The sequence below is a fragment of the Lissotriton vulgaris genome, chromosome 10, assembly GCF_964263255.1.
Source record: "Lissotriton vulgaris chromosome 10, aLisVul1.2, whole genome shotgun sequence".
Taxonomy (NCBI): domain Eukaryota; kingdom Metazoa; phylum Chordata; class Amphibia; order Caudata; family Salamandridae; genus Lissotriton; species Lissotriton vulgaris.
The window spans coordinates 132,593,698-132,737,876 of NC_141698.1; the positions used below are offsets into that span (position 1 = coordinate 132,593,698).

General features: G+C 43.4%; 1 protein-coding gene across 1 annotated transcript; it reads right to left on the reverse strand.

Annotated features, from left to right (window-relative positions):
- Positions 1–25,291: 25,291 nt before the first annotated feature.
- Positions 25,292–116,994, reverse strand: AMZ1 (archaelysin family metallopeptidase 1). The gene is made up of 6 exons (XM_086942394.1): positions 116,688–116,994; positions 110,878–111,045; positions 81,243–81,371; positions 75,646–75,809; positions 64,554–64,730; positions 25,292–25,915 (listed from the first exon to the last, which is right to left on the reverse strand). The coding sequence occupies exons 1-6, from the start codon at positions 116,992–116,994 to the stop codon at positions 25,352–25,354; spliced, it is 1,509 nt and encodes a 502-aa protein (XP_086798520.1). The 3' UTR covers positions 25,292–25,351.
- Positions 116,995–144,179: the final 27,185 nt, after the last annotated feature.

A 144,179-nucleotide genomic window follows, 5' to 3' on the forward strand; every position in this document is an offset into this window, starting at 1 on the left:
CTTGGCGCCGGACGGGGATGGCGGCTGAAGGGTGAGCGCTCCGAGGACGGCAGTGAGACCCGCGGTTTTCGTCATCGTTTTCCCTCACGGATGACATGATATGCAGTCGGAAGGCGGCAGGCGTGCACTGAGGAGCATTTCATCGACTTTTGAGGCAGTTTAGACCCCGAATTTGGTGGTGTAAGTCCGGTCGCGGCACTCCAACGGCCGCGGCCGCCATTTTGTTCTCTTCTCCTCCTCACGTCAGCATGATGATTTTGTTCTCCTCCCTACCCATGGACTATACTATCTCCTTTTATCATTTTTAAAAGCCAAATAATGACTCTCTCTCGCACCTTGGTCCATCGTTTTGCTTTTCTGTAGCACTGTTCCCTTCTTTGCCTTCATGACGTTCGCAGAGACTCCCTTCACTTCAGCAGTGGCGGCCATTTTGAGTATTGGAGTTTTTACTTATTTCTCCTCATAGCTCCACTTTTTATACGCTCCTTATACCTCTTTTGGCCTCTTTTTTGGACAGTTCATATATTAACGCTGCCTCCCTGCATTCACGCTCCTTGCTTCTGCTATACGCTATTTCTACTTCATGGGCAGGAATAGGCAGCCTTCTAGCTCTGCAACGTCCTCACACGTTCTGCTCAAAAATTCAAAGCTGTTTTCTGCTTTTGCCAAACTCGAAGCTTCTCACTTCTCTACTGCTCAAGATTCGGTGTCTGCGATGGAGCAGCCTGCCGCGAACACAGGAAAACTCAACTCTAAGAGGTTAAAAAAGACCTAATTGGTCGAGCATGGATACCAGAGTCACCTCAGTGGAGCAAAGTGTCTCTTCTCTTCAAGAATCATCTGCCAAGGTTTCTTATCTGTCGTCACAAGTCTCCTCCCTTCAGCGTCAAGTCGAGGACCTTGAAAACCGCAATTGACGCAATAATTTGCGTATTTACGGCCCGGGGGAAGGAAGCGAGGGGTCTGACCCCATTGCCTTCTTCAAGTCATTCCTCCCCAAGCTTCTGCAACTTCCAGAGGGCACAGTGTTCAATATTCAGCATGCGCACAGACTTGGCCGACCTTCCTCCTCCACCTCACCTGCATCTAGGCCGAGAGGAGTCATCATCTACTTCCTGGAATATACAGACCTTCTAAAGGTCTTGTCGGCAGCTAGGGCCTCTCCTCGTCTCACCTGGTCTGGTTCTTCTCTATTCTTCGCGCAGGACTATGCCAAGGCCACTGCTAGCCGACGCAAAGCTTTCCTGGACATGCGACCTGAGCTCCGCTCCATTGGGGCCCGGTATGGCCTTTTTCATCCATGCCTCTTCAAGGTCACTCATAACAACAAGACGACCACTTATGAAGACCCCCTGCGCCTTAGAAGTTTCCTGAACTCATGCGGATCCTCTGATATGGACCTTTCTGGATCTTCATCTTCATTCCCTACTTGACTATTGCGGCATTCAAATATTGGTTTGAGTTCATTATTCTGAATGGCCTTGTTCTTTTCCCTTTCCCTGTTTATGCTCACTGATGCTTTTCTTATGTTCATTGTTTATGTTTCATGCATTTCCTACCTTACACTTGTTGTATCATTCATTGTTGCTCATTGTTATGCATTTGTTACATACCTCATGTTTTCTCTGATGTCCTTCCTTCCTTATTATCCGTAGATTTTACCCTGTATTCCATGGTGCTCTCCTGGCCTGTCCTCGTGCTGCCCTGAAGTCTCGCCTTGCCCGATGTGGCTTCACCCCTTCCTCCCTCTTACCCTCCTGGTATTGTTCCTGGTCGTATCCCCCCGTCCTCTTTCAACGGTAAGTATGTCTTCTTCTCTATTGTTATACCTCCCATCCTTTTCTTGATTTTGCTTAGGCTGTCCCCTTTCCTCCTCGTTCTTTAGTACTTCTCAGTCAGGTGTCATTCCTTCTTCTCCTTTCGCCTCCCTCTCATCGTTCTTCTTACTTCATTGCTTTTTTGCGTATTGTAGACATGGCTCGTCACTACTTCGTTTTTCTTCTAACCGACTCAAGACTTTTCTTTTCTCTTGGATTCTATATTCTGTCCCGTTGCACGATGTACGTTAGTACAAATATTTTCTCTACCTTCCTGTTTCTACTTTTCCTTTCTTCATCTCTTCTTGTTTTTCTTTGTTCTGAGGTTTTCTCTTATTGTAGTTGCTATCTATTTTCTTATTGTTTTTAATGTCAGTACGTATTGTTTCATGGAACGTTAAAGGTCTTAACTCTCCGATTAAGAGACAAAGAATTCTTTCTCACCTTGCCAAATTGAATGTGGATTTTGCTTTCCTGCAAGAAACTCATTTGTCTGAAGCGGAATCTGTTAAGCTTGAAAGAGGTTGGGTGGGAGAGGTGTGTTTTGCCCCTGGAGATGGTAAGCGCAATGGTGTCGTTATTCTAATTCGTAAATCTCTTACTTACTCCCTGCTGGCTACTGAATCTGATTCTGATGGTAGATAGTTATATGTCAAGCTTTCCTTAAGGGGTGTTCCACTCTCTCTTCTAAATGTTTATGCCCCCACGGGTGGTGACCCAATTTTTTGTCGCGAGATGGCTACTCGCATCACCAATCTCATTGATGATAATTTCATTATGGCAGGGGACTGTAACCAGCCTCTTGATCCTTTTTTGGACCGACACTCTAAAGCTTCTTTCGTTCCAAGCAAGCCGCACAAATTTTTTACTCAAGCAGTGTCACAGCATAAACTTATTGACGCTTCGCGTCTGTGTAATCCAACGACCAGAGAGTTTACCTTTTATTCTTCTTCTCACCATTCCCAATCACGCATTGATTACATTTTTGTTTCCCATCATCTTTCCCAATCTCTTACTCATGCAGACATTGGCCCTATTCTATTATCTGATCACGCCCCAGTCTCTATTAATATTGATATCCTACCCAAAGTCATTGGGCCTAAGAGGTGGCGTTTCAATAATTCTTTGCTTTTGGATCCTAAATTTACCGCCTCCTTCACCGACTTTTTTAACAAATATTTTGCCATTTATGATACCCCTTCTATTCCTACCCACACTATTTGGGATGCGGTCAAGGCCACAGCTAGGTATTTCATCATCAATTATGTGGCTAAGAAACGGAAGACCGCTCATAAGTATACTAGTGATCTTCTCCAAAAAATCAAGGGTTTGGAGCACTCCTACTATACCTCTCATTCAAAGGAAAGCTTGACAGCACTTATTGACGCCAAGTTGAAATTTAACAAAAAATCCACGGAGGACGCCTCTCTCTACCTATTGAAATCTAGTTCGAAAATTTTATGGTGGGAAAAATAAAGCGGGGAAAATTCTGGCTAATTATTTGAAAATCAAACACAATAAATGAAACATTTAATCTGTATTTGATGATAATGCTGTTCTTTAACATAAAGACAATGATATTCTAGATCAGTGGTTCCCAAACTTTTGACTCCTGAGGACCCCCATTGAGTTACCACTGGAAGCCGGGGACCCCCAATCAATTTGTATGAGTTACATTTCAAATGTTAAAACAGTAATTCGAAAAAAATACACATGTGTGCATACAAAACAAATACTCAAAGTACTAAGGATTTTGGGGCCATATGTACGACCATTTCATTTAGTGCCTCGCAATTGGCGACACATGGCAAATGGCAAATTGCGAGTCGCTAAATGAAATGTACAACAGTGTGTTTAACACTGTTTGGGATTCCCAATGGAGTCGCAAATTGCGAGGTTCACTAATATTAATGAGCCTCTCGCAATTTGCAGCCCATTGGGAATGCCAGCCCTCCCAGGGATGGTGGCCTGCTGGGCTCAGGAGACCACCATGTTTGGGACTGCTTTTAAATAAAGCAGTTTTAAAAAGAAAATGCAGCCCATTTACCATGCATTTAAAGAAAAAGGAAATGAAACATTTTAGTTTCATTTTCTAAGGGCAGGCAGAGGTCCCTGGGACCACTGACTGCCCTTAAAAAATAATTTTGCATGTATTTGCAAAGGGGAAGGAGTCCCATTTCCCATTTGCAAATGCATTACCATCTACTTGAAGTAGGTGGTAATTGCAAATGTTTTGCGAACGCAAAACATTTGTACATGGTTTTGAGACTCGCTATTTGGAAGGAAATGCCCCTTCCAAATATCAAGTTGCAAAACGTATTTAGCGAGTCGCAAACAAATTGCGACTCGCGAAATAGGCAATGTACAAGGCCCAATAGGTTTTTGCATGCGCAAACAGGTTCAAGAACCCGTTCGCGCATATAAAAAAGGATCATACATCTGGCCCTAGTATTTTATATTGAAGTAATAGCCCCTCTGTCACATACATTTTATTTGTTTTATAGCATCTCTCATACTATTGTAGGATGCCAGAGCACTTTACATCTCACATATATAGATACATTGAATCATACATGTAAATCAGTGTGGGTATAAAATGTTTAAAGAGTACTTGGTCTGTAAAAGCACAAACTCAGGATTCAGAACATAACACGGTGGCTAGCACTGACTTTAACATTAGAAATGTATTTTCACCCAAATAAACCTTTTTAGCAGCATCAGGATAATGAATAACTGGGGAAAAACATAAGTTACTAACTGGTACCATGCAGTTTGCAAGCAGCTCTTTGATGACAGTTTATAGGTCCCTCTGCTACATTACAATTGTCACTTGTGAAGTGCACAGTAACAAAAGAATCTCTGTGACAAAAGCAGTAACCACGAACCTATGCACATAAAATACGGCGTTTTAAAATGCATGGTACACGTTCTTTGCAGTAGGCACATTAACCCTCTGTGCTACATTAGTTAAGTCAAAGCTGCCACTGAACAAAACTCTCCTCGCTCTCCAGCAGGTACATTCATCACTGGCATGATCTTGACACTTTTATTGTTGCTCGAACTCTGCTAATTATACAAGAAACTTTTCTGTGCTTTTAAAACTGTTGCCTACGGACCCCCAGGGAATGTGTCACGGACCCCTGGGGGTCCGCGGACCCCAGTTTGGGAAACACTGTTCTAGATGAATTCTCCCGTTTCTACTCTACCCTTTATTCCTCTGAGACTCATCTTACTCCCCAATCTCTTTCTGATTTTTTCTCCACTATTCACCAACCAGACCATTTTCCGATTGACTTAACCTCTTTGGAATTGGACATCTCCCAACAAGAATTACTTTCCGCCCTTAATTCTCTCAAAAAAGATAAAGCTCCAGGGCCTGACGGGTTCACTGTTGAATTTTATCTTCATTTTTCCAAATTGCTAATGCCTAAATTACATTCCCTCATAGATTCATTTGTGACCCTTGGCAGCTCTTCGGTACCTTTTCTGATGCTCATATTTGTATCATCCCTAAGGAAGGGAAAGACACTCGACATTGTAAAAATTATAGACAAATCTCCCTTGTCAACATTGATTTTAAGATCTATGCTAAATCCCTTGCAGCTCGGTTAGACCCCTTTTTACCTGATTTACTCGGCCCGAGCAATCTGGATTTGTTAAGGGAAGCTTTATTACTGACAACACTAGGCTTTGTTTTAATGTTTTGTCTAAATCTCCACATTTCAAGATTCTCTGGCGGCTATTGCCTTGGACGCAGAGAAAGCATTTGATAGGATAGAATGGACCTATCTTTTTTCTGCCCTTAAATGGTTCGGGTTTGGCCCCAAGTTTGTATGCTTAATTTCCTTTCTTTATTCCAATCCCAGAGCAGCGGTCTGTGCAAATGGTTTCCTCTTTTTTTGATTTGGGTAGAGGTGTACAACAAGGTTGTCCTCTATCCCCTTTTCTCTTTAATTTAGCTTTGGAACCCTTTCTCTCCAAACTTAGACAAAATCCTGACATACAGGGTTTTCAGACATCACATTCTCACATCAAACTTGCTGCCTATGCAGATGACATTTTACTCTTTATCTCCAACCCTACTGACTCTATTTCTGCTTTCCTTGCTGAAGTACGTGAGTATTCGCAGATTTCTGGCTACAAGCTGAACAATGACAAATGCGAAATTCTACCTCTCACAAAATATACCTTCAAACCTGATTTTGCTGCTTCTAATTTCACTTGGAGTCCCTCTCACATCAAATACCTAGGCTTACATGTCACTCCCTCCATTGCAGATACGGTCTTGCTTTTTCTCAACAAATGCACCCAGAAACTCTCCAATCTCAGCACCAGATGGCATCCACTCTATTTTTCATGGTGGGGCGCCTCGATACCATTAAAATGATGTTATCCCCTATTGTTTTGTATATTATTTCTAATATTCGAGTTCCCATTCCCATGAAGTTCTTTAAGAAGATTAACACCATTCTTTCTTCTTTTCTCTGGTTAGGCAAAAAATCCTGCATGTCTCTCCTTAGATTAACACGTCCTAAATTAGAGGGTGGTGTTAACTTCCCTGACTTTCCAACCTATCACAAGGCCTTCCTTTTACGCCAAGCCTCCTTTTGGCTGCGAGACCCTGATGAGCCTTGTCCTTTATGGGTTACTGTAGAACGTCTCTCTCTCTCTCCCTCTACTTTTGCTGAATTTCTATCTTTTTCTCGTAAACCACAGTTATCATCCATTCCCCTACACAAATTTACTATCAAGCTACTCTTAGCCTCCTCTCCGGCCCCTCCCTCCTCCATTGATGATTTTTTATCCAATACCATTTGGCATAATAAAAGTCTCCTTATCAATAACAACCCTTTTTATTGGAAATCCTAGAGGCAGAAGGGTTTAATTTGGATTTCTCAACTCTTTTCTCACTCCAATTTTTTACCTTTTTGAACACTACGCCACTCTTTTAATCTTCCCGCTTCCTTTGCTCGTAAATATCTTATACTTAAAGAAGCGGTTATGTCTACTTACACCCAGATTCAGCACTCTCACAATCGTTCTCCATCTCCTAACCTCACCCCACAACTTCACTCCTTGTTAACTGCCTCCTCTAAAGCTTCTCTCATTAACACATTCCTTCGTGCCATACCTTCTCCTCGTCCAAAGTCTAAGGTAGAGGAACAATGGGAATGCGACTTTGCTACTTCTTGGCCCATTTCTTTGTGAGATAAGTTATAAACAAAGATTCGCAAATCCTCTAGATCTGCCACTTTAACACAGACACTATTTTTCATCTATAATAGACTTCTTTTTACACCACATTTGCTTAGTAAGAAATTCTCTTCTGTCCCTGACCTCTGTTGGTCCTGCTCTACACCCACTGCAACTCTATTCCACATGCTCTTCTCTTGCAATATCGTTCATGATTTTTGGAAACAAATTTGGTCCCAAATCAATGATATTTTTCACACTCAAATCCCTTTTTCTTTTATCCACATTTTTTTAGGTAGTCTTTCTCCTTGTTGGGATCATGTCACTTTTGATGTGCGAATCATTGATTTACTAATAGCGGTTGCATTCCAACAAATTACTGTTAATTGGAAGAATTTTACAAAGATCTCTTTTAAAGCATGGTGGTATAATGTTTGTCATAACCATAGGTTAGATACTGTTTTTGTTTTTCCTCTTCATATGGCAACGAAGCACACCAATTTATGGCTTCCTATAACATTAGGAAAGTCCCTGAACCATTCAACCTACAAGAAACCTGAGTGCAATTCACGTATGACTCAAAATGCCAGATTCAACCTTCAATTAAGTACCCTAATTAATACAAACAGATTTATACATAGTTTTGTCTACACAAATGAGGACCTTGAAAAGTGTGTTTGTTGTAAAAAGATATACAATTTATTACAATTCCAAAAAAGGTTAAAAACATTTGTTATGCACAAACAATAATAAAAACATTTAAAAATATCACAATTTTGTTAAAAACAGTAAATACAAGGGGTCACAGTTTGTTGTTGTTGTCGATGCTGCGTTTCGGTGAATCAATGATAACACCTTCTTCAGGACAAACAATTCTATAAAAGAACATTACAGTTAGTTGACATCCCTTTGTGCATATAAAACAGCATTTTGTCTTTTTTTCTTGCACAATATTTATAACCTTATTTTTCGAGTATCTTAACTAAACACACTGAATGTTACGAAATCATTGTACATGATTCGGTTCTATGGGGTACATCTCTGGTGACAGTTTGAACCATACGAATACATAACTAGGTCTTGTAGGCTGTTGACTTAAAGTCATTGTTAGGTAGCTTCTAGGAGAAAGCACTATTGTGAAGCATACCTGTGTGTGACTTCTGCAAATTCCTCTTTGCTTCAATTTAGAGGGATTTTCTCGTGCGAAAATATGGTATATGTAGCTTCTGGTTTCTTAAATTCCAGTTAGCAATACCTTTCAAAAAAAACAACGAATATTAACATAGTTTGCTTGACCGGTATTTTTTCTTTTACCGTAGACTTTCTATTTTGGGCACCGTTTTTTACCTGCTTCTTTTGAGAGCTTTATGTTGTAGAGGATACCGGAGGGGGGCCACCGTGTTGTAAGTGGAGACCACTGTTAAAATCAAAGCGGATAAGGTCGATTTTACTTTTTGATAATTGTCATATAGAGTAGGCAGAGTATTCCCTGATTTGGATGTATTACTCACCTATACTAGGGATTGTTTACAATCCTTCCTTTTCGAATTTAAAACTCGCCACTGGATGCCTTCAATTATGTCCGCAGCGTAGGATAGTGTCATTCACGGTTGTTCTTAAATCCAACCTGTGTAGGGGATGTAATATATATTTCAATGGATACTAGTGTGAAGTTTCACAAAGTACTACAAAATAGTTTACTTAATTTTTACTCAATTATTTGGGGGCTGGTGATTATTTAGAAGGGTATACTAATATACTGGGGTTGAGGACAGTTAGATTAAAGAGAGGCTGGTTGTCGTTAAATTAACCGGGAGTTAGATACATTTTCATAGGGTAGTTAGGCCGCAGTTCTTAGAACAAACGTCGGCTATCCAGCGGTACGCTAGATTTGCGAGGTTTTACCCTCGCGCTTACCTTATGACTTGTAACCGGCCTCCCTGCTCCCCTCTCGGTCCTTTCCGCATCTGCTAGTCTGCACGATCAGCCAAGAATGAACATCGGCATTCATTGGCTACTTAAAAGGACAAGTTTTCCCGGGAAAATTGTTAATTGGATGACGTTGAGACGCTACGTCTACAGCCTAACGTGTTTATTTTGGGCAAAGAACTACAAATGTAGTTCCGTCACTTTCTGCCACGTCATATTGGAGAGCGCGTCACTTTTTGTTTCTAGGGGCGTATTTGTTTATAGTGACCGCAGACATGACGGAAATATAGAGTAATATAGGGGAAATTCGCTGGGTTCACTGTAGAATCCTTTCCCAGTCTTCTCTTGAATTGAGCCCATCATTTACAGAATTGAAACGAGACATGTAAAATTGTTCCCGTTTTTTGCGCTTAGTATTAATGTCACCGCCTCTCATATTTTGTGTGATTGTTTCTAAACCACACCATTTCAATTCATCAATTTTATGGCCCGCTGTCTGCCAATGGTCAGTTAGTGGGGCTCCTGTTTTTTTACAGCGTATTGCAGATTTATGTTCATTTAGTCTGAGTCTCATCTCTCTTGATGTTTCTCCAATGTATACATAATCACACGGGCATTTGATTAGGTATATTATGTTCTTGGACCTACAGTTAATGAATGATTTGGTATGGTGTTTAATTTTCTTATGTTCAATCATGTTGCCCTTGATGACATTACTGCAGTTGGAACATTTGCTGCATGGGAATGTACCCACTGGGAGTGGGTTGTTGTCTATAGTTCTTTGGGATTGGGTGGTTTCCCTATATGTGTGGACTAAGCTGTTTCTTATTGTCTTATTTCTTCTGAAAGCGAAGATGGGTTTAGGGATTGGTGATTTACTGGTGTTTGTTGTTATTAGATTCCAATTACGGTTAATTATATTTTTGATTTTATTGCTGACTCCACTAAAATTAGTCACAAAGACCAGCCTTTTCTCTACTTCTGTGTTGTTGACCTTTTGTTGGAATAGATTGTCCCTATGTAGTATTTTGCTCTTTTTAACGCATGGTTAACCATCTTTTTTGGGTAACCCCTGTCTGTCCGTTTTTTTGATAGTATTCCTGCGTGGTGTAGGAAGTCTTGGTTATCTGAACAGTTACGTTTCAGTCTCCGGAATTGCCCGAAGGGCATGTTATTTTTCTGGCACGGGGGATGATGACTTTGATAATGTAGCATTGTGTTTCTATCGGTCTTTTTGGTGAATAACTCTACCTTTAAGGTTCCTGTCACATGTTTGATTATTATGTCCAGGAATTCGCATCTTTCTTGGTCATAGTGACTGGTAAACTTGAGATTTTTATCCCCCAAATTCAGCCAGGAAATGAATTCTTCAAGTAATTCTGATGTTCCGGTCCAAATAAAGAAAATATCGTCTATGTACCTAGACCAGATTGAAATATTCTCAAAAAAAGGGGCGGATAAATTAAAAATGTGTTTTTCCTCAAATTGTGCCACGTATAAACAGGCCAGGCTGGGAGCACAGGTGGCTTCCATGCTGGTCCCCTTGGTCTGCATATAAAAATCTTTTTCAAACAGAAAAATGTTATTTTTGAGTACTGTTGTCACACAATCTATAATGAAAGTTTCATGTGCAGTAGGGTCTTGGTCACGTTGGCATAATAGGGTGCTGATTGTATCTATAGTGTTATCCTGAGGTATATTTGTGTATAGTGCTTCTATATCAAGCGTGACCAGGTATTGTGTGTTAGGGTTGAATGGTAGGTTCTCGACTTTTTGTATAATGGCTGCAGTGTCCTTTATATATGCCTTTTGTTTGGTGACAAGGGGTTGGAGGAAGATATCGGCGTATTTGCTTAAAGGTTCTGTCAAAGAGCCAATGCTGGACACTATGGGTCTCATCGGGGGATCTTTAGAATTCTTATGGACTTTAGGGAGGCCATATAGTGCCGGTATTGTAGGGTTGGTATTGAGCAAGAATTTATATTCTTCCTCGCAGATGAATTCCTCTTCTTTTGCAAAATCATCTAAAAGGTGTTTGATATTTGTTGCCAGATCTAGCCACTCTTTTCTATTAGATTTTCGATAATGCTCTGTGTTGTTCAAGAGCACATGCATTTTTTCATTGTAGGTTGTAGTAGACATAACTACAATGCTGCCGCCTTTGTCGGCCGGTTTAATCGTAAGCGTATGGTTGTTTTCCAAATCATTCAATGCTTCTTTCTCCTTTCTGTTTAAATTGAACTTGATCCAGTTTTTTTGTTCTAATACATCTGCAACACTTTTAGTTACCGCTATTTCCAAGGCTTCTATTTGTTTGTGGATTTGGCCCAATTGGGGAGTCCAGGTGGATTTTGTTTTGAGCCCTGACTTATTTGGACGGATTGTTCTTTCTTTGCCCTCAAAAAATGACATCAGTCTAATCTTTCGGAAGAAATTTTGGAGGTCCCTTTCAAGATTATATTTGTCTACTGGGGAGCTTATTGCAAATCCTAAACCTTTTTCTAATACCTGAATTTGGATAGGGGATAGTGTAGTGTCCGAAAGGTTAATTATTGGTGCTTTGTTCAAATGTCCCATGTTTTCTGGCTCCTTGTGTAAGGTCTCTGTTGATGTTGAGGCACATATTTGCCCCTGCCTCTCCCCTTCCCTCTCTGTTGTGTGAAGTTCTGGCGTTGTTCTAAAAAAGGGAGTGATGGTTTATTTGGGCCTTTGGGGGTGTCTTGTTGTTTATTGCTGGGTCTATTTTCATTTTGTGCTTCACTCTCACTATCTGAGCTAGTATAGGAAGTGTCAAAAAATCTGACTTTCTTTTTCTGCTGAAAGTTTTGGCCCTGGTTTTGTTGCCACGGTCTACGATATTGGGGTACTTCTCGTGGTCTGTCATAATAATCCTTTTGAAGGTATGGGTATGTAATCTCCGGGTTGTATTTAGCCACATCGTTTTTAAATTTATTAGTCTTTTTATTAAAAAGATAGTCCCTATACCCGTCTACGTCTTTTTGAATATCATCAAGTTTTTTAGTGGCATCGTCTAAGGCAGTGCTTTCATTGAGTTTTTTCTCCATTTCTTTGATCTCTTCCCTTTCGACTATTAAAATGTCCGCGGCTGTTTCTATAATTAAAAGCATCCAGTCGCGGCTGCATCTGTTGGCTACAAAAGTCCATTTTTCAATAAATTTAGGATTCCCTATGAATATGCCGGGTTCGTTAGTTACCTGTAGGCCTTTCGGGATAATCCAGTTTTTGCAGTAATCTATCAAGAAATCAGAATGTAATTCTGTCCGTATGATTTTTTTCTTACTGTTCCACAACTTGCGCCATTCCTCTTCATCTGAGTTATTAATTTGAACAGACGATATATTTTTTGTGGCGCCATTGATTATTTTATTGAATTGATCTTCATTATAACTTAAGATCTTCATGCCTTCCATTGTGGCTATTGATAAATTAAGGTGAACAAAAAACACCTCCCCGGTTGACAAACCGTGAATACAAATGTAGAAAAAGGAAGGGAGGCCTCCTTTGTATGTAATATGGGACAAGGAGAACTAGGTCTGAAGAACAAGGAAAGTCCCTGAACCATTCAACCTACAAGAAACCTGAGTGCAGTTCACGTATGACTCAAAATGCCAGATTCAACCTTCAATTAAGTACCCTAATTAATACAAACAGATTTATACATAGTTTTGTCTACACAAATGAGGACCTTGAAAAGTGTGTTTGTTGTAAAAAGATATACAATTTATTACAATTCCAAAAAAGGTTAAAAACATTTGTTATGCACAAACAATAATAAAAACATTTAAAAATATCACAATTTTGTTAAAAACAGTAAATACAAGGGGTCACAGTTTGTTGTTGTTGTCGACGCTGCGTTTCGGTGAATCAATGATAACACCTTCTTCAGGACAAACAATTCTATAAAAGAACATTACAGTTAGTTGACATCCCTTTGTGCAAATAAAACAGCATTTTGTCTTTTTTTCTTGCACAATATTTATAACCTTATTTTTCGAGTATCTTAACTAAACACACTGAATGTTACGAAATCATTGTATATGATTCGGTTCTAAGGGGTACATCTCTGGTGACAGTTTGAACCATACGAATACATAACTAGGTCTTGTAGGCTGTTGACTTAAAGTCATTGTTAGGTAGCTTCTAGGAGAAAGCACTATTGTGAAGCATACCTATGTGTGACTTCTGCAAATTCCTCTTTGCTTCAATTTAGAGGGATTTTCTCGTGCGAAAATATGGTATATGTAGCTTCTGGTTTCTTAAATTCCAGTTAGCAATACCTTTCAAAAAAAACAACGAATATTAACATAGTTTGCTTGACCGGTATTTTTTCTTTTACCGTAGACTTTCTATTTTGGGCACCGTTTTTTACCTGCTTCTTTTGAGAGCTTTATGTTGTAGAGGATACCGGAGGGGGGCCACCGTGTTGTAAGTGGAGACCACTGTTAAAATCAAAGCGGATAAGGTCGATTTTACTTTTTGATAATTGTCATATAGAGTAGGCAGAGTATTCCCTGATTTGGATGTATTACTCACCTATACTAGGGATTGTTTACAATCCTTCCTTTTCGAATTTAAAACTCGCCACTGGATGCCTTCAATTATGTCCGCAGCGTAGGATAGTGTCATTCATGGTTGTTCTTAAATCCAACCTGTGTAGAATTTAAGAAACCAGAAGCTACATATACCATATTTTCGCACGAGAAAATCCCTCTAAATTGAAGCAAAGAGGAATTTGCAGAAGTCACACACAGGTATGCTTCACAATAGTGCTTTCTCCTAGAAGCTACCTAACAATGACTTTAAGTCAACAGCCTACAAGACCTAGTTATGTATTCGTATGGTTCAAACTGTCACCAGAGATGTACCCCATAGAACCGAATCATGTACAATGATTTCGTAACATTCAGTGTGTTTAGTTAAGATACTCGAAAAATAAGGTTATAAATATTGTGCAAGAAAAAAAGACAAAATGCTGTTTTATATACACAAAGGGATGTCAACTAACTGTAATGTTCTTTTATAGAATTGTTTGTCCTGAAGAAGGTGTTATCATTGATTCACCGAAACGCAGCGTCGACAACAACAACAAACTGTGACCCCTTGTATTTACTGTTTTTAACAAAATTGTGATATTTTTAAATGTTTTTATTATTGTTTGTGCATAACAAATGTTTTTAACCTTTTTTGGAATTGTAATAAATTGTATATCTTTTTACAACAAACACACTTTTCAAGGTCCTCATTTGTGTAGACAAAACTATGTATAAATCTGTTTGTATTAATTAGGGTACTTAATTGAAGGTTGAATCTGGCATTTTGAGTCATACGTGAACTGCACTCAGGTTTCTTGTAGGTTGAATGGTTCAGGGACTTTCCTTGTTCTTCAGACCTAGTTCTCCTTGTCCCATATTACATACAAAAGGAGGCCTCCCTTCCTTTTTCTACATTCCTATAACATTACACCTTGATACTGGTGCTAAAAAATCATTTCATTTATCACTCATTCAGCAAGAAGTCTCAAAACCTCTCTGATTGACCTTATTGTTCCTAAGTATTTTACTGTTTAACATATTTTATTACTGTTTCCTTTTCATTCTTTTATTGTTGAGCCTCATTCTTTCTTTACAGCCAGTCTACCTTTTGTTATTCATGCAATGCTTTCTTAGAATGTTTTAGTTTCTTTTCTGTATCACCTGTGTATATTGTATTGACACCTCTTATTGTTCAATAAACTCTTTTTGAACTTAAAAAAAAGAACGCTGAAGTTGGCCAGAAAAATAAGTGTATTGCCAAAATATAGTAGAGTGAATGTTTGAGTAATAATTCTTGTTGACCATCGAAAATGATAGCTGATATTGTTTCATTGGTGCCAGAGGGCATTTATTAGGTGGCCTCCTGTGTAGGCCTTCTTGTCTACATTGATAAATATGTAATACATTTTTACTGGCTTCAGAGGCCCAAACCGGCAAGATAGTTCCTGTGTGTGAATTGATAAAGAATTTGTAAGAAAAGTAGAACTGTGTTGCCTCGGCAAGTTAGCATATGTTAACTCTGATGGCTAAAGCCTGAGATTGCAAGATTGGTGTAACTTTTACTTTTACCATCCTGCCACTCTCAAGTAGATTTCCCATCACAACGTATTAACAAGCATTGGCAATGCAATCGATCTCGCCTTTGAGACCTTATATGTATTTAGCTTTGCAGCACATTAGCCTGTTTGACACACCAGCTATGGGAACACATGGAGAGAAATGTTGCCTTTCCCCAGGAAATGGGATAGTCAAAAAGCTCTGTTTTTAATATAAAATCAGGGACTTCGGTGGTCATATCACTGAAAATACAAGATTTGAAAAACAATATTATTGTCTACAGGTGCTTGTAGAGGACAATTTCTGTGGAATGGAATATAGAGAATGCTAAAGTTAATCTGGTATTTTACTGACCTCTGCTGGTCGTTTTCTATCATGAAACTTAATTAGAGACAGTTGCTAGAAAAATTTAAAAAAAGAAAGTCCCTCAGCAGAAAACAATTCTGGTATTTTACTGACCTCTTCTGGTCGTTTTCTATCTAAACAGTTAAATAGAGGAAGTTGAACAGAAAAAAGTCTCTAAACTGAAGCAGACAAGTCCCAGGGCTGATCTCCAGAGCTTACAAAGTACATACACGTATAAGTATATACTAAAGTATATACAAGAGAGCTCGAATGCTCGACCTAAAAAGGGGGAAAAATGAAGCTGAGTGGAATGTAGAGTGTAGAAAGAAACTATACATTTTGAAAAAAGAGCTTATGAAATTTCATAACTAGATTGTTTTTACATACCTGTAATAGTTTTGGACTTTTTAACCAATTATTATGAAAAGTGAGTTGAAAGTGCAACGCTTTGTCACCATTTCTAAAGGTTTTCTTGGGTAGGGAGAGCGCCGAACACCCCGGCTTTCTCGGTACAAGTATTGTAATAAGTCACGAGTGCCCCTTCATACCCTATTAAAGATTCTTTCCGATGTATGTAAAAATTGTGCTGTAAAGAGCACTACATGGACCCATTTTCAAAAATGTCTTGGGGCAGGCTGTTCCCTCCCTGACTCCGCTGGAAAGGGCCAGGTTCACTTACTTTACACAGTTGCTGAATTTTGGAGTTTATTCAAACACACCATGGTTTATAAAGAGATTACTGCCCTTGCATGTGCAACAAGGAAAGGGCAAAAAAAAAACATCACTGTACCCTAAAACAAAGAGCTACAGTATTATTCCTCACATGCCCTCTCTGCCTGGAGAGGGAAGTTATTTCCAATATTAAGGAAAGTGGGCCATCAGCGATACTGGCATGGCAAATATACGTCAGAACTTGTAAAAATTAATTTGAAAACTGCATAACAAGCAAGATTTGCAACGTTCACCAAGTTGAGCAAAAGTTTGAGTTGTGGAAGTGCACAAGCTGCGCTGCTTGAGAAGGAGAGAACAGGAGAGCAGGAAATCTACTGAAATATAGCACTCTCCTCACCTCTCCCTACCGCCGGCGCTGAAATGAGCTGCTGTGCACCACAGAGAGACCTTTGCGCCATAGTGCACGGGTGTCTCCGTCAGTCAAGCATAGGTTTTGTACTAGAAGGATACCCTACCAGTACAAAATACTATTCTTAGACAAATATTAAACATTTTTCTACTTTGTATGGGTGCTGTTCAATGCAGCACACACGCAAAGTCGGAAAATAAAGGAGAAAAAAAGCATTTCTCCTTCATAGCGCTTGGTTGAAGGGTGGTTGCCTGGGAATGGCCACGCAGCATCCATGGTACGCACCCTTGCCTTTAAGTGATGCAAAGCAGCACTAAGCGCTACTTTGCATTACTTTCACATTATTTCCAGTACTAAAATAGTTTAACACTGGAAAGAAAATTGGACAACATTATTTTGTGCCGATTTGCATCACGTTTGCGATACAAACATGGCATAATATCTTAGTAAATCTGCCCCTCTGTGTGGAGCAGATTCAGTGATGTAGCAGTGGGAGGCAATGCCTATACTATGTGCATTGCTCGGTATTGGCATTTGAAATCTTTTCAGGTTTTTGTTTTGCATCGCTGGACGCTGCATGTCACTCGAGGGAATACATTTTAGGTGTAAGACTGAATGCTTATATATGAGGATCTGAGAGAGGGTGGGATTATCCTTTAGGCTCTTCAACTCTATGGAAAGAGAACAGTAGGGATATAGCCTCCCTAATTATTCATACACACAAAGAGTATCCCCCCTAACATGTTGGTATAGGATCATAGGACCATCATAACCTCAATACCCTACATATATTTTTATTTTTAACATCCCTAACTACTCCAACTATAAAGGGGTACCTTGGAGTAAGTCGAAGGATTTTTAATCTTTACGCCCCCTGGTCTTTTCTTTCAAGTGCTCCCTAGAAGATGGTTGAGCCCACCCTAGCCTTTAGGAATTAGGGTGAACCCGGTGATGAAGCATGACACTACTAGAGTACGTGAGGCATATTTAAGGAAAATAATTTATTTCCTTCCCCACTTCTAGGAAGGCGGTGCCATACTAAGGGCTATCATTGCCCAGCACTCCATATATAATACCTTAGGTGCGATACTCTTTGTCTGTTTGTATGACTGATTGCACCAGCTGTGCTGTAGTTGCAGTTTCCATGTGACTTTTGTCATGCAGGCTAGTGCGTGTGATGTTACAGTGAGAGCTTAAGGCACAGGGGGACAGATTTACAAACCCCTTGCGACACTTTTACGCCGCTGTTGCATCACTTTTGTGACGCAGCGGCGGTGTAAACCATGCGCCACGTGCGACTTATTTACAACGTGATTCAGAAAAGGGGGTGGTGATGAACAGAGTGTCTGAATTAAGAAGACCACTCTTACCCAGTCCAAAGATCAGGGCTTTATCCATCACCGTTTTTTAGCTCACTGCACCATCCCAGCTCAGAACTTGGCTATATGCAAATTAGTCTGACCCTGGCCCAGTGCATCATGGGAACAGGGCAGACCAAACTACCAAGCCAATTCTTATACTGGGAAGGAAACAAGCTACCGGGGACCAGTTTCTGGCATTTCAGCCGTCTTCGGCCCGGCTTGCTTGAATCCTGATGGTGCAATGAGCTAGGGACTCACATCTGAGTATACCCTTCCACGCTTATGGTGGACAAAAATGATTCAGAAAAGGGGGTGGTGATGAACAGAGTGTCTGAATTAAGCAGACCCCTCTTACCCAGTCCAAAGATCAGGGCTTTATCCATCACCGTTTTTTAGCTCACTGCACCATCCCAGCTCAGAACTTGGCTATATGCAAATTAGTCTGACCCTGGCCCAGTGCATCATGGGAACAGGGCAGACCAAACTACCAAGCCAATTCTTATACTGGGAAGGAAACAAGCTACCGGGGACGGTTTCTGGCATTTCAGCCGTCTCCGGCCCGGCTTGCTTGAATCCTGATGGTGCAATGAGCTAGGGACTCACATCTGAGTATACCCTTCCACGCTTATGGTGGACAAAAATGATTCAGAAAAGGGGGTGGTGATGAACAGAGTGTCTGAATTAAGCAGACCACTCTTACCCAGTCCAAAGATCAGGGCTTGATCCATCACCGTTTTTTAGCTCACTGCACCATCCCAGCTCAGAACTTGGCTATATGCAAATTAGTCTGACCCTGGCCCAGTGCATCATGGGAACAGGGCAGACCAAACTACCAAGCCAATTCTTATACTGGGAAGGAAACAAGCTACCGGGGACCGGTTTCTGGCATTTCAGCCGTCTTCGGCCCGGCTTAGGCAGGTTCTGAACTGGGATGGTGCAGTGAGATAAATAACGGTGATGGATCAAGCCCTCGGTCCCCGGTAGCTTGTCTCCTTTCTGGTGAAGAATTGGCTTGGTAGTTTAATCTGCCCTGTTCCCATGATGCACTGGGCCAGGGACAGACTGATTTGCATATAGCCAGGTTCTGAACTGGGATGGTGCAGTGAGATAAATAACGGTGATGGATCAAGCCCTGATCTTTGGACTGGGTAAGAGTGGTCTGCTTAATTCAGACACTCTGTTCATCACCACCCCCATTTCTGAATCGTTTTTGGCCACTATAGGTGTGGCAGGGTATACTCAGACATGAGTCCCTTTCTCACTGCACCATCAGGATTCAAGCAAGCCGGGCCGAAGACGGCTGAAATGCCAGAAACCGGTCCCCGGTAGCTTGTCTCCTTTCTGGTGAAGAATTGGCTTGGTAGTTTAGTCTGCCCTGCTCCCATGATGCACTGGGCCAGGGACAGACTGATTTGCATATAGCCAGGTTCTGAACTGGGATGGTGCAGTGAGATAAATAACGGTGATGGATCAAGCCCTGATCTTTGGACTGGGTAAGAGTGGTCTGCTTAATTCAGACACTCTGTTCATCACCACCCCCATTTCTGAATCGTTTTTGGCCACTATAGGTGTGGCAGGGTATACTCAGACATGAGTCCCTTTCTCACTGCACCATCAGGATTCAAGCAAGCCGGGCCGAAGACAGCTGAAATGCCAGAAACCGGTCCCCGGTAGCTTGGCTCCTTTCTGGTGAAGAATTGGCTTGGTAGTTTAGTCTGCCCTGTTCCCATGATGCACTGGGCCAGGGACAGACTGATTTGCATATAGCCAGGTTCTGAACTGGGATGGTGCAGTGAGATAAATAACGGTGATGGATCAAGCCCTGATCTTTGGACTGGGTAAGAGTGGTCTGCTTAATTCAGACACTCTGTTCATCACCACCCCCATTTCTGAATCGTTTTTGGCCACTATAGGTGTGGCAGGGTATACTCAGACATGAGTCCCTTTCTCACTGCACCATCAGGATTCAAGCAAGCCGGGCGGAAGACGGCTGAAATGCCAGAAACCGGTCCCCGGTAGCTTGTCTCCTTTCTGGTGAAGAATTGGCTTGGTAGTTTAGTCTGCCCTGTTCCCATGATGCACTGGGCCAGGGACAGACTGATTTGCATATAGCCAGGTTCTGAACTGGGATGGTGCAGTGAGATAAATAACGGTGATGGATCAAGCCCTGATCTTTGGACTGGGTAAGAGTGGTCTGCTTAATTCAGACACTCTGTTCATCACCACCCCCATTTCTGAATCGTTTTTGGCCACTATAGGTGTGGCAGGGTATACTCAGACATGAGTCCCTTTCTCACTGCACCATCAGGATTCAAGCAAGCCGGGCGGAAGACGGCTGAAATGCCAGAAACCGGTCCCCGGTAGCTTGTCTCCTTTCTGGTGAAGAATTGGCTTGGTAGTTTAGTCTGCCCTGTTCCCATGATGCACTGGGCCAGGGACAGACTGATTTGCATATAGCCAGGTTCTGAACTGGGATGGTGCAGTGAGATAAATAACGGTGATGGATCAAGCCCTGATCTTTGGACTGGGTAAGAGTGGTCTGCTTAATTCAGACACTCTGTTCATCACCACCCCCATTTCTGAATCGTTTTTGGCCACTATAGGTGTGGCAGGGTATACTCAGACATGAGTCCCTTTCTCACTGCACCATCAGGATTCAAGCAAGCCGGGCCGAAGACGGCTGAAATGCCAGAAACCGGTCCCCGGTAGCTTGTCTCCTTTCTGGTGAAGAATTGGCTTGGTAGTTTAGTCTGCCCTATTCCCATGATGCACTGGGCCAGGGACAGACTGATTTGCATATAGCCAGGTTCTGAACTGGGATGGTGCAGTGAGATAAATAACGGTGATGGATCAAGCCCTGATCTTTGGACTGGGTATAAGTGGTCTGCTTAATTCAGACATTCTGTTCATAACCACCCCCATTTCTGAATCGTTTTTGGCCACTATAGGTGTGGCAGGGTATACTCAGACATGAGTCCCTTTCTCACTGCACCATCAGGATTCAAGCAAGCCGGGCCGAAGACGGCTGAAATGCCAGAAACCGGTCCCCGGTAGCTTGTCTCCTTTCTGGTGAAGAATTGGCTAGGTAGTTTAGTCTGCCCTGTTCCCATGATGCACTGGGCCAGGGACAGACTGATTTGCATATAGCCAGGTTCTGAACTGGGATGGTGCAGTGAGATAAATAACGGTGATGGATCAAGCCCTGATCTTTGGACTGGGTAAGAGTGGTCTGCTTAATTCAGACACTCTGTTCATCACCACCCCCATTTCTGAATCGTTTTTGGCCACTATAGGTGGGGCAGGGTATACTCAGACATGTGTCCCTTTCTCACTGCACCATCAGGATTCAAGCAAGCCGGGCCGAAGACGGCTGAAATGCCAGAAACCGGTCCCCGGTAGCTTGTCTCCTTTCTGGTGAAGAATTGGCTTGGTAGTTTAGTCTGCCCTGTTCCCATGATGCACTGGGCCAGGGACAGACTGATTTGCATATAGCCAGGTTCTGAACTGGGATGGTGCAGTGAGATAAATAACGGTGATGGATCAAGCCCTGATCTTTGGACTGGGTAAGAGTGGTCTGCTTAATTCAGACACTCTGTTCATCACCACCCCCATTTCTGAATCGTTTTTGGCCACTATAGGTGTGGCAGGGTATACTCAGACATGAGTCCCTTTCTCACTGCACCATCAGGATTCAAGCAAGCCGGGCCGAAGACGGCTGAAATGCCAGAAACCGGTCCCCGGTAGCTTGTCTCCTTTCTGGTGAAGAATTGGCTTGGTAGTTTAGTCTGCCCTGTTCCCATGATGCACTGGGCCAGGGACAGACTGATTTGCATATAGCCAGGTTCTGAACTGGGATGGTGCAGTGAGATAAATAACGGTGATGGATCAAGCCCTGATCTTTGGACTGGGTAAGAGTGGTCTGCTTAATTCAGACACTCTGTTCATAACCACCCCCATTTCTGAATCGTTTTTGGCCACTATAGGTGTGGCAGGGTATACTCAGACATGAGTCCCTTTCTCAATGCACCATCAGGATTCAAGCAAGCCGGGCCGAAGACGGCTGAAATGCCAGAAACCGGTCCCCGGTAGCTTGTCTCCTTTCTGGTGAAGAATTGGCTAGGTAGTTTAGTCTGCCCTGTTCCCATGATGCACTGGGCCAGGGACAGACTGATTTGCATATAGCCAGGTTCTGAACTGGGATGGTGCAGTGAGATAAATAACGGTGATGGATCAAGCCCTGATCTTTGGACTGGGTAAGAGTGGTCTGCTTAATTCAGACACTCTGTTCATCACCACCCCCATTTCTGAATCGTTTTTGGCCACTATAGGTGGGGCAGGGTATACTCAGACATGAGTCCCTTTCTCACTGCACCATCAGGATTCAAGCAAGCCGGGCCGAAGACGGCTGAAATGCCAGAAACCGGTCCCCGGTAGCTTGTCTCCTTTCTGGTGAAGAATTGGCTTGGTAGTTTAGTCTGCCCTGTTCCCATGATGCACTGGGCCAGGGACAGACTGATTTGCATATAGCCAGGTTCTGAACTGGGATGGTGCAGTGAGATAAATAACGGTGATGGATCAAGCCCTGATCTTTGGACTGGGTAAGAGTGGTCTGCTTAATTCAGACACTCTGTTCATCACCACCCCCATTTCTGAATTGTTATTTACAACGTGACGCATCTAGGCAGATGCGTCACATTGTAAAGACCTGCGCCACATGAAACCTGTGTCAGGTTTCATGTGCGCGTTCTGTCACAGGGTGGGCGTTCTCTCGCAGGAAGGGGCGTTCCCTCGCAGGAAAGCCCTGTAAAACTGACGCAGTGAAATCTACAAGATTTCACGGAGTCAGTTTTACGACGCTGCAGCGTCAAATCCTCATGCCTGCTTGAAGCAGGCATAAGGAGTGAGGCACCATGTTGAGTATGGCTGGCCCCTGTGCATTGCAGGAGTTGCGTCGCGCATGCGACGCGACTCTAGCAATGCGCCACCCGTGCGCCTCAAGATGCGTCACGCATCTGCCCCTCCTTGCACCGTGGTGCGCCGCATTGTAAATGCGACGCATCTGTGGTGGCGCAAGGGGGGGATTACGTGACGCATCTGTTCTGGCGCATCCCTGCTGATTTGCAGAGATGCGCCAGAGACGTAAATATGCCCCTTGGTCCTGTTTTTGGTTTGGACAGCTGAAAATAATAGCAGAAGGAGAAAGGTGTTGAGGGCTTCTTTCCTCTCAGACTTTCCTGGAGAAGCTGTTGTTCACTGAAGTTCTCATGGTAGTATTTCTTAGTTAAAGCACTATGGTCTACTATGATTAGCATGAAAAGGCTCCCGGCTCTTGACTAATTATATGAGTCACTCATTCTTGTAGTGGATCAATAAGTAGAGAGGTAGACGCTAAGATTATAGAACCATGGGTGAACTGCCAGGATCCGACTCAAGGGACACTTTCACAATTATCAGGTAGACTTACAAAATGATCAAGTTAGACTTAAAAATGACATCTCACAGGCTGACAAAGATGTGTTGCCAGAGTTGAAACGACAAACGTACATGGATCCTAAGAGTTTATAAGTCACCGTCGAGAGCATGGGGTCTCTCATAGGCTGGGACCTACGACATATAAAGTTTCAAACACTTGTTCGGATCAAACATTCAAGAGAAACAAATTGGCCAGACTATGTCCTCATGTCTTAAAGAAGACATTTATCTCTCACTTCTCCTGAATGAGCATCAGGTCGTGATCAACAAAAGATTAACAGTTCAAAGAATCTATCAGGTGTGTTTAATCACATTTATTTTATGTTGTTTCTTTGGATAACCCACCTGTTTATGAAATATCTTCACAGCGCTATGGACTGTGGCATTATCTGAAAAACAGACTGAAGGGTGTTGCATAAAAAAATGACTTGCATCCAGTTGAAGATCTAGGCTTAGAAATACTTTGTGGATTTTTCCTACAAATATTGAACTTCAGAAAAAAGTATTGGTGTCAGTGATTAACTTGTAAGTAAATCAGGATGGCTGTGGTTAGTTTGCAACTCTCAAAAAAGTCTCTGAAAACATTTGCTGGAGCTGCCTTTTAAAAATAATTAAGAAAATCAGCTCCACCCTTTTGGTCTCTTTTATATTACTATCTATGACTAAGCTATGCATGTTTGAATGATGACCTTCCATCTTAGCCAGGACTTCATGAGGTTAATTAAAACCTCAGCTATGACGTCACTGGCTACTGGGCTATTTTAAAATTTACAGAGGAGTCAAGCCACCTTCTGAGCAGGGTATCCCACCAACTACTGCTCTATTACACTGGATACTGTGCCATCACGCTTGCGCCTGAGTTATCAACAGACTGGTGAATCAACTAGCCTCCCACTGAATATTGATCTATTCTATTTATTTAGCCTGATTAATTTCTCCAGTTTTATTATTTATTCCACTGGCTACTTTTATACCACACTATTACTCAAGGTTTCACCTACTGAGCTACAAGTCTAGAACTTGAGGTATTGCCCCACTGGCTAATAAACTGTCATTATATAGGCTACTGAGCGTTCATGTTGGCTTATCAATTTTCCTCCAATTGACTGTTGAGCACACATCTGTCTACGCACTGAACTATCCTACTGACTACTGAACTGTCAGCCCATCAGCAACTGAACTACCACACAAGTATCTTAGTTGAAATTCTCCTGGCCAATGAGCTATCACAAAGGTTCCTTAGCTAGCATCCTACCAGTCACAGACCGCAAGCTATCACACTGGCTACTCAGCTCTCATACTGGCTACTGTGCTACCACACTGGTGTCTTGGCGAACATCCCACTTGCTATTGAGTCAACATAATGGCTACTAAGGTCTCCTGTTTTCTAATGATTAGTAGCGTCAGCTCCATAGCCACCTCAACACATAACTCAAGCAGTTCTAATACTCAAATGGTCCATCTTTTTAGTTCATAATTGTAAGCAGGTTTCACTGCAGTAGGAAGAGAACTAGCAGTGTGCTTTGAGCAGTAGAGAACAAACTGAGAAATGCAGAATACATCAGCAAAAAGGCAGTTCTATCTTTCATTAAACATTCTCTAGATCCCTCATCAAAAGCACCTCTCTAGCAATCAATCCGCTAGGGACCAGTCAGAAACTAATTAGGCAGCCATACAATGGATAGGTTATTTGTATATTTCGTTATTTCGCTGTATCAGCTACACTTTCAGATCTCTTTGGAAGTCGAAGAATTGATGCCAACACTTTAGTAACTCAACGTAACAGTAAATCATGGTGTACCTCTAGGGTACTTCAAAATCTGTATAGTTACACTTAAATTGAATTTCAGGTCAGTCATTTATCTAGTACCAATAGTTGTGTTCAGTAAGCTGTAGAAAATATTTAAATGTGCCTAACGTTTAAGAGTAAACCTCTTGTTGTCACTTAAATCATGACAAATCGCTGAAAAGGGATAGAGGAAAAATTCCAGTCATAGGTGTTCACTGGGACGGTTCCACTTGCACTGGAGTGCAGGGGTTCTGCTAGCTGTCCTCCCAGTCCCATCGCGGAGGCGAGCATCCATCCTTTGAGAGCCTTCTTGAGCTCAGTCTTCTTCTGAAGGATGAGAACCTGTCCCCCAAGGTCCTTCTAAACCCTGTCTTGTCTCTGGTCAACTGCAGATCCTTTTTTGGGATGGGCAGCTGACCAGTGAACATGTCCCACCTTGCGAGGGCATCCACACTTCTGTCCAGTGCAGCCAGCTCTTCTTCTGACACATCTCGTTCCAGAGCACTGATGCAGCGTCCAAGCCAATCCTCATGTCTTTTGAGGATGCCCGTGACCTCCCCACAGGCTCCCTGCTGGCTGCTCATATCTTCCATAGAACACATTGGCTCACTTTGCTCCATCTCGTGTCTGAAGGAAAGGACTGGAGTGCAAGTGTCGGGCGTCCAAGCTTCAGATAGAGAAGTCAACAGCTCAGACTCATTCTCGCCGCACATTCCAGAGTCGGAGCTGAGCGGAAGGATGTCCTCTGATACGGAATGGTCAGCTGAACCCTGGCTGGACCAGGCCGATAGAAGAGTTCCTGTCCAAGCAAAAAGTTTCTACGGAATAAAAAATATTTATATTTAACGTTAAACATTGATATAGGTTCTAGAACACTTGAGAAGATATACAATGACAGTAGAAGAGCTTACAGAATTTCCAGTCAATGTCAGTATATGCCAAGACTCTAGTAATTTTATCATAACATACCATCACCTAAAGTTAAGGAACCCCAAAGCACAATAAGTTGATTTGCCTCCCAATATCTCTGCCAGGGACAAGGCTTCTTGACCATAATCAGGACATCCCAGATCTATGGTTTAATGTTAGCCCGGTTTTGGTTTGCTGCCAATGCCTGGATCTTTCATTGTTAATGACGGGGGTTTGACCTGATGGCAATGTCTGGTGTCATGGGAATAGGGTTACCAGATGAAGTAATGTCACTGGGCCATGACTTGGTTTAGTTGACTTCAACTAACTGGACTCAAGCATCTGAAAATTATTTTATGTAAAAGCAGGGCTTAGGATTGGAAAGTAGTGTACATGGGGCCGTGAAGTAATGATAATCATACCTCGGTAAGGAGACAGAATTTGGCACCTACTACAGGTGTCTACTGGGAGTCTCTTAACCTAATCCCCCGAGCTTTTATGCATACACTCTTCACTGTAACATGGCTTAAAGTATGACAAACGTAAACACAAATGTATAAGAAAAAAAAATACAAAGTGGACAAAAAGGATCTCTATAACTTACGTAAAAAGATAGACTGAAATTCATGGGGACTACTACTTGGAATAAACTCAAGTGAACGTGCTTGCTGGTATTGGTACAGTTAATAAGCATTAGAAAGTGGTCCCTCCATGAAAGAGATAACACAAAAGCTTATTTACAAGCCCCTTGCACCGCTGGTACATCACTTTTTCCCATATTATAAGTGCCACACCGGCGGCACAAGGGGCTTGTAAATAAGCCCTATAGTAAGTGTTAGACTTGGCATCTGTTGGCGTATTTCCTCTGAGTTTTTGCTTTCTGACCGCCCGGTTTTGACTCTGTGTTTGCTGGTGTAGCGTTTCTGCGCACTTTTCGAACTGCAGATCAGTGGTAAAGTGCAAGTGCTCCTGTGGTAAATTGCATTATAGATTGAGGTTTCCATGTCTGGATATTTGATTTACTTGGCAGGCCTTAATAAAGTGCACTGAGTGTGCCAGGGCCGGTGAATCAAATGCCACTCATGGGCCTGCAGCACTGATTGTGCCACCCACGCAAGTAGACCTGAAAAGGTAACTCAGACCCTCCATTGAGGAGTCTGCGCGCAGTTTGTAACTGCCATGTCGACTTAGCGTTGCACACACTTGCCAGTCCCTCACCTTCCCTTTTCTTACATGTCAGCCACCCCTAAGGTAGGCCCAAGGTACCCCTGTGTGCCGGGTGCAGTGTATGTGAAAGGTAGGACATGCCCTAATGTGTGTGGCATGTCCTGATAGTGACTTACGGCCAATCTCGTTTTTCGCTATTGCAAGGCTACCTGTTCCCCATAGGACAGAATGGGGAGTTTGTTTATGACATCTTATAAACATAATTGGCCCAGGGAACTAGGGGGGGAAATAAAGTTCAGTTTGCCTAAACTCAGAATCTAAAGATGCATCTTTCAGTGAAGGTGATTTTTACATTCTGTGTTTGAAAATACCACTTTTAGAAAGTAGGTATTTTCTTGCTCAGTCATCCCTTGCGCCTCTGCTGGAATGTGGATTGCCTGCCTGGGTTTTGGATGACAGAAGACTTGGAATAAGGAGTGGCTCCAGATAGTCTAGGTGTGCCAGGAAAGGGCTGAATAGATCTGGGCTGCAATTGGGGAAGGGGGAGGAGATTTTCCTTGCACCTCAAAGGGCCTGGTATTCCTCTGACCATGTCGTCTCCACCTCCTGCCAGGAAGTCACACCAGAGAAGGCAGAACTGGTTCTGACTGGGCACAAACGCTCTCTGCCTAAGAGATCAAAGGATTTTGGGATATAAATACTGTCACCCAGACCCTTGAACTTTAGAACTCTTTTGGACCAAGAAGAAGAGCCAGAGAAGCTGTGAGGATGAACTACCACTTTGCTGTGTGCTTTGCTGTGTTGGCCTGCAGTGGCTGCTTCTGTCTTGGGCAGTGAAAGGACTGGACTGAACTTTCTGCAATCTACTTTGGGAGTTTTTCCAAGGGCTTGAGGTAGAGCTTGCCCCCTGTTCAAGAAGTCTCAGGAACCACAAATACTTCAAGCTTTTCTGCCCTCAGCACTGAGAACTGTGTGTTTTGTGCTGCAACAGAAGAAAAGCAACCCGACGACGTCTACAACGCCACTGCTGACTCTGTGTCCTGAAGGCACCGCAGAGGGTACTGCCGCAATGCCACACCGCGACCCTGGTCTCACGAACGATGCCACTGAGCCACTGCTCGCACAGCGACCCGTAGGCACCACACTCTGCACTGCCTCGCTTCACAACGATGCCTTGGTATCTCCAACTGCGCCGCTCCACGCTGAAGTTGACGCTGCTGCTTGCACCTTGGTTCAAGGGCGCCGCACGTAAAGTCGCACGATGCACCGCCCTCATCCCACAGCACAGCCTTGGCCTACCGACACCGGCGCCATTGACTCCAGTTCATCAGCAGACGACAGCGCTTCAGCAACGACGATGCCGCTGCTTGCACCGTGACCTGCCAGCACCGCGACGAGCACCGCCTTCATCTTGCACCACCTTCATCTCACACCGCAACCCTGGTCTCACTGACGACGCCATCTGATGCCACCACCAAGCTGCTGCTCATACCGCGACCTGAAGGCACCGCACGCTGCACCGACACCTGCTGACGCCAGCGCTCCTGACTCCAACAGAGAGGAGATCGAACTGTAATGCGTGTGACCGCGAGGCCCCCCACAACTCCTGCACCGCCCTCCGGAACAGAAGCCTGCGGACGCTGTGCTTTCAGAAGCTCAACGAGAGGTCGCTGACACCCAGCATTTCTAGGAGGTAATGTTTCCAGGCCTTACCCGATACCGTAGCTGGCCCGCGACGCCGTGGTCAGCCAGAACTGTTTGGCTTTGTTTGCTCACGACTCTGTGATAGTCCCGGAGAGCTATCAACATCAAGGAACTGTTTTTCAAGCGTATTTTGATAATTGTAGATTTTTAAGTCCTGAATGGTGGATTTGTATTGTTTTGGTCTTGTCTTGAATATATTGGATATTTTTCTAAACTGGTGTGGTGTCCTTTTGTAGTGCGTACACTGTATTATTGTTGGTTATGTGCAAATGCTTTACACAATGCCTCTAAGATAAGCCTGACTTCTCGTGCCAAGCTACCAAGGGGGTGCGCAGGGGTTATTTTAGGAGTTTAACTCCCTTATCCTGACTAGGAAGAAAGGCTCTTATTTGGACAAAGGTGCAAGCCCTTGCCAACTAGAGACCCCATTTCTAACAGTGAGGTATCATGACTCATTTGTATTCACAGACTCTAACTTGAAACATAGGCACGCTGATACAGGAAGGAGTACTCCGAGTCAGATATGTCAGGTGCCCATTTTTCCAGGAAAAAACCCCTAAAGACAGTAAGAGAAGAGAACGAGTGTGAGGGACAAAACATGGAGCAGCCACACTTCTTCGATAAGCCAGTTGGGTGATCCGGGAAGCCCAGTGACAGGCAGTGATGATGTTTTTTGGACTGACGGAGTCCACGCACCCATTGCTATTTGGTAGTGATGGATGAAGTCCTCAAAGGTTGGCATCCCCTTGGGTTGGAGTGCTTCAACCTTGATGATCGTAGTCCCTTGAAGATAACTCTTTTTGCTTGACTATGTTGGAGCGATACTTCTTAACGTGTGAGATATTCCTTTGATGTATTTTTGGTCAGACATGGCTGACACGCGTCACTCACACTGGGGTAGCCAGGAATGGGACTCAGTCAGCCATTCTTCTCCTGGCGTTGAAGTACCAGAACCAGATCTCTGTTGATGGTGGTAGCTCAACAACTGTGGTTGGCACACCACCTGATATAGCCTTTTTCTTCTTGGTTAATGGCCATGATGATGATATGCTTTGCTTGGGAATCATTTTCTATCTGGGGATGTAGAGTCTGGATCGTTTTCCCAAACACCAGTTCTGAGGAACTCTTTCCAGAAGAACGATTGGGGGAATGTTACGATAGACCCTGAGGACTTGAAAGGGGAGCTGTTGTGTCGATCAGTGAGACAGCTCGGCCCATTAGACTGTATTGTTGATCATGGGCGAGAAAGTTTGAGGCACACCATCTGCTTAAGGTCAGAACATCTTTCAGCAAGTAATTATTAGCTAGGCCATGAAATGGTGACACTCCTTACTGATAAAAGGTGAGTCTGTTGTTAGTTTTCAGCATTGCTTGGATGTGCTGGATAGTACTAACTGTCCTGGTTGTGGGACAACATCCCTGTGCCTTGACACAAATTACACACTTTGACAGTATCCTCCAATAGGCCGTGCAATCCTCAGCACTAAACTTTCTCTCTTAGCAGTTTCTTTGTGGACACCATGCACCTGTAGCTCTCATGGACCATGTCCACCATCCTTCCATGTGAGGGTGATAGCTCTTCTTGCAAGTTTGAATCCCTTTATTTTGTCTCCGCTGATCTCAGCAGGGCATTACCTGTTACTGCTGACATGTCTCAACTCAGCTTCTCCATGATCTGTTTTACTTCACCTACCATTGGGTCTTGGGAGGATTCATGATCCAGTTCACCCACAGAGATTTGTTCATGGATATAATGGCATAGTACAAAGTTTAAATATTTTCCCTAAAGCTGTGTTTTTTTTCAGTAACAGGGACGCACTGGCTCAAGGCATAGTCTCCCAGATTGTCCAGGCTTGTGATGGGCCTTGCAGTCATATTTCATTAAGCATATTCCCCATGTCTATATTTGGGGGCTAAATCTTTTTGCATCAATTTCCATGGACTTGTGGGAATACCTGGTGATCCAGTAGAATAGTGAATGGTTTCTGGTACAAGCACAGGCATCAATTCTCAAAATCCTGTTCTCAAGCCAAGCTTTCCTTCTCAGGATGGGAATAGGTCCTCTTGGTCTCAGTCAGATTTTGACTGACATAAGAGGTGAATCTGCCTTGCTGAGTCATAATCTGGTTTGAGTTCAGCCAGGATACTGCCTCAGCCAACTGAGCTGGCGTCCACCATCAGTTCTGTGTACAAGTTGGGTCTGGAATATACCAGATCAGTGGTTCCCAAACTTTTGACTCCTGAGAACCCCCATTGACTCACCACTGGAAGCCAGGGACCCCCAGCAATTTGTATGATTTCATTTTCAAACATTAAAAGAGTAATTTGAAAAAAATAAACAAACGTGCACACAAATATAAACACTCGAATTACTAAGGATTTTAGCATTTTGTATTGAAAGAGTTTGCAAAAAACAGAACATTTTAATGGGAAGGTTGGTGCTGCATCTCAGTGATTCAATTATAAATGGTTAGTTTTATTTCGCAGTACGAGAAGGCTCCTGCTCCTGCCAGGGCCAGATTGGAAACCCAATGCAGCCCTGGCAAATGTTTTCAGACCAGTCCCCATACAGTGCACACCAAATGCTGTGAGTGAGCCTGACCACTACAAAGGGGGCTTTGGGGGGGATCTCCCCCCAAGAAAATTTAGCATACAATGGTGCATTCTACAACACATTTATCATTATATATTGAATTGTATTAGCTTTTAAAGAATAGTAAATTATGATCTTACTATGCACAAGGAAACAACAATCTTTGTTGGGGTTCTTCAATAATTCCCTTATTATAACCCTCCAACAGTGCCTCTCATTTCTCCATAGCACACCTGTCACGTGTATTTAATTTGTTTTATAGCCTCTTTCATACCATTGTAGGATGTCAGAGCACTTTACATCACACACATAGAGAAAATGAATCATACCTGTAAATCAGTGTAGAGGAAATTTTACATAAGGTAAAGGGGACAACAAGGTGTAGGATTCACATGTCATTCATTCTGGTAGGCATTTTTAAAGAGTGCTTGGTCTGGAAAAGCACAAACTCGGGATTCAGAACAGAACACAGTGGTTAGCTTTGACTAACAATAAAAATGTATTTCCACCCAAATAAACTCCTTTAACAGCATCAGGGGAATGAAAGACTGGGAAAAAATATAAGTTACTAACTTGTACCATGCAGTGTGTACGCAGCTCTTTGATGACCGTTAATAGGTCACTGTGCTAGATTATGAGCTGCAGAGTAACCAAAGAATCTGTGACAAAAGCAGTAACCCACTGACCTATGCACATAAAATACTGTTTTTTAAAATGCATGGTACACTTTTCTATGCAGCAGGCATATTAACCCTCTGTGCTACATTAGATAAGTCAAACCTGCCACTGAACAAAACTCTCATCTCTCTCCAGCAGGTACATTAATCACAGGTGTTATCTTGACACTTTTATTGTTGCTCGAAAACTGCTAATTTTACAAGAAACTTTGCAGTGCTTTTAAAACTGCTGCCTGCGGACCCCCTGGGAATGTGTCACGGACCCCTGGGGGTCAACGGACCCCAGTTTGGGAAACGGTGTACTAGATCATCAACTGGGGTGATTCTCTCTTTCATATCCTGAAACGCACCTGTGCATTCGGGAGATCAGGTGATGGGGTTGGCCTTGTCTAGTGAATTGAGTGTTAATGGTGGTAAAGTCCTTGATGAATCTGAAACACTAGCTCATCATTGATCTCACGTCGGCTGTATTGGTGGGTGTCTCATTTAGCAGTATCACTTCAGTCGGGTCCGGTTGCTGATGCAGGAAAAGATGTGGCAGATAAATGTGAACTCATCCTTTTCCAACTCACACATGATAGTGTTCAGGGTGACTCCGGCTGCCTCTGAGCTCGTACATATTTCTGTCCTGACCTTCTTTGGTGAGGTCAAAAATAGGTTTATCACCACCATAAGTTAAGGTTTTTTGTATGATTCGAATAAAACTTCTGTTAACTTCTTGGAAAATGTCAGCTGCTGACGATACCCCAAAACTGAAGTATTCAAACAGAACAGCCCCATGTGCGCGGAGAATGTAGAGGTCCAGTTTGAAAAACATAGATGCCCAACTCAGACTCCTGATCATGTCAGTCAGGTGAGGGCCTAGGGTTCTCTCCGTTTCAGTAATAGTATTTGTTACACTCATGTCAACAATCAACATAAGAATATCTTTACTCCTCTAATCGACAGTGTAATTGAACTGGTATCCGACAGTTTTGAGCCACCGGATAAATACGTTTATTCATTCAGAATGTGACATGTATGTTTCCCTAGGCCACCAATCATGGCTGGGACCATGCTAAGGATGCAATGTTGTGATAACACAATGACTCTCATAACTATTAGGCCCATAAGATGTGCCTTGACATTGCTGAGGAGACTTGGGGCAGGCACCAGACCCTTGACCATGTGAACGTCTTCTTGAAGTGATGCATTGCCATAGGTAAAAGCTTTGCAGCATTTTCTTATATTGCTCACTGGATGGCACACGCCCTCCTTGAACATGTCTACATTAGATGGCAACAGTTTCGGCTTTACTGACCTCTTGACAGATTCCGAGGCCCACCTAATAATGCAGGTGCTTTCAGTGTCCTGCCCAAAAGTGGCGGTGTGATGTCTTTCTGAAAAGCAATGGATGCTGTTTTCTTGACTTCTTTCTTGTTGTTGCAGTCACTCACTGACCCGCCTGCAAGAGGATCTCTGGCTCCCCTTTGAAGTGCAGGCAGGTGCTATGTACAGGGGTGCCGCTCGTAGCCGTTTCAGTGGGTCCAGAGACTTTGCCCTCCATACCTGGATCGTGGGATACAGCCATTGCCTTTGCCTGAAAGCATATTGCCGACCGGGGCTGCTCGAGGAAGAACACAGACAGGGAGCGGGACTGCGAGGTCCAGGAGGCTGTGCGTGTAGGTGATCAAACTCACCTGGCCCTCTTCCCGGCCACCTCCTCCGTCTATTTAGCTACGCCCCTATCCACGACTCGTGGGACGCGCGCGGGCGAAGCCCGGCCCAAGGGTGGGCCCGTTTCAGCCCGTTTCAGCCCGTTCCAGACCGACCCAGACCGGACCGGGCCTGCCCTCTTACATTTCAGGTATTTCAATTTCACTATCCTTGCCACTGAGAAGTATTGTTGTCGGGGAGTTGCTTAGCACTACAATGGCTGCTCGGGTAACAAGGAGTAATGCTATGGCCAGTAGAGGGCAGCTAACTGGCATGCTGGACAACTTCATTATTAGAGCGAACTCAGTCATCGACCCGGGAATCACCCTAATGGAGCGCAGGGTGTCGCGGGACTTGGCAATGGCTAAGCACTCTTCTATGTTGCCTCCCGCCCTCCTCTCCTCCTATAAATGAACATCATTCCCCGACAGTGCAGCAAGCGCGCCAAAGGCAAGCCTGTCTGCGCCCATCATCGCCAGGACATCGCCTCTCGCCTGTACCCCTGGTCGAGGTCTGCGGGAAGTCCGATATTATAGTAAAAAGACCTTACTTGCACTAAATGCAGAGCATACCTGTGGTGAGCTGCAGGGTCAACTCGGGCTCACACGCCTACAGTGTCATTCCTGTCAATTTGTTGTACCTAGGCCCTGTTTGGCCAGACAGAGATCTGGGTCTGCCAAGAATGTCTTTCTCACCGTCCTTCAGCTGAATGTTAGATCACTCGCCAAGCAATATTTAGAGGTACGGACACTCATCTTAGAAGAATCTCCTGATGTTCTCTTCTTGTGTAAAACATGGCTGCGCGATGATATGATTACTTTACCTAATCTTACGCTTCCGGAAGGTTACCTGATTAGCTTTGTAAATAGGGAGGCTAGAGGCGGCGGCATAGCTGTCGTTTTCAAAGAACAATATGCCTGCTCCTTCATCAAGGAAGATATTTTGGGCTGTGAAGGTGCCCGCTTTAATATTGCCATTAGCCCGCGTTTCTCGCTGTCAGGACTTTACATTTACCGACCCCCAGGACTTGCATCCAAGTTTATCGATTCTTTACTGGAGGTGGCTAGTTCCTTGGTGGTGGGATCGGCTAATTTTACAATTCTAGGAGATTTGAATCTCCATTTCGACCAGGTTCACGACCCTACCATCAAAAATCTCCTGGCAGACCTAGCGGCCCTACAATTAGACTCTCTAATTCAGGTCGCTACGCATTCGGCAGGGCATATATTGGATCCATTGTTTTCCAACATCCCGGAGATTAAAACGGAAGTGCCCAAACCTATGGGATGGACTGATCACTACCTGGTTAAAGCCACGGTGGAGGTTTTGGAGCCATTCAAAAGGGATGGGCTGAAACGGGTCGTTAAGAGGCCATGGCACAAACTTAAACCTAATCATCTCCATGCCTTCATAGGGATGTTTCCCAGCGGGGACACTTTGGACCCTGATACAGCATACACCTCCTTCCATGACTGGATCATGAGGGGACTTGATGCCCTCATTCCGGCTAAGTGGACTAAGGGACGCAGTTCCCCCTCTAACCCTTGGTATAACGACGCCCTGAGATCCATGAGGAAAGATTGTAAGAGGGCTGAGCGAACATGGAGAAGGTACTATAAAGATGGAGATAAAATGGTGTACCTAGCTAAATTAAAACTATATCATAAAGCAATTTGCTCTAGGCGTGCTATATTCTATGCGGAAGAAATTAAAGCTAGCTCTAACCCCACTAAATGTATTTTAAAACTGGTACAGGAACTTCCGAGTAATAGAACTCCTGCTGCTAGTATCACTTCCACACAGCAGTGTGAGGACCTTGCCATTTTCTTTGTAGAAAAGGTGCAGAAAATATACAGGTCTTTTCCGCAGCACTCTCTGGATTCACACGCCTCCACTAATACTAATGCTGGTGGCACTGCTCTGACTCACATACCAGAAATCTCGAATGATGAGGTGGCTAAACTCTGCAGGAAAGTTAAATCGGGCTCTCCGGCAGACCCTATGAAGCCGGCACAATTCATGGAGTCTCTGACGCTTTTCCAGCAGACTTTGAGTTTCATACTTAACATGTCCTTTTCTATGGCTAGTGTTCCTACTGCCTGGAAACAGGCATGGGTCTCCCCTATCATTAAAAAGCCCACCCTGGATCCTTCTAAACCAGAGAACTTTAGACCAATTTCCCTGCTCCCTTGGGTGGCTAAGCTTGCTGAGGCCCACGTTAACAATGTGCTGTCGCAATTCATGCATCAGAAAGGCATTCTGGATCCATCTCAAAATGGTTTCAGGCCGGGCCACAGCACCGAGTCTGCCCTACTGGCCACGACCGAACATCTCCGGACGATTCTCGATGCCGGTCAGAGTGCTGCGCTGATTTTTTTAAACCTCAGCGCAGCCTTTGACACGGTATCTCATGACATTCTGTTATATCGTCTGAAGGCAGTCGGGATCACTGGCCTCGCCCTGGAATGGTTTAGTTCATTTTTAAAGGACAGATCCTTCAGGGTGTCGGCACCTCCGTATCTCTCTCAGTTCCATCATATCGGTCAGGGAGTCCCTCAGGGCTCTGCACTCAGCCCGTCCCTTTTTAATCTCTATGTGCAACCGCTTGCAGCAGTAGCAAAGGTGTGGGGTCTCACGCTGATATCATATGCAGATGATACTTAGCTGGTCAGCACTCTTACTGAAGGACCATCTGCATTGGCCACGAGATATAGGGACGGGATGGCTGCAGTTGCCCAATGGATGACTGACAACTGTTTGCAGCTTAATGCTGGCAAAACGGAGGTGCTGCTTGCAGGGAAGAACACCACCTATTGGAATCAGCATTGGTGGCCACCCTCTCTGGGCACCATGCCAGCACCCAAGTTATTAATTAAAAAACTTGGGAGTCTGGATGGACTCCTCGCTCAGTTTTCAGACCCACACAAAGAGAGTGGCAGCTACCTGTGTGAGTCTGTTGAGGGGCCTTAATCCAATACTGAAATTCTTCGACTCGAAAGTACGGCAGCTTATTGTCCAGGCCACCATTCTTTCACGTCTGGACTACGCCAGTGTTCTGCTTTTGGGTGCAAACAAAGCTGAGATAACACTTCTGCAGAGGGTTTAGAATTTGGCAGTAAGGACCTCGGTAGGTCTTCCCCGTAGATGTTCTGCCAGAGCCACAATTAGAAAGCTACACTGGCTTCCAATGAACTCCCGAATCCAGTTCAAAGCTCTCTGCTTGGCGTTCAAGATTCTTAAATCCAGGTGCCCAGACCTCCTGTGTCCGCTTCTAACCCCATATGTGCCCCAGCGGAGTCTGCACTCACTAGGACAACACCAGGTGATTGTACCGCGTACCAAACTCTGCCGCATGGGTGAGCGCTCATTCCGGGTCCTAGGAGTCAAGCTCTGAAACTCCTTGCCGCTAGGCATCCGTGGCATGGAGAACCTGTTTTCCTTCCGGAAAGCTGTCAAAACCTTGCTGTTTCCTCCCCCTTAGGGTTGCTCTCCCGGCTTGGCCTGCCTCTTCGGTACTGCACTTGATCTACCAGCGCCGGGACGCCCCTTTGCTGGGGCAGCTGTCGCGCTTACAGAAACTTTTAACATAACATAACATATGGGCCACTTTGCCAATGTACAGACGCCTGTACATGATACTCGTGCAAACCTCACTTGTGTCCCTGTCCTAGTACATGCCCCACCCTCTCCTCAGGGCCATGACTTTGACTCAGCAATTACAAGCTCCCCAACACCTGAGGTAATAGTGGTACCCGATGCTTCATCTTTGCCAGATTCACTGGAAAAATCACAGAGAAATCCAACGAGGAGCAAACGAGGCAGCGCAAAAATTACGAGGAAGCGAGTTGCCGCCTCCGCCATTGGACGCAGGAAGTACAAACTAGCGAAGAGGCAGGTTGGCAGTGTGATTTCATTAAAATCCAAGGAGTGCCTCGCCTTGAATGACTCCAGTACCCCAGACCCACCCCCATTGTTTGTAGTGCCACGAGGCTCTCCCTCTGTGGAGTTGGGCGAGTGCTCGGGGGGGACAAAGGGGGAGGATGTTTCTGTACTTGAAAGACTAGGGGCCTTATTAAAGACTTCACTTGATCCATTAGAGGAGAGACTTGCTCGGATAGAACTCCAGCTTACGCAGTTACAAAAAGCCATGGTTGGGATCGCGGCCAAAAGAAAGAAAAAAAGCCTGCATTCGGACACAGCATGAGTCATTCCTGTGCCCACTGGGTCTCAAACAACTTGTTGACACCCCCACCCACCTCGCCGGACACACGCTCGACCCTATCTTCATCTCCAGCAAACACATCTCCTTCGACCACGCCTCAGATCTCCATTGGACGGACCACCGCTGCGTTCACTTCAGCTAAAAAAAGACCTCGACCCACAACCCCCCACAACCTATTCCTCGTAGAAACTGGAACAAAATCTCCACCGACCAACTCTTCACATCGCTTAACCAAAACCCCCCCCCCGCCATATCATCGGACCCAAACCAAGCTGCCACCGAACTCACACAATGGATCACCCACAGCGCAGACGAATTAGCACCTCTGAAAAAACAACAGATCAAACTAGGTAGCTAGAAGGCCCCCTGGTTCAACGATGACCTTAAGAAATCCAAGAAGTTATGCCGTACCCTCGAGAAAACCTGGAGAAAAAACCCAACCACCGACAACTTGACCACCTTCAAGGACGCCACCCGCAAACACCACCAATTGATCCGATCCACCAAGAAATCAGCATTCAAGGATCGACTCGATAACAACGCCCACAACAGCAAGGAACTATTCAACATCGTCAAAGAATTTACCAACCCCACCGCCGGCACTAACGACATCACTCCTTCCCAAGAACTCTGCGACTCTTTATCCTCTTTCTTCCACAACAAAATCGCCGACATACATAACAGCTTTGAAAACCAATCCGAAGAACAGTCCACTCCACCCACCTCCGAACCAAATCAGCAATCTCACCACCTTTGCGCCTGGAACCCAATCACCACCGAAGACACCATCCGCCTGATGAACTCCATCCACTCAGGATCGCCAACCGACCCATGTCCCCACCACATTTTCAACAAAGCAGCCTCTATCATCGCACCCCACCTCCGCGATGTCATCAACTGTTCCTTCAACTCCGCGACCTTCCCAGAAAGCAGGAAACATGCCGAACTCAGCGCCCTTCTAAAGAAACCCACAGCAGACCCTTCTGAACTCAAGAATTACCGCCCCATCTCACTCCTCCCATTCCCTGCCAAAGTCATTGAGAAAGCCGTCAATAGTCAGCTCGCCGCCTTAACTTGAATCCAACAATTCCCTCGACCCCTCACAGTCCGGCTTCCGAGCCAAACACAGCACCGAGACCTCCCTCATCGCAGCAACAGACGACATTCGAACTCTATTGGACAACGGAGAAACAGCTGCCCTCATCCTACTTGACCTCTCCGCCGCCTTCGACACAGTCTGTCATAACACCCTCATACAATGCCTCAGCAACGTCGGTATACAAGGAAAAGCCTTGGACTGGATCATCTCTTTCCTCGCCGGGAGAACCCAAAGAGTCCGCCTCCCCCATTCAAATCAGATGCCACCGAAGTCATCTGCGGCGTACCACAAGGATCTTCACTCAGTCCCACCCTCTTCAACGTTTACATGAGTCCCCTCGCATCCATCGCGCGACAACACAACCTCAACATCATCTCCTATGCTGACGACACCCAGCTGATCCTATCCCTCACCAAAAACCCAAACACCGCCAAAACCAATCTACACGAAGGAATGAAAGAAGTAGCCGAATGGATGAAGAACAGCCGTTTAAAACTAAACTCGGACAAAACGGAAGTCCTCATCTTAGGATCATCCCCCTTTGCTTGGGACGACTCATGGTGGCCACCGGCCCTGGGTACAGCACCCATACCCACAGATCATGCACGTAACCTGGGCTTCATCCTAGACTCCTCCCTCTCGATGACCAGACAAGTCAACGCCGTCTCACCTGCATGCTTCAACGTCCTTCGCATGCTCAAAAAAATCTTCAGTTGGATCCCCACCGAAACAAGAAAGACAGTCACCCACGCATTGGTCACTAGCCGACTGGACTATGGAAACACCCTCTACGCCGGAACCACAGCCAAACTACAGAAAAAACTCCAACGCATCCAAAACGCCTCAGCCAGACTCATATTGGACATCCCACGCCAAGCTCACATTTCCGGTCACCTGAAAGACCTCCACTGGCTCCCAGTCAACAAGAGAATAACGTTCCGTCTCCTCACCCACGCACACAAGGCCCTCTACGACCTAGGTCCCGAATGCCCCAACACACGACTGTCCTTCTACACACCCACCCACCAACTACGTTCATCCAATCAAGCCCTCGCCGCAATTCCGCGCATCCATAGATCCACCATAGGAGGAAGATCCTTCTCCTACTTAGCGGCCAAGACCTGGAATTCTCTGCCCTCTCACCTCTGCCTCACACAGAACCACCTCTCCTTCAGAAAACAGCTAAAAACCTGGCTATTCTATATATAAGACACACACCCTCCCTCAAGCGCCTTGAGACCCTCTGGGTGAGTAGTGCGCTATACAAACGCCGAACTTGATACAAACGCCAAACTATATATTGTACCAAGTGAAGGTGAGGTAGTGGGGAGCGCCGTAGACACCAAAGCTGACTCTACATTGAAGCCAATTACAATATTATCACGGAATGTGGCGGGCATAGTACATAAGCTAGATTGTACGGAGTGGGGATCCTTGGTAGATTCAATGGACATATGTCTTTTTCAGGAGACCTGGGCCAGGGACGAACATTCCAGAGTGGGTTTTGCCACATTTCACGTACCTGCAAGGTGGTGTGGGAAAGGAAGACCATCAGGGGGTCTGGTTATATGGGTTGCTCTTCACCTGGGCTGCACGGTGGAAAACTTGGCTACACACTCGGAAGACGTTCAGTGTCTAGTCCTAAAATGGTCGAATGGCCTGAAACTAGCCATTGTGAATGTGTATTCCCGACCAGTACGGTTGGGTCTTGAATCATCTACAATTGACGACCTATCCCATTTTTTGAGCACATTGCCCGGGGATTGTAAGCTTCTGGTGGCAGGTGATGTGAATTGTCAATATGAGCCATTTTTGGGGATGAGTGAAGGTGCACTAAGGGGAGAGGACGATTATTGGGCTATCCCCACAATGTCAGTCCCCACGCCCCAGATTATGATCCCCGTTGGCAATTCAGATCACATCCCTTGTATTAAATAATTCCCTTAGGGCCAGTAACGGACTTACATTGTCCGATAGACCATCAATGTGTACTTACAATAAGAAAGGGCAAGAGTCTCGAATCGACTACATCATGGTAGAAACTCGGATGTGGTCGATGGTTATTGGTTTTAGGGTAGTCCAGAGGGCCGATAGTGACCATAACGCACTATGTCTGGAGCTGGCGCTTCCAGGGCCAAAGGAATTGGATCTACATATCACTGAAAGGGATAACGGGGATACTGGTCTTACACTATCAAACAATAGACGCAGGGTAAAGTAGGGGAGAATAGCAGAATCCGAAGAGGATTTAGCAAAAGTATACAATATAGTCCTACCTCCACTTTTGGAGGCTGAAACTTTAATTTCTCAGGCTTCTACTCCGGATCTCAATGGAAAACTTAGTTTGATTCATTCAGAACTGGTGACAAATCTGGCTGATGTCTTTTACCCCCAGGTACCTTTGAGAAGGCCAAGGCAACCAGTCTCAACTTGGTATAACTCGGCATGTAGGAAAGCAAAATCCAGCCTTGTTTTAGCGATCAAGGCCGGGTTTGTAACATTGTGATCCGAGAACTCAGACTACAGTACAAAGAGACAATGGGGCATGCAAAAAAAGAATGGGACATGGAAAGGTTGTTGAATGTAAACTTAGCCTTAGTAACTAAAGACGCTCGTAGATTTTGGTCACTTGTTGGTTCGGGTGAACCAAAATCAGCTATTGAATCCAATATTGCGGCGTCAGCATGGGAGTCCCACTTTAAAGCCCTATACGGGGGTGAGCCTGCTGTGGGTAGCAATTTGGAACTATCAGTCCCAGAAGGACAGTATGTCCCACTGGAGTTTACCCTAGGGGAAGTGAAAAGTGCTATAGGCAAATTATTAGAGGGTAAGGCCCCAGGACTTGATAAACTCCCGGGGGATCTTTTTAGACATCAGCCTGGAATTTGGGGCCCTTATTTGCTTGTGTTGTTTAATGCCATTTCGAGTGGCATGGAAATTCCCCGCTCTTGGCTGGGGGCAGAGATAGTCCCAATCTATAAGAAGGGGCCGCCTCTGCTCCCAGCCAATTACATGCCTATTAGCTTGATAGATGTCCAACTAAAAATATTTGCGCGACTGGTCCTAGACCATCTGCTGATATGGATGGAGGATCACGAGGTACTAAGCCCTTTCCAGGCGGGATTCAGGAGAAATACGTCCACAATGGACCACATTTTCCGAATGATTATGCTGTACTGGAAAACGGTAAAGGTAGAGGGTGGCAGCCTCTACATGGTTCCCGCGGACCTCCGGTCTGCGTTTGACTTAGTACCCCGGGATAAATTGTGGGCTGTCCTCCTGGATTTGGGAGTCCCGTATCAGATTTTAACGTTACTGATGAGGCTACATGAGGGAAATTTTGCCAAGGTCCGATGTGGTAAGAATGGGGCGCTGTCACCAAGGTTCCCCGTTGGCAAGGGGGTGAAACAGGGCTGTGTCTTGGCACCGACCGTGTTTTGCCTCTATGTCAATGGGGTAATCTCTCATTTGGATAATGTTCCTGATAATGATGCACCAAGACTGGCGGGTAGGAGGGTGCCGGCGATTATGTTTGCAGACGACACCCTCTTACTCTCCAAATCCCCTTTGGGGATTCAGAGGATAGTGAATGGCTTTGGGGACTTTTGTCGCAGTAGAGGTCTTGAGATAAATACTGACAAGACAAGATTCATGATATTTAACCCGCCGGCACGCACTCGCTCAAATCCAACTTTGGGCGGAGTGTGTTTGGAGAGGGTTATGACTTTCCAGTACTTGGGGGTCACTATTCATGAAAATATGTCATAGGGTCCGCAGAAGGCAAAATCTCATATGAAACTTTCAAAGTTGTCAGGTGCTATCTTAAAAGTCTCAAATACATCTAGTTTTAGGCAGGTGAGCCCTGCCCTGGAGGTCTATAAGACTCAAGCAAGGGCAGCTGCTCTCTATGGGGGGGAGCTCTGGGGTTATTCTGATGTCCCTGAAATCGCCAAAATTGAGTCTAAATTTTTACGGCAGCTGTTATCGCTTCCTCAGAGCACCCCTCTAATACCGCTGAGGCTAGATTTGGGACTGTCATCCATTGTGGACGAGTTAACAGTAAAGCCCCTTAGGTTCTGGCACAGACTATGGACTACCCCAGATCTCCTAAATTACAGAGAAGAACTCAAACAGATTCTTATCTACAATTCTGTAGATAAAATTCCCTGGCTGTTGCTCATCAAGTGTGAATTGTTAAGTATAGGACTCCAATCTATGTGGGAAAATCCGGATAGGGCATGTGGTCAGATTTCCCGTAAAATGCTTATAAAAATTTACAAAGGAAAAAAATTGGAATCTTTAATCTCTCTCCCTAACGCCGGTACCTTGACCAATTGTTTTTTAGAATTCAAAAATTCTTATTATTTTGAGGATTTTATGGATGTTGTTTTCCCGATTTTAGCGAGGAAACGTTTTATCCAATGGCGACATGGCACTTTACCTCTCAACGCTATAACTAGCAAGTGGTCGGCCTCCTCTAATAAGTCGTGCCCTGGCTGCAACTGTGATACACAGGATGAGCTTCATGTTCTCATCTTCTGTCCAGCTTACATCAATCCGAGAAAATATTGGCTGTTACCACTGTGCAGAAATTTGGGTTTTAAACACTGTTTACATGCTTTTAGAATTTTTTAAACTAATACATCGAGTCCTGTTGTCTTTGCACTTTCAAAATTTTTGCTAGCTATGTGGTGCAAGCGGCGACAACTAATCGATATTGAATACTAGCTCAAATTTTATGAATTTATTGTTCTGCATTTTCTTTCATTTTTAATTCTCTAAAATGAAAAGGTAATCTGTTTGTATGAAATTCTGCCATGTATATGTAAATGAGGTTTTAGTCAGTCTTACTTTTTCTGCTTTGAATGTTTTATTCTGTACTCTTTTATGGCCATTGGCCGAAATAAAGAATTTTTGAATTGAATTGCTATGTACACACCGAGAGATAGAAAAGCTGCTTAAAGCAGCTGCTCTGTCTTTTCTCTAATGCACTACCCCAGGGCAGTCACAAGTTTGGTCTCTCCTGGGGGCAGTGCATTATAAGTAATAGGGCCTGTTTGCGCCGACACATTATTTTGAAGGTGAGTCCGAGCGTAAAAGGGACAGTGCACCCAATGTTTAATACAGTCTGTGGTGAGCACCTTGAGAGGACCTATGCTCCCTTCTCTCAAGCACCATTTTCAAGTTCACCAGAACTTGCGTTGCACATGCTCACAAAGTGGTTTTCCTTGTTGCAGTTGCAATATTTCTGAGTTACTGCAGAACAAAACCTTCAGAGGAGTGAGTGAGGCCCAGCAATGGCAGGTTTTTTTCACCTCTGGACACAGGGGGGTGTTTCTGGCTTGGGTTTTCTCCCAAGTTGCCATTTCAAGTGTCTGCTGAATTGTCTGGTTCCTTCCAACCTCCATGTTGGCTGTGTGTGTCCCAGTTCAGCCATTGTTTGAGGTCACTTGAAGTATTGTTGCCTTTGTTAGGAGATCTTTCAGTACCTTCCGCCCTTCAGCCCATATAGTTACTCAGCAACTGAGATAACAATTTAGGTCAGGTAAGGATTATGAGAAGCGCTATATTGTATTGTATTGTTGCCCTTACATAGAGCTTACTACCCCTATGTAGGGCGCTGAAGCACTTGCCTACATGAGTACCACACAACACCAAGTAGGGTGTACGGTTGGAATTTTTTTGTTTTTGTTGTGATTCTATGTAGGAAATGTTCCACGTCATGAGTGATGGCCACCGAGGTGCAGTTATCTTGTTAAGGGACACAGCACATGTGGATAATGACATGCTAGAGACAGACACACATTTTTATAGTTTTCAGCATGCTGGTAGCTTGAAACAGCTCTGCAGGTCTCTTTATGGTATTTTGTATGATACAGTGTGTTTATCTAGTTACTGCACTGGGTTGTCCAATCTGAGATTGTGTGTACAGTCGTGATCCTGAGGTGGCATGGCCGGAGGGAGAGAGAAGTGGATAAACCTATTGAGATGGATATTTTTTATTATCATCTCATATCTGAGTGTCTATGTGAGATGTATAAATGTATAGAAGAGGTCAGAATGTAGATATTTTGGATCTGGAGTGAATGGACTATATTAAAGCACTTCAAAATTGTCCACTAATATGTGACAGATCTCTTCAGTTATTCATTTGGTGATAATTGACTGTACAGTGAAGGTGAGAGACACCCCTCATAGAATATATGTCATAAGAATTTAATAGGGATGTTACAATTTGTTGTTGACTGCTCACTATTATGGTTTAAATATTATTGGGGGACATAACTCATATATATGGAAGTATATAAATATATAATGCCACCAGTAGCATAACACAAAATAATGGGGCCCCCTTCCAGAATGTGATGAGGGGCCCCTGAGTCTCCCATATTTCGCAGATAATCATTGGTCCTGGGCTCAATGGCAGCCCCCTGAAGGGTTGAGACCCCCCTAAAGGGTGTGTGCTCCAGCACCACAGGGGCTGCAGGGAGCCGCCTTTACTCCCTTCATGCGACGGCGAACCGTAAGTTATCCTTTTTTTGCTCACCCGCATAATGAAAGCAGTTTTCTGTTTGAGTTGTTTGCAATTAATGGTTTGTAAGCTGAAGATTGCGCTTGAGGGTGTAACTGTTTTCTGTCCTGTGTTGTTGAGATGCTGGTGGTGCATTTATCTAGAAAATAGCCAAGTTTTCAACTGTCTTCGGCAGTGTATATAGTCCTGCTTGCTTCTAATACTGGCTATTAGCAAGTTGCAAAGCTTAGAAGCTTGTACTGGAAAAACATGCCTCTAACTGATTTCTTATGGTAAGGTGGTAAAATAATAAGTGATGCAATTCTGGAATGTAGTGCTCTGTTTGCTTTGTATTGCTTGAATTCAGTGCTTAATTGTGAACACCGGCACTTATGACAGCTGCCACATGGTGGTGCTATCCATCTAATTTAGAAATGAGCACAGCAATAGATATTTATTAAATCAATATACATTAAAAGGGACTAATACCTGCCAACCAAGCCATTCTTCTAGTGTTGGGCACCTGGAATAGCCTCAATTGTCACACTTGTAGCAGTGTGATGGTTTGTATTTGTGTTGATACTGTCATTGGCAGCGCAGACAAGGGCAATGGGTGGTGCAAGCGGAAGTGGCCTTCTGATGAGGGCCCTGGCACATTTTTTTCCAAATTAATCACTGCTTGAATTTAACGTGCAGGTATGGATTTCCCTTTCCTTGGGAGGCTCTGTAAAAAATGCGGAGTGCCTTGAACATTGCCTTTTAGCCATAGAGTGAATGGAGAGATTGCAGGACTGGCGTCATGGTTCTCTTGGCTGAAGGCGAAAAATAAGTCTTGTAGCAGCATTTTGGAAGAGTTGTATTTTACGTACAAATTCTGCCTGTACACCAAGGTGTAGGCGGTTGGCATAGTCAAGCCTGGAGATTACAAGCATGTCTCAGGATAATGGGAAACAGCTTTTGGGAACTCGGGTCAGAGAGACATCTTTCCATCTTGATTCCTTTGGCCCAGTTTCAGTTAGGGAGGTATCCAAAACCTTAGCATCCGTTAAAAGTGGTTCCCCCAGGGACCCTGTTCCCATGAGGCTCCTTAAACAGGTATCAGCATCCATTGTGGCTCCTGTGACGGACCTAATGAATGCGTCTTTTGTCCAGGGTGTGGTGCCACCTACGTGGAAAACCGCTGTTGTTAAGGCTCTTTTAAAAAAGCCCAATCTTGATCCCGCCGACCTGTTGAACTTTAGGCCCATCTCGCTGCTCCCGGGCCTCGGCAAAATTGCTGAACGGCTGGTCAACAAGCAATTATCTGCCTTCCTGGAGTCGAATGGACTCCTCCGGGTTTCGCAGACCGGCTTTCGCCCAGGTCAGGGCACCAACACGGCCCTCTTGGCGGTCGTAGATGAAGCTAGACGGATTCTTGATTCAGGAGGGTCAGTGGCAGTGATCCTCCTGGACCTCAGTGCGGCGTTTGACACCGTGAACCATCAGGTGTTGATTCGGCGGCTGGCTGAGGTAGGGGTGTCTGGGGTGGCCCTGCAGTGGCTGAGATCTTTTCTTTCCGGACGAACTTACCAGGTCTGGGATGGCTGTGAGAGTTCCAACTCTATCCCCCTCCAGTGTGGAGTGCCACAGGGCTCCTCCCTGAGCCCTACATTATTTAATGTTTACATGGCTCCCCTGGAGGACATAGTGTCCCCATATGACATCAAAATCGTCAGCTATGCTTACGATACGCAGCTGGTTGTTTCGTTATCTCAACTGGCTGACAATCCGGACACCTTGCACTCCTGCCTGTCGGACGTTCATGCTTGGATGGAAGAATCCTCCCTCAAGCTGAACGGTTCGAAGATGGAAATAATGTTGCTCGGGAGTAAAACGCCTCTTTTCCCTTCGATCAGCTGGCCAAGCTGCATGGGCGACCTCCCAGCACCCAAAGAGGTGATTAAGAGCCTGGGAATCTGGCTGGAGCCAGATTTGTCATTTCGCACCCAAGCCAAGAAAACTGCAGGAGTGTGTTACGCCCTGCTACGGTCGGTTAGAAAAATCTTCCCTCTCCTACCGGTAGCGTCGAGGAAGCTGTTGATTCAGGGTCTTATAACATCTAGGTTGGATTATAGTAATGCCATTTTTTTGGGCTCCCCTGAATCCACCTTCAAGACCCTTCAGCAGGTCCAAAATGCAGCGGCAAGGCTGCTCATGGATGTCCCGAGGACCCAATCAGCGAAACCAGCATTGAAGGCGCTGCATTGGCTCCCAGTGCGGGAGAGAGTGGCTTTCAAGGCACTTTGTACAACCCATAAAATCCTTTTAGGGAATGGCCCCCGCATTTTAAAGAACTTAGTTACCCCCTACAAAGCAAGCATAACACTGCGTTCGGATCCGAAACATCTTTTGTTAGTCCCCAGGGTCAAAAAGGCCCGTATGGGCGGGAGAAGATTTTCATTTAACACTGCAAAGCTATGGAACTCGCTTCCTTTAAAATTACGCGCTGAGTCCTGCACATTGCGTTTTCGCAAAGGTCTTAAAACCTTTTTGTTTCCCGCGGTAAACAGTCAAAATATCGATTACAGTAATTTCGACCTACACTTATATCGAGTTGCAAATATCGAAAGGACAGAATATCGATGTCCAGAATATCGATGGCCAGAATATCGACCCTAAGGTAAGTAATATCGAAATTACTTATATCGATAGCATATATATCGATGTAAGTAATATCGAAATTACTAATATCGATAGCATATATATCGATGTAAGTAATTTCGATTTACTAATATGTGTTAGAAATTTTAGTTAAGTATTTAAAGTAATTGTTATAATATGTGTTTAATATGTTTTTATAACTTAAAGAAATATAAAAGTAAATTATATGTTTTACTACCAGAGCGGGTTGTGGGTTTTTAGGGGAATAGGGTGGGAAGTAATTTATTTTTAATTAAATAATTATTTTTTAATGATTAATTTATTTTTCAATTAAATATTAATTGGCAATGAATTATTTTAATTGATTAATTGATTAATTAATTGATAATTTATGTATATTTTTAAGTAAATTATATGTTTTACTACTGGAGCGGGTTGTGGGTTTATAGGGGAATAGGGTGGGAAGTAATTTATTTTTAATTAAATAATTATTTTTAAAAGATTAATTATTTTACAATTAAATATTAATTGTCAATTAATTATTTTAATTGATTAATTGATTAATTAATTGATAATTTATGTATATTTTTAAGTAAATTATATGTTTTACTACTGGAGCGGGTTGTGGGTTTATAGGGGAATAGGGTGGGAAGTAATTTAATTGTAATATTAATTAATTTTGGGTAAAGGAGTACTTTTAGTGTTAGGGTCAGTTTTCAGTTTTTGGGTAAAGGGGTATATTTAGGGTTCAGTTTTTGGGTAAAGGGGTATTTTTAGGCTTCAGGGTCAGTTTTCAGTTTTTGGGTAAAGGGGTATTTTTAGGCTTCAGGGTCAGTTTTCAGTTTTTGGGTAAAGGGATATTTTTAGGCTTCAGGGTCAGTTTTCAGTTTTTGGGTAAAGGGGTATTTTTAGGCTTCAGGGTCAGTTTTCAGTTTTTGGGTAAAGGGGTATTTTTAGGCTTCAGGGTCAGTTTTCAGTTTTTGGGTAAAGGGGTATTTTTAGGGTTCAGGGTCAGTTTTCAGTTTTTGGGTAAAGGGGTATTTTTAGGCTTCAGGGTCAGTTTTCAGTTTTTGGGTAAAGGGGTATTTTTAGGGTTCAGGGTCAGTTTTCAGTTTTTGGGTAAAGGGGTATTTTTAGGCTTCAGGGTCAGTTTTCAGTTTTTGGGTAAAGGGGTATTTTTAGGGTTCAGGGTCAGTTTTCTGTTTTTGGGTAAAGGGGTATTTTTAGGGTTCAGGGTCAGTTTTCAGTTTTTGGGTAAAGGGGTATTTTTAGGCTTCAGGGTCAGTTTTCAGTTTTTGGGTAAAGGGGTATTTTTAGGGTTCAGGGTCAGTTTTCAGTTTTTGGGTAAAGGGGTATTTTTAGGGTTCAGGGTCAGTTTTCAGTTTTTGGGTAAAGGTATTTTTAGGCTTCAGGGTCAGTTTTCAGTTTTTGGGTAAAGGGGTATTTTTAGGGATCAGGGTCAGTTTTGACTACTGTTGCACCCACTGGAGTGGGAATAGTAATTTTACCCCTACGCTATGAAACGCTTTCCCTACTGTTGCACTCTCTGGAGTAGGAATAGTAATTTTTACCCTTATGTTATCCAATGTTTTATATAATTAATTGTAAAAAAATTATTTTTTATTTTTTATTACTTACATTTTATTCATGTTATTGTTTTATGTTTGTAAATGTTAATTACTAAATTAGAATATATTTTATTAATTTATAAATTAGTAAAATAAGTATTAATACTTATTGTTCTGTATTTATATATTATATATTTAGTGTATATATTTAATTAATGTATTAGTAATATATATGTATTAATTATTTAATTTTAAACATTATTAGATACTTTTAAATATGTATATTTTATTTATTAGTGTTATATACTTAATTTTACATTTATATATATTAAAAAAAAATCGATATTTTTAACATCGATATTTTTTACATCGATATTATTTTTTCGATATTTTTGTACTTACCATGTTGTAGATAGGATGTCGATATTTTTGCCATCGATATTGTTGACTCGATATTCTTGTAGGTCGATATTTGTGATTTCGATATTCTGTCAGTGATCCGTTTCCCGCTTGAGTGCGTTACCCTGTCCCTCTGTACCATCTGATGCTGTCTGGAAAAGCGCTGGGATGCCCAAGGGTAACTGCGCGCTATATAAAATTTTAAATAATAATAATAAATGATTGCTTGAAGTTTATATTTGGTAGGCAAGGTTGGAAAGATGTGGCCTAATACAAATTGCAATGATAATTACGCATCTATTTCTTTGGAGTTTCCACACAATGAGGATACAAAGTTCAAAAGCAAACTGAGGTTACCCGCGTTTCAGTAGCGGCGGTATCGGAGGAGAGGGACGAGGCGGAGGGGGGGGAGACGACGACTACAAAAAAAAAAGGAAAAAAAAGAACCTACCTGCTGCCTGCAGCACGCCGCATCGCTGGTCTTCTGCTCCTCTTGTGGCTCCACTGCAGGCACATGCTCCCAGCCTCTCCTGCGGCCAATCATGTAGCTGCTCTCATGCATTAGAACAGCTTCAGGATTGGCCTGAGCACCGAGGATTTGAGCTCCCAGAGAGACTGGGAGCCTGTGCTTTGCTGTCTCTAACCTAGCAATGCAGCTAGGTTAGCGATATTTTCAGTGCACATGCATGATGCGCACTGATAGCAGTACACCACAATCCTTTTGGTCACTCTCATCCTCCTAGCCCCGCCCCAGAGACTCGGCCTACAAGCAAAATAAAACAATAATGAACCGGGGTTTATAAAAAAAAATGTAATTATTTTTTTAACGCTGCTGACAGGGTGGTCGACGTTTCTCCACCATAGCGGAGGAGCCGCCGCTGCTTCACCCCCACTGTTGAGAGCATGACAAATATACAGGGCAGGCGCTAGGCATGGGCAGCATGGGCAGCTGCCCAGGTCCTCACACTCAGCCCACCAGCATAGGGCCCGAACCGATCGTGTGCCCTGTTGTTTCCCTGTCTCCTTGCAATTAGGGTCTATGAGAGGGGTCCTTTCCCTGGGCACCTCAGGGATGGTGTCTGGAGGCCAAGGGGAGGGAGATGCTTCCCCTTGTCCCAATTGCAAGGAGACCCATTCAGGGACACTGCGGGAGGCCCATTGTACAGGATTTTAGCGCCCCTACAGTGTTAACTCTCAGGCCACAAGCAGTTCTCACACCTCCAAAAGTAATTCACGCCCTCTCTATTATCTGAAGGAAGACCTCCCATTACTGAAAACTCTATTCTCCATGACTATGGAAATGCCTTCCCAGTGTGTTCTTGTGGTTGGAGTGTATGCCATTTATTGCAGTATTATCCTTGTACCTGTCTTTGGTACTCTTTTGTAACATGCACACACCACTTTTCTCTTGTAACACACTGTTTGCTACCTTGCTTTTGATACTTGCTTGCTTTTGATACTTGCACAAGTGCCACCATTGCCTACGTAACGTTTGTTCTTGTGCCTAAGTATCTAGCATATATTGCAGTATATAACCTCTAATTGTGCTTTGTTTTCTCTTGTAACCTGCACACTTGTCACTCTTTCCTCCTGTAATGCACTGTGTGCTACCTCATGTATTTTGTTTGCTCACAATTGTCACTTTTACCTCATGTAACTTATCGTCTGCTTTTGCAATTTGTTCACTTGTAATTTTCTGTTCCTATTGTGAAGCGCTCTGACGCCTTTGGGTAAAGTCCACGCTATATAAAAAAAGCATAAATAAAAGACGCATAAATATCAGGCTGGAGGTGTGAGAATTGCCTGTGGGCTGAAAGTTAAAACTGTGGGGGTGCTAAAATCCAGTACAATGGGCCTCCCGCGGTGTCTCTGAATGGTTTCCTTGTAAGGGGTCACTTAAATAAATTAGAGGGGCCTCGCACATTCCCTTTTGGCCCAGGGCCTCGCAAAGCATAGAACCGGCCCTGCAAATATACTGTTACCTAAGCAGAAAGACATGTGGTCTGTGTGTAGCTAGCGTGTGGACCATGCCTTCAGAAATATATCGGTAGCAAGTGCTCATGCGGCCACATGTCCAGCAGATGGCAGCAGTGTATAACGTTTTACAACACAAAAGAGGGTTGACATAGCATTGAGGCTTTTTAAAATTCCGTGGCGCATTCTCATAAGATGATGTCGTCATTCATAATTGTCCACCTAAAAACACACACACTACTCCAAATTACCCACATCGTTTGATTCTTAAAACACTGAGCACACGAGACACCAGTATTTTCCATGCTGCTATATTCTTTTAGCGTTTAGTCAGACACCTCACATGCGTTTTCTAGTGACTGGGCTGTGGGGTGGCGTGCTGTGCTCCCCCTCATAAGATGCTTGTAAACTGACATGTTGTCATTTCTGATAAATTGTGTTTTTTCCGGGCCCGCGCACCCATGTCGATGCATATCTAGCTGTTATGTAGATGTATGCTTCGCTGCCTTTCATGTTTCCATGGATCCGACTATTTGTTCCTTTAGGTTATAGGTCACGTTAATACCCGGAGGAATTGTCGGGTTCCAGGAAGGGTGGGGCGGGGGGGACGGGGATGAGGCGCTCTGCAGGTAGCATCAGATCAAATAAAACATCTTTGTTTTCTTGGTTCATGTTGTTTTGTACATATTATGTGCGCTGAGAATCGCAGTGCATTGATTTGGAGTGCACTGGGGCTACCGCACACAATGTCAGATAATGAGGCGCCTAAATAAGGAAGCCCCTTCATTGGGCCTCATTTATGAGGCTTCGCGTCAGTTTTGCGCTTCCGATGCCTCACTTTTTGTGACGCATTGGTGGCGTAAAACATGCCTCTTGTTGCGCACTATTTACAAAGTGACGCATCTAAGCAGATGCGTCACTTTGTAAACCCCTGCGCTACATTATACCTGCGTCAGGTATAATGTATGCAGGGGGGCGTTCCCCCGCAAAAAGCCTCGTAGAAGTGACGCAGTGAAATCTATGAGATTTCACTGCGTCACTTCTAGGGCGCTGTTGCGTCAAAATCTTGCGCCTGCCTCACAGCAGGCGTAAGACTGACGCAAGCCCTTTCACATGGGGCTTTCCCCATGTGAAAGGACGCATTGCTGGAGTTGCGTCACTTTTGTGAAACACTCCAGCAATGCGTCCCTTTTGCGCTTACAGATACGTCAGAAATACTGACGTATCTGTAACTCCTTGCGACATGTTGCGTCATACAATAAATATGACCCATCAGGTTTGTCGCAAGGAGTGCGCACTGAGAAGTGAAGCATCGCTGCTTTCACGCAGCGATGCGTCATTTTTCATAAATGAGGCCCATTATTTTGTATTTGTTACCCATGCGGGTGATAAGCAGGGAGGACAAGTACCTGAAGGGAACTGCAAACAGAAGCGTTTTTTTTGTTGTTGCAGTTTTATATAGCGCGAACTCGACCTGGAGACTGGAGCACTTTGTATGAGCACCAGTTATATTTCACAAGGCACTTTCATTTCTTGCAGGTACAGGGTGATTAAGTGATTTGCCCAGAATCACAGGATGTTGAGCTGACGCGAAGACTTGAACCCATGGGCATATGTACAAGCCCCAATCGCCACCACAACGTCACTTTTACCGACATTGTGATGGCGATAGGGGCTGCGCCCTATGTACAAGGCAGCGTTAAGCCACTTAATGTGGCTTAATGCTGCCTTGTACATAAGGCCCCCTTTCACGCAATAGTTAGCGTGAAAGGGGTGGGCAGTGGGTGTTCCGTGGGCGTTCCACCGCAACACACATTCATTTTGAGGTTGCACCCTATGGACAAGGGTGGCGTACATAGATGGCCGCGCCAAAATGAAGACCAGGTAAATCCTGGTCTTAAGTTGGCAAAACGAGGAAAAATGCATTATTTTTCCTCGTTTTTGCTTTTTCCATGTGTGCTGTCTTGTGCAGCACACATGGAAAAAGCAAAATGTCATTGTTTATGTACAGGAAGGTGTCCCGTACATAAATAAACCTCTAAAAAAATGGCATTTTGTCACTTTCATGTGTGATGCATGAAGTAGCACACATGAAAGTGACAGAATGATAATTTAGGATTGTTTATGTGCAGGAAGGGACAACTTCCTACACATAAACAATCCTCCCCTGCACACAGACACCCTTGCACTGTGGTGCAAGGGTGCCTGTGTTGGCGCTAAGGGGGATATGTACAAGGAAGTGGAGAAGAGAGGCATTAGCCTTCCTGGCTCAACGCCTCTCTCCTCCACTTCTGAAACGCAAAGCTGCACCATATTTACAAGAATGTGGTGGAGCCTTGCGTTTCCCCTGCACAAGGCAGCACACATGGAAACAGCAAAAACTAGGAGAAATAATGCATTTCTCCTCGTTTCGCCATCTTAAGACCAGTTTTTACCTGGTCTTAATTTGGCACTGCCTCCTATGTATGCCACACTTGTACATAGAGGGCAGCATCAAAATGAATGGGTGTTGCGGTGGAACGCCCACCGCAACACCCACTGCCCATCCCTTTCACGCTACCCATAGCGTGAAAGGGGGCCTTGTGTACAAGGCAGCATTAGGCCACGTTAAGTGGCTTAACGCTGACTTGTACATAAGGCGCAGCCCCTATTGCCACCACAACGTCCCTATAGGTGAAAATATGGTGGCAATAGGGGCTGGTACATATGCCCCTAAGTTGCTAAACTTAGCACCATCGCAGGGGGAAACGCAAGGGTAAATCCCATATAAAGAAAGTGCACACTCCTTCGAATGTTGGCCGTGTACATTCCTGACTTCCCACAGCACCAGGTGTCGTATCTATCAATAATGCAGTGACGCATCCCTCTGCACCACAAGCGGGGCTGTATTTCATCACCTAAACAGGTTCATGGCTGTCAGAGTTCTTAACATTGTGCAAGGGAGAAACGTACCCCACTCCACCTACAGCCCACTTATTATACCGCCTGCCAAATAATATTAATCGAGGTTCTGGGTCTCTAGGCCACGGCAGCATCTCCTTCACAGAGGTTAGGTTTATTGTGCTGAGCCGCCCGCTCGTCTGCCCACCTGTGGGCTTTGCTGGTGTACCGAAGGCCACAGCATGTTCTGGAAAGCCTGCGGAGAGCATTATTTCATGTAACTTCATTGCAAATGGAGCCCGTGATATCACTTTCTGGAGTGTTTTCACCTCCTCTCCACTCATATGAGAGTGATTTGTCTGTTCGTTGCAGCCTATTCTGGGAAAGGGGACAGTTACACACCCAGAATATCGAATTTTAAGTGTACCACTATAAATATATAATTTGCGAATTATTGATACCAATTTACGATGAAGGTAAGTTATAATAGTTCGGTATAGGTTTACCGGCCATAACTCCAAATATTTGTACTTTGACGATATATATATATATATCTTGAAGATTTGTAGATGTGAAGTTATGAATAGAAAATCTATACATACCCTTATATATTTATAATAGATGTAAGCCTGCACTCCCTGTATAAAAGCCCATCTCTAATTTCCTTGTTACAGGCAACTTGTGATGTCTTCAGTAACCTGTAACAAAGAAATTACATAGCTGTTCACTGTAATATATGGGATAAACTACCCCTTCCATACAATATAAGGATAATGCAAGTGACCAAGGAATTCCATGACCATATAGAGGAACAAGGCTGAGGGATATTCATTTATAAGGTTATGGAATTCCAAGGTGTGTGTGCAACACCAAATGGGCTCAATAAAAGGAGCTCTTTTCAGAAATCTTTTATTGGGATCAAAGGACACCCGCTAAGCTGTGTCTTAAGATATTTTTGAAACTGAGGTGGTTGGTGATTTTAAATTAGCTGAGGTTCGTTTAGAGACACTTTACAGTTTTCATTTTTATTAGCCACTGTAAATTAAAACAAGGCTACTACAAACACGGCACCGCGAGGACCAATTACCATGCAGATGGCAAAAATAACAACTGAAAATCTCGCGCACTGAGGAATTTTTGCTACACTATTCTGAGCCCCTTAACAATACGGCTCGGAGCTCCGCCCCACTGCTGACGCAGTGGTGACGTAGGCCGAGCCCTAAAAATAACAGAGGGGACTTGTGGAAAATGATAATCCATAAATGACCTAGTTATAGAGTGGACCACATGTTTCTGCGGCATGCGTTTCTGAACGTACGCGTCTGACATCACAATATTGCATAAACGCACTTGAAAACGCCATGATGTCATTGGAATAACCTAATGAGGGTGGCACTGGGTGACATTGGGCCTTGTGTGTGTCATCAGAACAGGACTAGCCTGGGGTTGCAGTGCCATCTACTGTTGTTGGATCATTCACCAGGATGCATTAATGTTAAGACATTGGTTCTTAAATGTGAGGCAGGCATTTAAAAAAAGCCACACTACTGATTACATGGGCGACGATATGAGTGTCCGAGGGCTTCTATTGACGACTAATCTTGCTCGGGTGCATGGTCCACTCTGAGTTGGTGATGTGGCATGCCAACATAGAGTGAGTTAGTAAAGTGAAGTTGGGAGATGATGGGTGTTACTGCAACTACTGGGTAGTGCTAAGGGTGGATAAAATAAGGATATGTTAGAGTCGAAAGAGGCTTTGGAGGAATATGTTTGGAGAAATATGTGTTGTAAATAGAATTCCAGTAGCCGGGGTGAAAGTTCTGGATGAAAATGTATTGATCGAAGTCGCAGTTAAGTATATCTTTGTTTTTAGCCCAGATCTCAGGATAGTTTCTATGATAAGCCCCACCAGGAGCAGCCTCCCTGCTGCTCAGCCCATACTCCAATTGACACTCTCTGTCTCTGTGACTAACTCACTCACAGCCATACCAAACAACAGCAAGAAATGGCTGGCTTACTCGCTTACTCACTCACAAACATCAAATGTACACAAGAAATGGGTGACATCACTCAGAGCCATCCCAAACAATAGCAAGAAATGGGTGACTTACTCACTCACAGTCATCCCAAAAAAAACAAAGCAGCTAGTGAACAGCAAGAAATGTGTGACTTAACCCCTCGCAGCCATCCTCAATTCTTACATAAACCCTCACGGAAAACAAAAAGGTCCAAAAATAAACAACTGCACAAAAATTGGATGCACATCCATACCCCAAGAAAGATTTGGCATCTCATAACTTTAAAACCAAACTGTAAAAATCCAACCTCATACTGCGTTTCGAACAGTAACATCTATCAGCAATAACGAGCATGGACACCCTAAGTATAATACTTCTCCCCTACACAGCCCTAACCCAGGATATCAGGATAGCTTCTATGATAAGCCCCACCAGGAGCAGCCTCCCTGCTGCTCAGCCCATACTCCAATTGACACTCTCTGGCTCACGCCTCCCAAACATTCCATTCATCACCATGCAAACCAACATTCCACACAGCACATACATACTGGCCGAGCAGCAGTGAACAGAGCACCGGGGAAGTACAAAACCGCATATAACAATATACTGACCACAGGTCCAACCTGCCAACAAAGGCTCTGTTTGAGTTTAGGATGGATCCTATTCATGTGACTGAGTTTGGGGAGGATTAAGTGATTTAAGGATATGGGGTGATGAAGTGTTTGGCAATGAAGAACAGTTTTTCAGTTTTGGTGCCATTGAGATTCCAGAAACTACTTGTTATCTATGAATCAATGGCAGATAGGCCAGTTTCTAGGGCATAGGACTGTTTTTGCTTTTTGGGAGTTCATAGGAGGAGGTCAGTGCCAATAGCACTGGATTGGTAAAGGTAGCTGTATTAGCCTATGACCTTCAGGAAAGGTAAGAATAGATTTGAAGAGCATTTGCAAGGGGGTGATCCTTGCAGGATTCAACATGATACCAGATCGAAGTGTGACCGGAATGGCCCATTATGAAGTCATTCAGAATTTAGGACATGAACTGGTAGAAAGCAAAATCAGAGACGTTTGTTAACCTCAAATAGTTTACAGAGAAAATGCATGTTGGGTGTAGTGTCAAAGGCTGTGTGAGGCCTAGCTAGCTGACTGGTTTTACTTTAGTTGGTTGCTTCAAGGCTGTTGTCCCATAAACTTTTTTTATTGATATTTATTTTTTATTGCAGTTAGTAAAAAAGGAAACAAAAAAATATAAATCACATAATTCATCAAAATATGTATGATATATATATGATTCAGAAAGTGGTTGGCAGGGTCATTATCTCAAGGGTTGGAGCCTGGATGGAAGAGGAACAAATCCTCTCCCACCTTCAAGCAGGATTCCGTCAGAGGGTGGGGACGATGGACCAGGTCTTTCGCTTTTTTGGGATCTATTGGAAGTCAGTTACCATCAAAAGAGGCAGCCTTTATATGGCTTTTATAGATCTCAGGATGGCTTTCGACCTGGTCCCTCGAGCAAGTCTGTGGGAGACATTGGAGAAGATGGGCTTCCCAGGGCCCCTTTTGAGTTTCATCGTAAGGCTCCACGAGGGGAATTATGCGAGGATCAGATGGGGCACACAGGGCCAGTTAACAGAAAGGGTGCCCGTGAGGAGGGGAGTGCGCCAGGGATGTGTCATGGCACCGACCCTCTTCTCCCTGTTTGTGAATGGTGTGGTGGATCATCTAAGAGGGGAAGAGGTGGACGCACCATCCCTTGCGGGGGAACGAATCCCCACTCTACTCTTCGCGGACGACACCTTACTGATCTCCAAATCCCCGGTGGGACTTCAAAGGCTTTTAAATCGCTTTAGCACCTTCTGTACAGATAGAGGACTCACCATCAATACCTCGAAAACTAAGCTCATGGCTTTCTGACCCTCCAAAAGATTCAGAAACAATCTCACACTCAATGGGGCACCCTTGGAGTTGGTAGAATCATTTGACTATTTGGGGGTACGGGTAAATAGTCGGATGAATTGGAAGGACCACCTGGCTAAAATGTTACTTAGCCATAAAAGAGTGTCAGGGGTGACTCTGAGAGAGCATCGGGAGTCAACGAGTAAACCCGTGGCTCTAGTTATGGCAATCTATGAGGGCCAGATACTCCCGGCTGCACTGTATGGCTCAGAGCTGTGGGGGTTTGAAAATGTTTCAGAGCTAGTAGCAACGGAAAATAAGTTTTTTAGGGACTTGGTGGCTCTTCCCGTTTCCACTCCGTTAATTCCCCTGCGGCTAGATCTGGGCAGGCGATCCATTAAAGATCTAGTGCGGCTGCACTCCTTACTGTTTTGGGTGAGGCTGCGAAGGACCGAGGAGCTCGCTAACTATGCTGCCGTGTTGGATGAATTAATTTTGCTAGACACCGGTAACAAGATCAGGTGGCTGTGCAATGTGAGGCAGCTGGTGGTGCAATTTGGCCTAAGGGATGTATGGGAGACCCAAATGCCACCTCCCAAACCAGTGATCAAGAAGTTATACTGGGATTGGGTGCAGGCAGAGGCAATACGCAGTGGGGTAGGGGGCTTACTTACAGAGCGGTTCCTAAAGGTTAAATGGTCCAGGAAGTTGGAACCCTTCCTCGACCTCATAACCAAGCCTCTAGACAGAGCCCTTTAATTAAAGTTGAGGTACGGGACCCTTCCGGTGCACGAGTTTACCTCGGGGTGGTCTAATGCTGATTGCCCTTCGCGCCCATGTCCTGGGTGCGCGGCCCCGAAGGAGTCTGTGGCGCATTTATTGTTTGCCTGCCCCTCTTATAAAACTGCTAGGAAGGTATGGTTGAAACCAGTATGTAAGGGGCTGGGTTTGATGTGCCATAGAATGGCTTTACGAGTCCTCACCACTGACTCGACTTCCACAGTCATGGTATGCGGGATGGCCAAATTCCTGAGCAGTGCATGGCTGACCCGTATTAGGAGGTTAAAGCAGCAAAGCCCTCCCCTCTCAAACAGATAGTCGGCACCCATTGGCCGTATGTTATGCTGAGTTTAGTATATTTTTGAAGCCATCCCATCAATTAGATAACAATGTATTGATGAGAATGTTTGAACTGGGCCCCACATTAAACGCCCAATGTACTGTTAAATATGTAGGTCTCATTTTAACCGGGAATTTTATTGTGCCAGGTTTTATCCAATGTTCTTATTTTTTTTCTTTTAACAGAAAGTAATGTATAACTGTTGAAAATTAATTCTTTTATGGTGAAATTTTTACCAAATAAAGATTTATACTACTATATATATATATATATATATATATATATATATATATATATATATATATATATATATATATATATATATATATATATATATATATATATATATATTTTTTTTTTTTCTCTAGAAACAATTCCAACATCTCCAGCATGGAATGGCAAGCCATAAAATCGCTGAAGGAAGATAACTTGATAGAGATCAAACCCTCGGACAAGGGAGGGAACATAGTTATCTTTGACAAAGATCAATACAAACTAGAGGCACTAAGACAACTGGAAGATAGAGACTGCTATGAGGTGATTAACAAAAATGAATTTGAGAAATGTGTCTCGGAATATCATGGACTATTGAAGATGTGGCTAGATGAGGGCATGCTAAGTAAAAGTGAACATGAATATCTGCACTGCGAACATCCGATTATTCCCACATTTTACCACCTGCCGAAGGTGCATAAAGACATCAAGCACCCACCAGGGAGACCAATCGTCTCATCGATAGGCAGTCTCTTGGAAACAACCTCTAGATTCATCGATAACTATTTATCTCCATATGTCAAGGATCTTTCCTCTTTTGTAAGAGACACTCAAGACTTCCTAAGGATAATTGATGGTGTACATTGGGACAACGAAATGTTATTCATCACTCTAGATGTCGCTAATTTGTACACTTCCATAGGGCATCAAGATGGACTTCAAGCGATTGATTGGTTCTTGAAAAAGAAAAACATGCAATTTCACCAACATAATCGCATGTTATTGAAAATGACTGAATTCTGTCTTTATAACAATATCTTTTTGTTCTCAGGCACATTATATCGCCAAATCAGGGGGACCGCCATGGGCACGTGCTTCGCCCCCAGCTACGCGAACCTTTTCGTGGGTTGGTGGGAGAAGCACGTGGCCTGGGGGGGGACCAACGAACATTGCCTAGACCATATTATGGTCTGGACAAGATACATAGATGACCTGTTTGTCGTGTGGCGAGGTGACAGGCCTTCGGCTGAGAGGTTTGTGGCAACGCTAAACGACAACAGTCTCAACCTGAGGTTCACCAGTGAAATAAGTGAGAAGTCAGTCCACTATCTAGATCTTGAGGTGTTTGCGGCAGGAGGTAGTATTCAAACCAAACTCTACCGCAAACCGACGGCAGGAAATGCCGTCTTACACGCTGCCAGCCACCATCCCAAATCAATGGTAAAAAACATCCCTTATGGTGAACTGTTACGCATCAAACGGAATTGCTCTGAACATAGCGATTTCCTTCAGGCGCAAGAAGCAGCGGTATCTAGATTTCAAGAACGGGGCTATTCTGAAACATCTTTATTAGAAGCCTCCAAAAAAGTGGAACTGAAAAACAGAAAAGATCTCCTGGTAAATAAAAATCAAAGCAAAGCTGTAGAGACAGAATCTGTAACAAGAATGATAACGACCTACAATATGAGTTCAAAAGAGCTTGTTCAAATCTTTAATAACAATTGGCATATTCTGACTACAGACAACATCTTAAAGAACAGAATATCGCCCAGACCATTGATCACGTACAGGCGTTGTCAATCAATAGGTGACCATCTCACTAGGAGTCATTACACCGACCCCCCAAAACCACCCAGATCAAAACCCATATATGGTTTTTACCCCTGCATGCATTGCAAGGCATGCAAATATAGTCAGAAGAAGACCAAATATGAGGGTAGGCCAAATGATCCTCGACCGACAAGAACTATCACCAAGTTCCTGAATTGTAATTCGGAATTTGTTATCTATTGCCTTGTCTGCCCGTGCTCCAAGAGATATGTTGGTAGTACAATCAATCCAGCAAAGAAGCGCATCTTGGCGCACATGCGTGCCATCACCAACAGGGATAAAAACTATCCGGTGGCACGCCATTTCGAAACCCACCACAACAGTAACAGAGATCTACTGTCCTTCTATCTGATAGATCAATTGGGAAGGCAGGAAAGAGGTGGGGATAAGATCAGAACCCTCAGGGCTATGGAGTCAAGATACATCATCGACCTCCAAACCATGAAGCCGATAGGTCTTAACAATGACGAAGAACTCTGGGTACACCTGGATTGAGAAATAAGGGGCTATCTGTAAAAGAATAGATTTATAACATCTGAAACTATAATAAGGTATCATCATCTGCCTTACTCTCCCTCACACGCAATGTTCATAGTATTATGAAATCTGTACATTTACATTAGGGAGTCTCATGCCAATTCAGGGCTAGATGTACGAAAACAAAACAAAAAATGTCCATCCAGGGCGTTATTAAGAAAATTGACTTACACAACACATATGCAAATATGACGAGAGAGAGACCAAATATACACGGTGCATATTAATAGAATGTTGTTAACATGAAGGGTAGAGTATACATACAACTGTCAATAGTTGAATATGTAGTGCTTCATGTAAATTTTTGCAGAAGACTCGCAATGATACCAACTTGGGATATTCCAACATTTCAATGTATTTACAGTAACATTTGCACTGTGCGTATATATGTATATATATGAATTTATTTCGGTCACATGTTTACACTCTCTTGTCCTTGAGTAAGTCATCAAATATTCAAATGGATTACGTAGGGATTTCTTCCCTTGTTGTTTTTAAATGCACGAGCACTTTATCAATTGCCATTGTTTCCGTGTTTTATGGTGAACTAACATGCATTTGCACTTTACAATATGTCTGCCACTATTCTACCGTATTGTTGGCTTAGTCCTCTTTTTATAACCATTTAGAGGTGGAGATAAAATGGCGAGTTTTTCTATGCACATTGACACTGAGGAAGCCGTTTCACGGCGAAACGCGTTTGTCTTTGATGGGGTAACGGGGGTCTGTCAATAAACCACATAATCATCAGCTTCGAGTGCCGTCTGCCGATGCTGCAGCAATATATATATATATATATATATATATATATATATATATATATATATATTACATGTAGATCAAATATAGATATAGACATGGGCTTAGCCTTGCTTCCCTCCCCAAATTTCAGAAAATGAAATTATAGCCCCTATTCTTTGTGTGTATAATTTTTCTTTCTCTTCAATTCGAGTCATCTTAAATTGCCATTGGGAAAAGGTTGGTGGCTCTGCCACTTTCCATTTTTGGGGAATTAAAGAATTGGCAACTAAGGATGCAATAAAAATATACTGTTGCTGTCTAATAGTTAAGTTAAGTGTATCGAAGAGTCCAAACAGGACACTTTGGGTTCAGGCAGTGCTTTAAATGGAATAAAATATTACAGGTGCTCATTAAAATGTGGTGAATGGGCGGGGCTAGGGGCGGGTCTAAGACCAAGACATGCTTATACTTCTTAACTTCAGTACTAGTGGCAGCACATACCAAAACTGATGAGAAATGCGTTTCTATAAACAGAACGGGTTAACTCGTTACACAAAAGGAAAGCTAAACGCAGTGATGTTTTAACATTTCTTTGTTTTATAATATTTACAGTTTCCATAGAGTTATATGCTGTTGCTTGGCACAATAGTATATATTCTCGAGCGTGCACACACAGAGAAAGAAACAAGCAGACGTGTACACAAAAAGCGTTCCACACATTTCCCTTAATATACCTCCCAAGAGTGTCTCGATTCTGAACTTATTTCCCCATAAATGTATCTTGACAATATATGTATATATATATCTTATCTTATGGTTCTGGGGATCTGTGGGAGAGACGTAAAGACTGGATGCTGATGTATTTTTTTATTTAGTTAGGTGGCTGTTTATAATTACAATTACAAGCTATCAGAAAGCTAACTGTTAATGACAAAAGCAATAAAAAAAAAGGTAAGGGGTGGTATGTTGGAGAGACATTTATAGAGATTCCTAGAGAAAATTGATAAAGAATTTGGTAATAGAGTTAATATTAAACATGTGCCACAATAAAACTAAGGTGTGGACCCTTGAAAGTTTTATACCACAAATTGGTCTTTTATAAAAGACTACATCAAAAACCTTGTACCTCCTTAAAAACAAACAGTTTATGTATATGATTTAAGATGCTGATTAGCATCGATATTCCCAATCCAATAGTGTTCCATAGTTTACGGGTTGCTCCGCTGTGTTCTCCCAATATTTAGCATGCACTGAACTTTCGGTAGCAGCCGTGCCCTTCTTACCTTATATCGTTCTAGCAGCTTGAATCCCAGCACATACTGCAGTTTTCTCAGGCAAATTGGGCAGAGGTCCTGTGGCCGCAGAAGCAACTCATCGAGACTCAGCGCTCCCTGCATGAGACAGCGTAGCCAGCGGCACGTCCCCAGGCCAATGAGGAAGCTAATTTCATGACATGTGACCTTAAGAATGATAAAAAGAAAAGTTGCTGCTGGAATACTTCTGGGCTTTAAATGACACTTTAACCCTAGTCTATATATTTAATCATAACTGTTATATGATGCTTCCGCCCCACTATGAGTTAAAGGGTGCTGTGCATCACATCAACAAAAGTATGCCAAAAATTAGATAAATCAATGGTATAAAAATAAGGAAGGAATAAAAATAAACAATACAATTTAAATATCATGAGCAAGAAAGAATACACCGCATTAGAGCAACTGGGAATTTCTCAACAGAAATAATGGCTAATAAAACTAAAATAAATAGAAAGCTAAGCATACCCAGAAAGTCTTAACTAGCTTCCAAAAGGAGGGAAGACCAGAGCACTTCTAAGTCAAGAAGAGTCTAAAATTTCTCAAGGTTAGTTTTGAGCATGACTTTCACCATATTAAAGTCAAGTTTTCAAGTCTATCTGTATGAGAACTATTCAATCTGTATTGTATCCTACCTTATCCTACACTATTACTCCTGATCCATTCCTATATTCTCTCACCATCATGGCATGTGTTGTCCAGCCCTATCCTGTTCCACCCTACCCTGTTGTATCCTGCCCTATCATATGCTAGCCTGTTCAGTGCCTTCCTATACTATCCTATATTATGCTAGCCTATTATACCCTTTCCTATCCCATCCTTTCCTCGCCATTCCTCTGACTTTCCATCAATTCTTTTAACTTTTCATCCAATGACAGTGGTTCTCAGCCTTTAAACTTCTGAGGACCCCAACTTCATCATTAATGGAACACGGGGACCCCACTCAGGGCAAGCTTTAGGGCGGTGTGACCGGTGCCGCTGCACCTGGAACTGGTCTCAGGGGATGGGGGTGGAAGGGGGCGCTGTGAATAGAAATAACTTATGGGTTTAAAAGCACCAGCTGCAGAGTTACTTGTGTGTAGCACAGTTTTCAGGCAACAATAAAAATGTAATAACTCTGGGGATAAGTGTTCCTGTGGAAGAGTGATCAGAGTTGTGTCTAGTGGCAGTTCTGAATCATCATAAAGTAACACAGAGGGTTAATACGTCTGCTGTAAAGAACGTGTACCATGCAGATCACAGAACTATATGGATAGCTCAGTGGGTAATGGCTTTTATTACAGAGATCCTTTTGTTAGGTATAATAATCCTAATATGGCACAGTGAGCTATGAACTGTCATCAAAGAGCAGCATGCAAACTACAGGTTGGAACCTTCTGTTTTTCTTCAGCCTTTCATTCACCTAATGTTACTAAAAAGGGTTAGATTGGGTAGAAATACATTCTTATTGGTAAAGCCAACTCCAACTACTGTGATAAGTTGTAAATCCAGGGTTTGTACTTCTCCAGAACTCTCAAAATATACTGCCTAATAGTATGGATGGCTTGTGATTCATACACCATGAAGTCTTCATTGTGTTATGTACCATTGCCTATAGGCTCATTTACATGTATGATTCATTTTCTCTGTATAATGTATGTGTAATCTAAAGTGCTCTGACACCCCACACTAGTATGAGTACCACTATTAAACAAATGTGATACCTGTAGGAGAAGGGCTATGGAGAGATGAGAGGTAGGTTCTATGTTGTAGTGAATGAATCCATGGAGAAGGAGGTCATGGGGGGGGGCAAATAGATTGACACATCGGGTGCCACCAGCTGTAAAGCCAGCCCTGCCCCACTGTTACATTTTATTTAAAACTGTGTACCCCCTTATATATTACTGGAAAAAAATACAAGCATTAATCCAACAAATACACAAATGATGACACATTTTATTTAATTCACAAACAAATATATAAAAAGACAACATTTTAATCCTAATAGGGATCCTGTAGCATTTCTAAATTCAATTGAGACCACTCATTATCCATACTATATACTGTTTGATGCACTTGCACTGCACCCACAATTTAATCTGATGATACTACCTTAACTTTTAGCTTCCAATGTCAAACTCTTCCAAATTTACAGAACGTTTTAAAAACTTCAGTTTTACATTTTGCTTCTTTACTTATTCACACTTAATTAATCTATTAATGTTAATACATTTCTAAGCAGAAACGGATCTCCTGAGTAGGCTTTGCGGACCCCCAGGTGTCCCCAGATCACAGATTAAGGACCACTGTCCTATGATATTCAATCCTATTCTATTCTATTTTATCCTGTCCTAACTTTACAGGAATTATGACCTGCTTAAAGTATGGTTGAGTACACCTTTTCTACTGACACGTTGGATACATAATATCACGTACATTCCCATCCTGTCCTATCCTGTCCTATCCTATCCTATTCTATTCTATCTTATCCTATACTCCTGTAGTAAATAAGTGTAGTAACTATAAGAAGTATACGTGTATTTTATTAAGCTTCATCAATGCAAACAAACACCTTTTTCCACCCCCGTTCCCTCATCAGGTCTTGCTAACGGTTAGCTAGAATGTACAGAACCAAAAGTTGTCCCAGAACACACCCAACGCAAAGGTAAACACAGGCAGAGGAGAGCTACAGCAATAATGAGTAAAAAGGGAACTGTAATGTCCAGCAACAATAACGGTAATTTTAGCAATAGCAATATGCACAATAAACTATAACATCTATCCTATTGTGTCTCCTATCCTATAGTATATTATCCTATCCAATCCCATCCTATCATACCCTCCCCTTTCCTATGCGCTCCTATCCTATATTATCCTACCCTATCCTACCCTACTCTAACCTACCCTTCTCTATAATATCCTATCCTTCCATACCCTTCCCTATCCTACCTTTCCCCATCCTACCCTACCCGTCCCTATCCTTCCCTATCCTATCTTTCCCTTCCCTACCCTTCCCTATCCTATCCTTCCATATCCTACCCTTCCCAATCCTATCCTACCCTACCCTTCGCTATCCTTCCCTATATTGTATCCTTTCCTACGCTTCCCTATCCTATAGTATCCTATCCTTCCCTATCCTATCCTACCCTTCGCTATCATATCCTATCCTACCCTACCCTTCCTTATCCTATCCTATCCCATCCTATCCTACCCTTCCCTATCCTATCCCACCCTTCCATATCCTATCCTTCCCTATCCAACCCTTCCCTGTCCTATCCTACCCTACCCTTCCCTTTCCTTTCCTATCCTTCCCTACCCTTCCCTATCCTATCCTTCCCTATCCTTCCCGATTTTAACCTTTCCAACACTTCCCTATCCTATATTATCCTATCCTATGCTTCCCTATCCTATTCTATCCTCCCCTATCCAACCATACCCTTCCCTATCCAACCATACCCTACCCTATCCTACCCTACCTTACCCCACCCTACCCTTCCCTATCCTATCCTACCCTTCCCTAGCCTATCCAATCCTTCCCTACCCTTCCCTATCCTATCCTACATTACCCCTGCCTATCCTATCCTTCCCTTCCCTACCTATCCTTCATTACCCTTCCCTATCCTATCCTACCCTTCCCTATCCTATCCTATCCTACCCTACCCGATTCTATCCTAACTAACCGTTTTCAATCCTATCCAATTTTATCCCTTGATTGTCCCATTCCTTCCGACTTTAAGGTTCCTAATCCTGATTTATCCTATCCTATCCTACCACAATTTATCCAACCCATCCAATCTCACGCAGTTCCTTCCCACCCAGTTCTACCTGAACTTGACTGCTGTCTTTGCAACAGATGTCCAGGAAACTAGTGACACCCATTACAGTTCTGTTTCTATGGGGATTTACTTTGCGGATTAAAGAATGTAAGGAGGACACCACAAAAAAAGAACCACAGATTTCAGTTAATTTATTTATTTATTTTTGGAATTCCCAAAATACATTGGGATACATGTTTTCCTGGCATGTACCTGCATTTGGTGATGCAGTGCACGCAACGAAATTCGTTTTATTTATTTATATGTTTACTTACCTGTTAAACTCCGTAATCCATACATTACTACCACCCACCCTGCCCCTTCCCCTCCCCACGTCACCTCCCTGCAGAAACTCCTACTACTGACCGCGTCTGACTGGGCTGCTGGCAGCATCGAACAACGCAGAAACGGCCAAAATCACCCCTCCCCCCCCAGCTGCTAAAAAAAGCAGCCCACAGCTGAAATTAGGATACCGGCCCCTCAGGCATTGCCTGAGTGCCCGCGTTACCAATCTGACACTGGCCCCTCAGCACCACGACTGCAGGATGTTTGCATTGCCGGGAATTTGCAACTGTGGGGTTAATGTAAATGTGCCCTTGCTCATATGTGCTACTTCACATGGAAAAGTTTCTTTCATGTAAAGAATTCCTTTTTCCTATATCTCAGGATGCAATGGGAGTGTTTGTGGCACCAACCCAAACTCCGTGCAGCACTTACACCACTTACTTGCAGCAGACCGAAGTTTAAAAGTGCACTGACTGTGGAAAAAGGCATGGCCGATGTTTATGAAAACCTAAAAGTGATGACTCTATGCTTGCTCACTTCCATTGACAAACGCACGGGAAACTGATATTGCAAGCCCAATCCACATGTAGAGTAATGGAAATCCTGGCAAATGTACAATGAGATCTATTTTATGGTAGTCAGTATGCACAGTCATTATAATCTGAGCTTCACACAGGGAATTAAGTTGTGTGCATCTCTGCAGTGGGATCACTTCCGGGTTCCATAGGCTTGGGCGTGGAGTGCAGGGTGGACTTTTACATCCAGAGAGGCGCTTTGAGTCTCAAAGACAACCAGAGGATAATGTCCATCCAGATATGCATTTTCGGCTAGAGGAGCGCGCACCACCGTATTTAAGTTTAGGCGGCTCGTAATTTAGGTTAACTCTAGGTGTCCAATTTTCACAGACAGTCTCAGTTTACAGTACCTTGTCCTCAATGACCAGTGTCTCTGAAAATGTTCCTGATGAGCTGGACAAGGCCATGCTCCGCAGGGGAGAATACCATAAAGTGGAATTGCCTAAACCGCTGTGATTCCATGCAACACCTGCCAGTGGAAGGGGGCAGCCCATAGTGGTCTACAGTCGCGGCTCGCATGACTCGCAGGTAGGGGGGTCGCACGGGTGTTTGCGCGGGGGATGCGGGGACAAATTTAATAAAATAAAACTTACCTTACCACTCTCCCGTGCCGCCTCCGCTCCTCGCCGGGTCCCGCTGCTGGAAACAGGAAGAAGGCAGACTCCATTCCCAAAGCCAATCACAACGCTGCAATGGCAGCATTGTGATTGGTGCGGACAGTGCCCAGCCGGGCGCCTGTAGGGAGGCCATTTTCTCTATGTAGGATGCATGCAGCCTACATAGAGAAAATAAAGAGTGCGCATGACTGGTTTGGTCGACCCTAGAGAGACAACTAAACAGTCAGGGTACTCAGAGTAGTGAAAGCCACTCCTCCTTGACCTGCACGCCCCTACCCAGGCGTACCCTCCCGCCCGCCCCCAATCCAGGCATACCCTGCCTTCTGCTTTCTCACAGTGCGAGAAGCAGAAACATATAAGAGTATTTAAAATGCCATTTTATGTTTCTGCTTCTCGCACTGCGAGAAAGAAGTGAGACAACGCTCCTCCGCCCTGATGGAGGAGCCGCCCCTGGTGGTCTATCCTCTCCGCCAGGCCACGTGACCACCTCATGATAATGTCAGACTTCTTTGATTTGGTGCAGTTCTAATAATAATGTATGCGCAGGGGCCTGAGGGAACTAATAGTTCTCACAGCCCTTGCCTATACCATGACCATCAGGAGCCGCGCATGCATAGCTGCCAAGGTGTCAGATTGCCTATGTGTGACATTTTCATAATTTCAGTGTAATTATGAGTGACTTTCAACGACTAAGAGTGACACTTTTTCGCGAACAGTATAATGTCACCCACACCTATTAGTAGCATGGCGCAGCCCACTGCCAAGGTCGGGTACCTGTTGCCGGGCGGGCGGAAGAGAAACAACAAACTTAACAGAAATTCCCTGCCTTAGCCAGCCTGCGCCTCCCTAGCTTGCAACCAATCAAATTAATGGCAGATCATGATCAATTGACAGAGTCTGTTCAAGCTCTCCGCCACATGGGACCCGAGGCCAACTACAGGACGGTGGAGGGGCCACAGCGAGGACCTTCCCCCTGACCAGTTCTCCAATTAGGCCACTCTTTTACTGCAGCTAGACTGGCCCAGGTTTTGGCTTGTACTGAGAGGCTTTCTTTTGCGGCTGAACATCCACATCTGTTGCTTTTTTACATTAATTAGGCGGTATTGTGTTCCGATCTTCAAATCTCTGAAGTTCGATTGGCTTGCATATGATTTTCTGTGATAGCAGGATATATCCACGTGATAATATATTGAGATTCCTATTCCTCCCATTGTACACTAGCGCCATCTTGTGTCCTTTGAAAAAACAAGCCCAGCTTTTTTGCATCCGTCCCAGCAAAGCGAGAAACTAGAACTACATGGCTTTATCGCACTTCAGGACAAGGTTCTTTTGCGTGACAAAATTACCAAAAATGCTTTACTCTAATGCGAGAAGCGTGGAACTTGGCAGGGCTGCTCATGCCTTTCTGCATAACTCAGTATCAGAAAGGATCTTCTGTGAGACTGACCCTGCCTCAGTCAGGCGTTCGCAGTGACAGCAGAGCAAGCCCAATGTCATGACCTTGGTTAGATGTGAGACGCAACGTGATTGCCGTTGACGTTGCATCTACGTCATTGGCAGCGGCCTAGGTTGTTCTCTTCTCTGTGTCCTGGGCTGAGCAGGCATATATGAAGATTTTGCGGGGTGAGGGGTCAAACAAAACGAAAGCAGGCTGTTCATAGGAGGAGGGCCTGTTTCTATGTTTAAGGAAAACATCCTTTGGGGATCTGCTGTGTTTCCCCTAAAAACTCCACCTGGCTGAATTTCTGGGTGAAATACCAGGGAAAAAAGAGAAATTTTCGGAGGATTCATAACAGAATTACTGATTCACAAGACAGTCACTTTCCCACACCCTACAGCCTTGATGCCCCTGGTGTCGGTAACTCCCAGGGAATAAATTACTGGGGATTAGTATGGACCATTCGTAATGGGCCACAAAGTTGTAATGCTGTTCTCGAGGCTGTTAAAACAAACATTAGGGGCCAGATGTATGAAGCTTTTTCTGATAGAAAACCCCGCACTTCAGTAAATCACAGGGCTAACCAAAAGAAAATGTGTTTCTGAATGTACTAACATATTATTGAATGTTAGAAATTGCTATTTGGAGGGGGCATATTTAGAGCAACAATTCGAAATAGCAATACCTTATAATATCAATTCATAATTTGCAAGCAAAATCCAATCACAAATAATATTTTACAGTCTTTAAGCAAGTGGTAACTCATTCGCAAACTGACACTATCCTATTAGCGAGTGGTAAAAAAACATTTATTTTGGAATAGGCAGTGGTCCATTGAACTACTGCCAACTCATCAAAAATATTGTTAATAGCTTCTTTTTATATGACATCTTGATTTTCTTTAAGGAAAATAGGCTGTATTTTTTTTTTAATGGTTGCGTTGCTTAAAAGCAATCACAGATATGGAGGTCTGATGATCCAAGCAATACGCCATCCCTGTGAATGCAGCTAATCGCAGTGATTCACAATTTGCGACCTATCTCATTAACATTCATGAAGATGGTCGAACTGTAACCCATTGCGATTTGGTATTTTGTGAATGAACTATTAGTACTTAGGTCAGTTCACGAAATGACACAGGATTCGGAAACAGCTGGTGCGCAAATTGGGACAAGTTTTTGCAAATCCTATCTTAGTACATCTGACCCTAACCTAGTTAAAGCCATCCTGGTTTACCACCTTTATTATTAACCAATGTTGATATGAGGTTTATAATGCAAAATTTAGTCTCCATTCAAAAACAATTCTTGTTGGGGCCCTGCCCCCCCCCCCCATAAACCTTTTTATCTAAAAAGCATGGAGCGACTTCCTGATTTAGTGGCACAGAGGCTGAGTGTATCCCAGATTCGACCTGCAGAGAGATGCAACCTTAGTAAATACAACCAAACCCTGACTTTTTCTTATCACAGTCAACTAACAAAGCCAGTGTACACAATGAGCTTTCAGGTACAAGTCAATCTGCGTCAATCTCCAAAATCAACACACCTTATCAGTTGTGCACAAAGGAGCATTTTAGAAGCTAATTTCCCCAAAGACTAAGGCAGGAGATTGAGATGAGGAGGCAGGGCATGCCTCTGAGAGTGGGAGTCCTTGCACCTGCTGCACCGACAGAGGGCAGGCAGGTAGAGAAAGAAGTACATTGTTCCCCCCTGTTTCCGGCAGGTGGCTGAGCGGCTTGTGTCTTGTGCTGAACAGGGATGGACGGTTCCTATGGCAGGCTCACTGTGTGGTTTTGGATTTAAGCAGCGATAAGTGGAGAGAGTGGAGAGACATATCCAGGTGTTGGATTCATGTGCTCAGCCAAGGAGCGAGAGCTGTGCTCCCTTGATCTGGCGGCCTTCTCAGGCGCATAACGAAACTTGAGGGCCCCCCTCCCGGCCCACCACCTACCACTTTGGTCCCTGACCCAGTGTACTGTGCTGCGGCATACCCCTGGGATTCCCCCCCCCCCCCCTGCACAGTGGAAATGGCCCCCCTGGGGTCTAAAACTGGCTTCCACTCTGGTGGCCCACCGGGGACACGCCCTGTGCCCGCTATGGCCAGTCCGGCCCTGGCTGCCTGGGCTAATGTTACGCCACTGAGTCTCGTGGCTGACACGCTGCAAGGTTCAGGATTTCTGCTGGCACAGCCAGCTGTGGCTCGGCAGATGGAAACCCCTCTGGTTCCTTCCACTTGTAGATGAGGTGAGAGACTCGCCATCTCTGCCACTTTTTGGCAGATGGCCCACATCCCCCAGCCTTTAAAGGACCCCCTCAATGTGTATATTTGGGATCATTGTCCCGATGTATGTCACTTGGAAGATTTTTTTATTTTTATTAATGTATTTATAAAAACACTCTCATGGCCTCCAGAGCAGGGCATCCTTTACATGAAAGCAGAAACTACAATATTTTTAAATCAGGTTCGACCAGGGCTCGAGTCGGGGGTACCCACAGGTACACGGCGTCCCCCCACTCTTTTCACAGGGTGGACGCCATCCCCCCTGCCAAGAAGCTGGGTCCCACAGAAATATGCTGAATGTGTCCCTGTGTAATTTTTAGACACGGGTACACGTTCAGCATGTGACGTCATGAGGTCATTTGTATATTGCCAGTCCCCCCACTTCTTTTTAAAGGACTTGTGCCCCCCTTCTCCCTGTTCATTTTTATTCCATTTAATATTTATTATCTCTTTTCACTCTTGTCCCTTTAGACCTTCAAAAGTATACACAGAAGTGTTTGAGGTATGTGTCAGACAAACCACAGGTCAGATTTTTCACTCCACATGCTTGTGTCACTGCTTGTCACACCACTGTTTTTTAATCTTTGATTACGCCCAAGGCGACATCTTCACTGGTTTGAACACAGAGCCACCATTTTCACAAATAAAAAATCTTTTATATGAGCACGCTAGCTAATAAGGGCAGCATGTATATATTCTTGAACATTTCTCCGGACTATGTCGTAAAAGACACCTTTTATTTATATAGAGTAATCTGACACCTGACTAACTTTTTATGATCGGGGGCACTTTGGTGAACCACACAATGAACTACTTGTGTCTCTGCAGATTTATTTTTAAGAACTTGTCAGAACTAATAGAGCTTCTTGAAACGATGCACTAACACTTTGTGTTAAATTTGATACTCCTATGTATAAGAGACTGTTTTGTAATTTCCAGCTCTGAAGATTCGCGTAAGCGATGAAACACGTGTCGGCTGGCTGCTGTTATATGTTTGGGAAATTAAAGAACTGAAGATTTCAGTCTGCACAAGAAATCATCGTCTCTCTGCAACCTTACTTGTGTTACTTATTATATATCCTACGATACACGTACTTCCTGATTATAGATGTTTGTGCATAGGGTGACTCTTTTTCTGATTGTATGAGTTTCACCAGCTTGCTGGTTTAACTTACGAATGGTTAGTAAGGTTTTCCATTCACCCAGTTGCACCATGAATACATTTTTTTGTTTCAAACCTATACTCCTGTGCTTCTATCATTGGCTGTGCGCCCGTTGCTCTCTAACATTAAAAACCTTGTAGTCACAGTTCCTTGTGCCCTGGGGTCGACCATCTTCACTCCCAGACCCTTCCAAGCAACCCATTCCCTTTAATTACTGCTTCACACACTCTATCCTCTTCGCTAAACGGAGTCCGCCACCCACATTTCCTACAGCAAGACTAAGGGTAAGGTTTACAGAACATCTGATGCCTCATCCACAGTACATTTCTTTGACAAACTGCTGAGATAGTATGACAAGTTCAGATCTGTGAGCACTAGGGTTTAGGGAGAGATTTCTGATGCAATGTTTATAATAATGTAAGGTTCAAATTAACCATGGAGTGCTCAGCTCAGGGTCACTCTTATCTTCTAAAGCCCGTCAAAGCTGTCTAGTCACCTATCGTTAACAAAAAACATAGATTGAGCTTTGGCTCTGCCATTTTCAACATTGGGTTTCTTTTTGCCTTTGGCTTGAGACTTTGCAATCTTGTCTTGGCTCATGTGAGTAGATCATTCATCTGCCACGTAATTTTATGTAGTTCCACGCACTGCATCGAATTTGGCGATGCAGTGTGTGCAACAAAATTAGTTTTATTTATTTATATGTTTACTTACCTGCATTTGGCCGTATTCCGTAGTTTACTACCCCCCACCCTGCCCCTCCCCCGCCCCCATCACTGCCCGGCAGCACTCCCACCACCGACCGCTACTGATCAAGCATACTAATGAGGTAGACTAAAGTCATCAATGGTTAGCAGAGAAGGTATTGTTTTTGGTTACTTGGAGCAACTGCCTGACTCTGGTACCCCACCTTGCAGCACTGGATAATTCCCACCACACCAAAGGTCAGTGTCATGTCTCTTCCATTCACAGCAATGCTATGAGCTTCTTCCGATTCTGTAGGTGGATTCATTGTTTCAGAAACCCCCTGGTGGAAATCATCAGAGATCCTGGCAAAGCTGCACACGCCAACCTCTAAAAAAAAAAAAACATAAGTATGTCTTAATCCGTAGTTCTGCATGTATTGATAAACTCTTATAATCTAAAACACCATAGCAAGATTTGGTAATCGAGTGAGTTGGGCGTGTAACACTTTGTCAATCTTATGTCACCTAAAGGTGCTGTCTCATTCAAGGGATACATTTAGAAAAAAGAAGTTGCAATTACATACATTTGGCATTTGTGATAAAGTTCTGCTGTGTTTTCTGCATAATTATTGATTTGCCATACTTGCCACGAGTCACCATATGCTGCAAAATTTGAAGATTTCGACAAAATTAATATGGGGCAATTCAGCAAAGCATTGATGATTATGGAAGTAGTGTTACAAGAGTATTCTTACATGTCTTGTGATATGGGCCAGGAGTGTCCAACTTTCAATTAGTAAAAGTGCAGAGAGGGTACGGTTATTTCTAGTTATAGTGATAGTAAATGACTATTTTCAGTTTATTCCCATTTTCGATATTTTGGGGCTAATTCACAAAGACAAGTAAAAGAGAACTAGAGGACTGCTACTTCACATACTCATAAATGTCTTTGAGAATTAGTCCTAATATGGATTTCCATATTTTAATCACCCTGCCCAGTAATTTGGTCCCCCGTTGCCACATAACTCCAGGGCCCTGCTTTTAATCATTCAGCTGGTAGACTTTTTAAGGCAGCATGGATCATATTATATGTGGTTAGAATACTGTAAAAAAATCAAATCTATTTTGTAATGTTTCTGCTGCCCTTGTTATAGGGAACGAATCAAGCAAAGTTTAATAAACATTGAGGAAATACATTGAGAACACAGTGCATAATATTTCAAACTTCTAAATAAGTCTGCGATACGATTAAAAAAAACTAAGTAGTATATGTTTGTTAAAAATATTGCTTGTAAGTAGTGAAAAGATTCATATTTGTATTGCAATTCAATACAATATTCTCAACTAGCTTACCCGTGGCGCGTTGCTTCGATCTCAAAAGAAAGGAAATTTAAGGAAACTTGTTATGATAACATTCAATTTACATTGTGTCATTTTTATTGAAACTTATTCATTTTAATATGGAAAAAATGTTAAAGTGTTGTTTCAATTCTGTTTATTTATTCGAGTGCTTGTGGATACACAGTATTTTTTGTTTTTCTGTCTGGTGCGTACACGACGCGTGAGCTGGCCACATAAGTTGTCCATGTGAGAAGCACGAATTCTCCAAATCTAGTCCACACACTTGCAGCGATTGTCCTTGTGCTTTGTTGATGGTCATTGCAAAAGCGAGTCGCACCGTAAACTGTAAACGTTCAGTATTGGAAAGATTATGAGGGCCCTGTGGGGCCGGGGGCCGATTTTTAACACATTTTTCTTTTTCTTTTTTTACCTGCAACCTTCGCAGGAGTGTACTCAACAACTTTAAACAATTATTATTATTATTTTTTTTTGCCAGAAACCTTTGCAGGAGTGTACTCAACAACTTCCCAAAGTTTCGTGGCGATCGGATGAATGGTGTAGTAATGCATAAAAGACAAACAGACATACTTTCTTTTTTATATATATAGATTATATATGAAAGGCCTGGTGTCACAGAGCCAAAGGTTTGTGTTTAACACATCAAAAGAGACATCAATTGTGATATCGACGGTATTTTCTGATACAAATTTACATTTTGCAAAATGTTCCCCTATTAACTGAATTAAAGTTTGTTATTGTATTTATTTTTGTTTAAGAATGCATTGTGTGGGGGGAGGAGCCAAGACGGCGACCAAAATGGCCGCATAGACGCCCGGCTCCGCCGCTCGCCCTCACCTCCCGCACCATCCTGGCAATGATCCTGCATCTCAGCCGTGGCCCTGTGTAGATGAGCGGATGCGGTGCCCAGCCGTGCAATTCCGGAATGACGACCACCCCGGACGGCCGAGAAACGTCGTCGTAAGGGTTACGGCCTCTACTGTGGACAAGCCGGGACCTCGAGTGGCGCTGCAGCCGACGGGGAAGCGATCGACATCGGCCCTGGTCGGCCATGACGGACCGGTGACCCGAGCCGAGATTTACAGCTTGCTGAATTGCCGTGGGTAAACAGGCTGGACACGGCGCTGGACCCCCGAGCCTTGCGGCACACATTTTTGCTGGCTCCTGTAGATGTGGCCGTCCGAGGGGCAAGGCGGTGTTAGCGGCCCGGACCGGACCTTCTCCGGGTGCTGCCGGTGGGTGATCACACACCATCTGAGGCGGGCGTCAGAAGGAGATTCCTCTCCTAGACGCGGCTGGTAAGCGGTGGGCGGCATTGCACGAGTGTGTGGGCTCGAGTGTGCTCCGCCATAACCCATTCGTGAACCGCGAGCTGATATTAATACCCCGGCTGCCTGATGAGAATATGCTTTATCCCGTCCGGAGGGTCCCTAGAGAAAGAAAGTATTGTGTATATCGACGGAGGTGGAATGGTGCCTACAGTGAGGGATGTCTTTCTGGCCATTACAGATTTGCACTCAGCTCTGAAACATCGGTGGTTGACCATCAATGACTCTCAGGCGGTCATTGCTCCTGATACGGGATCTGTAGGGGCAGATGGGTACAAAGTGGATCTGGTGCCCGGCTTTGCCCAGTCTGCTGCCGCCGAGGACTCCCTGGGGTGTGCAGTGTTGGTTTGTGAGACCAGTGAGCTTGGTGGCCGGAGCTGCGTGTCTGCTGCTATTTTTACTTTCCTGCCTGTTGATCCACCTCCCAAACAAAAGCGCCATGTTCTCTCGAAGACGGAGAGTGTAACCTGGAGGAGTGATGTCGACTCTGTGCCGCTGCTTTCGCTGAGCGCCTGGGTGGCCCCTACTAGGACGGTTAGGTCATCAGGTTTGCTTGCTCGTGGAATGGGAAGTTTATCTGCTTCTGTTCGGACTGGCCAGGGATGAGCGCTGACTGTTTATGGTACTTTATGGGTGATCCCGGCAACGAAGTGGACCTTGGCTCGTGCTTGTGACTTTGGGGGGTTGAGATGGACATAAATTGATGCTCACTTTCCATCTTGGTGGGCTTACATGCTCTTCTGGTATGTGGGGTGGGGGGGTGTGAATGGGGCCGGGGATAGGGCCCTCCTCCATTTTTCCCATATTTGGGGTTTCTTTACTGGGGCGACAGGCATGCCTATAGGGGGGGTAGGCTGTAGCCTTCTGCTGGTATGCAGGGTGGGGGGTTGGGGGATGGGACGTGTTTTTTGTTTCTTCTTTGTTTCTATGGCCCCTTTCTTTTTTCTTTCTCCTCTTCTTGTATCCTCTTTCCTTATTCCTTATATACTTATTTGCTAGATGGGGGACTAGGTCACTTTTTCATTGGAAAGACTTCTGTAGCGTGTACTTGTGTTTCTTTTACTGTTTATTGCTTCTACGAGTGGGACGCTGAGTTCTAGTACATAGCTATTGCTGCTTCATGTCCTGTTTTTTTTTGCTTCCCAACTATATCTCTACTGAAGGCTAATATCCTGTTGTATGACTTGCTCCGTGTAAGATTTCGCAGTATCGTATGCCATTAGATCCTTCTACCCATATCATAAATTGGAATCCTCTCACATCCTGAACTACTGTGGACAAGCTTATATATAAATCCTGATTTAACGGGCTATGCCGGACCGAAAATTACTGTACTGTTGTCTCTCGCTGTGCGAGGCTTTGAATCTGTTTGTGTTGCAGGCCAACGGATTTTCGGCCTGTGCCTGATTTTGCCTGTAGTATCACATGTAAGGTTTTCCAAATAAAAAATATATTAAAAAAAAAAGAATGCATTGTGTTTATTTTGTAATTAGTATGGGTGTTTGATTTTATGGATTATCAATTCAAAACTTAAATATATCAAAATCAATTCAAAATGAATCAATAAAGAATAAATGATGTAGTAGTAGAGCACAATAATTTTACCTAAACATGATCCCATGTTTCACTTTATTCTAAGTGCATTTTTTATTGGATGAAGTTTGGGGCACAAACGGTTACCTTCATTGCCATTTAAGCAAACAAAATAGAAGATAACAGCAGAAAGTGATTTTCTTCATATCATGCGTCAGTGTATGGCTTCATATTATATGGTACATTGTATAGCACTTTGAACCTTCTCACACCTCAGTGTACACATTTGTGTTTTATGGATGTTTATTGTCGTCCTGGTTCTGGAGTCAATAAACCGCAAGAAAAACAAGTCTGAGTAGTTTGTAAAAATTACCCAAACTACAAGGTTAGACCATAGTATATTTACTGTTTTTTAACACACACTGTAAAAAGGCAGATCATTTTAGTTCTCCAGAATAATATTTTGTTCCAAACAGGAAAGTATTTATTGAAAAGTTAGGTGAATTCTGTAGAATACTAGTCATGTGAAATGTGAAGTGACAAAAAAAAATGTTCAATTGGTTATAAGAAATCCACAGTGATAAGAATAATAAAAAGGATAATTTATGTTAGTCCTTAAGTTGGATCTTTGAGAAAATGTAGTGTTTTTTTTGCATTTGGCTCAATTCATTGAGTATCTTCTCTGTCGAATTTTGTACCTTGTGTTTTAAAAACACTCCTTTATTCTGCAAAAGCACTGGCCAAACATGTGTATCATGTCAAGAAAAATACAATAAAAATATATATAAAAAAAAAGAAATGCTAAAAAAATATTTTTAAGAGCATAATAATAATAATAATAATAATAATAATAATAACGGTATTTGTAAAGCACGAACAATAACCCCTAAGGGTGTCAAGGCGTTGGGGGCCATCGGAGAGATTAAACGAGCTATTGCCCAGAGTCGCATGGTGCAGGGCTAACCTGCTGCCGGCAATCGAACCGCAAACCCTGTGTTTCGGAGTCAGCGGCCCTGGCCGTTGCGCCCTGCCATCTAAAATACCATAATACTAACACAGGAATAAAGGGTTGTGTCATTGGTGTTAGACCCTAAAGGACATTGGCTAGGACTGGAGGACCCATTGCCTTCCAATCTTAAACGGGTGGTTCTGGGGCAAGAATAAGTGCATGCTCCTTGAAAACGCCAATTTTGAGGTGCACGGGTGTCCCCAAAAACAGGAGAAGATCTAGGAACTGTAGCAAGAAAACTTTAAAAAAGATCAGGTTACTTTAAAGTTCCTCCCTGTAAACAATCTGTTGACCTCACTCAGTCGACCCTCTTCACATTCCATTTAATCGTTCTGGCCCTCCTGTGCTCGTAACCAGTCTTACATTTATTTTCACTAAACATGCTGCATTTCATGTATCTCATACTAGTTTTCTGTCTACACCTTATTTCATCATTCCGTCCAATTTTTGAAATACTGATCGAAAGACTTATTTAAAAAAATGCATTGCTGTGTCTGGCGGTAGCAAACCTCATACAGATCTTGAAGAAGCAATGAAACTCTATTTGTACAGAAAATTAGACAAAGTTGGGTGGCTATTATTAGAAATTCACCTTGTCCCAATAGAGATTTGCTGAAGGTGTAGCTCCAGGTTTCACATGGGTAAAGGTCACTCAGTGTGAGCGCCAAAATGCACAGAGCATCCACAGGCTTGTTCCTCTTCAGGTAAGTCAGGATACTGTCTAAAAAGGGGAGAAAAGTTTTATAAATCATAAGAAAAGTGTATTGGTTAGCTCATTCTTTAATTTGAAAGTTGGGACTTCCCGGGGAGCTCCATTTGGGTTTATTTTATTCCAGAACATAATAAAACAGTAATTACACAACACTAGTAAGGGAAAGGAGAAACCCAGACATATTTAAATGCCAGCAAGCAAAGTTTTAGTATGTGAGAAACTGGGTTGCAGATTGAGTGTGGTAAAACCCAACTCGAGTAACAACCACAATCCTGTTCAGGGTGAGGCACAAGCAAATCCCCAAATTAACCTGTGCTAGATCGTCTGGTAGCTTGCCACAGATCAGGAAGACTTAACTTGAGGTAATGTGTGAAGTATTTATGAAGCACTTTAAACAGTAATAAAGTGAAAACACAACACAAGAAAAATCCCACACCAATTAAAAAACCTGTAGATTTAAATAAATAAATCAAGACCGAAATTACCAAAATCCAGCCAATAGAACCGGAGATATGCAGGTTTGAAGATGTCAGTAAATACAGCACCAAAAAACTTAAAGTGACAACTGTGGATATCTGGTTGCGCTGGACTAGGATAAAGTAATAAGTTCAAACCCACTGTGATAGAACGTGGGCCGGATACAGTTAGGCCTACTGAACCAGAGTACCTTAAATGCTGATCGCAGAGTGTTGCAAAGTCCTGCGTCGAGAATGCGTTGTGCAGTCAAGGCGATGCATTGGTTCTACGGAGCTGCAAAGCAAGATCCTGCATCGTTTTTGAGCCTGCAAATTGTGGGCCAGCATTGGTAAAGCTTGACACAGCGGGGGTTCCGATGCGGGCTACGAGGTGGATGTGGAGTCCTGCACTGAGAGATTCCTCGCAGCAGGGATGATGCATCAGTTCTTCTCGGGTTTGCGCAGAAGACGAGATGCATCGGTTCTGCTGGATCCACAGATGGGCTGACAGAACACCTTCAGGCCCACTTCCAAGGGTCCAGTACTGGGTGGCACCACTTGGCAGAGTAGGAATCACAGATGGCATATGCCAGGTGCTGGGCTTAAGGTTGTGGGAGCCTTTGGCCCCTGAGGATCTAGTCAGGAAGCCAGCCAACTAGCCCTTGGAGTCACTCTGGGGTCCAGTCCTTCTAACCCAAGCAAGAGAGCAGCAAGCAGCAGGTCAGCACAGCAGGGCATCAGTCCTTCAGAGCAGCAGTACAGGAGAGTAGCAGTCATTTCAGCAACACAGCAGTCCTTCTTCCTGGCAGAGTCCCCACAGGTTCAGAACTGTATTGAAGAATTAGTATTGGGGTCCACATTTGAAGTGGGAGAAGCTTCTAGAGGTTTCCCTTTTAAATCCACAGGCATCCTGCCTTTCCTATCCTGGCTCGAGACTAACTATTGGGGGTCTACAACCCTTTGTGTGGAGGCACGACATACCCCTTTCAAGTGTAAGTAGGGCTGTGCCAAGCTCCGCCCTCCCATCTTGTCAGTGATGGCTCATCAAGGCACACCAGGTACACCAAAGCTCTCTATTGTGTGTAGCTTTCTAGGAGGAATACACAAAGCCCAATCATGTGGCCCAGAGACAGCTGCAGACACTGAATGGCCAAGGCAGGCAAATGACCCATTTCTTAAAGTTGCATTTTCAAAATTTTAATTTAAAATCCGACTTCACCTTGAGAGAGGATTTTTCATTACAATTCCAAACACACAAAATATGAACTGGTTACCTGCTGCTATTTGGAATTTTCACTTATTAGATGTAATAAGGTAACTACAGTGTGAAAAGCGAATGTAAGAGTTTTATACTACAAGGGCATATAAAACTAAAAGGTACATACCCTCTCTGGGCTACCCAGAGCTTTTCCTAGTGGTGACTTACATGTATTAAAAAGGAAGATTTGGGCCTGGCAAAAGGTTTATTTTCAAAGGTTTTAATAGCAGTTTAAAAACTGCACACACAATCTGCAAAGGCAGGCCTGATACACGTTTAAAGGGCTACGCTGTGCGTGCGGGTGGCACAATCAGTGCTGGAGGCCCACTAGTAACTTTAAAATATACAGGCCCTGAGGGAAGGTAGTGAACTTTACTAGGACTTCAAGTAAATTAAATATGTTAATTAGAATACCATATGAGAAAGCACAAGCACTTTAGCACCAGTTAGCAGTGGTAAAGAGCGCAGAGTCCTAAAGCCAGCAAAGACAAAGTCAGCTAAACAGGAGGATTGACAGGAAAATGGGTATTACCCTGCAGAAAAGGCCAAGTCCAACACTGTGTTTATCTCTAAACAAGAATTAAATGTTGTTTAAATTGTTGGATCAGCAAATACACATTCACCCATTATTTCCTAGATTGATCTGTTGGGTAGCATACATCTCAAGTGTATTTAGACATGTATTGCATGCTGTAGCCTGTACTTAAGCTTTCACATGCACTGCCCAAAGGATAAGGCCATGTTCTAGGCTGGTCTTTAGTGTACACCTTATCAGGGGAGGAGTGGTTTGCCCACTCCAAGTGTACATGATGCTTTGGCCGGCCGTCTTGGGCCTGCAAACCGCTACTCACCATATGCATGTTCTCTACTCAGGCGAAATTACAGCCTGGGTGGAGAACATGCCCATGCTCCCACTGCCTGTCTGAGCACCGAACAACGGCACTCAGACCAATCACAAGGCTGCATTACAGCATTGTGATTTGCTATGGTAAGCCTGGGTGCTTCCTGTTCCTGCCCTGGAAGCAGGCGAAGAGGACCGAGAGGTGGCGGCGCCAGTAGAAAGGCAAGTGTTTAATTTGTTTTTGATTGTCCCCGCAACCCATCCCTCCACTGGCGTTAGATAGCAGCCACCACTGCAACGGGCCTGATTCACAAAAGCATTTATCAGTACGGGACGGAGTACCCCAGTCCTTTATGTTCTTTTACATGCCGTTGTGAATTGGCCGTGAAACGTCCAACTCTTTATTAGGAAAAGTGCGACGAGGGCTTATCTGTTTCTTTATGTTACAACTGTATATTAATACTCCCTAAATATGCCCCTTTTATTCTCATTTTAGATATTTTAGGCCCAATTCTCAGTGTAAAACACTACAAGAAAACTACTTTATGTCCTTTAAAAAGATATCCCAAAGTATGGCAGCTAAGCTCATTGGGAGGGCAAGTACAGTTAGCTAATTTCTATTAAATTCTTTATCCTTTTATTGCCTATGTACATCATCCGAGTAGCCACACGAGAAGCCTCAAACTTCAGATATCCGTAGGACAAAGCATGAGATGCCAAAGCACTGGAGAGACACACACAATAAGGTCGTCACGCTCCAGGCATCTGAAGGATGGCATGTGTAGTACCTGAGCATGGCATTGTCGAGCGCCTGCCCTTGGGATTCCACCAGCAGGGAGTGCGACACACTGTCAGTACAGCCGCTACAGTGCTATGTGAGAGGATGCTGGAATTGTATTGTATTGTAATTGCATTGATATAGCACTTACTACCCCTGATGAGGCATCAAAGCGCTTTTTCAGCAAGTAGCACACTACTCCAGAACCAATAAAGGATTAGTGATGAATTAGTATAGTAAAATAAGAAAGTAGTTTGAGTGGTGGATATGTTAGTCAGTTATGTGGATTGAGAAGGATAGTGGAGGGATAGAAGAGGGAAAAAGGTTTGCATTTAAATAGCGCTTGCTATCCCTGATGAGGTATTGAAGTGCTGTTTGGCGGAAAGCGTGAGAAAATCTGCAATATAGCAATCTGAGGGCTCGAAGAAGCAAAAGAAAGGCAATGAAAAAAGTATTAATACAAGCCTTAGCAGAACCAATAGGTCTAGCCATGTTTGACAGCAGCGGGGCTGCTGTGCAGCACGGCTGAAAGTAAACACAAAGCACTATGACTCGATCAACACTAGTAGTGTCGTAGCACTCCCATAGGCAAGTCCTATGCCTTTACCAATTCTTAGGAAAAAAAGAGCTATGATGTGGCTAGATCTGGGAAGGAGCAAGCAACAATGGGGGACAGGGTTTGGGGACAGGACAACAAAGGTAGGTGAGGAGGAATATGGATGGGGCAAGCAATGATGTGGAGAGGAAGGTGGGCAAGGGAAGCAATGACTGATGGAGGTGGAGGCGCAGGGAACAGCTCAAGCAACAATGCGGGAGGGGAACAGGGCAAGCAACGTTGACGTGGCAGCGGTGCGCTAGGTGGAGTGATGACTAGGAAAATGACAATAGGACATGAGTGGGGAGGTTAAAGGGTGAAAGCGGGCAAGCAACAATTCGGGAGGTGAATGTGACAAGAAATAACGACAGGGCAACAATGCTAGCAGGGTAAAGGCAAACAACAACAAGGAGCGGAACAGGAGAAGGCGAGACAGCCTTCAAACACATGCACTTTACAGAGTGCCACAGATTAATTTAAAGAAAAGTACTTCTGGAAGTGTACCACCAGTGGAAAGACACTGGCTGCCAACATGACGCATATTGGTACATGCTCCACGAAAGGGGCAAACACACACGGAGAAAGTGAGTATGAGAAACAAGGAAATGAGAGTGATGATGAAGCCAACCAATGGTAACTAATGGGCAGGAACTAAGCCTCTTCTATGTAAACAAAAGGTATCATACGTGGGGGCGCGGCTTGCTGCAACAAGTTGGCGGATGCTTGTTAGCTGCAAGCAGATTCGACGATCAAACCCCACCTGGGGAGCAGCAGCGAAGAACAACCTCAGGCTCAAGCTGCCGGGGCCAGCAGGGCGCTGAGGCAATCAGCAGGGATATCAGGGGCAGCCAAGAGCAACAGCGGTGTTGCGAAAAGCAGCAGCTGCCTGGAAAACAGAGCAGCATGGAGCACTGGGTGGGCCCAGAAGGTGAGGCACAGCCTACCGGCGCCCCAGGTCCGACAAGGTCGACCACCACCTGCTGCACAGTTGTGGGGCAGGCACCAGGGTTGCAGGGCCCTCTCAGTGACTGCGGTGTGAAGAAGGAGCGGGCTGTAGAGGCCTGTACTGCGTGTTCGGTGGGCAGCTGTTCTCCTCTATTGTCTGTCCCCTGGGGTGGAGGGGAGACCTGGATTGAAAGCCCCCCCCCCCCTAATCAGAGGCGTGAGATGAGGCCCTGCTGGTGGTAGCAGCGGGAGTGAGGTCACAAAGAACTGCACTGCAGGGAAGGCGGGTGGCAAGGGAACACTGCCCAGAGTGTTCTTCTCTCTCCTTAGTCAGACCGGATGGGGTCTGCTCCCCCCCCGCCCCCCCCCCCCCCGGTATGGGACGGCGCAGGGCATAAAGAGGAGGCCTCTGCGCTGCAATGAATCTGCTTGGCAGTGAGAACCCGAGGAGGAGCATGCCCTGCAGAGGACCTGGGAGAGGTTGCTTGTGAGGCCGGTCCCAGAGGGCCAATACTGCCCTACTACAGATAATGCTGGATTGACTCCAGGTTCTGGCTATGCCAGAGGTAATAGGGAATTGGCCATCGGTGCCCTTCAAGAGCTCTGCAGTCCAAATTAATCCAGGGCTATATGTGTTTGTTGAGGGGCAACTGGACTGCAGACCTGTGGTGCTGGGAAGCATCTATGTACCAAATATGGCACAGCAACAGTTTTTGCCCATATATCATTGCTCCCTTCCAGATGGTCCCATCTACCATGGATTATTGTATGGGACTTTAACTGTGTGTTAGACCCCCAACTGGACAGGTCTCACCCCCAATCCCACTCCATCACAGCATGTGCAGAGTCATACCTATCACAATGGCTCTCACACTAGTCATTGCTCGACAGCTGACGTGAACTACATCCAGCCACCAGAGAGTATTCCCACTACTCACCACTCTATGACCTGCATGTGCGCTTAGCTTGCGTCCTTTGCCACCCCACTACACAACTGAAAGGCACAGAGGCGGAGTATTTGGGGAAACTCAGTCGAATACAAATTTGCTTTTCTTCCTCTTCACACGGGGGTAGCCTCTCCTGCTAGTGCCAACCTGGCATCTTCAACCCACGATGCTAGAGGATCCTGTGTTCTGGCACTTAACCCGAGATTCCCTGACGAACTACATAGCTGAAAGCAGTAAGTCGGCTACCACATGTCTGGTGGAATGGGAAGCCTTCAAAACAGTTTTACGCAGGCTTTGCATTCATGCTGTGGTGGGTTCATGTGGCACCCTCAATCGGGAACTGGCTGAGGTGTAGGCCTCCATTTGAGACCTGGAGCGGACCGCACAGAAAGACGTCTCTGTGAGGGGCGTATTGTCCACACAGAGAAATAGTCATGCCCGCCTGTTAGAGTCACTCACTTCACAGATTATAGGGTTACCAGGATAAGATGCATGCAGAAGGCAACAGGCTGAGCCACCTCTTGGCATGGTTATTTAGGCGCGAGAATGATAACACACCTGTGACCACCATCTGCTGTCACGACCCAGGATGAGATTCAATGTGACTTTTGCGTGTACTACTACATACTATACAATCCGAGGCCTGATGAGCGACATCCCTAGATCTGAGAGTATTTCCATGTGGTCATGGTTCCAGCAGTGAGGCTGGAGCAGAAGGAGGCCCTGAAAAGCCCCCTCACGGAGCAACATATTTGAGGGTCATCATTGGCTGCCCCACGTGCAAAACCTAGAGCTTGGATGGCCTGCCCATTGACTTTTATAAGGCCTATAAAACTGCATTGATCCCAAAACTGCTGGAGTTATACACAGCCAACCTCGCTGCTGGAAGCCTACCCCCAACTCTACAAGAAGCACGCCTTGTTTGGCCCCTGAAGCTGGAATGCAACCCTCTTGAGACTATTGTCCATGCTGGTCAGCGATTACAGATTTTAAACAAGCTGTAGTGATGTGGTTTTCAGACCACATGCTGACCCTGGTCCACCCGGACCAAAATGAGTTCATACTGGGTAGATCTATGACCCTCAATATCAGTAGGTTGCATAGAATATTGGAGGAGACCCTGTAGCATTGGTCACATGCAGCCTGCTTGGTTTTGGACCTAGAAAAAGCCTTTGACACCTTAGAATTGGACTGCATGTTTGCGGTATTGAACACAATGGGCTTAAGGGGCAGGTTGCAGGGAGTGATCAAACTCCAATACACAAACCCCACAGCGAAGGTGAAGATAGGGAGCAGAATATCGGGCCCGTTCCCAGTTGTCAGGGGCATGCTTCAGGGTGCCCTCTTTTCCCCCTGCTCTTTGCCCTGACAATGGAGCCACTGGCTCCGCGGCTCCGCCAGTCAGACCGCACATGGTGTATACCCCTCGGGGGTCCCTTGTCTCCCTGTACTCTGAAGACGTCCTTGCCTATGCTAAGGATTTCTGGAAGGGTATAGATAGCATTGCACAAATACTGAATGCCTTCAGGTCTGCCTCAGGGCTGGGAATCAAATGGCCAAGACTTGCCTATTCCTGTTCAACCCAGACTGCTCTGCACAATATACTGAAGTAGACACCCACGCCATCCGCTGGGAACCTCACACTTTCCAATATTTGGGTATTAATATATACCATTCACCCCAAAATGTATTCGATGGAAACCTCATAAAGGCAGTCGCCTCCCTCGGGCCCCAAATCATCCTTTGGTCCTCCCTCTCCTCACAGTGCAGTAAGAGTGTCTCTATCCAAAATGGTGATGCAACAGAAACTCCTGTACTATTTAACTATCCTGCCAGTGAGCTTTCCCTGAAGCACATTCAGTTCACTGAATGCAATGTTCCGTAACCTCATATGAAATAAGGGGCTAAAAATTCCAGCTTCTGACAGAGTGAGGGGGGGTTTGGTATTCTGGTGTTTGAGTATTACTATGTGGTGGCGCAGCTTCACCTGCCCGCATGCTGGCTGGCTGGCAGGGTGTCATTTGGCAAAGACAGGCCTGAGACCTGAGGAGTGGGCGCTTAGACTCATCCGAGGACTCTTTCTCCCCAATGCGGTGTTAACTTCGTCCACTAGCAGCCTGAGAGTGGCACATGAGCGTTATAAGAGGGCACTACGGGTCATGCTGGACATGCCACAATATTCTCAGGAGATCACCTTGCACTTTATACGGGCCTCCCGGGCAGAAATAGGCCCGGGAGGGGGTGGAACTCTGGGAAGCAGTGGGGGTGGACATCCAAGAGGAGCTGTTCCATGACGGGCCCTCAGCCCATTTTATCAATTGATGAAGCACACGGATAACCCGGTGGGCCAATTCTTGGTGTATAGACAACTAACGGGAGAGCTCGGGCGACTGGGGGGCATAGTAGACACAGAGTCTGATCCACACCCACTAACACATACATTTTACACAATGGGCGCTGACCGCCGGCTAGTCACCTGGCTGGCTAGGGCTCAATCACATAAAACTCAGGATCCGCTAGAGATGCAATGGCAAGCCTGGGAGCAAAGCAAAACCTAAGGGGAGGATGGATGGAGTGTTGAAAAATGCAAGCACTCAACCTCAGGACTGATCTGGGTTTAATCCATCATCATTCTTTAGCTCACTCCGCCACCCCATTTCAGACATGGCCATATGCAAATCAGTCTGGCCCTGTGCCTCATGGGGGCGCCTCTAGCAGCTTCATTGATCAGACCCCCCAGGATATAGCGGTTTGGATTAGCAAATTTAGCGGCACAACTATGGAAATTTAGCTGCATTTTCGCGGCCCTTTATTTTACACATAATCATTCATTTTCAGCCTTAAATCAATGGAAACTGTTTTAGCAGAGTATTCCACTTTGAATAGGCAACCTGGGACCTGGAACAGAGGAAGCAGTTCACAGGTGAAAGCTCCTTAACCACCGCCTCCCCTTCCACACATTCACCAGGCATTTCCGCCATGCCCAACTGGGCCTGGACCCACCCCACGGGTCCACAAGACCACAGCTGGAGGAAGATCCTTCTGCTACCTTGCTGCAAGGGCTTGGAACTCCCTGACTCTACATCCCAGCCAATCAGCATCTCTGCCTCAATTCAGGAAGGATCTCAAGACCTTGCTCCACTCCACCCAATCAGCAACTTGAGACCCTAATGGGTGAGTAGTTGTGCTTCACAATTGACAATTGACGCTGTCAGCAGTTTTGCAGCATCAATCAAACCGGGATTGAGCTGGGTTTGTTACACGTGAACAAAGGAGAGCGGACTTCCTCAGTTTCTTACAGTTATTGCTGGCAAAGGTCGCTCCTGTACCTGCATCAAGCCCCTGGCTCTGCCTTGGTGCTGTTTGACTGAGGATCCCAAGATGCATTGCAAACCATGCTTTTTCCAGGGAATAAAACACCCCCTACACAAAGTCTCTGCCTGCAGTTGTGCCTGAGAAACACACTTGAAAGAAAACTGCCCCAAATTGATTCAGAAGCCACCTACTATGTTCCAGTCCCATGTTGTTTTTGACCAAGTATGGAGTGCTCCTCTAAGTCCCTTAGGAGGTGCTGTGAAAACAGTTTTGGTGTCTTCTTGGCGACTTGCATCCCAGAGGTTAGGATACCACCTAAAGTTTGCACTTACTGCAGGAAGAACTAAAGGTATACGTGCTGTGAGAGGGAACAAGTGGGCCTGGCCTTGCAGGTGGAGAGACTTTCAAGGAGGAGAAGCCCGGTGTGTTCCCAGTGTTTTGCACCTCAGAGTTAGTGGATAACTTCAGTGAGTGAAGCCATGAGTGACCAGCATCTTGGGGCGGTCCACTGGTCTTTTTCTGTGGATCCTACATGAGAACTGCCCCAAATACTGTTTCATCCTACTGTGTCCATATCTATTGTCCCACTGTAGCCGTGATGTGCAGCTTCTACTGCACCTTGAAGCTCAGACCCTGATCTGCCCAGGGGGCCATACTTGTACATTGCCGCTGTGAACCTGATCAGCCTGGGAGGCTGTACCTGCACATTGCCAGACCAGCTGACAAGGCCTCCTCCACTGGCAAGTGCAGCCCTTGACACCTGTACTTATACTGTATCCACACTTCATACAGTAGATCAGATGCTGCCTCCACCTCACAGAAGTGATTTTGCGGGCACTTTTGTAAAAATTGCCGCATTTTTACAAAAGTGCCGATTTCGCAGCAAACCGCGAAATCGCAAAATCCTTGAGGTTCTGCTTAGAGACTGGTATGAACAGAATACATCAGATTCTGACAGGTTATCTGAAATGGAAGAAGCAGGCGAGCTGCAGAAAGAAGAGTAAAAATCCTATGGGCATGAATGTGAGGATTACAGCATTCCAAAAGAGGGAGATGTGTCTCCTGCAGTGCCTGACTCACCACTAGGCAACAGTAACCCGCTTTCATGCTCTATTGAGAAGGGCTCACAGCACAATAATAAACAGTTTTATAAATCAATTATGTAAACAAATTAGTATGAGTGATGTTCTTTAATATACATCCTCACTGGCAAATTAATTGTCCGAATAATCAATACATAGTAAGCATATTTATAATCTCAGTATTAAACCAGGGGAAAAGGGAGACAGGTGGGGGAGGGGACCGTGATTAGGATAGTGTGAAAGTAGAAAACAAATTGTAGCAATAGCAGGTGGTCTTATATACATTCAAAGTTCAGTACCACATTGACATGTACTCATCGTCATAAAACATTAGTTCATTGAATAATCCTATCCCACAAAAGTAGTAACACAGTCACTGAATGTTCTGTCGTTTAAAGGGTAGGATGAACAAGGTATGTCGACGTTTCGACCCCATGGAGTGTAGGCTAATTCCTGCCCTACTGCGGGGTCTTCTTCAGGACTAGTGAGGGATGTGGGGGGGTGACGAAGGGCACCTGAGAATAATAATTGACATTCCGTTAGGAAGAGAAACCGGTGTAATGCTACTGCCTAGTGCAAAACAAGTCACAGTACATTTACCTAAAAACCACAGCGAAGTCGTGTGGTGCCGTCTATAGTGAGGGGTGGGCCAAGGGGCTCCAAGGAAGGGGAGAGCGTATGAACCTAAAAAAGAAATTAGGTTGCATTAGGAAAAGTGGGCCAAAAATCAATGTGTCCCACATTAGAGTAGATTCATATCAAAACATTGTGCTTCATTTGGATAGCATCTAAGAATACCCAGCCGGGTTAAAATATTCGAACCAGTCATACACTAGAGGAGTGACCAACCAGTGACTCATCCAAGTAAGACCGTCACAATCATGTACACCATTGGGACTTTGAAGGTGATAGCCATATAGCTCAAAACTGCCATCCTTTATGATTAAAGTTAAAATAACTTGGATTACAAAAAATGACCCGTTTCTTGAGTAAGTGCCCCTGAACAGCTATTTGTACCATCAAAACAGCCTCGCAAGATAGTTAGGCATATATTTACCCGAAATTCATATGCTTTGCCCAAGCTTCGTGGGTATTATTTTGAAGGAAGATAGGTATCTGTCAAAAGATCCGGGAATATTGATAGGGCCTGTTTAAAAATAAGAGAGGGAGCTGATCAACATATTGGAGGGACGGTGCTTAACATCACTCATCGCGTGTTGGTGCAGTCGAACTCAGAACATATAATTACCTAGAGTTTGTAGGCTCTATCCTGACTTCATGGGCGTTGCTTCGTAGGAAGACGAATATCTGTCAGACCTTCAGAAATGTTTGTCGGGCCTATTTAAAATAAAGGGAGGAACTGATCAAGATTCTGCAAGGGCGAGATAGAGCATCTCTCGTCGTGTGCGGGTTCAGCCGAACTTACCGCATTCCGTCGGCTCTCGATAGCAATGTTTGCATTCACCAAAGTTTTGAGCTATATGGCTATCACCTTCAAAGTCCCAATGGTGTACATGATTGTGACGGTCTTACTTGGATGAGTCACTGGTTGGTCACTCCTCTAGTGTATGACTGGTTCGAATATTTTAACCCGGCTGGGTATTCTTAGATGCTATCCAAATGAAGCACAATGTTTTGATATGAATCTACTCTAATGTGGGACACATTGATTTTTGGCCCACTTTTCCTAATGCAACCTAATTTCTTTTTTAGGTTCATACGCTCTCCCCTTCCTTGGAGCCCCTCGGCCCACCCCTCACTATAGACGGCACCACACGACTTCGCTGTGGTTTTTAGGTAAATGTACTGTGACTTGTTTTGCACTAGGCAGTAGCATTACACCGGTTTCTTTTCCTAACGGAATGTCAATTATTATTCTCAGGTGCCCTTCGTCACCCCCCCACATCTCTCACTTGTCCTGAAGAAGACCCCGCAGTAGGGCAGGAATTAGCCTACACTCCATGGGGTCGAAACGTCGACATACCTTGTTCATCCTACCCTTTAAACGACAGAACATTCAGTGACTGTGTTACTACTTTTGTGGGATAGGATTATTCAATGAACTAATGTTTTATGACGATGAGTACATGTCAATGTGGTACTGAACTTTGAATGTATATAAGACCACCTGCTATTGCTACAATTTGTTTTCTACTTTCACACTATCCTAATCACGGTCCCCTCCCCCACCTGTCTCCCTTTTCCCCTGGTTTAATACTGAGATTATAAATATGCTTACTATGTATTGATTATTCGGACAATTAATTTGCCAGTGAGGATGTATATTAAAGAACATCACTCATACTAATTTGTTTACATAATTGATTTATAAAACTGTTTATTATTGTGCTGTGTGTCTAGTATGTTGTTCCGACTGGGACCACTCTATATACAATACTTAACTACCCAGGTCCCAGTGCTATTGGGTTAACCCTAATTTTGTAACACTATTGAGAAGGGCAGCCCAAAGATTCAATCTTCTCATGATGTTAGTAGAGCAGCAGTGCATTCCATATGAATGTCAGGAACAACCCAGTAGGACCACAAAGGCAGTCCCATCCTGGATTTTGTATGGTCGGCTGGCCTTTAATTATTGAAGGCCCATCAGTGACGATGCAGGCAGTATGGCCCCATTTGGAGAAGAATTATAGGGTCCCGGATTCAACCCCACCCATGGTGACGGACCATCCTAAGTCCTATTCCAACATTATGGCAGCAGCTCAAAGGAGATCAAAAAATCCTGTCGTGTCAACATCCTCAACACCTGACTGAGATGGCCAAAAACCATAAACTGGGTCACAGGGTTTAATTCTATGGTGATCATTTCTATAAAAGATGCAAATGCCTTAGCCATCCATGGCTTTTACGACTGATAGATGTTCAAGCCATCTCACCACTGATAAATGTGATCTCAGAATACAGAAGAGACAAGGCCAAGGCCAAAGTTAAGGAGGGGGCCAATGCATCACCTCCATCATGGATGCAGCAATAGATGTGCCTAATGCAGGATTCCATCAACTGGCAGCGGGCACGGTCCTAAGAAGACAAGGGTAGCTATGTTCTATAGCTTTTTGCCTGGAAGTCCAATTCAAGACAAACACTATTTGGAAAACATGTGGGCAATGCACTTCAAAATATAAACACTGCATGGTCCTGTTGAACTTTGCTGTATAGGCATCATATTTTATCTGCTTTTTGTTACTCCAGACGCTCATGGGGAGCTTTCCCCCAGTATGGGATTCAAAAGAGATCCTATTCTTTTTCTGGCCAAGGTGGATATGACCTGGGCGATTCAACCAATAGAGGCCAAAAACGAGGCTATGTCAGAACCTCTGGAAATAAGGGTGTGTCCAAACCACACACCAATGACAACTAGAACAGAGATTGACTCTTCTGACTTGCCCCCTTGGCATACCAAACCTATTTAGTTGGTAGGAGAATTTCACTTTACATCCTCTTGGGACTCCGTAATATTAGACCGCTGACTGCTACACATAGTGCATTCAGGACACAACCTTGAATTTGCACGAATACCACTAAGTCATCTACCCAAGAAGGAACATCAACTACACTGGTGCGAGCTGCAATAGGAGATTTGTTTACTCCTCCTGAGAGGAGCAATAGAGACTGCCAAAAAATCCTAGATAGTCTACAGTACTCCAGGTTCTTTAAATAAAAAAGCAAATTTGACAATGGAGACCAATTCTGGACCCCAGAGTGTTTATCAAGTTCCTGAAAAACAATCCTTTCAAATAGTGATCATCCAGGAAGTCATTCTGATGCTTCAGGAAGGTGAACAACTTACCTCTGTGGCTCTTTTGCTGGCACTTTTTTAAAAATTGCGGCATTTTTACAAAAGTGCTGATTTCGCGGGCACTTTTGTAAAAATCGCTGCATTTTTAAAAAAGTGCCGATTTCGCGGCAAACTGCGAAATCGCGAAATACTGAAGGGTCTGATTGATATAGCATTGTTAATGGCACAATGTATGATTGCAATTTACTGGAAGGCCAATGCCCTCCCAAGAACGAATAGCTGGCAACCAGCGACCATCAACTGCAGCAGGGCAGAGGCCACAGTGCTCCATCACTAAGAAGCTTGTGGATTATGGAAGCGCCCCATTGTGGCCATATTGAATGACCTACTATGTTCTGTTCCTCAAATCTGAACTGCCATGGCATCATGTACAAGTGTTTGTATGTACTGAGTCATGCTACACCATACTGGCAATGCTACTGTTAGCACATTTGTTTGAGTGGAGAAGTGTGGCTCAGGGGTTAGAGGCGGCAGACCCGGAAGCTGAGATCGGCCCTGGACCAGGGTTCAATTCCCCGCCTCGGCGGGTCTTGGGCTCTAAAATTCCACGGACTCGATAATTCTCGCTCCGGTGCCTTCTCGACTCACGGGTTCACACTCTGCGACTCTGGGCAATAGCTTGCTTAATCTCCACAACGGCCCCTCGCGGCGGGATGCCTGGCTTTCACCTTGTGGATACCCTGCCGGGGTTATCTCACAGGGGAATACCAGGACGGGTTCCCTAAGCAAGCGCCGGGAAACCCACTGCGGGTAGCTGTGTGCTATATAAGCTCAAATACATTTACATTTACATTTGATGATAACGCCTATTGTACCATACTGCATAAAATCTCAATAAAGATGGGTAAATTTTTTTTATCTCAAGCAACAACACATGCATTGTTAGGTGATACCTAAAAAACAACTAGCACCGGTACTTGGAGATGGGTTCTACAAGTTGCAAAGCAGACAACCAGTGTTTGGAAATGTACACAAAGATTGTAAATACACTAGCTTATAACCAGTGGAGGCAGGTAATTTTACCAGGCAGGGAGGCGTGGGGGGCACACATACACACTTACACCCATGCATTCACACACACCCATTAGAAGAAAGCCCCAGAGGTCCCGAGGGAATGGGTGTGTTGCATTATCTTATTGGCTGACCTTAGATCAGCCAATGAGGGAAGGCAGCAGTCCCACACTTGTCACAGAGTGGGATGGGGTCAGTGAGACTTGCTCACCCCACCCCACTCTGTGATGAGATGTGTCTGATCGACTCTCAACCCTGAGCACATCAAGGTTTAAAACTGAAGTGCCCAGGTCCACAGCAATCAGTGATACTCCTCCTCATTATGAAGACGAGGGCCTCGAGGCACTTTTGCCTGGCTGAGGAGGGCAGGCCCACAGGGCTGTGAAATCATCAGCCTGGCAATTTCAGATCAGGCAGTCAGGAGCCTGCACAGTTTGCGTATATGTCTAGCTTCTGGCAGCCTGACCTAAACAAGAAGAGTGTCTGTCAGTCTGGACTTTGTTCAGGGTGACAGACACTCTTCTTGCTGGGGAAAAGTTGGGGGGGGGAATGGCCCCTCAGCCCATACAGACGGGCTGCTGCTGCTCATAACTGGACTTATTTTACATTGGTGAAGAAACAAATCCTACCCCCTCAAATAGGCTGTCCATACTACTACCATGTAGTAACATTAGAAAAAGAACAAACCTTAGGCGCTCAGTATTACTGATCTGCAGGGGCCACCGTCAACTGCTGTAGTCAACTCCTGTTACATAATAGTCCTATTGTTTCCCACTGTAACATAGGCAACTTCTGAATGATCATGGGTGGAGTGGCCACCCTTGAATCCTATCCCATCCTATCTCCTAAACCCCTCAACACCAAAACACATGAAATAGCATACATATAACCTGTGCTACAGAATTTAGAAGCAATATAAAATTAGTGCAAAATATACAGTGAAACTTTTTCACTGTGGTCAATGGGAATTCACACTAGTAGTGACAATCAGTCCCTTGCAAGTCGAGTTGCGTAGAATCCATGCAGGGTCAATGGACACGCAGGTCCTTGGACCAGGCCACCACCGTCAGTTCAATTTTCCCTGGCACATAGAGCCCAGATGCAGAGTTGTCCTTGATATCCCTGATGCTGAACAGGAGCCATGAGAGAAGCTGCTTTTACTGCTTACATGGTGCTGTGGGGAAAAGATACAAAAATACAACAATGGAATGGTTCCTGAAATCGGTCGAAGCTCAGATGAAGTTCCCTCTAGGTGCAGCGTCAATGCAGGGGTCGTTTTCCGGACTGGTGACCAACAAACCTTGACACTTCAAAGCACAGCGAAAAGTGATTTAGACATCCGATGGTCCCGGGGAACATGGTAGTAGCCTGCAACTTCGTGGAAGGCAGGTATAAAGTTTCCACAATGTACTAGACCATCTGGATTTGGGTGATCACTTGGAGGGCCCAATGGGCAGCGATTCTTTGGATCCGGAGAGTTGTTTTTTCCATGCAGTTTGCAGGGGACTAGTGTCACTAGTCCAGGAGTGTTTCAGGCTCTTTCAGGGGTCCCTCTGTCTGGGAGAACTGAGCTTTCACCTAGGACTTATCGCGATCATGCAGTTTCAAGAGCATTGCCACCGGGACAGAGTATCCATCCCTCTTTTGGTTTGTGCAAAGTGCTGTTGTTGCTAACACAGGTCTCTTCTTTGTCCTCTTTGATGCAGGTTGGTTCAGAACTCAGGATCTAGTGTCAGGGATGTCCATTAAATCCTAGATTTAGGGGAGTTAGAGGTGGGAGAGTCAGTAGCCAATGGGCTGATAGTCCTTACAGCTAGGCCACCCCTGAGATGTCCACCTCAGATGGTGCAGGTCATCTTTTCTACCTAGAAACTTCAATTCTACAACTTCTAAAAATGGCAGAATCCCTCTTCAAGCGTACAGACCAGGGTGCTCGCCCTGAGGGTGTGGCTAGCCTTATGGGGGTGTACACCTACTTGACTATCTTACTTCCTGCCTGCCCAGGTGCAAGGGTGCCTGGGGCAGGAGGAGGGTGGTATCCTCCTTTGTGCCTGACTCCTGGGAGTGATCACACTACCTGAAAGGAGGTCAGAATCCTGTCTTGGCAGCATCAAGCACATAAAGTGCATGAAGTGCTGGCTTGCCAGTTAGGTTACAGAGAATCTTGGACAATCAGGTGGGCAACCTCTAAGGAGGATGCATGGGTGGATGCCACATCACCTTCCGCTAGCGGTTCATGCCAGGGGTGAGAAGGCACGTTGTTTTAGCCCAAACATGACATATTTCAGAGGTACCATAATGGAGCTGGCAACCGCAGGAATGCCCGGATGCCAGCCCATGTTATCCTATGGACCCATGATCACTTATAGTAGTTACCAGGGGGGAAAGTTACTACAGGAACATATAGACTTGCACGTATATGTCCTCATCCTAATATAATGCACCTTGCCTCCTGCACTCAGGTGGCCTTCCTTAGGGGTGACTGACATATATTAAGAATAGTGGATTAACTATGCCACACATGGTGAGGGCACAGTTGAGTTCGAGCAGTTTGCACTGCTCCTGCAGTCTGTAATGGCAGGCCTGCTGTCAGTAGTTTATGCACAACTAGAGCTGCAAGCACTGGAGACTCCTTTACCACCCAATACCTGGGTACCACTGGTACCATATGCCAGGAACTTATCACGGGGGGTAAAGTCCTTGTCATTTGGGGTTACCAATTTAAACATAACAGTTTTGGGGAAAGAACACTGGAACTGGAACCTGGGAAGCAGGCTCCAGTGCAGTATCAGAGCCATAACTATCAGCATTGGATCAGAAAAGTGGGTTGATGACCATACAAAAAGGGCACTTTCCTATAGTGGCATTAGCCTGTCTCCAGAGCAAATTCTCCGACTCCCTCAACCTTTGCAATTCCATCCAAAGAGATGGCAAATCCCCAAGCACCAGCTATTTTCCGGGCCAACCAAAAACTACACATATTCGCCAAGAACCTCAACTTTAGCCACTGCCCACAACCAAATTTCCTTTATAACAACAGTCAACATTTGAGCAAATTCTACTACTTCAAATTAACTGTGTTTAGCTAATTAACATGTAGGGTGGATTAGCAATCCACTTCAAGGTATGTTACTGTGGCTACACAACCCATAGCAAACAAATGTACTTGCATTTGTGCTACTCATTTTCTGATATTCAACACACTGTTCAAGTCTGTGGTATCTTCAGGGGGGCTGTGATTACTCTTATTACCAAACAGTGGTCCCCACAAAAAAGATATATTATTTCTGACACCTGAATCAGTGGACTGAATAGTTTACTATGGAATAAGGAAAGGCCTTCCTTGTTGCTGAAAACATTGCATGATGACCTGGAAGGTGGACGTAACCCTAAAGAAAGGCCTGCAACACTGAAACTCCAAAAATGCACACTCACCAGTTGAAAGTACAAAAAAACACAATCTAACAGTTCACCAGTACCTGAACACGTGCCATAAACCCTAAAGCAGTGGTTTGCGTTCTCATCTGAGCCTTTGACTGTGATTTCCTCTGATGCAACAAAGAAATTTGTATTTGTATAGTCAATTACTTATCATTATCCCCTATTTTTTTTTTAAAACCTGCTGAAAGTTCAATAAATATAAAGGTAAATTCACAAGCCAAGGTATGATTTGTAAAATACCATATATGATTTAATGACAGGATATAGATACAAAACCTAAATCGACAACAGGGCAGGTGTGATTCCTCTGCTAAGGCGGAGGAGCGTCTTCCCCACTGAGCAGGTCATAAAGGAAAAATTAAAAAATTATAACTTTTTGCTATTATCATTTTATTTTTCCGTCCTTTCTCAGCTGGGTAGGGGCAGGGCTGCTCTACTCACAGAGAAGGGCAGGGGAGGCGTGGTTTGCCCACTCCAAGCGCGCATGATGCTTTGGCAGGCCGTCTTGGGCCGGCCAAACTGTTACATGCACTTTGCTTTCTATCCGGGGCATTACAGCCTGGGTGGAGAACGTGCCCAGGCTCCCACTGCCTGTCTGAGCGCCAAACAACAGTGCTCAGACCAATCACAAGGCTGCATTGCAGCATTGTGATTGGCTATGGTGAGCCCAGGTGCTTCCTGTTCCTGCCCTGTAAGCGGGTGAAGAGGACCGAGAGGCGGCGACGCCAGTACAAAGGTAAGTGTTTATATTTTTTTTCATTGTCCCCCCCACCTGACGCATCCCCCACTGGCGTTAGATAGCAGCCACCGCTGCAACAGGGCCTAATTCACAAAAGCATTTATCAGTACGGGAAGGAGTACCCCAGTCCTTTATGTTCTTTTACATGCTGTTGTGAATTAGCCCTGAAACGTCCACCTCCATATTAGGAAAAGTGCGACGAGGGCTCATTCCTTTCTTTATGTTATAACAGTATATATCACTACTCCCTGAATATGCCCATTTTATTCACATTTTAGATGTTTTAGGCCCAATTCTCATTGTAAAACACTACAAGAATACTACTCTATGTCCTCCAAAATTATATCCCAAAGTATGGCAGCTAAGCTCATTGGGAGGGCAAGTACAGTTAGCTAATTTCTATTCAATTCTTTATCCTTTTATTGTCTATGCACATGAACCGAGTAACCGCACCAGAAGACTCAAACTTCAGATATCCGTAGGACAAAGCATTTGGTTGCCAAAGCACCGGAGAGACACACACAATAAGGTCGTCACGCTCTAAGCATCTGAAGAAAGGCAAGTCTACTACCTGAGCAGTGAAATGAAGAATGAATTCAGGATATGAAGATAGGTATCCTTTAATAAATCGGAGAGCTCAATAACAAGTCATCCAGCAAGTTCAGCATCACAGGAACAACTGTCCTTTACAGATGATGCACAGTATCATGACATGCTTAACATTCCATATTCTAACAGTGACATAGCTGGCACATGCACAAAGAAGAAACAATATTACATTTAAGAATGCAAACACAACACATCCCCCTTTCCTAATAAAAAAGAAACAAAAAAAAAAAGGAAAACATTATTAAAACACAATAAGGATTATAAAACATCGTATTGTAAAATTGTATTCTAACTGTACTCAAATACACCCAAACCAATAAAGATAGTTTCTATTTCCTATTTATCATTCATAATGTAATCCTTAAGCCAAAGAGGCACCACCCTCTTCCTTGATGAATGACGACACAAAGTTGAGTCCTCACTCTCAGAAACAGAACCCTCTTCTTGTGGAATCATAATTGATTCCTCAGAAACAGCACTAGATGAATCTACAACCCCACTAGCAGATTGAACGGTACCTTCCACCTCACCTATATTAACCTCCTTAGGATTAACCAGTAACTCATCATCTTTAGGAGAACTCTCTACATCCAAATCTTCTGGTTTCCAAATATTGTGAGAACTGCTAGATTTACATTTCGAAATCCTATTAAGATTCCAAATCTTCCCATTGTTAAGCTTAACAGAGTTTCTCAAAACCTCCGCCACCTGAAAAGGCTCAGAGAATTGTGAATCACCTTTATGAACCTTAAAAGGCTTCTTGACTCTAATCCAATCTCCAACCTCAATCTGAACCTCTTTAGAACCGTGCTTCAAGTCATGATATTTTTTACTTTTATCATGCACCAGTTCCATACTTGCTTTAACCAATTCTCTAGACCAGGGCTCCACATCACTAGAAAATAACCAAGCAGGAATAATTTTAGAACGTGGATTCCTACCTTTCATTAACACAAATGGGGAAATGCCAGTAGAATCATTGTTAGTGATACGGTAATTCCAAACAACCTTCCCAACTTGTGTGGGACAATCTAAATTATTACTCATAGACAACTGAATGGTATTCTTCAAAACTCTATTAAAACGCTCAACAACGCCATTTCCATTAGGATTATAAAGCGATGTAGTCCTGTGCTTAATACCTAACTTTTTAAAATACGCCTTCTCCCTTAAGGATAAGAACTGAACTCCATTATCCGTGAGGATGCAGGAAGGAATTCCCTCCGTAACAAAAGTCTCATCAAGAAAAGAAAGAACTGAATCCGTGTTGGCCCTCTCGACCACCTTAACAACAGGCCATTTTGAGAAAAGATCCATAAGAATAATTAAAAATTGATGAGAGCCATCATTCCCTTGAAAAGGACCCATAATATCAACTGCTACACACTCCCAAGGATGCTCAGGAAAAGAACACTCTAACATTGGAGGACGAAAAGTACGCAAAGTCTTATCTGCAGAAGCACAAATAACACAATTCCTAACAACCTTTTCTGTCTGGGAATCACAACCTGGCCACCAAAACAAGTGTTTAATCAATGACTTAGATCGCACAATACCTGGATGACCCTCATGGCAGAGTTCAAAGTTATGGGAGGAATTATCCTTTCACCTCTTAAAAGTGTTTCATGTGCCACAGAAAGCAAGCGTCTTCCTTAATTATGATCTTGTGCTCGAACCCAATTAAATTCCCTAAAGTTTTATTAAAAACCATTGGAAACTTATGTAAAATTTCCTTAGTGACACTAGTGCTATCATCCACAACGAAAACTTGTTCACGGCTGTTTGGGTCTAGAATGATGTGCAATTGTTTTTGGTCGAACCACCCTAACACTGGTGAACCTTTCTTGGCAATGTATAGTTTCCCTCTACATTCTCTACCCTTGAATTTAAATACAAACCAACGGAAACCAAGGATATTAATAGGTTCCCCCATATAGCCTTCAGGATGAATATCTGGTGCCAACAATTTTTCACCAACTCGTTGGACAAAAGAAGACTTCCACATCTCTTCATTAATAATTGTATAGGGCGAACCAGAATCTGAATAAATCTTAATATCCACCCCACCAATAATCATCAAACAAATGGGTTTGTTAACCACATCTTCATCACGGATTTTCAAAAATAACTTGTCATGTAAATTCATAACTTAATTGTCTTCTAGATCATTCCCAAGAATTTCGTCTTCTTTTATGTCATTCACAAAACTAACTTTATTTTTCTTTTTCCTGTTACAAGCTTTTGTTAAATGACCTTTTAATCCACAATTAGCGCATTTCGCTTTAAAGCCAGGGCATCCTTTAAAGTCTGCCAAATGCTCCAAACTATTACATCTATAACACTTAAGTCTAGAATTTGAGGAAGCTTGAGAATGTTTTGCATAAAATGGTCTGTTACTAGCACTCATAGTGTTCTTTGAGTTATAGTTAAACTTCTTTCTATCAACAACATTAACTTTACTAACAACTTCATTAGTAATAGAAGTATTATCAAGTTTGATTACATTAGCACATCTGCCTAACATTTCCGCTTTACGTGCGATGGCAAGAATATCATCTAAAGGAGAATCTCCATTAATCCACAATCTATCCTGAATGGAAACATTGTAAGAGTGCATAACAATTTGGTCCCTAATAAGTTCTTCTTGTAACACACCAAATTTGCAATCTAACGACAATTTCTTAAGATCAGCAAGATAATGATCAATGTTTTCATCTTTAGCGTGTTTTCTTGAAAACAAAATTGTACCTAGTTACACCTATACAAACTTTAGGAGCAAAGTAAGTGTCTAAATGCAATAGCGCCAACATATACACATTTAAATCTCCAGGAAAGGAAGGTTTAGTCATAGTTTCATACACTTTCAATCCCACAGGACCTAAAGAATGTAAAAGAAGTCTTTTTTTTGAGCATGAGACATTTTTCCATCTTCATCTAATGTGTCAATATAGTTGCAGAAATAAGGTTTCCACTTCAACCATTTAAGTGGAGGTTCACTGCCTGAAACCCAAAAAGCTTGAGGTGCACTAATATTATAATTGGGTTGAGACATAGTGAAATAAGGTTAACTTAAGCAAATATAGTCAAAATGTTATAAGCTATAATACCCTATTTAATTTTGAAAACCACTGAACTGATACTGCATAACATATGTCACAACTTAGTGATAATAAGGTAGTAGTAGTCAAAGTTATATAATTACCTCACCAGAATAACAAGGGTTACTTAATGTAGCAATCACTGATTTTGGGAAATACCAATGAGTAAAAAAAATAATAATAAATGGCAATTAACGAATAAATACTATAAAGTCAAAAGTAATGGTGTGTGAATCACCGATGAAGGTAACGCACAAGGTGTGCGAATCACCGATGAAGGTAACGCACAAAGGATCGTTGGTGAAGAACATCTTGTTTGCAGACTTCACGTTTAACAAAGATGGCCGCCAAGTACGTGTTACGTCACACGAAGGCGTACCCACAATGCATTTCCGGAACGTCGGAGCGTCGAATCCTGGATACAGAGGAAGAATTCCACAGAAGAAGTCCCTCGGAGATGGAACCAGGAGGCGATCACTTCTCGGAGATGGAACCAGGAGGCGATTACCTTTGAAATATGGAGCGTGCTGAAGAATCCAAGGTCCGTAGGAGATCGAACCAAGAAAGTGATTACCTTTGAAATATGGTGCGTGTTGGTAACGGAACAAAACAAAGTAAGATGAAATGTTTCCTTTTTAAACACGCTGAAAGTTGATTGGAGATGTCGGAACAAAACGCGATGCCTCCTTTAAATCGCACAACCAACAATGACAGAAGAAAATCCAATTCTTTTGTGAATTTTAAGTTGAATTCTTTTGAGAATTAAGTTGAAGTTCTTAAATTTCCAGCACAGCAAATCCCAAATTCCAAGGTAAATTGTAGCACAAAATCATCAAATAAAGAGAGTGTTTAAACTCTTTTTTAAAAAAAAAAAAATAATCTTCATTGAAAAATATTCCAGAATATAAGTAAATCCGAGTTGCTCACGTAGGTTCTGCTCTTCGAATCTCGTCGCCAGTGAAATGAAGAATGAATTCAGGATATGAAGATAAGTATCCTTTAATAAATCGAAGAGCTCAATAACAAGTCATCCAGCAAGTTCAGCATCACAGGAACAACTGTCCTTTACAGATGATGCACAGTATCATGACATGCATAACATTCCATATTCTAACAGTGACATAGCTGGCACATGCACAAAGAAGAAACAATATTACATTTAAGAATGCAAACACAACAAGCATGCAGAAGTGAGGTCCTGTCCTTCGGATTCCACCAGCAAGGAATGCAAAACACTGTTAGTACAGCTGCTACATTTTCATGTGGGAGGACACAGGAAGGCAATATAGCAATCTTTGGGGCTAAAGAAGCTGAAGACAGGCAATGAATAAAGTATTAAGACAAACCTTAGCAAAGCCAATGGGTCTACCCATGTTCTGCAGCAGCTTGGCTGCTGTGCAGCATGGCTAAAGGTAAACAAAAAAACGCTATGATGCAGTCAACGCTAGCAGTGTTGTAGAACTGAGCAAAAAGAGATGATGGACGGAGTGCTGAAACTTTTCAGACACTCACCATCAGTCACAGATCTGGGTTGAATCCATCATCATTCTTTAGCTCACTTTGCCACCCCAGTTCAGACACAGCTGTATGCAAATCAGTCTTGGCTCTGTGCCTCATGGGAACAGTCCAGCCCGAACTGTCAACCCAGATCTGTGATTGGGGGTGAGTGTCTGAAAAGTTTCAGCAATCTGTCCATCATCTCCTTGTGTTTGCTTTGTTCGCCCTAAGCTGGCAGGGTATGCTCCGACGTGGGTCCCTTGCTCACTTTGCCACTGGATTCAAGCTAGCCTGGCTGATGAAGGGTGTTACCCAGAAACCGGTACCAGGATGCTTGTTTCTGGTTCAGGGAAGACTTAACTTGGCAGTTCAGGCTGGACTGTTCCCATTAGGCACAGGGTCAAGACTGATTTGCATAAAGCTGGGTCTGAGGTGGCGAAGTGAGCTAAAGAATGATGATGGATTCAACCCAGATCTGTGACTGAAGATGTGTGTCTGAAAAGTTTCAGCGCTCCGTCCATCATCTCCTTGTGTTTCCAGTGTTGCAGCACTCCCATAGGCAAGTACTATTGCCTTTACCAATGCTTAGGAAAAAAAGATCTATGAAATGGCCAGATCTGGGAAGGCACAAGCTACAATTGGGGACAGGGTTTGGGGACGGGACAACAAAGGGGAGGTGAGGAGGAATATGGAAGGGGCAAGCAATGATGGGGAGGTGGGGAAGGGGACTGATGGAAGCGGGGTGCAGGTAACAGCTCAAGCAACAATGCGGAAGGGGAACAGGGCAAGCAACAACAACATGGCTCCAGTGCAGGAGGTGGAATGATGAATGGGCAAACAACAATAGAGTGTGAGTGGGGAGGTTAAAGGGTGAAGCAGGTCAAGAACAATGTGGAAGGTGGATGGGACAAGAAACGACAACTGGGCTACAATGCTGGCAGGGGAAGGGCAAGCAGAACGGGAGGAGGAGGTGAGACAGCCTTCAAACACATGCACTTTCCAGAGTGTCACAGATTAAATTTAAAGAAAAGTACTTCTAGAAGTGTACCACCAGTGGAAAGACTCTGGTTGACAACATGAAGCAGTTTCTGGTCCATGCTCCGTGAAAGGGAAAAACACACACAGAGAAAGTGAAACTGGAACGCGCTAACCAATGAGAAACAAGGAAATTAGAGTGATGATGAAGCCAATCAATGGTAACTAATGGGCAGGACCTAAGCTATACACAGCCATCCTGGCTGCTAGAAGCCTACCCCAACTCTACGAGAAGCACTCCTTGTCTGGCCGCTGAAGCTGGGATGCAACCCTCTAGAGATAGCTTCATACAGACCATTGTCCATACTGGGCAGCAATTACAAGATTCTAAGCAAGCTATAGCGACGGGGTTACTAGACCACATGCTGACCCTGGTCACCCGGACCAAAATGGGTTCAATACTGGGTAGATATATGACACTCAATATCAGTAGTTTGCATTGAATATTGGAGGAGACCCTGTAGCATTGGTCACATACTGCCTGCTTGGTTTTGGACCTAGAAAAAGCCCTTGACACCTTAGATTTGGACTGCATGTTTGTGGTATTGAACACAATGGGCTTAAGGGGCAGGTTGCAGGGCATGATCAAACTCCTATACACAAACCCCACAGTGAAGGTGAAGATAGGGAGCAGAATATCAGCCTCCTTTCCAGTTGGCAGCGGCATATGTCATGGTGCCCTCTTTCCATCCCTGCTCTTCGCCCTGATGATGGAGCTGCTGGTGCACCGGCTCTGCCAGCCAGACCACACATGGGGTATACCTCTCGGAGGCACGGTCATTCTGCTCCATATATACTGACGACATCCTGGCCTATGCTAAGGATATCTGTGAGGGTATAGATGACATTGCACAAATATTGGATGCCTTCAGGTCTGCCTCAGGGCTGGGAGTCAACTGGCCTATTCCCGCTCGACCCGGAATGCCCCGCACAGTATGCTGAAGTAGACACCCACGCCATCCACTGAGAACCTAGCACTTTCCGATACTTGGGCATTAATATGTACCATTCATCCCAAGATTTACTCAATAGAAACCTCATGAAGGCGGTCTCCTCCCTCTGGCCCCAAATTATCTTTCGGTGCACAATCCCCCTCACAGTGCAGGGACGAGTGTCTCTATCCAAAATGGTGATGCACCCGAGACTCCTTTACTATTTAACTATCCTGCCAGTGAGCTTTCCCTGAAGCACATTCAGTTCACTGAATGCAATGTTCCATAGCCTCATATGAAATAAGGGGCTAAAAATTGCAGCTTCTGACAGAGTGAGTGGGGGGGGTTGGGCACTCTGGTGTTTGAGTATTACTATGTGACGTCGCAGCTTCACCTGCCCGCATGATGGCTGGCTGGACGGGCGCCATTTGGCAGAGACAGGCCTGAGACTGGAGGAGTGGGCGCTTCGACTCACCTAAGGACTCTTTCTCCCCAATGCTGTGTTAACTTCGTCCACTAGTGGCCTGAGAGTGGCACATGAGCGTTATAAGAAGCCACCACGGGTCATGATGGGCATGCCACAATATTCTCGGAAGATCACCTTGCACTTTATATGGGCTTCTCGGGCAGAAATAGGGACGGGAGTGTGTAGATCTCTGGGAAGCAGTGGGGGTGGACATCCAAGAGGAGCTGTTCCATGACGGGGCCCTCAGCCCATTTGATTAATTGATGAAGCACACGGATCCCCCAGTGTGCCAATTCTTGCTGTATAGACAACTAACGGGAGAGCTCGGGCGACTGTGGTGCATAGTGGACACAGAGTCCGATCTTGGTGTATAGACAACTAACGGGAGAGCTCGGGCGACTGTGGTGCATAGTGGACACAGAGTCCGATCCACACGCGCTAAACCATACATTTTACACTATGGGCGCTGGCCGCCGGCTAATGACCTGTCTTGCTAGGGCCCATTCACATAAAACTCAGGATCCTCTAGAGATGCAATGGCAAGCCTGGGAGCAAGACATCAGTCGTGAACTAGCCCAAATGGAATGAGAAACAAAAATGGCATGCCCTCGAAAGGTTTCCCGCTATACCTGCTTTGAAAATATACAGCATAACTATCTCCACAGGGCATACCTTACCCCAGCCAAACTACTTATAATCTACCCTGTATTTTCACCCAACTGTCCACACTGCTATGCTCCTAAAGCAGGCATGTTACATATGTTTTTGGATTCGCCCATCGCCCTCCCCCGCTGGGAAGACGTGACGGATGTCCTCGCCAGAGCCACAGGTCGCATTGACCTGAACAATGTGACTAGCAGACTGCTAGGCCTATATTAGCGCCAGACAGCTGGTGGCGCCTCTACCCGCTTCATTGATCTAGCATTGTTAATGGCACGACATATGCAATGTACTGGAAGGCCAGGCCCTTCGAAGCACGAACAGCTGGCAACCAGCGACCATCAAATGCGGGAGGGCCAAGGCCATGTTGCTCCATCACTAGGAAGCTTGTGGAATATGGAGGTGCCCCATTGCGTCCATATTGAATGGCCTACAAAGGGTCCGATTCACAGAACTAACTTAAGGCAAAATCCTAAACTTACTACTTTTGGTATTCACAGTAGTTAGGATTTTGTCTTAAGTTTGTCTTAAGACAGACTTAAGACAGATTTAAGACAAAATCCTAACTTCTGTGAATACCAAAAGTAGTAAGTTTAGGATTTTGTCTTAAGTTAGTTCTGTGAATCGGGCCCTATGTTCTGTTCCCTTAAATCTGAACTGCCATGGCATCATTTACAATTGTTTGCATGTAATGAGTCACGCTACACCATACTGGCAATTCCACTGTTGGCACATTTGTTTGATGATAACACCTTTGGTACCATACTGCATAAAATCTCAACAAAGATGGTTTAAAAAAGTTTTGGGCGCAAGCAACAATGCATGCACTGTCTTAGGTGATACCTAAAAATAAACTAGCACTTGTACTTGCAGATGGGTCCTCCAAGTTGCAAAGAAAGCAATCAATGTGTGGAAATGTCCACAAAGATTTATGAAACGTTTGTAAATGCAGGTCACAAAGGAGGTGTGAAATGGATGTGTGTCAATGTGCCAGCCCGATTGCCAATGAAAAGAGATGTAAATGCCATTTTTGGCTTCCATTATGTTTATTCAATAACAGAACCATCATACCACTGGGAGTTGAAAAAGTATGTCTTCTTGCCCCACATTTTCCCACAGGTGTCAGTATCAAATATTGCAGAACAGATTCCACCTGTCACTATCCAACACTCCAGAATTTCCACCTGCCCATCAAATATTCAATATCACATACACAGACATACATGCATGAATGTACATTCATCTTTTTCAGGACAGCACCTTGTCTTTAAACCCTGTTTCAACGACAATAGTGGCCCATCAGTTACACATTTTTCACATCTTTACCCATTGATTCCTAAGGGAAGAACCTCAAACTTTCTTCTTAAACATGTATTTAATGTTTCCCAATGTTACTGGCCAAAGAGATTTCATAAATGTATCTACCCACAGCCCCTTGTCACTTGTAGTAAACACATCCTTTCCAATAGGGGTGAAAGAAACACAAAATATTCAGAGTGACGTCACGCATGAGAAAAGCAGTCCAGAAAAAACTCCAGAACAAATAATATGCCCCCTGTGAACATTATTTAATTTCTCGCTTCTTCAGAAATAAGGGTCATGCTATCCTGAACGTATCTGTAGTTAACACTGGCATTTGATTAATCAGAGACACTTTGATAAATTAGCCCAATTTTATTATTTCATTGTACTTTTCTTTCTTTTTCTAGAGTTATGTTTTTGCTTCCAGTGCTCTGAAGTAAAGCTTCTACCACTCAGCAATTAATATATCACTTAGACAATATATTTTTACAGAAAATGGACCTAACAAGCATGTGCTCTTACATAAGGTGGGAAAATAGTCCAAAGGGTTGGGAGAATACTCCTCAGTCCTGTGCCTTATTTTCTGAACTTAGGATGTTAAAATCAGTACAGGTGCATTGACTGATAAAACAGTCGCATCTAGAGTGGCCACCTCCAGACAAAAAAGAAGTCATATAAATTGATATTCACCTCACCTGCATGGATCTGTAATTTCCCTGACCCCTGGTTGTGTCGCGAGTGACAGTTAAGGGAAGAGATAGGAACAGAGGGCAGGCACTTCACACACAGCCCCAGGAAGAAAGACTCAACACAGCTTCTGAGAGAGTCCAGCAGTGAGATGGAAGCTGTCCCTTCATCCAGATCTGAAAGCAGAATTATCAGAATTAGCCAAAACTGTGTTACATGCATTTAGATGTGCCATTGTAGGGAATGAGCAAAAAGGTGGACCAAAGGGGCAATTTCAGGCTCTTTCCATATCTTTTACATTTCAGTTTTCAAGCAGTTAATCTGTAAACAAACGATATTCCAGGGCTCAACAACAAGAACGTTCTTTGGAGTGCACAGGGGTGGAAGAGGATGGGAAATGCCTTTCATCGCTCCAAACCTCCCCTTGTTAGTATCCGGCCATGCTCCACATATATGCCCAACATGGATCCTGAATATATCTTGCCTCAGACCTCTTACGATAAATGTTCTGCCCAACTCACAACTACTTCTACCTGCATCACCATTTCAGTCCAATTCTTGTCATTGCCAGGGACACAGGTATATTGCATTTCCACCCACTCACTACCAGTCACTGCCCTTCTCTCTATTTGATCAATTTTCCACCACCCACCAAGTCATTATGGGCCTTAACTCCAGTCCTGGACCTTCATGTGATAACCTAATAAATTCTGGGTGGTGTAGTGTTACTCTGCTCCAGTTCAACTCATTAGACCAACAGACCGGAGTACTATGATTAGTAGGTGAAATTTCAGGACTGCGTATAGTGTTCATAATGACCTGGAGGGGGGTTGTCACCCTTGTTGCATACAACCCCTTCTCATCACTGTCTTGTTCTATCCATTGTTCTCTTCTAGCCCCTCCTCATCAATAATTCACCTACTCCGCCACACTAAGTGCCCTGTTCTTAAAGGTAGAGTTACACATTCAGATTTACTCATATGTAAACTTGCTCTTGAAACTTGGGTATAAATCTACACTTTTACGCTAATCACCATTATCTACTTTAATGTAGGACTACACTTTATTTGCAATTCACCATTTCTGACTATAGTTTTACACCTAAGTGTAGTCTTACCTGTCACATCTTATACTGAAGTTATAAATGTAAAGTTACTACTAGTAATTTTTCTTACGTAGGTGGAGAGCTCCATCACCGGAGCAGAGAATTCCAGTTTGTAAAGTATAGAGAAAAGTGATACAGTTTATTCAAATTGACTCGATAAAATGTATCATTTGTTCCGCAAAGATATTAAAATTATCTCAAGGTAAAATAAAATTGTAAATTAATTTATATTGATTATTATTAACACAAAGTAAAATGTTACAGCACATAAACTCATCAAATGTTTATTAAATATTAAATAATGAAACATTTATATTTAATTTATAAAACTATTTTTAAAATATGTTTTTAAATCCCGCCCTTGTTATCATTCCAACATGTAATTAATATTTAGTAAATTCTTTAAAAAATTGTTGACAATTAGTTTAAAGTAATTTTAAATGTTAAATACACGTTTTATGTCAATATTTTTTTAGTAAGGTAGTTATTTTTTAACATAATAAAAAACATGATTTTAATTTAATATAAACTATATGTAATATTAATAATTGTATGTATTTAATATTATTTCATGTAGAGTGTTATTTTAAGTCGGCACCTCCATTATTTTATACTGGATTGTGTTGCATACCTTTGAATTTGGTTGTGTAGTGCTAGACTTAGGATGGGTACATTTTTAACAGTTTTTGACATTTTTGATCTGTATTAACTTTAGAAGTGTAGAGTCTGAATAGCAATGGTTTTACTCTTTTGTAGATGGCTGTTTGTTTTAGCAAGTATGTTCCTAAACTCCTGTTTACAATTCCTTAAACCCCTCCTGTTTTCCAGCCACTCACTTTGTTGCCACTCACTATGTTGCCTCCCACATTTGCTACTAAGACGTAAACTTGAATGTGAGGAAATCTTGTCATAGAAAATTTGGGAGAGGTGGGAAATTCCAATCACAGGTTTGAGAATTGCATATTGTAGTAATTAGTGTTACTGTAGTTCATTAGATATTACAAAATGCAGTTTGTGAATAGGCCCCTATGAAACTTATTTAGTAGAAAGCAGAGGGGATCATCTTCACTAGTTGACCCATTTCGGGGTACCAGTGAAAAATGTACACCTTTTTTCACAGAGTTATTGTTCTAGAAATTAGGCCTTTTATTAAAGTGACCAAGCTTAGCACATAGTTTTGGAGAGCTTAATTGTTGTAGGAAGTCTACAAAGATGCAGAAACTGATATTTATGAATCATGTACTGGACTCATGGTATGTGTACATCAATAATTCTCTGCTGGGTAAATAATAGCTCCTGTTATGAACACACATTTAGTATTGTGCACTTATAGGAGAAAATTACATGGCTTTATTGAACAGGAGTAGACTTTTGTAATCAAAATAACAGATCTTTAGCTAAAGCAATCAAAATTGAAGATGTTGAAAATGTAAATATATTTTTATTCTTTCAATTTCTTAAAAACACTTATGGTTTAACAGCTTTGAGATCCATATTTCTATCATTTGCTGTTGTTAATTCTCTAGTGACTAAAAGTACAACGAGACCCATAAAACAAGGCCCATGAGTGAAAGAGAAACCTTACTTTGTGTAATGTCATTGGGTAAGTGAAGTTGTGTATGATATCCATTCTTCTATCCCGGTCTTTTTGTGGAAAGCATTTCAATGCCATAGAATAAGAAGCTAGGGGTTGTCTAATGGCACTTAATTTTCAGAGGAAAGGTATAGATTTGTATATAGACAGTTAATAAAACAAAATTCAGGGTAGCAAGTCAGCAAATTATGAACTCATAGATGTCTGAATTTTGAGGATAAGATGTACAGAGACGCAAATGTTCATACTTCTAAATAAACATCGCTAAGCAAGAATATTTGCTGATCGTATGCTGAGGCCACTGTACACTAATAGCTATAACAGATAGGTTAGTGCCACCAGGATGAACTAACTTCTAATATTGTAGTTATGAACATCTTTCCCCCATTTTACTATCACATTTTGCCTTGCATAACATTTTGACTCTGAATATTTTGTATGTTTTTGCCTGAGCAATTAACTCATTTTAGTGTTCTTACTGTCAACTGATAAAAAACTGATTTCTAATTATTAACTGTTTAAAAGAAAGTCAGAATGTAGTTCAGTTTCCAGACTACTGCCATCCGGCACTATCCTTTTTTGTGGAAAGATGCATGTTGTATTGTTCATGAGAATAAGTACAAAACATCAATTTTTATCTGAATGTTTCTTTTCATGACAAATTAACAGGCCTTTTAATTGGCCAAAAAGAGGACGATAACTAACTCATAAAATGCTAACAATACACTATGTCAGATTTATTCTGTTTTACAATACACCATTAGTCCATTAATACTTTACAACATTTCAACAAAAAAACTTTTATTTGTAATACATTTAGAAATGTCAGCCAGGCATGTTTAATATTTACACAAAACCTCATCAAGAAAAACATAGTGGGAAGGGAACGTAGCACAAAACACCAGCCTAATAACAAAGAGAAGAATTAACTGTTTGATTGATTTCTATAAATTCTTTTTTTCATCAACAAACCATTCAATATATTACCACAACAGAGAAGAATTAAACTCTGTAAGACCACATGCTATACCATCTATAATGAGAACTACTGAATAATAATGACTGATCACAATTCAAGATAAAAAAGCCTTAATTTTTCAAAAGTTACGATCAATCTCAATAGCATATAAAATAAAAATAAAAATCCAAATGCCTTCTTGGTAATGACAAACAATCTAAACATTTATTCTAGCACTTCCATTTTAATCAATAGCAATGTGCAACATCCCCTTCAAACAGATCGGAAACAGAACATAGGAGCTCTTTTGTAAGCTCTCAGAAGATTACATATACATTTTAAGTGAAGACACTTCAAAAGAATTTTGTAAACTTATAACTCAGAAGAAAAGTCATACATGGTCCATTTGGCATACATTCAACACTAAAACAACACCAAAGAACACAAAAGGCAGTGCACAAAACCACATGCTGTTACCATAGAAATCCTTTCACTTAATGTATGCTATGCTGTAATATTATGAGGTGTTCTGTGATATCACAACCAATAATAAACAACCTGTTCATAAAGAAAGTTGGGAAAATTGATTGAGCTGGTTATTTTAACTTTTGCAACAAATTTCTGCCTCGCTTGGAATTCACAGATGTTCAGATTGAACTAAGTTGCAACAGTGACTTATACCATAAACCATGTGATATACTTTCTGCTAATGTACTTGCTTTCCTTGGTCAGAAGCACTTTTCCCAGAAGGCGCAAAACCTAGTTAGAAACAAGCATTGGCAAAGTCAATAAGTCTTGCCTTTGGGACTTATTCAGCTTGGCCAGTGGTTTTAAGCCAAGCTGCACAGCAGCATCCCTGAAGCTGTGCACACTGGCTAAAGAATTTTCTTTAAAAAAATTGACGCGGCCGGTCACATCATTTTGTAGGCACACGTAACACGTATGCATGCACCTTTAATAAGGCAAGGCCACTTTTTTTCTTTTCCGTTACCAATCTTAGTTGGAGCGTACTTTTTTTTAAGTGGGTGGGGTAATACAACTTGAGGGATGGAAGCAACTTGGGCGGAGGAAGGAACACGGAAGGGCCCTGTGGGGGAAGCAACACTGAAAGCATGGGTGGGGAAGTAGAAACACGTAGGGCTCAGGTGGGGAAAACAATATAGAGCGAAAGAGCGCCAAAGCAACCTGGAGGGTACTTATGGGTGTCAGAAGAAACATAGAGGGTGCATGTGGGAGATAAGCAAATCTGTGCAAGAGAGCAATGTGGAGAAGCACACGGGTGAGAGGCTAGAACAAGGAACCCAGTGGGGGAGAGAATTACATGGAAAACACATGCACGCTGGTGGAGGGCTTAAACAAAAAAAAAGTAGTGCTTGGAAAACGAGCACTGGAAGGGCACAAGTTATGCATCTATGCTACAAGGGAGGGGTAAACACAAGACGAGGAAGGAAAGCCCACACAAGCTGACAATTAAGAAAAGAGCAAAATCAGAGTGGCAATAGAGTCAACTAATGCTAAGCAATGCAGAGCTCAAAGCCACCTGGAAGCTACCAAAACATTGAGTAGCAGACAGAACGTACGCTGTCTAGTAGGTGAAACCTAAAAAGAAAGCCTTGATGATGAAAAAGGTTATTCGATTTGTACGCAAACTTCTCATTGCAGAAACCTATTTCTAGAAATACAGTAACTGAGTAAATTTAAACTTGGTCAAGCTTGTGCAAGCATCTTTCCCTGTTCAATATAGGGATTTCAGCTTGCAACCCACTTCAAATACTCTGGGAACTAATATCGTTAATTGAACTAACTAAAAATAAAATTTCATGGTTGTACAATGATTTGGCTTTTTTGTACTGCTTTGAAACTTTATTTTAGGTCAGTTCAATAAAATAGTGTCAGCAACTAATCATGAAAATTATTCTGTTAAAGACTGAAAGAAGGCATGCTGCCCATCAATCTCATATTCCAGCTTTTCTTGTACACCTGTGCACCTCAGGCTTGACCAACCAACTGCTTTCTATTTCTTGGAGGTAAAGCGTATGCATATAACTTTGCAATTTTTCATCTATAAAAAGCATGCATCTACCCCTTACAAAATGTCTCTCATTTTAGGTCTTCTCTGAGGAACTATGATGCTTTTTCCATGGTACCTTTATAATATTACCTATCGGTTGAAGGTAGATGTGCTTTCGATAAGGGTTCTTTTTTCTCTGCAGGAGAGTATAATAAAAATCTTCAAAGTCCTGCGGAGCGTCTGGGTGACTGATAAGCCAATCAAAAGCTGTCCTTATTTGAAGAGTAGAGAACAGTGTCCTTTGTGGGTTGTAGGCCTCCGAGAGGAAGAGTTTGTCGGCACTAGAGAAGGCTTTAGCGTAGAGCTCCTGCAAGGCTGGATTGGTAGAGATAAGCGCATCCTTCAGAGTTCTGGGCCCAAAGCTGAACTCTTGGATTTGTCTGCACTGTAACATCATGAGCAAAGCAAGTAGCCACCACAGCGCCTGCAAGAAAATGCATACCACCACCATCATTGTCCAGTTGTTAAGATACCTCCAGTAGAAGATACGATTTAAAATTACAAATTCAATCATATTGTCTCATAAAATCAAGTAGTACACAAAACACATCATTAAAATTAATGTAGAAATTTGCATTAAGATAGATCAATGGTCAACGCAATTTTTAAAACACAGACATAAAATGTCCACATCACGTTTTAAAATAGCCATAATTTATTGTATTTGGCTTTTGCAATTAAAGTTTTCTATACAAGTATTACTCCAGTTTTGGAATAATTTTCAAAAGACTGAGCACATTCACACTAGTGTATGTGAATACCTATTGTTTACCTAGATTTACTTCTTTTTTTTGCAGTTCTTACACCTGCCATTCTTAACTTGACAACAACTGATTGTGTGCACAGTCACTAGTTTGTCCCCTCAGACAACACCCAGCCATTAAGTTTACATAAATGAGTGAGCGTATATTGATTTTCGTAACCTTTTTTTACATTTCAAACATATTGTCTACATAAGAAACCCCATCTCTTAAAATCCCTGAAAAATACGATTGTTTCTTTTGTGCACCCAACTGTAAATGCATTACCAGAGCATTTATTTTTTAAGAGTTGGCAATTAGGGTGAGAAAGACATTGGAAAAGGATTTTCAGAAGCATTTTTGGTTCCCGAAGCAAATACTCTTGCGAAACAAGGATCTGATGTTTAATTAAGGATTTAATATACTTATGAAGTAGGCAAAAAGCAAAAAAGCATCCTTATGCTGAGCTAATCCACTCATTAACAATCATTGGCAAGGCCAATCTGCCTCAGCAATGCAAGAGCTATTTGCTTTGTCAATGTTACTGTGTTTCAGCATTGCATAGCAGGTGATAAGTGTTCCCAAAGCAGATGCAGCACCCAAATCCTCGCAGCTGATGCACCAATACTCTTTTGTTTGACCACGGGCATACATGAATTTAAATCAAATTAAATGCAATTAAGTTTACCATTTGACAGAGCAAAACAGAATATGACATGTGTCCATTTCCTTTAATGAGTGCTACCAAAATTACCTAGTAAAATCATGATACTTATTTTGTTCACCTCTCAAGAACAGAAGGTACTGTCTGCTTTAGTGCAATTCATATTTGTGATTTGCATGTTACACACATATGCCTGCTGCAGGCATTCAACCCACCGAGCTATCCGACTGGCAAGAAGTAGCAAGGTCAACAATCATCAAAATGCAGAGAACAAAGCATACATCGATTCAAATTGAGGAATCCTTTATTAAATCTTTTACCTCTTCCTACTACATGGTATTTTGCGGGTCACTGTTGTGTCTATTTGGTTTGACATAAACATGGTATGGTCTAACCATATCTCCCTTCCAGTCAGTTAATCAGATTTACAATAACCACCTAGATGTCAAGGCCATTGCAAGAAAGTGGTAAGTCAGCTCATTAGGTTACTGTACTGTTATCACTGTGTCATATGGCCGGATCCTGGCAGTGCTCATTTGGCCTTTGGATGTTCTAAAATGATAACATTAATTCTGTCAATTTGTGTAACCGCAACAAATTCTTGCAGTACTTGGATATGTCAGCCTTAACGTGTTGCGTACTAGTATTGTATTATTTGTTACCACTGCTATTATGGTTCGCACAGGGCTTAGACACTGTGCAAGTTTAAAGTGCCTGTTTGATGTGCCCCTGGTAGGTTGCAGTTTCAAACTCTGAGTTATGTGAATTTACTTGGGTGCTGGCATCAACATTTACCAAACCTACTTCTCAACGGCAAAGTGCTGTCTTTTGAAAATACCTTTGTTTATTTAATCTTCCAGTAATCCTTTTACTGATCATTTGTAACAGCGAGCTTGTTGTGGCTTGTTCCTGTTTTTTGTAACTATCTCAGAGGTGAGAAGGGGTGAGAATGAGTGAGTGAAAAGCAGCTGAAATGAAGCGGTCACGTGACCTTGCAAACCAATAGAGACCATGGAGGGATTTGCTGACTTTCCCGCTCTCTCCCCGCAAATGCTCTCCTGGTAATTGAAAAACATGCTGTGACTTGAAAAACAAAATAAGAACATGATTTACAGGCCTGTTCCATTTTGGTCTGTGAAGAACAAGGCAAGCAGCTATGGTGGCATGGGAGGGAGCAAGCAACAGCAGGAGGAGAGTGATAAGGGGGCGAGATTCGAAGAAATGAAGAGTGGGGAGAGCAATTTCACTACGGTCAGAAAAGAACATAGCAAGCAGACACAGGGGTGCAGGATGGAGAAAGAGACAGCGGGAGAGGAGTGATTGGGGCATGGGACAATAAACAAGATAAAAACATGATTTACAGGGCTGTTTACAGAAACAGTGCTGTGCTCAGAGCGAATGAAAACACTACCACTCCTGAGAAGGGCTCTTAAACAAAGAAAAAAGAAGTTCCTAAACTAGTCATTAAATGGGAGGAGTGGATAGATAGTAGCAGTTGATCCATGCTCTTGGGGAGGGCTAAACACATGAAGAGGCATGACGAATGCATGCCATGGACAAATAGGGAGAAAGATTAGGAAAGTGACAATGGCGCCAGCAAATAGAAAGCCTATTGGTGGGCGAAAGCCCACAAAGTATATACAGCATGTCTCTTTCAAGACATAGCATGTGCTGTCTAGAGCCGAGACCTAAAAATGTTTGCAAGGGAGAGGTAAAACAAAGTATTTTGTTCCACCCTGTGGTGGGGCCCGGAGATCTGCATCACCACAAAACAGGTCATGCTTCCATGTTCATTTAAAAAAAAAAATGTTGTACTGGAGCAAGAGGCCCTAAAAATGCAAAGGCTCAGACAATAGATCCCCAGCTGGCCTGTCCTTGTGATGGCCCTGCACTGGAAATATTATTCAATCCCCACAGAGGTAAGGGTATTCCCAAGGGTGTCAATTCACCAAAATACCAGGGTAGAGGAAGTGACATCACATAACCTTTATTTGACCCAATGACATCACAAGTAGTAATATCACATGACCTAAATCCGATGACATCACAATAACATACATTGCTTAAGTTAAAAAACTCTTAAGTACATAATGTTATAGTGATGCATGTCAATTTTATATGCTACCTACATTTTAAATAGGGTTCTGATATGATAGTAACATTACAATTTTTTTATTGCATGAAAAACTCTGTGTTCGTTAAAAAAAGAACATTTTGTGCTACTAAAACACAAAATAAGTCCGGGAAGCCAAATTGTTTATACCTCAAATTGTAATAATTTATTCCTTTACCTGAAATATACCTTTAGCATAAAATGTACTGAAAATTACAGAAAGACACACAAAAAGATTTATAAAACATTGTTGGTTTTGTTCACCTATATGTCTTTATGTAGTGAAATGTGAACAAGTTTTATGATATAAATTTTTCCTTAAAATTGTTTACATTTTGATTAGCATCCCTTGTAGGGCATTGTCACTAACTACAGAACACTGCGGCGGTTTTTATTCAAATATATAATTTTCTATGTGTTCACAATAATAAAAATCTACTACATTTTGTTTCAAAATGTGTATGTTTTATTTCAACTTTTAATTTTGTTCAGTGGAGTATACATTGCACTACTGAATAGTTATTTGTTTTTCAGAGGAAAGAGTTGAATGCCTCAGTTTGCAGCCGGAGCACAATTCAGCATCGTTTAACTTCTGTTCTGTTCTTGGCATTGCCTTTCGTACCTCAGAGGCTAGGGGTCTTCAAGGCAGGGTCATGGGTCACAAGGGGCACACCAGGTGTAACAGGTGTTGTGACTTCTGGAGACCCCTAAATGACGTACATGGGCAGTCCGAATATTGGAACCCTACTATGGTGCCATAGCAAAGTTTCCAATGTGCCATAGGTTATAATGCTGCAAGGATCTCCCCTGATGCTCCAATCAGTAACACTGGACCCTTTAACCACACCCGTGGGAGAGCGGGAAATATTTTGCTTTAAATATGTGTCTTAACTCGTAGAAATGTTAACATGAGAATGCCAAAAGAATGGAACAAATAGAAAATGTGCCTTTTCTCAAAAGTGATTGTTTTTGTAGTAAACACCCAATTCCATTGTAATTACATTGTAAAGCTAGACTAGAGCTCATTTATTTCTCAATGCTCTGCAGTGCCCTTATTTCTACTTTCTTAAATAAATAAATGCTTATAGCAAGATGTTGAACGGTGCACTATTAAAGAAATAATTTACGCTTAATTCCATTTGACATGTCATCTTTGTAGAATGTTCTGACCAAAAATGAATTTATTTAATTCCTAAGCCACATGTTATCATTGTATTTGGATATATTTTAGCTGACAAACATTCACTAAGATGGGTACAGTAAATTAAAACAATAGTGTAAGCAGGAAAATGTTACGTTACAACTAGAATGTATCTGCTTTAGACTAGTTCATTGTCATGCAGTAGAGTTCTGAATAGCTAATAGTGTGAACTGCAGGGTTCTCGTGGGAGCTCAGAGTGAATCTAATACATAAGAATATTTGTAACTAAGTAGACTGCTTCCAGATAACGCTTTGCCGACTTCGTACGTTTAACGTGGGAATAAAGTAAGTTGTAGCAGACCATTGGATGATCCTTCTCCATCGGACTCAGAGGACCTGATACCGACGGGGATGGATTCATGCTTTTTGTGTTTTATATATGTGTGTCTGGTTAGGATAGTTTAGAGATATAGGTGAGGGAGTTCTTCCACCAACTTTTCTTTTGAGCATGCTCTAAGAGCTTTATGCTGCCCAGACAGGTTTGGGTTGTTTGTTCTGGGACTGACCCTTGTCCAGGCTTTCTGCATTTTTTCACTGTGAGCTACTGCTGATGATGATTTCTAAATTGTTTTATGATCACATCTACTGCTGTGACTAATTTCTGAATTAAGAGCGGAGACTCAAACAATCTTCCAGAAATTCTCTTCATGAGGAGTTCAACTAAATTCTAATCCTATATTAATTGGTCCTTAAAATCTAACTGTTTTCTGAAAAGTAATCTTCATGAGTTCTTGTAGGTTAAGATCTGCTACAGTAGAATAGGGACTTCGTTAATATTTCCTTTATGGAACATGCTGTATTTTTCTTGATTGTTGCTAGCCATCATTATTCTTGATATTTATATAAACAAATGTATCTAATTCCTAATTTGAATAAAGAAACCTAAAACCAAATACAAAACTTTAAATGATGGATAAAGTTTTCAAAATGATTGTAAACTCTCATTACTAAGTGAAAATAATAAGCGGTGTTTATATTTTGATATTAACTTAATGATTCACTCTAAAATGCTGGCAAAAACCCAATCCACATGAAAAAGAGCAAGGCACGGAGTTGGAGACCACCACTGTAAGTCAAAGGTTGAACTGATTTAAAAGAAAGATATTTCCAAACCAGTACCCCTGAACAAGCTAGTAATTGATTTCATGATTGAAAGTAGTTCTAATTTTTATATGCAATCATGAGATGCATACTACTCTAATATTTCTTTTTCACATGTCTTGCTCTGTGCCTCTGTTCTGCACTTCCTATCTTTATTCACCTCACTAGCTATGTGTGCTTCTACAATTACTTTTCTCCTCAAAGGTTTTCCTTTCCTCTCTTTTTCTGTTCCACTTATCTAAAATGTTTTTTATCTTGCAATTTCTTTTAATATTTCCGGTTCCTCCCTTTAATGTTTTTGCCACACTTATTCTTTCATTTCATCCCTCTTAATTTGTTGTATTTTTACTAATAGTGTACAACTACTCTAAGCCATGTTGGCGCTCAGAAGACACATTAGAATATAACATGGACTCACTGTGGTTCCTACTGCTGACTTAAGAGAGGTATTTTTTTCATATGGAAGAAGGGTAGTGGGAAATGGTTGTCTGTTTTTCGCGATTTTAAACAAATCAGTATTCATTATTTATCTATTAGTTGATGATATTTATATAGTAAAGCCCTGGCCACATTGTAAATGGAGTGCCTTACAATTAATAGCATTATTAGTTAACAGTTCTTGTAAAACAGAGAGAAAAAAATATTATAAAGGTACAAGAGAGAAGGTTAAGATGGTTAAGTTGATTGATATTGACTCTTATTTTCTGGTAAATGAATACGAAGTCTCAACCTCTGACAAGAGTAAGCATGATTGAGAATTTTAATTTTTCTAATTTTGGGGGTCGTAATTTGCTTGTAGTATTCTAGTCTTTATCTCCTGTCCAGTAGTTTATATTACATCCTTCATGTAGGTGGGTGATCCGATGTGCGGTGTTTTGAGAATGATAAACAACTTTTTAAATGTGCTGTAGTTTACACTTCTTGCTCTTTCTCAAGCCCTTCTTTTGCAGGTTTGAAGCTGATGAGACACTAAAGACGGGAGAAGGGGCAGACCTTGTGATGTCATGATGGGGTCAAAGGTTGTATGATGTCACTTCCTCTTCCCGAGTCATTAGGACGAACCAACATCCAGTAAAGGACTAAGGGTATGTCTGAGTATTCAGATACACACAAAAAACACAACGCATGCTTTTGGGCTAATATTAATAAACACCAGACCGTCTCTTCAGCAGCATTAAGGCAATGAGAAGGGAAAGACATCAAGCATGCTAACTAATTGGGAAAGAAGATGGGTTCTTCCCTCAGCATTAAAGCTATTTGCTTACCAATGGCCATAACAATGATTGAGGGGCAATAATTCAGCTGGTAGTGGCTGATGATTCTCTGACACCTCTCAACAAAATACTTAACTATAACAGACTTCTGCATTTTACGAAGCCTTATTTTGAGAAAAGTTGATTGTTGGTTGGAGTGCTTGTGTGACCTCCCCAAAAAATGTCACTAATCTGTATTGTGTCTAGTTATGTTACCTCTAAATTAAACATCAGCTCAGTCTGGGTAACTGTAGCACAGAGCAGTCAGGCTTAACTCTAAAAAAACATGTGGAAAGCATTTATCAGTATCAAAACAGCCAACACGTAAGAAACATGACACTGTAAAAAACTCCACTCCGATTTATAGAAATAGTGTATTTTTGTATCTTCAAAAAGACACCAAAATGAAAAACATCTGATGGAGGGAACTAGAGCAATGACTTTTGCAAGTTTTTCATAAATCACTGCTGTTTTCTCCAAAAAGTTAAACAACGTTTGGAAATCACTGCTTTTCACTCTTGGCATTGGTCTGGGGCAAAGTCAAAGTTTCCGACGAACCGTTGGGTTGGATGTGTGTACTCGGTTAGTATCATTCAAGGTTTTACTTTCACCCTTAGAAACTTTTCTGATTCCTTTTCTGGGAGATAGTCAGATTGGCGAGTTGCCCTGCCGCTTGCGTCCAGTGTTGGGTTCGATATCAATGGATTGGTGATGGTCCAATGGTCTGGTGCAGCCTTGATTCTTAGCAGCATTCGAGGCTGCCTATCAACCAGCAAGTAGCGGTAGATAATGAGCCTCGGACTCTGCACCTAAAGCCATTATCTTTTAGCTCTGGCCTAGAAGTTGCAGTTCTGTGGCAAGAAAGAATACACTCCAGTCTAGCCAATGATCCTGGACCTTAGAAGCACCTCTTGGGGTCTAGGAAGACTCAATGTCATGGGCTACACCACCGCAGTCCTGGACGAGTCCTGTGCAAACTGAGTCAGATGGGAAACTTTGCAGGTGCAGGTGCAGGGCATCTTCAGCTTTTGTGTCCATGAAGCCTAACAGGAGGACAGCCAACTAGCCCTTGGAATCTGCTCACTGATCTTTGGCACAACTAATTTGATACCTCAAAACACTATATTCGGTGATCCCAAATGGAAGTTAGCACTTGGGTTAGCGAAATCCATGTTAGCCAATGGGACTGTCAGCCTTACTTCAGTGAAAACGACAACTGCGAATAATCACTGTCCGCACACAAAAAATCACAAAATAATCATGTATTTTCTTTTTTTAATACGCTGCATCTTGCTTTATGGGCTTATGACTCCTGCCTTAGGAGTGACTTATAAATATGAAAAAGGAAGGCTTGGACTAGGCAAAAGGGGTAATTTTGCCATATCGATGTTGTCAGATTAAAAGCTGCCTGAGTAGGGCAGCTAGACCTAGAGCAAAGTTTTCACTTTATCAGTGAAATGGTGGTACAGTAAGTGATGCTGTCCACAGGTGATATAAATCTGACTAGCCCGAGGTACGCTGGTTACCATATACCGGCGATTTATAAGTAAGTTAAATATGCCAGTCATGTGTTAGCCAATTGTTTCATACAGTTTTAAGGGTCGGGGTACATGAACTTGGGGCCCGGAGAGCAGGGCCCAGTACACTTCAGAGCCGAAAAACTAGCAGCACCAGTCTAAACTCAAGTGGGTGATCATGAAAAAATATACCTTTCCTTACACTTATGTCAAAAGAAGCATGGCGGTGGCATGTTAATCCATATACATTTGTGATAGCAGCATTAAGGTTAAAACGACCAAACACCCAAAAATTCTTGTTTTGACCCACCACCTTATCACGATTGCATGAAATTGTACACAATTAACCCACTATATTGCAGAAACCCTGTGCAAAACAAAAATTACTTCGAATATGACCATCAAATAAATCTTCTACTTGAAGATTGCATGTTATTATTCGACTTCTAATCAAAACTGTATGGCCGAGGACCTCTAAATTCTATGTGTATGTTCTACATTGCCCACATTCCACTCATAGCCCTTAACACTTTCATTCACAAAAACAAGTATTTAACTGGCCTGCAAACTACCATTACCCTAATCCTTATCTAGCTTATCTATTCCCTAATTAATACTGTACTCAGAACCTACACTATTTATTCACACCAACAAAGGTTCACCCAAACTAACATACCCCTTCTCCCAACCCTCTGCTAGGAATGCAGGACAGATGTACTAATGGGTTCAGCAGCTGCAATTTATGTGATTCAGTATATTATAGGCTTTGTGACATCAAAATCACTTATTTCTATGCACAAAAACTATTTGGCGAGTCAGAAATGTTTTCCATCTCATAATCAATCAATCAATCAATCAATCAATTTTGCTACTAATATTGAATCTCAATTTAGAAAGGTTTTGTAATATGCGTTTATTCCAAATTGTGAGTCAGTATGGCATGTATCAATGGTCCACTTTATCCCGGGACTACGCCCGAAGCAGACGTGAGCCTCCACGCCGCAGCCAATTTTGTACTATAAGGTAAGCTACCCTTAGATAAAGATAGGGACATGCTAAACCCTAGAACGACATACGGGAGCAATAGTTATATGAATTTTAACACAGGAATTATTTTAGCCCCACAGGAATCAGGATAACGGCACTACGGGTACTATCTTGCCCTTACTCCACTTCGTTATATTGCGGAGACATTTTAAATAGCCAAATGAAAAAAAGAGGTACGTAATACATAACCGTCATTTTAATTATTAGATTTTTCACTAGCAAATGCAAACTCTTGCTTATATCAAGCATTTTTTGTTTTTAAGGATCCAAAAGTCTCTAAATATATTGAAACGTTGGGCGATTAAAGGACATATCAAGTACCTCACGGCCCATGAACCCCATTCTTAGACGCTATCCCATTATCTATATACCCGGTAAGCATGCAATAGGGTTTTCACATAAAGACCTGACGAATGAAGACATCATTAAAGGTTGACCATATCTAATTGGTTGTTATGTGATTGTTTACAGTTATTCAGATAAATCAGATTCCGACACGCAACTTATAATCGACCGAGATATATCTGCAGGGTGGAGGCTAAACTATTTAAAGTCCTAATCCTGGTAAGAACAGTGGTTAATTCTTTTTTACCTCCCTAATAGTCCCTAAACAAAATCAGATATAGCATAAAATATAGTATAATACAATGGATGTATTTTTTATTTTCCATTTAGACATTTATTATTCTTTTAAATGAAATAGACTGAAATCTTACAACCTATTAGAAGCAAACAAGAAAAATTCATACGTCCTTGAAAGGTCAGTAAGCCTGCATCCTCCTACCGCCTCTCTTATCAACTAAATTACCCTCCTTCGTAGATAATCCTCTCTTAGAGAGCTTTTGCTTACCTACGAACATAATTGCATTTTAATTATTAAAACAATTGCTTTCATCCAATATTATAGATTTAATTCCGATATTCCGTGATCCGGTTCGGAAAACTAGATGGAACCGTTTTAATCTAAAGTCATCACATAGATGTTCATTCTGATATTACCTGCGGTAAGTGCTATATAATTTAATTCTAAAATAGGGTGAACTATGCTTCAAGAACCTAAGCATCAATACCATTTAATCAATAAAAATTTGTACAAATTAAGAGTGGAAAGAAATACAGTGTTGAGAGACACAAATAGTAATCATTAGAGCGAATCTCTTTCCTTCATTTCATTCTATACTCTATCAATACTCGATCTATGTTTTCCACGTAGGCTGACGCATCAAGATTTACAACTGTCAGAGATGATAATTTTGGATAACAACATAGACTTTCCTTTGAAACATGAACACAGTGAGATCAGCATATTACAAGTCATTATATCACTAGACTATGTTAATAAAATTATATCTAACGATAGCAGGCTACAAAAGAGGTTATAATATTAGAACGATGTTTTATATCTTCTCGAATTATCAGGAATGTTTAAATTAATTTGGGACCTGAGTTTATTGAACAGTTATTCCTGTATATTTTAGAAAACATGTATATAATATGTTATTGTGAAAACCGAGCATGTAAAATTAAATTATACATTGTATTTTATTTTCAGAACATTGTAAATTGTCTTGAGAAAGGCGCTGGTCGCCGAAACGCGTCGACACACAACTTACCCTCCATGTTCAAGAATTTTTATGTCATGATTGGTGTAAATTTAAATTTTTTATGAAATGTTAATTTTATCTTTTGTTATTGTGACTATAATAAACTGTAATAAACTTATGTACTTAACTGGAAGCTGTTCACTCTCAGTTTTGGTCCTTTTTGTATTGTGTTTTTAAATTTTGAACTTACTGCCTAGGTAGTTTTCTCCATTCAATGGTTTGTGACCGCAACTGTGGTCGCAAAACACTGATCTGTTCCCAAGTTGGGTTATTAACAGACTTACAATGGGGAAAGGGTCCCTTTTGGACCTTTTCCACTTTGGGAATCGGGTGGCAGTTTCATTGGGAGTACATAGTGGTCTAGGAGACCACTGCTGTCACTGAAGTTTTCAAAAATATGTTTTTTTTAAACTGCACCAGTTCCTTTAATACCTTTGAGTCTCATGATGAGCTCAGCTCGGCATGAGCCATGGTGCTCGTGTGCTCATGACGAGCTGAGCCCGTCATGACCGTTAGAACGCTTGCATGCTGGGCAAATTCCCCTGCTGTGCGAGAGTTCTAAAGAAACGGGTGTGGTCATGACGAGCTCATCTCGTCGTGAGCACACGACCGTGGCTCATGACGAGCTGAGCTCGTCATAAGCACGGGGGGGGCGCTGTGCATGCCCCGCCCCCCAGCACAACAGGGGAATGTGCCCAGTTGTGAAGGGGTTAAGAAACTCAGGCTGTTTAAAAAATAAAGTTCAATTTGCCGATGCAATCTCAGGAATAGTGGTCTGCTTTACCTTGTAGGCACATACCCTGTAATTGTAGCTAAACCCAGAGGATCTCAAGTTTTGATCAGCGTAATGAATATTAATTAGGCAGGTCTTTCTGAGACTCCCTGTGATTTCTTATTTGTATATCAATCTATTAGCACATAGGTCAGTTCACAAAAAAGAAACATTGATCGAAAACGTTGTTGCACAATTCGCGACTGCTTTTAGCAGTTATTTTTTACGGACATTTGGTCTATTTTTCTCTGATTCCACCATAAGCTAGAGCAAAAGCATGGCCTGTTTTGTTATGAGAAAACAAGAGTAAATTCACTAAACATAAACACTAAATTCACTACTAGCTCTGCCATGGTTGGTGAATTTTAAAATGTAGTACATTTGAACCCATTCGAGGAGTACTTCTACAAGTGCAGACTTATTATTTTTTGGTAAAATCACTATAAGGGCATGATTAACAAAGGTAACTTACACTTTTGAGTAAGTTTAGTATTTTTGGGATATTCACAAAATCTGAGTGTAAATAACTTACATTTCTACAACAAACTGCATCTTGCAGTACTTTTTGTAGTACTACAATAGTATTACAAACCCTCTACAACACGCTATTCACAAACTTCACTTCTAAAGTACTACTGAAAAAAACAGTAGTGTTTTAGAAGTGGGGTTTGTGAATAGAATTTTGTAGTATGTTTGTACTGCTATTTAAGTGCTAGAAAATATATTATTAAATGCAGTTTGTGAATAGCCCCCAGGCTCTTCATGTAAACCCTTAATGTGGCCTAGATTCTTATTGTGGATGGAGCTGCATTATAGTCTATTAAATTTATCATGAAAGGGGATTGTACCGTGCACATTCTGAATGCAAGTATTTAGTGCTCTCATATGTGATAATAAAGAAAAAGGAGGCTCTGAAATATAAAATGTTTGCCTAAGATCGCACAATTTGGACAAGCAGGGAAGCTGGTATTGCCAGATGTATATCTCTGTCACTCACTCCTGTTTTACAGCAAAGGACACTGTATTGTCTTTTATTCTGACCCACAACAAAACCCCACCCAGCCATAGTAGACCTGACTCAAGGTCCCCTGACCCACCTACCAGGTCAAGCATGCATTTATATGTGGGTTGTCGCACCCTAAACACCTCCCTGGAACTTAACCCGAGTTTAACTGCACAAGAGGAGGTGCACCGGTCAAACTATGGTTTATCACTTTTTAACCGCATCGCTGCGGCGGCTTTTCCCGCTGTGTGCGCCAATTTTGAAAAAGCCGCGTTACATGACGAGCTCAGCTCGTCATCAGCATAGCAGCGCCGTAGCTGATGACGAGCTGAGCTCGTCATCAGCAGCGAAGAGGTTAGTAATAGCCTGTGTAGCCCTGAATTTAAGGAATAAAACAATACTATTTGCTATGATTCGAGCAACGTCAATGCAAAAGCGCCTTGGGCCCTGTGCGACAAAGTCATGGTGACCTAGATGCAGTGCAGAGGATCTAAAACTCGAGGGTTGCAAATGAAGGCCGCGTCCATCAAAGGAAATAAAGAAAACAATCACTGAGGCATGGAGAGGGGTCACGGCTCGCTGCTCAGCTGCCATGGCCACTGAGAATCACGCATCCCCAGCTCTGAAGGCCAGAAATAATGAGATGTTTCTGCCTGCCCAAACTGTTCCAAGCGAAACCCTCATTTCTCGGATTAGACAAGGAGCGCGTGATAAGGACCAGAGTACCAGTGGTAGCAGTGCTTAATTTGTAAAAAAAAAAAAGTAAGTGCCAGGGCTCTAGTTAGAAGGCCTCCACAGCTTACCCCACCCATTGCCACGGCTACAAGTGTGACAATTCAGACTATTGCAGGCCCCCAAAGCTATAAAAGGTATTAGGTGTTTTTAATATGTAATGAATTGATAAACAATTGCTTTTCTACTCATCTTTAAATTATACAAAGAGTGCCACACTGTGGCAGCTGTCATCAGTGCAGGTGTTGACAATTATAGCGGGAACCTTTGGCTCAAATTACGCACTGGGTTGTCGGGTTTTTTATGGCAATGGGGCCATATTTGTAGCTTTCGGGGTTAACCTCGAATATTATAGCTAGTGGAGTGCCTGGCAACTGCCTTGTTATACCCAGGGATACAAAAGGGGATGATGCACGGAGCGTTTGAGCAAATCAAATTCCCCCCCCCCCAGTCAACTGATCTGGGTTTAATCCATCACCATTCTTTAGCTCACTCAGCCACCCCAGTTCAGACATGGCCATATGCAAATCAGTCTGACCCTGTGCCTCATGGGAAAAGTCCAGCCCGAACTGCCAAGCCATGTCTTCCCTGGACCGGAAACAAGCATCCTGGGACCGGTTTCTGATTCATAATCCTCATCAGCCAGGCTATCTTGAATCCAGTGACCAAGTGAGCAAGGGACTCACATCTGAGCATATCCTGCCAATTTAGGGCGAACACCCAGGGCCCTGCCCTGCCAAGTTTCCCAGGTCTATGCCTGATTTGCTGCTACAGTTCAGGTTTTTTTTTTTATTCTGGGACTTGTAGTCGTGTTTTATAATGGAATCAACAAAACTACAAGTTCCAGAATTTAAAGAAAAAAAAACCTGGACTGGAGCAGCACATCAAGGCTGGACCAGGGAAACCTGGCAGGGCTGTATACCAATGGTATTGACTTTCACTACAATGCAGAAAACACTCTGTAACTCAAAATAAGGGATTTTGGAGTACTTTGTTTTAGGCATAAGGCGTGGCAAGAGATCCAGCTCAACATCACTGGCATTGGAGTTTCTCAAACACGTTGACTCCTTCAGCTCATGTTTATAGTTTTCAAATGTATATGTTCCTGAAGGGAAGCTGTCATTTCAATTTTCTAAAAGGCCACTCAACCGTGACGCTCCCTCCATGCTCTTAAATTTGGCCGCCGCAGGAGGCAAACGCAGGGGCCACCCCCGGCAGCCTCAGGATTAGCTATGCTACAGCCTCCCTCTATCAACTACCTGCACAGGTGGGTCTTCAGGGTACTTCTGCTTTGTAATTAGTTGGGATGCATCCTAGGTGAAAATATATCATACACCGCTGACATATTAGGTCAAACAAGGAGAGTAAAATTAGGGTGGCCTTAAGACCATGGGTTGCATGAAGAACTTTGTGTGCAATGCATTGATTTAAGAAACAATTGATAAATATAGGGAATAACATGGGATTTGGAGGAAGAAAAGACAGGAAGCAGGTTAAATTAAAAGGGGAACCATATGGCCATGAAATACGTAATTTGATGACTTTTGAGGAGAGCACGATGACAGAAACAAATTGTGATCCCTGTCATTTTTCGAAGGTAGTACTCTGCAAATGAATAAGCTTGAATTGTTGGACACTGGTGTAGTGTCTTGTGAGTTAGATATGATGGGACCCTTATTGTTCCTGACGAACTCCGTAGAACAGTAACATAAGTGCTTGGGTGTGGTTGATAGAATTCATGATGTAGAATGTTCAGTTAACGTTTACACATGTTCTACCAGGCTCTGTGTGAGGCGTAATCATTTACATGCTTCGAGGCTGGGGAGGGCGCTACAACTGGCAATGAGAAAGGGGATACGTAACCCGAAGAACCAACAGTGCTCTCTCAGAGAGTTTGCCGCGGTCCAGCAAACTGCTTGTGTGTGGCACACACTTCTCAGTCTAAATGAAGATTGACATTTGACATATGTGGAGTGAAAGAGGCACTCCAGCCAGTGCAAAGCTTTCGAAGAAGACTAAGTCCTTATAGAGAAATTTGTGGAATATCGCCCAGGGACCTGCTGTGAGACCGTGAAAGATGTACTGCGCCACAATGCAACACAGAGCTATAAGCCATATGGAACGATAATGCTAAAGACAGCGATAGCCAGGTACAGAGAAGCGCTAAAATCTGCTACAGCCAAGTGCAAGGAAGCACTAGAAGAGAAATAGCCAGATACAGAAAAACGCAAAAGGCAGTGGAAACCAGTTACAATGCAGAACATTGAAAATGGTGATGAACACAAGCAGCAGACAAAACAAGTACTTACTGTAAAAGAGAAAAAAGGCTCTGCGCATCCGATGAGTGGGCCAGACAACCAGAGTTCAAATATTGAGCCAGTACTTCCTGAAAGTACAGAAGTAGGTGCCCATCAAGTGCTGTCTGAACAGCACATACTCTCAACATCAGTAAGTTCTACAACTGGTTATAACGCTGCTGCTTTCCTGAAACCACTGCTTCCATTCGGTATCCCCCATAAAGCAGAATATTGGCACTAGATAGACTGCCTGGATCATACCTTTTGATGATTTCATTGATGCATTGGAAGAAGCAGATAACAAGATCATCAAATATCTCAAGAATCTTGCAGGTGAAGGAGTAAAGGAAGTAAGAAAGAATCTACTACCCACTGATGAAGTCTCATACTGTCAAATCGAAGAGGCACTAAATATCTAGTTCCAAATGTTGATTGCTAAAGATACATTTTCAACAAGAAAGACAAAGTCTGGGAAAACGTTAGACGAGTTTGTTGAAAGACCTGGCTTTTTCTTTTGAAGATGGGTTTGGCTGGGAACCAGTGATGTCAATTCCTTTGCAGTTGGGTGATGGAAAATACAGTGATGTCACTTCCTGTGTAGATGGGTGTTGGAAAATGCTCTGATTTAATTAGTCTGAATGCTGGGGACCTATTAGCCTTTTTGGGTGACCACAGTACAGGAGGGGGCCATGCACCCCATTACCCACAAAAATGAGGTCTCCATGCTCTAACTTTGTTTATTTTTGGATGCATTTGTGAAATCACCACTGACAGTGCGGACCCATAAGTCTGGGGCAGAGCTACCATGGTACAGCAGCTGCAGTAGCAACAGCAGAGCCAGTTGCCTGAAGGGCCACCGGAACCCTGATTATTGCTTTATTTTCTTAGCCACCCAGTGGTCCAGGGCCCATTTTCCTAATTTACACTTGGGCTCTTGACAGCCTGCTAGCCCAGTGCTGGCATCACCACTTGAGTTTGTTTTGCAATACACTGCAATTCCATGTGAAAGATGTAAGAGACCATTGGTTGTGAGCATACTTCATTTATATTGCGCATGAATGCACAAGGCATTACCTCAATTGAGTGGGGCATGCCCTCATGTAAATAATGGAACATCCACTTTCCATTCAGAGGCTGTTAGCGTTACACCTTAACATTGGGTATTACAGAAGGGTGGAAAAACAGCTGCAGATCCATTCTGTAATAAGGTATTGCCCAATGAATGAAAGCCCTGACGGAAGTGCCAGTGGTAGTCCTTGGACAATTTCCAAGAAAACACACCCTAACTTTTAAACCTAAATATGTCTTAAGTCTTTGCTTGTTCAAATAGCTGGTTGTTTGTGCTTGTAATGTAATGACTATTTTTTGTAATATTCTGCTACGTTAAATTTTATGTAAAGATTTTGTTGCAAAGTGACCCCATTTTTGGGTGGTCGCAGCCAGTTTGTAAGGTCTTGGCTAGACAGCTCATGCGCGGTCTCAAAGAGACATGTTGTATATATGTGGGCTTCGGCCCACCCATAGGCTTCCCATTTGCTTGCTCCATCTTCGCTATCCTATTCTTCCTCCTCATTTGTCCACAGCTTGCGTGTGTCACTTCTCTTCCTGTGTTTAGCCCTCTCCGAGAGCATGGACCAATTACTACTATCCATTCACAGCTCTAATTTTAGCAACTGTTTTAGGAACTCCTTTTTTTTTATTTTGATCACTTTACACAAGCGCTCATGCTTTCTCTCGCTTCAAGCACCGTTTTGATAAAACAGGCCTGTAAATCTTGCCCTTATCTTTTCACATTTGCTGTGCATTCAAAGACTGAGATCAAATATCAGACGCTGTTTTCCGAGGGCACCTGTTCTGTCCCCCAACCCCCTCCCGCTTCGCTGCTTGACCCATCCCCCCACACCCTCCCTCATCGCTGCTTGCCCCCCCTCCATCATTGCTTGTTCTTGTTGCCTGCCACTCTTCCAATGTCCTACCCTCTGAGTCTTGCATTTGTCCTTTCTTTATTTCTTCACTCCTCTGACTCTGTCCTCTTTGTCTTTTCATAACCGCTCAGTGTGAAGCAGTCACTGCTTGTTTTTTAAGTGCGTCTATGTTTCTTGGTTGACTCCTTATGCCGTTCCTTGTGTTTAATCTTTTCCTCACTCCTTTCTTGTTGCCTATGTGTGCTGATTTTCTTGTGGTGATACGAACACTGGTTGAATTCTTTATTTGCATGTTTTAGATTTGGGCATCCACTTTCTTTCAGAGGTTGATTTCCTATTTGCAGATACGTATTGTCGTACAGTATATCCACACAAATATCCATGTTTAAAAAATTGCCATTTATTATTATTTGCGCAAATAATTGCTCTTTAACTTCTATAAAATGATCAGTTCTTAGATTCACAATTACACTTGGAAATACATGCATCTAACTGTACTTCAAGAATAACTGTTCTTTCACGGGTGATTGTTGTTCACATCCTCCGATAGGAAGAAAAATACTTCTTTACTTGTTGACAGTGCTTTGCTAAACACCTTGAGTCGGATGCATGAATGCAGGGCCGGTCCTAGGTCTTTTGGGGCCCTAGGCAGAAAGGTAATGTGTGAAGCCCCCCTAATTTGCATGCAATGTGAAATCACAAAAATGTACATCATAGGAAGTGCCGTCAATTGTCTTTGGTTGAGCTACTTTGCAAGAAGCAACTTTCTTGGTGCGAATAGCAGTAAAACAAAAACATAAATATTAACACAAATAAAATAGGCACATATATTTAAAATTTCAGTTAGTTGGAAATACATTGTATTAGTCACACTGAATGGAAAGGTTTGGCCTAGGTCTCTCCAAAACTTATGAGTTCAATCAAATGTTAAGAATTTGTTTCCGGATTAGTGCATTAGGTATGCATATGTGCATGCAGTACTTATACACGCTAGGGAATGGCCCCCTTGAATCATGCAGTACTTGACCATGCCTGTGAGGCCCATGGAAAGGACAAGCTTTCCCTGAGCCTTTCCCACCATGGTCCAGCACTAAAAAGCATAGGGGAGGACCCTTCCTTTTCTGGGCCATACAATATCGGGCCATGGCTGGGATCCCTCATGGTGAAAAGAATCAGTCCCTAACTTCTAAAACTGACGAACATGCTCCACCCACCCTATCCCTAGACATCCAACTGGCACTGAAGTCAACTTTCCATTATTACTTTGCAGGACACTTACCGTACTTGTGGTTTCACAAAGAATATGCATATATGGAGGTTACCAAAAATAACTGAGTTCCTTTTGCGGTTTTCTTTATATTACACCCTGTTCTAAATCAGGCCCTTATTTTCTTTAACATATAAAGCACACTGGGAAAAGTATGCATCTTGAAACAAGCAATCTTGGTTCTCCAACTTGACCAAATTGTTTGATCTTGGGCAAATTATGTTCTTCCAGTTCCAGTACCTTCAACTCCTTATCTGCCATTATATCATGGACTGACTGGCCATTATCTTAAAGATTTTAGGGTGAGTGTTACATTTTCTGTGGTGATTCATTCTCCCTGTTTACATTCCTCATTTTAGAAACTCTAAAGGTAAAAATGTTAATAAAGTAGCCTGCGTAGTTCGAACCCTGGTTTCCAGCACCATAGTCGGCAGTCTAGCCGACGGACCATATCCTCTACCCTTCTAGCCGATGCACCACATGATTTGCCTGGGAGAGGCCTTTTGTTCCCCCAGCACTGCGAGGCCCAGGGGATGAGGCACCCCTTTCTTGTTCCTCATAGTCAGGGCACTGTGGTAGGGTCACCAGGCATGCCAGGGCGGTCCCTGTTTTTCACCAGCTGTCCAGGCAGATTTCGAGAAAGTTAGCTCATGTCCTGTTATTGGAGAGGGTCGACAAAAAAGGGGGGGAGGTGTTTTTTATGTTTTACAAAGCGGGGATAGTTAGCAGTTGTTCCAAGAAAGCAATTTAATTCACAGGCAAGCTACTGAGTTTAAAAATAGCATCTTATTAATGTTCTTACTGCCTGGTTTGTAATTCTCTGCTGAGGAGCGCTGTCATTCTGTGCGCTCGCGTGACGTAAAATATTTATCCTTCTATTTTTGTGAAGTGTCCCGTTTTTTGTTGCTTTAAAATTCTGGTCACCCTACACTGTGGGGAAGCCCAGGGAAGTGGCCCACTTCGCTTATCACTGCCAGAGTTACACATGATTCAGAGGCCTTGGACCTCTCAGCGCTACACCACAGTTGTGAGGCCAAAGGCCTTAGAGGTGCGGGCCCCATGTTGGTCGGCTGGGTAGGGGGCCCTGGCCAGCTGGCCACGCTGCCCATGCCTAACAGCCCTGCATGAATGGACCTGTCGGGTCGCAGACACAGTGACTTGCACTATGCCCTCAAGTACTAACCAATCACAACACAAAAAGTAAATTTACAGGGATTCGGAGATATCCTGCTGCATTATTATTCAGGAGGTAGGATTTCCGGTGTGTATCATTGTGAATGGCTGAAAAATGCATGGTCCGTGGGTGTTGGAGGGTTACCGAGGGCGGGGGCAACCAGGTGTTGTCTCCCACAGAGGGGGTGGATCCGAGGATGAGGACTTCCCTTTTCTTCGAGTTGAGCTTCAGGCAGCTGCTGCTCATCCAGGATGCGACGTCCTTCATTCCTTCCTGAAAGCTGTGTCTGGTGATGTCAGGTTCCTTGGCGAGTGAGAAGATGAGCTGGGTGTCGTCCGCATAGGATACTATGCTGAGTCTGTGTTTTCTGACGATGGTAGCAAGAGGGGCCTAGTAGATGTTGAAGAGCTAGGGGCTTAGTGAGGATCCTTGGGGTACTCCGCATCTGATCTGTGTGGGTTCGGAGAAGAAAGGCAGGAGTCTGAATCTTTGAGTTTGGTCGGCGAGGAAGGAGCAGATCCACTCTAAGGCTGTTTCCTTCAAGCCGGTTTTGTGGAGTCTGGCTGCTAGTGTGCATTGGCAGATGGTGTCAAAGGCTGCTGAGAGGTCTAGTAGAATGAGGGCTACTGTGTGACCTTGGTCGAGGAGAGTGCAGATGTCATCGGTGGCGGCTAGGAGGGCTCTTGCAGTGCTATGGTTGCTGGTTTTTTAAAGGAAACAAGTGGTCCTTAGCTTAAACAAATAAGTGTGAGCGAAGATAATATATAGACCACAGTGGGCTGCTATATAGTACAAAAAATCCCTTGTCCAGCCGGGCAGGGAGTATTTATTCATTTGATAGGAATTTTCAATAAAGAAATAAGACAAGTAACCAAAAACATAAAGGTTACAGTAGGGCACAGTCCTGTGCCGTACGCAAGGAGGAAATAAAAGAAGACAGTAAGTGCAGCAAAATCAGGCAAACAAAAGTGAGCTAACAGGCCACTGACACCAATTCAAATTAACAGTGTGTCCTGGAGTGAAACAGCCATACATTAATACATTAGATTCTTAAGTATGGGACACTCTAAAAGGAGTCGACGTTTCGATCCCTAGCTCAGTTATAGGGGGATCATCTTCAGGACTTTCACAATCATAACTTTTGCCTGAATAGAACCTTTTAACATAAAACCGCCAGACTATTGTCTGTGATTGGGTTTTATTCTTATTGGGTCTCCTCGGTAGTTAGGGTAAGCGCCCTTTATCCATGTTGGAATTCCGATTTATAAGCTGGGCTTCAATTTTGTGCAGCGAGGATGAGGTTCAAGTATGGTATAACACAGTCCCGATTGTTGATCGCGTTGGACTTTGAAGTGGCACTTGGAATTATTTGCTGTCCAGTGGAAGCACGCTATTTTAAGGTTGAGAGTCTTTTTGGATTGGCTAAATTGGTGTTCAGCAGATGGTTTTATGGCATGCCGATTTAGAAAAAACGGGTCTCTATTTTCTTAGTAAGGCATCTCAGTCTGATTAACTGTTGATTCAAGGGGGTAGATGGTTGGACTCTGCAGTAGTTTTCAGTTTAAAACGCGGCGCTTTCCAATGACACTAGTATCCTTCGTTAGGGCCAGGAAATTAAAGGTCCGCTAGAGGTACTTGAGGCTGCCGATAAGCCGGTGGCGCGTTGTGGTCTGCAGGATCGCTCCAGATTGGGATGTGTTGAGGATTAAGTTGGATTCTATGAAGTTTGTGATCTGGTTCTTGACGATCTTCTCAGTGACTTTGATGGCGAAGGGGAGAAGAGAGATGGGTTTGTAGTTCTTGAGTCCATCATGTCTGCAGAGGGCTTCGTGAGGAGGGGTTTAACTTCTGCATGTTTCCAGTTGTGGGGATTGTGCCTGCTTTGAGGTTTCAGTTGATTGTCCGTCGCTGTTCAGGTGCTATGGTGGAGGCGGCTCCTCATGGTCTTTGCGGTGTCTTCTGTGGTGACAGGGGCCCAGGCGGTGATGGTAGGCTGGGTGGCGTTGCTGGTGACTGGTGTTGTGTCGGTGACTTGGTTCTGTTTGTCGAGGTTGTCGTAGAGAATCATGATCTTGAGGTGGAAGAAGGAGCCGAGTTTGTTGCGGAGGTCCTGGGAGGGAGGGACGTCAGAGGTTTTGCTGGGGGGGTTTGGTGAATTCTTGTATGATGCTGAACAGTTCCTTAGAGTTGCTGGAGTTAGAGAGGCTTCTGTCCTGGATGAAGTACCTCTTTGTGGACCTGATGAGTTGGTGGTGTTCTGCCATTGTGGTCTTGTAAGCGTTGTGTGCTGCTGAGGTGTTGCTGTTCCTCCATGCTTTCTCGAGTCGTCTGCATGTGCGTTTGGATTCTCAGACGTCTGTGGTGAACCAGGAGGCTTTTGTGGTGCGTTGTCTGTCGGAGTTCTGGAGGGGGGTGAATGTGTTTCAGCATTCGGTGATCCATCAGTGGATTGCAGCATTTGCGTCGGTTTTGATGGGTGAAGGAGTGCAGTTCAGGGCGGAGTTGAGGTGCTCTTTTGTGATCTTGCTCTAGTTCCTGCGTGAGGGGTGAGGTGTAGGCCTGTGTGTGGTGGGTTTCGAGAAGGAGAAGTGGATGATGTGGTGGTCCGCCCAGAGGGGTTGTGTGGTGTGGCTGAAGCACATGTTTCCTCCTATGAATATGGGGTTGAGGGTGTGTCCTGCCTTGTAAGTGGGGTGGTGACAAGCTGCATCAGTCCGATGTTGGTGAGGTTGTCCAGGAGGGCAGTGGAGTTGAGGTCGCTGAGGTGGAAATTCAGGTCTCCGAACAGTGCGTAGTCTGTGGAGGCGAGGGCGTAGGGTGCAATGAGGTCTGCGATGGTAGTGTTGAATGGTGAACGCGGTCCGGGAGGTCTGTAGGCAAGGGTTCCATGTAGAGTCATTCTTGTGTTGATCTGGATCTGGACGTGGAGGTGTTCTATGGGGAGCGAGGAGTCTTTCGAGCTGGCAGTTGTGAGTCGGAGAGAGTTTTTGTGTACAATGGTGAGCCCACCTCCATGGCTGTTTGGGAGGTTTTTCCTCTGGCTCTTGTACCCCTCTGGGATGGCGGTTGCGATGTCGGGTGCGAAGCTCGCATTGGTCCAGGTATCTGTCAGGAAGGCGACGTCGGGCGAGATGGTATTAAGGAGTGCCAGATTTCTACCGAGTGTCTGTGTAGGGAGCATATGTTGAGGAGGATGCAGCTCAGGGGTTTGGGCTCGCTGGCGTCCGGTGGGTTGGAGGTAGCTGTAGGGGTCTGAAGGTGGGTGAAGGTGCAGAGGCAGCGTCGGCAGGAGAACTGGCCAGGGGTGGTGTTCGGCGTCGACAGCTGGCAGGTGTTGTTTCTTCCGGGGATGAGAGCATGGAAGGTTGCTGAGTCATAGCGGTGGGGGGGTCGTAGGACCAGGGTCCCTGGTGCTGGTTGCGGTTGGGTCGCAGGCAGGACAGACGGGCTTGCCTTTGGCTCGCCTTCAGCATGCCAGATCCGAGGCCGCACAGCGGCTGCCATTAAGTAGGGGGATAGGGGAGGGAGAGCAACTGGGAGGCTGGAACACGCAGGGGGGGCGCGGGGGCAGCAGCGGCAGGAAAGGGAGCAAAAGCAGCAACAGTGTAAAACAAGCAAAAACAGGCACAATGAGACAAAAAAGTTTTAAAAAAAGACAACAAGGCACAAGAGACAAAGGCACAATAAGACAACAAGGCACAAGGGGCAAAGAGGCACAGACAGACAAACACAGCTCAGACAGACCAACAGGGCACAGGCAGACAAAAGCAAAGAAAACAACAGAACGGCTGGCCAAATGGACCAGCAGATCAATGCTCTCCCACTGCACCACCAGGGATGAGGTGCAGGCAGGAGCCTGCGGGTGGAGGAGGGACTCAAAGAACTACCTGGACCCACAGAGGTGCTGGGGGCAGTGGTGCAATGATGGACCTGCACGAGGGGAGAACAGTTTCCCTAACCAGGAGGTCAGAGGTCTTGCTCACCCTGTCGCGCAGCGGCTGCCATTCAGTAGGGGTCGGAAGAGGGAGTGCAGCTGGGAGGCGGGAACACATGGGGGAGGGGCCATGGGACAGCAGTGGTGGGAAAGGGAGCAGATGAGGTGCAGGCAGGAGCCTGCGGGTGGAGGAGGGCCTCGAACACCTACCTGGAACCAGAGAAGTGCTGGGGCAGCGGCGCAACGACAGAGCTGTGTGAGGGGAGAGCAGTTTCCCTGACCAGGAGGTCAGAGTTCTTGCTCACCCTGTCACACAGCAGCCACTATTAAGTAGGGGTCAGGAGAGGGAGTGCAGCTGGGAGGCGGGAGTGTGAACACGCAGGGGGGGCAACGGTGCAAGGACAGAGCTGTGTGAGGGGAGAGCAGTTTCCCTGACCAGGAGGTCAGAGGTCTTGCTCACCCGGTCACGCAGCAGTCAACATTAAGTAGGGGTCAGGAGAGGAAGTGCAGCTGGGAGGCGGAAGTGTGAACACGCAGGGGGGTCGCTGGGCAGCAGTGGCGGGAAAGGTTGCAAAAGCGGCAACAGTTAAAAACAGGCACAACAAGACAAAAAGGCTCAAAAAGACAACAAGAGAAAACGACACAAAAACATAACAAGGAACAAGGGGCATGTCATGGCATGCCCAAAGATAAGGGCACTAGGACCCTGGGACAAGGGGCAGGGGACACCGGACACCACATCCGGTGAGGGGAGGGGACAAGGGGACAAGGGACATTCTGCTGCAGGACCTCGGGGCAAGAGGTCACGATCTATGCACGCTGTAGATATAGCAATAAAGGCATACCTGCTGATCACCATCGTGTCCTGTGTGGTTTCCTGGGTCGTGCGACACAACATCAGGCGACGAAGGTTCGACGGACTGGACGCTGTGCCCATCGGAAGGTTATCGCGATTTTAAACCAGGAGCCCACCCTGGATCACATTGTGCAGGAAAGAACGGAAAAAGTGCCCCTATACGAAGAGCAACGACGCGGGTGCCCACCCCGATCGCTGAAAAAAGAAGACTTGGAGCTCCGGTAAGCACCACGTAATGAGCGCGAGTTGAAAAGAAATTGAAAAGAAATTGGCGTGAGCTCTCGCGAGAGTCTCGGCGGCCATTTTAGGATCAGGCGCGAGAACCAATCACTGAGCAGGAAAAGCGTCAGGCAGTGCCCCGATTGGACAAGAAGTCTTGTGAGAATCTCGGCGGCCATTTTGAGGTCAGGCAAAATCAACCAATAGGAGCGGAGAACAGCGCAGCGGCCATTTTGAGGTCAGGCGAAGTTGAAAACATAGCAAAAAGAGCGAATTTAAGAGAAAAATGACCAAAAATAAGGAGCAATAAAGGCGAATAAAGGAGAAATAAAGGCAAAAGGGGCAAATTGAAGAAGAATAAGGATCAAATAGACAGCAACAAAGTAAATATAAGGAAAAAAGGTGATAACAAATAAACAAAGTACAAATGAAGAAATAAGAGAGTTAAAGAGCATATAAAGAAGAAATAAAACAACAAAGCACAGAAAAAAAAGATAATAAAGAAAAACAAAAGGTGATAAGGATAAATAAATAAATAAGAGAAAGAAGAACAAGGCAAGACAAGAACAAAAAGGGCAGAATGGCAGACCTGAAACTAAGCGTACAATACAGAAGACCGCTACCATTTAGTTTGTCAGAGCCACAAACAGGAATCAGATGGGAAAAATGGGTCAGACGTTTCGAAAGATACGTCGAAGCGACCGATGTGACAGAGGCCAAGCAGCTAGGGCTATTTATGAATTTAGTAGGGGATGAAGTTGAAGATTTACTAGTGACACTGCTAAAAGAGGAGACTACCACCTATGACAAACTAAAAAAGTGTGTTACAAACAAATTTGATCCGTAAAGAAATTTTGACTTTGAACGATACAGCTTCATGATTGCATTTCAACAACTTGATGAATCATTCGATGATTTCGCAACAAGGCTGAGGAAACTCGTAACACACTGTGAATTCGACAAATTCGATAATGAACAGGCAATATGGCTATGCATCATTGAATGTTGCCCTGACACAGAGTTCCGTGCGAGGGTTCTAAAAGAACCAACATCCCTTGAAAACATCCTATCATTGGCAAGAGCTCAGGCCAGAGCGACAGCACATGCAAAGGAAATGGAGCGAGGAAAGACACGAAATGTGGAACAAGTTCAACGCATAACGAATAACAACCACTCGGGTGGTTGGAAAAAAGACAGAACCGAACAAACGGTGAAGAAGCAACTGGAAGGAACATGCTACAGATGCGGACTTGAGTTTCCGCATAGAGGCCCATGCCCGGCATTTGGCCAGACATGCTGGAAGTGCAACGGAAGGAATCATTATGCCAGCGTGTGCTAAGGGATGAATTTCAGAAATGACCGAGGAAGGTCAGGAAGGCCACGTATGACAGATACATTGAGAAAGGACCAAGGAGTTCCTCCATAGAGTCAGGTGAAGAGGAGGAAGAAAAAAAGACAGAACGCCTGTACCTCATGTCGGACGTCACCACTGAATCAGCCAATGAAAGTGAAGACAGAGAAAGAATATGCCTTGTGGACAAAAACAAGATGAAAAAGACAGAGTCTGTAACGTTAGGTGTGGGGCCACACAAAGCAAAGTTTGTTCTGGACAGTGGCGCAACATGTATTATCATGTGTGTCTCTGAATGCGAGAAAATTAAAATAAAGCCAACACTGAGGCCATCGCGAGTGGAAGTATTCACATGGGGGTCCAAGAAACCGGTAACGAACAAGGGAAAATTTATGGAAGAACTGACATATAAGGACCAAAAGACAAAGGAAGAAATGCACGTGCTAAAAGGTGACATCCCAGCACCATGCCTATTGAGCAACATCACGGCTTAGATGATGGGTCTCCTAGAAATGACCTACAGCATGTCTGAAAAAAAAGCATCTGGAAAGAATACCCCAAGCTACTGCAAGGACTAGGAAAACTAAAGGGGCGGCAAATAACGTTGCATATTGACGAGACAGTAAGGCCAATAGCGCAACATCATAGAAGAGTACCAATACACCTGCAGCCACAGGTAGAAGAGGAGCTGGAAGCACTACTGAAACAGGACATAATAGAGCCAGCAGAAGGACCAACACCCTGGGTGTCACCCATTGTGGCCGTCCCAAAGAAAGACACATCAAAAATAAGAATATGTGTTGACATGAGGG

Excerpts from the sequence above, each read along its gene's own strand:
- AMZ1 (XM_086942394.1), bottom strand. The coding sequence starts at position 116,994 with ATGATGTTACAGTGCAGACAAATCCAAGAGTTCAGCTTTGGGCCCAGA. Across the intron at positions 75,810-81,242 it reads CAAATCTCTATTGGGACAAG|AGGTTGGCGTGTGCAGCTTT; the intron begins GTGAATTTCTAA and ends TTTTTTTTTTAG. Across the intron at positions 64,731-75,645 it reads GAATTATCCAGTGCTGCAAG|GTCACATGTCATGAAATTAG; the intron begins GTGGGGTACCAG and ends ATCATTCTTAAG.